The sequence below is a fragment of the Lygodium microphyllum genome, chromosome 7, assembly GCF_053477565.2.
Source record: "Lygodium microphyllum isolate KBCC chromosome 7, Lygodium_microphyllum_v1.1.10, whole genome shotgun sequence".
NCBI classification, from domain to species: domain Eukaryota; kingdom Viridiplantae; phylum Streptophyta; class Polypodiopsida; order Schizaeales; family Lygodiaceae; genus Lygodium; species Lygodium microphyllum.
In genome coordinates, this window is record NC_141141.1 from 121,944,779 (window position 1) to 122,088,957 (window position 144,179).

A 144,179-nucleotide genomic window follows, 5' to 3' on the forward strand; every position below is an offset into this window, starting at 1 on the left:
AAATAAGCATAATATTTGTCTAAGGTTGACTTTGAAAAAAACAACTTTACATGCAATACTAGCAAACAAGTTAATGAGCACCATCTTAGTGGTAAAGGTGGGTGTGTGAGTTTGTAGAGTTTCTCTCAACAGATTGGCATTGAGATGTTATTCCATGAGATGGTATGACCCTCATGGTGCTAGCCTATTTGCTTGGTACGTGCTTTAACCTAACCAAATGAATTATCAAAAGGCATCATGCTACAAAAGATACTACCAAAACAAATTATGACTTTGTGTTTTAACTTAAGAAAATAGAACACAATAGTATAGGAATTGTAGGCAAGTGTGATGAACAAAGAATATGGAAAACCAAAAACTTTGATTATTATAGCTGATTACAAAACCAAGCCACATACTACTACACTAAATAGATCATTGCATGCATGTTTTTTCGAGCATGCATCCAAAACTGATCATCAAATGCACATATGATAGGTCCATAAATTACACATGGTATTTGACCCCCACACAGAGGGGCTCATCCCCCTTCCTACCTCCCCCAAGAAGGTTGGTGGGAAAAGTTGCACCATGATAGGTCCTCCAAATAAGGACCTAATGTAGTAATGACTCTAAACATGCATGTAGCCATGCTAGCAATGTGCCAACCCCCACAATGGTTTGCCTTTAACTATTTGGCCACACTCAGCCACCATCTAGTATTGAAACCAAGACCTACTAGGTGAATGTGTTGCTCATGAATGCCTTCTCCTCATATGGGGGAGGACTCACAAAGATAGAGTCAGCAATTACCTACATAGTTATGTGAGGGTGGAGCCTTGATTTCCAACATTTAACATTTAGTAAAAATAAATAAACACATGTATTAGCTTTTGCCAAAGTACTATCGGTAGCAAAGGCAACCACCTTTAGCTCAATATTTTAGAAGTTTTATGGATTCAAATTGCACCTATTTGCCATACTAATTAGATATTTGGGATTGGCAAGCGTGACTACTAATGGCAATAGATTAGTTCACCTGAGCCTTAAGGCTTAATTAGGGTGAGAGAAGATTGTTGCAACAAGTGTTAGAGAAAAAGGAACTACTTGAGTCAATTTGGGAAACATCACCAAATATGGGCATGGGCAATTTTATGGAAGTGAAAGAGAAGGAAGCATTTCTTCCTGAAGATGTAAGAAAGTTTTGTAAATATAGCCAAAATTTGAAAGAAGTGGTACCTTGACCAAATTGAATACATGGACAAGGAGAATAAGAGTGGCATGGAGAGTGACCATATCACATAACCTCAACTTGATGTTGTGAAAAGCCATAATGAATAAGCTCAGGACACTAAAGAAACCTTTGAATCTCTCTACACTTCATTCCTTCTACAAGAGGGAGGAGGAGAATATTTTTAATTGTTTTTTGCAATGTGGAGAAGTCAAAAGAATATGGAGACTTGGTTGGGTATAAAAGGTAGGCCTTGAGGATAACATTAGCCAAAAGCTTGACCTCTTTGGGGACTAAGGAAGCCTTAAGGATAACATCAACCAAAAGTAGGCCTTAAGGATAACATCAACTAGAGCTTAACCTCTTTGGGGAGTAAGGGAGCCTAAATGAAGAGTCCTTAAAGCTTTGGAATTTGCTTAGAGTTGTCCTAATGGACTGGATATGGAAAATGATAAATGAAAAATTGTTTGGCAGAAGTGAGCAATTTTTGTGCTTAGAGAATTTTGGTCTCAAGTATAGAATCAAGTTGTATTAGCCTTTTCAACCTTTAGAAAAACATCAACCACCTCTCCAATAGTCCATAAAAAGCTTGACATGACTCAAATAGTTTTTCTCTAAGTTTGAGAGGCTCTTTTTGCTTGGAAAAGCCCTCAATGGTATATGCTATAAACAACTATTCATGTTAATATACCTTGCATTATAAAAAAACAACAATAGCCAAAAAGGAAAGAGGCTTTGAGAAAATAACCAACCAAATATGAAAAATTGAGAGGAAAATAAAGTATTCCTAGCAAAATTTAATCAAATTTGCACCAACTCAATTCTCAACCATTGTAATTCTTGGCATTATAAGCAATATTAACAAACAAAAGCATAATATTTTGTCTAAGGCTTAAAAGAAAACTCACTTTACATGCGATACATGTGGGTGTGCGTTCCTAAAGGTCCTTGGTTCAAATCCCCTAAAATGAGTTACTTTGATATGTCATTCCACATGATTATATGATCCTCATGGTGCCAGCCTATGAGCTTGGCGAGAGCTTCGACTTGATCAAATGAAATTGTTGAAAGGCGTCTTATTAAAAGAATGCAACTAGACAAACTAATAGCATCCTCTTTACCACATAGTAAAAGAAAAAGAAAAATGTGCATTAGTAGTTTTCACCAAATCACTTTTGGTAATAAATACAAGCACCTTTAACTTAACATTCTAGAAGGTTTTTGGATTCAAATTACATGTATTTTTCGCGTTCATAACATAGAATGAGAGAAGGTTAGGGTTTCTAGCCTTTGTTTTTAATTTTTGAAAATTATTTCGAGAAAATATACAATTTCTTTTACTAAATCATGGACTTTTAATAAATAATTGATATTACATATTGCAATGAACTGTAATTTATTTGGAGTAATTCAATATTGTTCTAACCAAATGTGCACCCCACCTATTCACATTTGTAGCCTAACTTTACGAAAGTGCACGGCAACCATTACAACATACCCTTACTACCAAGTATAATAACAAACGGAATGTTAAAAGGCTTATAAAGAGCGGCATTCAAAGGAGGGTCCTATAAAAATCCACCCTGCTTATTTGCATTGTCGATTGAACTATAGTAGGTACTACTGGACCAGTGCCACGCTCGTGCTTAGGCATCCGCCATCGATCGCCGTGCTGCCAGGAAAGCCTCACCATCGCCACCACCATGGACTTGAACGAGCCTCCCTCTGCCGAAGACGAGCGTGATGATCCTCGCTTCGAGTCTGCTGATGAATTCCCACGCGGCGAGTCGGCCGTCGAAATCATGCGCCGGGTATGCTCTACGCCTGTGTGTGCTCTATGTATGCGGTATATGAAGCGACACAGAAAAGGAGACATGATGATCTGCTTCTGAATTGCTTTCTGCAACAAGAAGTCCATGCCCGAAAAGATATATTTGCGTTTGAAAAACTTAGAATTTGTATTCTAGGCAGAAGAATTTCATTAGAAAATCCACAAGTGCTCGAGAGAGAGAGAGAGAGAGAGAGAGAGAGAGAGAGAGAGAGAGAGAGAGAGAGAGAGAGAATGCGCACACATGCGTGCTGCTTGATAATTGTTAAAGTGTCTTTCTACAATAAAAGTTTGCCTGAGTGCGTGTGCATGATGTTCCGGATGCCAAATTTACTCACCAAATTCTAACTAGGGTGTCCATAACGTTCAAGGATTTGTACGTGGTTGCGTACAGGCTTGAAAATTGAGTCTTGAATTGTGTGGCAGGAGCGAGAGGAGAGACGAAATAGGATGCAATTGAAGAGAAAAGCCTCTGAATTAACTGAAACCCCTGCAGCCCCTCCTCCACAATATGACAGGCCAGTGGACACATACAGGAACTTCAGAAGTGCCAATCTCCAATTGCCAGAAGGTACGTATCATTTTTGAGGGGTTCTGATCGTTTCTGAAGCAGAGTGCCAAAGATGTGCTCCAAAACCACTTACACCTTTTCAATTATGAAGAAAATCTAAAGATCTGCTCATTTGCTAACTTGTGAGAGACAATTAATGATGGTTTCTGTTGACAACCAACATTACAAAGAGTGCTAGTCGATGCACTTGAGCTGGAGATCATGAAGAGAAAATACATTCGGCATGATGAGCTGCTTTATTTGATTTTGTGGTTAAAGATAGAGAAGTATTTCACAGATCCAGGTTGCCATTTGGCTTTGAGAAGAGCAGCAGTGCTGATGGTGTACATACTGCAGTACAGGACTGTAGCTGGGTAGGCATGCCAGTGAGCGAAGCACAAGAGGAGCGTGGCATTGTGAGAGGTTGCAAGGCTATGATTTTTGAGCAGCTTGATCCTTCGCCTTACTGACTGCTCTTCCATCTTGATTAACTGCCCCTCCATTTTGGTTGACTGCTCCTCCATCTTGGCCTCCATCATGGCAGCTTACTCTCATTATTTTCCCCATCTTGTCCTCCATGCAGGCCTCAAATAGTGGCCACATATACATGCATTTTAATTGTGCCTGCTCTTTCTCTTCCTTAACGGCAGTGATTTGGTCCTTGTTCATGATTGATGAATCCAAAATGCTGCCAAAGTCTAAAACCAATTGTCTTCCCCTATACCAGGTCAAGACATTTGCTCACTGGATGACCCTTTAGATGAGGCTAAGATAGCTATCTGTCTCAAATTCCCCCACAATGAAGCACCACATCAGTAAGGTTGAGCAGATTTGGGATGGGTTAGCATCCTTTGGGAAGACCATCCGGTCAGAGGACAAAGTGATGACACCTTTGTTAAATCTCTCCACACTGAAGTATGGTACTTTCTACACCAGCCTTACGTGGAGTAGGTAGAATCAGCCATGCTTTTATGACCATTCCATTTGGGAAAGGACTAAAGAAGAAGAAGGGAAAAGAATCCGATTGGAGTCACCATCAGACTCAAAGTCTAGCAAAGAATACAAACATAATGGCTTTCCCAAGGGTCCTCATTGTGGAAAGACCTCATGTCTTGAGAAGTGATGAAAGAAATACCCTCGCCTTGGTCTAGGTGCAAGAAATGGAGTGAAAGAATGTACATTTTTATCCACATATGCTCCAACCATTACAATCAAGTTTGTCTTCCTTCACATTTATAAGGTGAAAGATTCTCTTGTGGTTTGGTCGTGGATAGCAATGTACCCAGTCATATGACTTCCAGCCGTGATTGGCTCTACAGTCTTTATCATCAGGAGGGCTTCATCACTGTAGGTGACATTTTATCTATGCCTATTTGTGGTATTAGCACCATGTCGTTACTTTTTGACTATCATCTCATTTCAGCTTCATAGGGGAAGTCCTACATGATCTTGATTTGTGCTTCCATTTCCTCTTAGTTTATGGCCTTACTCAACTTGGTGCTTGGGTTATTTTTACTGAGCAAGCTATCTTTTGGAGGATGCTACTTTAGGAGCCATCCTTTGGAGAGGTCTTCAAGAGGGCAGGCTTTATTGGCTTGTTAGTGATTCGATAGTGGATTTTCTTGCCCTTCTTTCAATTTCAATAATAAATACAATGCTCAATGTAGCAAACACACTATGCTAGGTGAATATCGAACTTTGAACTCGTGTCTCAGGGACCAGGGTAGAGAGTATGAGCTGGATTGCGTGTGGTCCTCTGTATAGATCTCAAGCCATAGCAAATAGCCTTTGAAAGTGTACGGCAACAGCAAACGCAAATCTAGATAGTTTGGATCAGTGTAAAACAAGATGGGGACAGCTTGAACAGTGATTGGAACAAGTAGGCGAGAGCTGGCAGTTGCAAGATGCAGCAGTATGCTGCCTCTATGGGAGATGACGTCAACATCAATGCAACAAACATAGGCAATAAACCACTTGGCAGTAGCAAAGGCAAAGTGCAGCAACTTCTCTAATAGATAACGATGGCTGGAGAGCCACCGGCAGGCTGTAGTTTGTCGACAGGCAGCAAATGTCAGGTTTGGAGGGTTGTGGGCTGATTGTCACAACTGATGGAGAAGGGCTGGATGTAGGTGTCAACTGATGGATCACAACCTCAAAATTGAGATATCCACCAGGAAGGGGTGTGGACAGCAAAGAACAAGAGCCGACAATCTACCAAAAAAAATAGGTTGAGTAGTAGGGAGCTTATCTATCTATAGGTGAGTGGATCCTCCAAAATTAGGGCTTTTCTTAGGGGACTCATACACTCTCTAGGAACACATTTCTTTTTAATGTAAGTTTGGTAATAATTGAGTTTTGGGGTTGTAATAAAGAGCTAATCAATCTATAATGCATTTTTAAAGCTCAACACCCCCTCTCAGGCCCAAAATTGGAACTAGGAAGGGATTGCCAAGATAGCTCAAGCCGAATTATCCGAAGGCATCTCACCCCAAAGCAGTTATGGCATCGGGCCAAGGGTGCATATTAGCTGCCCAAGGACCTACTAAGATTACAGAGGGGATAGCTATCTTACCAAGGGAGTCTAAAGGGTAATCCTAGAGCGGCCAAGGCATCAGAGTAAGGTTGCTTATCAGTTGCCGAGTGGCCTACTAGGACCTACAAAGGTGGATAGAAACACTTTAAACTTTTTTATTTGGGTTTGTTAAAAAAAAAAGATTCTTTTTGATCCTATTAAGTATTTGTCTCCTCGGGGGAATGAAAGGGATGGTAAAATCTAACAAATCATAAAACGAACAAGTTCCACCGACCATCGGTGGGTGTCAATGAAGAAGAAAACATGGAGAATATGTATATAGAGTTGCCATAGAGAGTACCTAGGGAGATGGCCATATGAGTTATGAATATGGTGGATCTAGAGTTGACTACACTTTGGCTAAGTAGGGATAAATGTGCAGAGATACATGTTTATAAGAACAGACTGCCAATGCATTGGGTAATGCAAGATTTCATACTCAAGTAGAATGTTATGCAATGGTGGCACTTGGAAAGTGCCCTTGGAGGGAAATTGTTCACTTGTTACAAGTGCCATTTGACAATCATCAATAATGAATCATGATACAAAGTACAATAATAATATCTAGGAACATAATCAAAATCTTGTAAATACCAAGAGAAGTAGACTGCTCTCTCTCACAACAGGATGGTGGAAGGAGAAGTAAGCATTCTCTCTCCCACGAAGATATTGATATTGATGGGGGAGATAAGCACCCAAAGGAGAGGAGTGAGCTGCATGTCTAGCTAAAAACTTGTGAAAGGAATGGTCTTTAAGGTTGCTTCAAGGAAGGTGAGAACTTGGCCTTGGGAGGGGAAGACTCTGTTAGAGATCAATCATCCCTTGGACTAGCATTTCTCAGGTTACCATTGCTGCTGTCAGTTCGATTGGAGGTACTCTCTGTCACAACTCTATAGAAACAGAATTTGTATATTTTTTCATTCATTTGTCTATATAATGATTTATTAAATTTGTTTCCTTTGCACTAATTAGATATAAAGAAAAGTGCATTGGAGCTGGCCACTGATGAGTTGTCACAGGTTATGGTGGACCCACGCGGTGGGTTAGAGAAAAGATGGTTCACACTTCCACCTATATGGTCCGATTGGGCGCTTGTGACCAGAACTCACGCATATCAGGGTTAGACTTGCACACAGAAAGGATTGATGCCTTGAAGTGTGGGCTAGATCCGCTAGAATAGACAGTTACAATCAACAAGATGGCATGATCATGAAATGCTTGTACAATGTGCATTTGTGGGCTGAAAGCTTGAAATGCACATTTCTTTGCATAGGAAAGTCACATGAAGATTCTGATACTGTTTTTGTGATGTACACAGAAAAAGCTTTCATATGACACCCATATTGGGGGGGGGTCCCTAAATTTTAGGAGCCTCGAATTAGCCTAAAAATGCTAGTCCTACAAAATAGGGATGTCATTCTAAAAATAGTAAATTCTGTACTCTGACTATGCTTACTAAATTTGGTTGTTTCTATTCTTGACAGTATTCAGCCCAAAAAGAAAGGCCATAGAGAAGTGACAAGTGTCAAGACACTTGTTACACAAGTTTCCAAGTGTCCCACCACTTGTCACATCTCATGACATGTGGCTGGACATTTGTCTTGTGCTACTCCACTTTCCCCTTTTGTACTAGCTCTTCCCTCTCCTATAAATAAGAGTTCGTTTTTCTTCATTCAGCATCATTTTTCTTTGCTGTAAACTCATGTACAGCACCCACAGATAGCCAGAAACTGGCCCATCCATCCCCATCATCATCGCCCACTTCTCCATTATCAAATTCCTCCATATTCCCTATTCTATCACTGCTGTTTTACAAGACAGCAAGCCTGTAAATTCATTATAGCACCTCCTTCTCGAGCTTTTTCTTCCATTTTAGCAACAAGAAGCAAGCCCTATCCATGTACTGCTGATCAACGATGGAGAAAGGCTGATTTTCCCTCTTTCTTCTCTCATACTGTAAAGAAATCAGTTCTTATCATTGCATAATAGATAATGCATGTGTGTTTGTACATCTCTGCATGATCTTGTGAGAGTGAGAATTACTTCTCCTCACTCTCAGGTTGATTGTAACTGAGCTCTTCCCTAAGGGACTTGGGTTGAGTAGAAATACATTCCTTCGGGGGGGGGGGGGGGGTTTTGCCCATCTTCAACCCTCAATCTTGTCTCCATTACTTTTACGTTTTCATGGCTGTAATTTTGTGAGTAATTTTCATTTTCAGCTCAAGTGTTCATTCTCTTTTATATTAAATCTCGAAAACAAGCGAAAATCATAATTGTTAAGCATACTACGTTGTTCGGGGCGTTTACAGTGGTATCAGAGCTTTGGCTCGGTCCTCACCCCAACACTGATAGTGCTTACAATTATAAGTTTGTTTGTTTTCAGCCCTTGCATTGAGTGCTTGAGCATATTTTTCTTAGAGTCTCAATGAATCAGTCGAGTGCTATCCTTTAAGCCATTCAAAGTCTTAGAGAGGAGAATCAGCAAATTCGTGAGCAACTTTTCAAACTAGAAAAAGTTGAGAATCCCAAAGAATTCAAGGAAAGAAGCCCATCTGCTTCAAGGAGACTAAGCCATACCAATGAAAGGAGCCGATCAAGAAGTCCAACTACTTCTAAGAGGCAGTCCCATTCTACTTCAAGACAAAGAAAGAGATCGCGTCGAAGCTCATCCTCTTCTTCAAAGTCATCTGGCGCCTACTTTGATGGACCCTCTTCTAGTGACGAAGAGTCACACCCTTCTCGTGGAAGACCTCATCATTGTCAAAGGCGTCAACATTCTTCACCCTCCTCTCCATCTTCATCCCCATCAAGCACTTCATCATCTTCAACCTCAAGATCCGAGCATGGATGAAGGCATAAGAAGAAGAAGAAGACTAAGTCACTATCTCAACTTGAAAAGAAGATCAAGTTCAGTATGTATGATGGTTTCCGAAATCCTGATCTTCTTCTGAAGTTTATTCGTCAATTTTAAATTTTGTATGGTCGTGACAAGTATAAAGAGAAAGAAAAGATTAAGTTTGCAGCTTTACATTTGACCGACTTAGCCCATACTTGGTGGATGGGGTTGGAATATGATCATGCTGCCCCAAAATCATGGCGGTCCTTTGTTCGCATGATACAAAGCCAATTCCTTCGTGTCCATTTAAAAAGAGATATAAAAATGGAATGGGATCAGCTTTGGCAAAGGAAAAATGAGTCACTTGGTAACTATACCAAGAGATTTTGGGAGCTACTTTTGAAGGTCCAACATTTCAAGAAGATCAGTAGTTCGGAAAAGCTTAGGAAGTTTCAAGGAGGTTTGCATTTTAAACTTCGTACTGCTCTTAAGCATTATCATTGTTCTAGTCTCAGGGAACTCATTGACCATGCTGAGACATGGGAAATGGAGCACAATGGCAACAAATCATTCCAAAAGAATGATAAGAAGAGAGTAGCTGATGATGAGGAGTATTCAGCCCCAAATGAAGGACAAAAACACGTGTGGCCAAGCAATGTCCAAACAAAGGACAAAGCAAGGTTTCTGACAACAAGCCTAAGTCGCCAGTGAAAATCAATGATATCAGTGATGTAGTTGCAAACACAACTCATACTCCAGAGATGCGCAAATTATTAAAAGCTTGGGGACAGTTGCAAGGTAAGCAAGCACTATTCTTGATAGATCTTGGGGCGAATGAAAATGTCATTTCCTTGCAATTAGCTAAAGAGCTTGGATTAAAAAATGAAGAGATGGACACTCCGGCAGAAGTTCGCCAAGCTTTAAATGCCGATGAAGGTGACACAGTGAAGACTGTGACACCCTACATTGGCAAGCTCAAGTTTCAAATTCAAGGCTACAGTGACGAAGATACCTTCTGTATCGGAGACCTTGATGGTTGCGATGTGATTCTTGGCATGCCCTGGAATCATAGAGTAGATTCAACCATCTTCTCTCAGAAAAAGAAGGTAGAACTCACCAACAAAGGCAAGAAGTACGAGATCCAAGCTGGAGTTTCTGGAGACACCATGCCTATAGTAAGCCATATGCAAGTCTCTAGAGCAATTAAGGATTGTGTTCAATGTTGTTTGCTTTATGTCACTGATGTAAAAGATAATATGAATGCTGAAAACCAAGAGCGACTTCAGCTCTTGGAAAAGTATAAAGATTGTTTTTCGGAAGATCTTCCTTATCAGTTCCCCTAGAAAGGCCAGAAGACCATCAGATTGTTTTTCGGAAGATCTTCCTTATCAGTTCCCCTAGAAAGGCCAGAAGACCATCATATTGATATTATTCCACGCAGTTCTCCTCCTAATATAGCACCATACCGTGTGAGCCATCCTCAACAAGAAGAAATCAGAAAGCAAGTCGAAGACCTACTCAACCGTGGGCTAATTAGACGAAGTAGCTCACCATTTTGTTCACCGGTTCTTCTTGTTCAAAAGAAAGATGACACATTCAGGATGTGCATTGATTATCGGGCCCTCAACAAAATTACTGTGAAGAATCGGTTTCCTATTCCCAAAATTGACGACATTTTGGATCGTCTAGGAGGCTCAAAGGTTTTCAGCCGCATTGATCTAAAGAGTGGTTATCATCAAATTAGGGTAATATCACAAGATGTACATAAAATTGCTTTTCGCACTTCATACGGTCTTTATGAATTCTTGGTGGTTCCTTTCGGATTAACCAATGCACCAGCCACCTTTAATCGAATGATGGAGCGCATCTTTAGAGAGCATCGACAATATGTCGGTACTTTCTTTGATGATATTCTTGTCTTTAGCAAGAATGAAGAGGAGCATCATCAGCACTTGGAGATTGTTCTACAATTACTTCAACAAAATCAACTCTTGGTAAATGGTAAAAAGAGTGAAATTTTCATGTATAAAATAAATTACCTTGGGCATGTCATCTCTTCTGAAGGGATTCAGATGGATCCTGAAAAGATTAAGATAATCTAAGAATGGCCTTATCTTCATGATGTATATGAGGTGCGATCGTTTCTTGGCTTATGCTCTTATTACCGCCACTTCATCAAGCATTTTGCACATATGGCTTCTCCATTTCATGACCTTACAAAGAAGAAGACATCTTTCCAATGGAAGGAAAAAGTGAAGGCAGCCTTCACAAGGCTGAAAACAGCTCTTACTTTGGACCTGTTCTTATCATTCCAGATTTGGTAAAACCATTTGTGGTGGAAGCAGATGCTTGCGGTGATTGTATTGGTGCAGTGCTAAATCAAGAAGGCCATGCTGTAGCCTTTGAAAGCCGCTGTCTAAATGATGTGGAGAAAATATATGACATTTATGAAAAGGAGCTCTTAGCAGTGGTTTATGCTTTGAAGATATGGAAACATTATCTTTTAGGCAATGAATTCCTTATTAAAACTGATCATCAGAGCTTGAAGTATTTCAAGACTCCAAAGCATTTATAGGAGAAACATGCAAGATGGGAAAATTTCTTGTCTATGTTTCATTTTTAAATTATGTACACTCCAGGAAAACAAAATGTAGTTGTTGATGCACTTTCTAGAGTGCCTCGCATTGCAACTATTACAGTGGCTCATCATGAAGATTTTCAAACGATGAAGAATACTTATGATGAAGATACTGCTTTTGCAGCAATTTGGTCAAATTTACAGCAAGAAGGTTCTCATCCAGATTATTCTATCAAGGATGGTTATCTTCTTATGAACAATTGCCTTTGTGTCACTCTTCCTATTTGACAAAAGGTGCTTAAAGAAAGTCATGAACCCCCTTATGCAAGGCATAGAGGGAGGGCAGCCACTCTAAGTGCAATTGAGCGCTACTTTTATTGGCCAACATTACGAAGAGATACACATAACTTCATTGAGGCTTGTCTAGTATGCCAAAAATCCAAGTATGATAGTCAGAAGACTCCAGGATTGTTGCAACCTCTTCCAATGTCCAAAGATCCATGGGAATCTATCACAATGGATTTCATCTCAGGTATTCCAAGAATACCTCAAGGTCATGATATGATTTGGGTTATAATTGATCGATTCAGCAAGCAATCACATTTTATTCCATGTCATAAAACATTGAAATCCGCACAAGCTGCAAGACTTTTCATTCAACATATCTTCAGATTACATGGTATGCCTTCTGAGATCATTTCAGATAGAGACTCCAAATTCACAAGTAACTTTTGGCGTGCTTTATTTGAGAATTTGGGAACCACTTTAAAGGTCTCCTCAGCTTTTCATCCTCAAATTGACGGCCAAACAGAGGTGACGAATCTCACTCTTTTGGATATGTTGAAAGCTTACGTTAGTGAACATAAGTCACAATGGGAGAAATATCTTCCATTATTGAAGTTTGCTTACAACAATACAGTGCACTCATCCACAGGGAAAGCTCCAAATGAAATAGTACAGGGTAAAGTGATTCCTTCTCCAATTATTCGCACTAAAGATAAGATTTTTGCTGGTGATGAGTTTGCTTCAGATTTAAAAACAACAATGGATCAAGCCTGAGCCACTATCAAAGTTGCCCAAGAGCGGCAAAAGAAGCAAGGAGATAAACGAAGAAGACCTTTGGCTTTTGAAAAAGGTCAATATGTCTTGCTAAAGTTTGATAAAAGCAGGCTCAAACAAGGTTCCGGTCAAAATTCATCTTTTCCAAAGCTCTCCAGTAGATACTTTGGACCCTTCAAAGTGATTGAGAAAACAAATGAAGTTTCTTATCGACTTGAGCTTCCTGCTCATTGGAAAATACACAATGCTTTTCATGTAAGTTTGCTAAAACCTTACATAGGACTAGAACCAAAGGAACCCATTATTGAAGATCCCCCAGAAGTTGAAGAAACAGAGCAACTCTTGAAACCTGAACAGATTTTGTTTCACAAGGATCGAACCACGAGAAGTGGCCTTATGACACGAAAATTCTTACTAAAATTCAAGAATCTACCCACAACAGATCCACAGTGGGTAGATGAAAAATTCATGAAGGATTACCCAGACATTCTTCAGCCATATCAAGAAGCTTTTCAGCTGAATAAAAGCCAGAGGGCTGTACAACTCTATAGAAACAGAATTTGTATACTTTTTGATTCATTTGTCTATATAATGATTTATTAAATTTATTTCCTTTGTACTAATTAGATATAAAGAAAAGTGCATTGGAGCTGGCCACTGATGAGTAGTCATAGGTTATGGTGGACCCACGTGGTGGGTTAGAGAAAAGATGGTTCACACTTCCACCTATATGGCCCGATTGGGCGCTTGTGACCAGAACTCATGCATATCAGGGTTAGACTCGCACACAGAAATGATTGATGCCTTGAAGTGTGGGCTAGATCCGCCAGAACAGACAGTTACAATCAACAAGATGGCATGATCATGAAATGCTTGTACAATGTGCATGTGTGGGTTGAAAGCTTGAAATGCACATTTCTTTGCATAGGAAAGTCACATGAAGATTCTAATACCGTTTTTGCGATGTACACGGAAAAAGCTTTCATATGACACCCATATTGGGGGGGGGGGGTCCCTAAATTTTAGGAGCCTCGAATTAGCCTAAAAATGCTAGTCCTACAAAATAGGGATGTCATTCTAAAAATAGTAAATTCTGTACTCTGACTGTGCTTACTAAATTTGGTTGTTTCTATTCTTGACAGTATTCAGCCCAAAAAGAAAGGCCATAGAGAAGTGACAAGTGTCAAGACACTTGTCACACAAGTTTCCAAGTGTCCCACCACTTGTCACATCTCATGACATGTGGCTGGACATTTGTCTTGTGCTACTCCACTTTCCCCTTTTGTACTAGCTCTTCTCTCTCCTATAAATAAGAGCTCGTTTTTCTTCATTCAGCATCATTTTTCTTTGCTGTAAACTCATGTACAGCACCCACAGATAGCCAGAAACTGGCCCATCCATCCCCATCATCATCCCCCACTTCTCCATTATCAAATTCCTCCATATTCCCTATTCTATCACTGCTGTTTTACAAGACAGCAAGCCTGTAAATTCATTATAGCACCTCCTTCTCGAGCTTTTTCTTCCATTTTAGCAACAAGAAGCAAGCCCTATCCATGTACTGTTGATCAACGATGGAGAAAGGCTGATTTTCCCTCTTTCTTCTCTCATACTGTAAAGAAATCAGTTCTTATCATTGCATAATAGATAATGCATGTGTGTTTGTACATCTCTGCATGATCTTGTGAGAATGAGAATTACTTCTCCTCACTCTCAGGTTGATTGTAACTGAGCTCTTCCCTAAGGGACTTGGGTTGAGCAGAAATACATTCCTTCGGGGGGGGGGGGGGTTTGCCCATCTTCAACCCTCAATCTTGTCTCCATTACTTTTACATTTTCATGGCTGTAATTTTGTGAGTAATTTTCATTTTCAGCTTAAGTGTTCATTCTCTTTTATATTAAATCTCGAAAACAAGTGAAAATCATAATTGTTAAGCATACTACGTTGTTCGGGGCGTTTACACTATGGGAGGGCATTATTCATTATTCTTGTTAATTAGTGGGCATTTTGAGTAGGATGGGGGCAGTTTGTCAGGCAGGGGATGATGCCATGTGGTAGTAGTTGGAGGATTGATCACTGATTATTTTTTTCATTTGTGCAGTAGTTGATAGGTTTTTAATCAGGTTGGCCAGTTTTTTGCTAGTTGATTGCATTATTTCCTCCTATTTAGGCCTAGTTGGCAGCGTGCCCTCCTCACTTGCTTTTCAAGTGTTGGTGGGAGAGAGATGGCTCAAGGTGATATGTCTCCAGCCTTGTATATCTGCCCTCTTCATTTCAATACTCATTGAAGGCAGATTTCTGTGTTCTTCTGTCTTTTTCTCTCTCTTTCTCTCGTGTTCACTTTTCTTTTAGTTTTGTCCATATGCTTCCCCATTAGCTGCACTTTGATACGGTATTAGAGTAGCATATAAGGGCTGATTGATCGTGGGCAGACTTGATCAGGAGGATTCTTCACGACAAAAGTTTTAGTTTTCAGCCTTAGAGGCTGCAGTGAACAGGTAGTGCGTGGAGGAGCGAAGTTGCTGTTTTTTTGCAGGTCCTTGTTGTTCATGGAGGAGGATAGGCTACATCTTCAACCTTTTGCTGTAGATTTTGAGTTTTCATCACCTTTGGCGGGTGAAACTTGTTGAGGATGAAGGGGGTATCAAAAGATGATGTACCAACGAGACAGAAGGGTTTGCGGAGAGAAACATGAAGTGAACTCAGTAAACACTGAGAAGAGAAGAGAAGAGAGAAAAAACTCTTGTGAATGGAATGATGAAGATCTGAATCATGGAGTGAATGTGATACAAGGGACCAAGGGTGCCGTAGCACAAGGAACATGATGAAGACACCCATGAACCACGAATTGCAATGTCCTCTAGAAGGGGTGTGAGGGTAGTGGAGAGACTGGAGAGAAGAGGTGACGAACTGAATGAATTAGCTATAATGAATGAATGTTTCGGAACCTAAAATGGGCCTGATACTGGCTATAGATACTAGCCAGGCCTCTCTAGCATTCACAAGACAATCCCATACGGCCTCGTAGCCAGGAGTGTCCAAGGGACACACTGCCCTAATTGCTAATATAGATATTGCGTTTGTAGTGGAACGTAGTCCAATGATTGCCCTTCCTACCCTTCTCAGAGGGAGATTCCACACATGTTGATGTAGTACACCAACATGATACAAACATAAAGGAGGCCCTCCTCCGGTATTTGCTGCTGCACAACAGACACATTTTGATGTCCAAAATGTATTTCTTCCCGGAATACAACCCTACGGACCTCCTCAGTCTTTTCGGGTTGTTTGTGCATGTGATCTTTCCGGAAGATAACGTCATTGCTACGTATTATTTTTCTTTTCTCGGGATCCCACAATTTATACCCCATTTCACCCTCGTCACCATATCCTAGGAAAATGCATTTACAGGACTTTGGCTCAAGTTTGCTGCGGTCCGTTGAGCTGCTAGTGACGTTGCGTGGCCTGGAGCCTTGCCGATTGCCCATTAGACTTATGTGACCTGGAATCCCCCGCCGTCTGATTCGTGTGACATAGAAACCCCCTGTTAACTTGTCGTGACAGCCGATTTTGCTGGCGCTTGGTTGTCATGTGTAGTGGCTGGTGCCCGCGTGCATTGCAAGTCGTGGTCGCTGGTCTGCAACGTTGTGTTGGATACGAAGTCCATTGCTGTTGCCCGTTGGTCCACTTTGGTAGCGTTGGAACTGCCTTTTGGTTCTGCTCGACTGCTACTTGTCTCCTGTCTGTCGACGGTCACGAGCCGCCTTTGGCCTCGAGAAGCGTGCACTCTGTGCTCTAATACCAGTTTGAAGGAGAGAGTGCACAATAGAGTGCGAGATCAAGGTGTGAGTTGTAGAGCAGAGCTGAGAGTTAGAGGGAGTTAACGCAGAAATAGATGGACCAATTCGTGATGATACACAAATAATAAAATAATGTATTTATATGTTAGGGTACAAGGTACAATAAGGGTGTGTTCACACTCGTAAGACTATTTACACAGAGACAAAGGGACTTTACACCCAATAGTAGGCTTAGCATAAGCAAGTTGGTTGAATGGAGCTCTCTATCATCCATGACTGCCGACAACTTGTAGGCCGGATATACCAATGTGGCAAAACCATGGATGGGCTTATGCATCTATGCCCATCTCCTCTTTGCTATCTCTAAAACATGTGCACGCTATGTCTTTGTGATCACTGTACAAGCACGTGCCTCTACCAATGCCGCTCTAAAGACGTGAATGAGAAGGCCCATGGTGGATCCCTTGCAATCACTCATATGTACCACCCTATAAAAGGAAGTCACGATAATGACAATGGCACGATAATGACAATGGTGGATCCCTCGCAATCACTCATGTGTACCACCCTATAAAAGGAAGTCACGATAATGACAATGGCACGGACTTTTTGCCAAAACTGCTCATTAAGGCACAAGCGTTGTATGGCTTTGGCCTTCTCTACCTCATGCTCATCCCACTCATTCCATAGAGTAGGCACCATTGTCTGATGCAAGGTGGAGGACCCGTACCTCATAAAGGCGCTCTAGTAATAACCACATGTAAGCAAATAGAGTTGAAGAAGGCTTGTTCAACTCTAGTGTGCTATGAACATCACAAGCACCTTTACCTTTATTGTAAAGAAGGTGACAACTGATGTAGCTTTGCAGACCATCCTCTTCACCCACTCGAGCTTCCCTATGTCCTCCATGAGCAAGTCCAAACAATGACTTGCACATGGAGTCCACGTAGTTGTGGGAAACTCAGCCTCAAGTAAACGGTCCATGCGGCGCTGACAATTCGATGCATTGTCGGTAACAACTTTCACCACATTTGAGGGGCCCACTTACAACCACAATTTACAAATTATAAGTATCAATACTTGGAGGTTAGAGAGAGAAAGAGAGAGTTGAGCCTTTTAAGTTTCAACTTTCAAGATTTAAGAATGAAGAGAGATGGGGGTTGGGACGTGGGGAAAAGAAAATCGAGATAGATATTAGAGAGAAATTAGAATAGGGAGATAGATAGTTATGCATAAATCAATTATCATAATGAAAGACAGTGAAACAAATTTAAAAGGCAATGTATACCTCAATGATAGCTTGCTGAATGTGGCGGTAGATGAATGCACCTATCATTTTCCTTCCTCTCTTGCTAGTGTCTATGGCCCACAAAAAGTAAGTGCCGAGTGGACATGAGATGAGTATGTTGATGATACCTCGTTTCTTACAATCACTCTATTTGTTGTTGAGAATGGAGTAACCATATTTTATCTATGTGACCCGAATAGGATCAAGGGCTCTATCAGTCCTCTCCTTTGTATCAATGTTTTTCGTCCTCATGTTGTTCTATGTAACATCGGTTCATCCTTCACATGGATCCACATTGGCGATGGCTTTTACCATCTTCTTTTATTGCTCTTGCTTTAGGACATTGAATGCAAGATTGCACTCAATCCTGTGCGTGCAATTTCAATGTCTGCAAGTCGTTGCCTTTTGATCCACGCACATGACTGAGAGCTTGAGAGAGAGAAGATTGTCTCTCCTGTGCCGCATGAGCATCCACTGTCTTTTATTGGAGCCGGATATGGATGTGAGGCCCCCACCACCAATGGTAGAGGCCTCTTCTGCATTGGTTGAAGATACTTGTATAGTGTTTCCCGCACCACTTGTATAGTGTTTCCGGCAATACTTGCATGTCGAATGGTGGGAGTTGGACTTCTTTGTGTCCCTCTCCACATGGTTTGTGTGCAAATTGAAGGCCTCATACTTCTCACGAGTCATGGTGCCGATGACTGATGGAGAGGCCCAGGGGAGAGTGAGAGAGAGAGAGGGAGAGTGAGATGTTGGAGTCTTGACTCTTGAAACTTGAAAGTTGAAAGAGAGGGAGAGTTGGGGTAAAGTTAAAAGAGCAAGAGTGAGAGAGAGGGGATGGGAGATGAGAATGGCAAATGCTTTGATAGGATGCGGAAAAGAGGGGATGGGAGATGAGAATAACAAATCACAAATCAATTCAAGATCCAAGAGAGGGAGATGAGAATGGCAAATGCTTGCTGAATTGGTGTGGAAGCATGGAGGAGAGGAGCACTTTTTGTAGATGAGAGAAGGGTCAAATAGTCAAAGAGGGCTGCTAATTGGAGGGAATCCAAGGATGGTTTTGGGGGCCTGGGGGGGGGGGGGGGGGGGGGGGGAAGGGAAGGGAGTGCATATTTGGAAAAGGGGGTGAGATCAGGTATCCAAGGCTTCCCATATCCCCAAAAGTGCCACGTAGGCGAAACATGCAAGTCAAAAGTGCAAGCGGAACGCAGGAGGATGCAACAGACTCGGTGGCTAGAAATGGCCCGTTTTCTCATATGAAACTGTACGGATATGTATGATACCATATGGTACGATTAGTACTGTACAACGTATGGAGGCAACTATGCGATCAATTGACAATCTACACACCCACGCACACTCCACTATTGTTGTGAAGATTGCCTTGTACTCTGCCTCACGAGACGAGGTAGCCACTATAGGTTGTTTCTTACTTAGCCATGAAATGCATGAATGACTAAGAAAGAAAGCGTCCAGTAGTAGATTACATAGTGTCTGAATCACTAGCCCAATTTGAGTCGTTGTAAGCTTGTAAGTGCAAGTCTTTCCCATTGGGAAATAATAAAGCATATGATTGAGTACCTTACAAATATTTGAAGATTTGCTTGACAACTTGCCAATGTATTGTTCATGGACTGTGCATAAACCTGCTCACTTGAGAATTGAGATACTGCATACTGTATGTTAGGATGTGTGTTGCAAAGGTAAATAAGACAACCAATACTGTAAATTGTAACATCAAATATCTCTTTACCATCATGCAGGGTTAGCTTGAGCCATGGCTTCATAAGAGTGTGCATAGGTTTGCAATCTTGCATATTAAACCTATGCAAAAGCTTACCCACACACAACGATTGTGACATGATGATACCATGTTAGTTTTGGGTGAATTGAATCCCTAGCTCTTTTGGTTGAGTGAGCACCATATCATCTACATATAGAATGATAACCAATAGGTCCCCCCCTTGATTCTTAATGTAGAGAGTGGGTGTAGTTGGACTAATTGTGAATCCAATACTGGACAAATAAGCATTAATCTCAGCATACCATGCGTGAGGAGCTTGTTTTTAACTATAAAGAGCTGTACGCAACTTGCAAACCATGTGCTTTGTCCCTTTCACTACAAATGTTGGAGGTTGTGACACATAAACATCCTTATATAGGTCACCCCATTCAAGAATGCCATCTTAATGTCCAAGTGATGCACATTCCAACCATAATTTACAGCCATTGCAATTACACATCTAATTGTACTCATAAGAGATGTAGGAGCAAATGTCTCCTGATAATCAATGCCCTTTTTTGGTGCATATTCCTTGGCTACCAAATGTGCTTTGTACTTGTCTATAGTATCATCAACCTTGCACTTTAGTTGGGGCAACTCAACAAAATCCCATGTATAATTGGTCATAAATGCATATTGGTTACAAGAATCATCTGTTCCCGAAAAATCAGCCAAATGAGGCCCCTTTGCATGATGTGTTGCATGTCTAGTAGCCCTTCTAGTGCGTTGAGGCAAGGGGCCATCCATTTTACTCTCCTGGAGAGTCTGTAATAGCCATTTTGGGACCGTTTATACTGCATTTACAGCAACCCTTTCTTACTCTATTGCATGTTCCATTGTTGGAGGCAAAGCATCATCGAATCCCTGTAGTCGGGGAGCATGTGGTACAACAATAGCTTTTTGTAAAAAATCTGTCCAGCCATTTTCAGCATGCTTGGAAAGTGGTAGGAGGCCTTCAAATACATCATCCAAGTCATAGATGGCTGACATTTTGGATAGATAATGTGAAAAGGCTACATTTTTTTATCGACAAACACTTTCTTTGTATGTGGATCATACAAGCGATAGCCTTTGCTTTTGGAACTGTAGCCAATAAAAATGCATTTTATGGCCTTGTTAGCGAGCTTACCACGAAGCTTCTCCGGTACATGTGTATAAGCTATGCATCCAAACACTCAAAAGGAATCAACCTTTGGTTTCTTGCCATGCCAAGCCTTAAAAGGTGTGATAGTCTTTAGTACCTTTGTAGGTGCATAATTTAAGACATGATTTGCATATTGAAGTCTCTCTAACTAAAACTTGTGTGGCAGCTCTTTGCTCTTAGGTATGCATTTGGTCATCTCCACGATTGTGCGATTCTTTCTTTCAGTCACTCCATTTTGTTGAGGTGTCATTCTCACAATGGCTTGATACGTAATGCTATGCTCAAGCAAAAATGTCTTAAATGCATGAGACATAGACTTCCTTCCTCTATCTGTGCGTAGAGTTTGCATCTTGAGGCTTGTTTTTGCTTTCAATTTTGCAACCAAGTGTTTGAAGTGCATAAATACATATGATTTTGCCTTCAAACCATATATCCAAGTATACCTAGAGTAGTCATTGATAAATGTAATGAAATACAAATGAACACCTAGTGCTTTAGTCCTCATAGGACCAACACATAAGAGTGTATGAGCATGGGGAGGTGGAGTATCCAAAGTAGACAAAGCATCTACTGTTTGACACCTTTAAAGAGTCATGAGATTGCCAAAGCTCATGTGATCATAACGATTGTGCCAAAGCTTCACATTCTACATAGTGGGCGTAAGAGTGCTAACTGCTAGAGCTTCATGTAAGCTCCTCTCATTTGTGTCCAACAAAAATAGGCCCTTAATTGAAGAGCATAGTACATCTCTTTGTCTTTGATAATACACTTGTCATTCTCAAAGATGACTTGAAATGTATGCTTATTAAAAGCTGAAATGGGCAGTAAATTCTTTGTGATACTAGCATGAAGAAAACATCTAGAAACATGAAATTTGTACCATATGTGGCAATGATCAGCATTGAACCAATGCCACAAACATCATAATTGATGTTATTAGCACAAGTAACATGCTTCCTTGCAGGGGCTGAATGCAAAGATGTGAACAGACACTTTTGTGAAGTGAGGTACTTGGATATCCCACTGTCAAAATACCAAGTACGTTGCGTTTAAGCAACGTCACATGTAGAGGTGTGGAAGCCAAGATAAGACTCTGGGAGCGAGTTCAGACTCACATTCACCATTCCTGCATTGAAATTGACCTCATTAATGTTTAGCGATTGCTCACTAATATTCTGCAAGTGTGTGAGGTGATTAGTCATGTTGTTACTCTCATCGATATGTGCATTAGCCAGTTCTCTCTGTAAGTAGGAGATTCAAGCTTCATTACAAGCTGCAAACATGCGTTTCAAAATATCCCAAGCTACTTTGGAGGTCTTGTATGACCGTATATGAGGTATGATGACTCTCTTAACTAACAAGGCAATTTGTGATGAAGCTTGTGTATCTTTTGAGTCCCATCTCCTTTGATCTACTATCAGAGGAGCAAGGGTAGCAGCAAGAGCAACAATAAGAGTAGCTCCTCTAGCACCATGTTGAGGTGTTTGAGATGCAGGCTAACCCAGTCTTGGTAAATCACCTATAACATAATTCTAGAGATCCTTTGCAACGAGTAGATTGCACACCATAAAACTCCATAGAGGATAGTTGGTGCCATCTAGCTTGTCCTCTTGAGTGAGGACTCTCAAAATGTTGCTCCTATTCCGGGTTTCGTGATTTGAGATGGCTGCAAATTATGCACAAACTGAGCAGCCAAACACATTTAAGCTGAAGTGTGAAGTGTACTCAACCAAGTACCAAAATTTCAACATGGGATACTAAAGCAAGTACAAAACTATCAAGACTATCTCTCTTTTTGAAAAATGTGTACAAATTGCATAAACAACACTCAATCTGCAATTTACAGTAATTCAGTGTTGTACAATTGCATATGCCTTGTTATGTGTGCCCAACATTAAATGCAGCAACCTGATGCTGAAAATCCCCAAATTTTCACAGCAATTTCCAGATTTACCATGTCACAATAAACAGCAATATAATGCTGTTGCAGTATTTGTCTAGTGCTTTGGGATGTGTGCAATGTAGAAGCCCCAAATATCGTTGAAGAATTATTGACAAATTTCAGAGATCTATACTTACAGCCTGAAAATTTGATGAAGTGTCACCTCAAGATGCGTGAAAACAGCAACCAGCAACTTTAGGGTACCTTGGGATGTGTGCCAGATGTTGGAATCACGAAAGCCCCAAATTTGTTGCTCGAATCTCAAGGAAATTGCACAATGTTGACACTTCAGGTGATGAAAAGTGCGTAGGACTTGATTTGGGCAAAAGCCCCAAATTTTTGATGAAAAATTTAAAGAAATTGAGAAATTTTCAAATTTCGGGTGGCATGAGCTGAATCTTGGGCAAATGTCGATGGTTGGAGGCACTAGCATTGACATCCGTGGAGCATTGGTGGTGGCACTGGAGACACAAGGTGTGTAGCAAGTGATGGCGGATTGAAGGTAGTTGCGATGGCAGAGCGAACAGGCAAATTGGTGGGCAGTGTTGATTAGGTGGTTCTGGCCATGGCGTTGGTGGCAAATGGCGGTGACTAGGATAGTTTTGTTGGTGGGAAAAGTGGCAATAGCTGAAGTTGCTTAGGTGGAGTACATGGTGGTGTTGGTGCTGGGCATAGTATGTAGAGGTTGAGCAGATAGCTGTAGCCAACAATGGCAGGTTTGGAGGTTGATGGTGCAAGGCAGAATGACAGCTCCTTTTCTCTTTCTCATAGGCTTACGAGCTAGTGGCTTCAGGACCTCGACCAGAGCGGCATGAGCTAATGGTGGTTGAGCAAAACTCGCATGCGTACAGTTTTGATACCAAATATTGGAAACTGGCCAGCTATGGAGGAGAGAGAAACGAGAGAGAGAGTAGACAGTGTGAGCTCAAATGATAGATCGTACGTGCTAACATCAAAGTACAATCTTATGCCTAAGGTAGACCAAAACCCCTAACTGAACTGAAGTTAGCTAACTCTTAATGTGGTGACACAACTTATTAGCTTAGTTGTGTTCACATTATAGACTAACTAAATGAAACATTGGGCATTGCCCATAGAATTGGCAAATTCTAATAGCATGCCATAACTTGGTCTATCTCTGAGAAGAAAGAAGAAGAGAGGTGAAGGTTCAAGAAGTATGTATCTTGTAGACTCCATTTCTCCTCGTGATCTGTACAAAGAACTTGTCTTGAATCTCCATCAAGAACTCAAGAGGAGTCCTTATTGAACTCAACCATAATGCGAGCATACCATGCCCATCCAGAATCAACTATATATCACCTTTGTCTTTAATAGGGATAGAAGAGTTATCACCAATGAGAATTTGCCTATGCATCGGATGCATACGAGCAAAAACGCCACTATCCACAATCTATTCATGAGGTTGTGGGGCCATCATCGTTACATTGGTAGCTGTTGGTGTTGAATCCTCAATCATCTTTGAATGGCGAAAGGTGGCTAATGATGGAGCAATGACTGCTCTTGAGTCCTTTGTAGATTTATCGTTCTTTGTGTCCTTGTCCTTGTTGAGGCAATCCTTCTTCCAATGGGCTATCTTGCCACATGTGTGACAAGTGGACTCCTTGCTTTTGTCTTGCTTGGTCTTTTCATCCTCCTTCTTCTTCTTCTTTTTCTTTCCCTTTTGTTTAGAAGACTATCTTGTCAATGCCTTTGTCTTGGGAGTGTTCTAACCTTTTAGTTGTTCCTTTTGATCCAAGACTATTGGAACCAACTCCTCCGAGTTAAGGATTTCGATCCCCCTCGAAGCATTTAAGGCGGAATAAAATGCATCGAGAGAAGAGTTATCACCATGTCCTCTGAGGTAATTGCCTTCTCTGTATTCTGGACGTACATCTACAATTGCTAAAGCTTATTGACACGCTTCTGCATGGAAGTAGACTTGGACATGTTTAATATCTGTATTTGTACCTTTAAAGATAGCCACTTCATCACGGTCATTCGATTGTATAATTGATCAAATTCTAGCCATGTCTCTTGAGCAACATTCAAATGATCAATGTGGGCTATCACGGGAGTAATAATTGTATAATCATAGCTTTGGGGAATCATTGAGTCTCTAATAGCCTTAGCCCAAGTAGGACCAATAGATTCTTGCAATCATCCATGTTAGTCCTTGACTAAAATACAAGACCCAAGATGTAATTAGCCAATTTAGCTATGGGTACTATTTGAAGTAGCCTAAAGATCTAGCTAGATTGGTCTAAAATATGAGCCTAACTTAAGCTAGAAGATTGTGGCCTAATTGGTCTAAGGATCCTAAGTGATACCTAGGACTCCGAAGAATCTAGCCTTATGGTGGATAATTATTGAATCAATTAGATAAGCCATAAAGCATTGATTGAGGAGGAGATCTAGAATCCTCGATATAAATGACAACCTATTGATGAACTTAGAGGCTAGGAGGTGGGAAAATTGTGGTCAATAGCTTTGGGGATAAAGCCTCTCGATTGCCATTAGGTGGCATCACCATGACCATCAGGAGGGTGTTAGAAACTTTTGATCAATTAGGAAGGGAGATGCAATGTGTGTGTGTAGTGTCTAGGTGAAGTTTGATCATTCTTGAGTGTCACTAGAATGAGAAATGAACTTAATGATTTAATTACACTTCATGAGGATTTCTAATTAAAATGAACTTTAATTCTTGTACCCCTAGCTTTTGGCATGGTGACCATTGTATTGGTATTGAAGGATTTGACACTAGGGTGTGCGGTGGACAATTGTACGGATTATGTGGTACACGGGTAGGGCTAAAGGAATAAGATGCAACATGAAACTTTCATCAAAATTGAAAGTTTGCATCTTAGAATTGAGTTACATTGAAAGTTTTGCTTAGTAAGCAGCTTACTTAGGGCACTCAAGTTATTAAGTAAGCCTTGAGCTAAAGTTTTGCACAGTGAGCAGCTCATTGATGATTAATGACTAAGTCACTTGGCTATTTTGGGCTTCTTCTTTCTCATTTGAAGTAGCCCAAGTTTGGAGACATTCACTTTTCTTTTTCTTGTTGTAGAAAATTGTAGATTTTAGCCATACAATGAGCTTACAACATAGATGGAGTGTGGACAACAGCCAATTCTTCTCTTTCTTGTGGCAGAAAATTGCAGGTTTCAGCCATGCAATGAGCTTTCAGCATAGATAGAGTGTGGAAAATAGCCAAATTTTCTCTTCTTAGCTTGAGGATTCCGGTGGGTAGCCTCGTAACTCCATGTACAACAAGGTATGCTGTTGTTTTTGAGCTAAAGATGAGAAAAACAAGTTTTGACAGCACTATGGATTGAGATTCTTTCTTCTTATTTGAGATCTCAAGCCTAGTGCACTTTGTGGGCAATTTTGTCTTTGCAAATCAAAGCGGTATTCTCATAGTTTTATCGCGAGAAACCCCCTTGTTTTTGAGAGGAACAGTATGGGACTGCATGGGAACTACATAGGAGAGTTACCTTAGTAAATGCTCCACAAAATTGGGTTCAAATGCTTGTTGTCATTTTTTAGGTTTGGCAAGCTAAGGTGTTCATTTGCAGTTTTGAACACTCTATAGCTAGTTGAAGGCCAATAGTGAAGGTGTCAAGGCCATTGTGCACCCATGGATTAGTTACATTATGAGAAATTGCTGAAATACAACCATTTGTAATAAAATTTGAGCATGTTTCAATAATCTAAAGGAATGACGAAAGTGGGACCAAGCTTTGGGGCCAACAAGTGTCGATGTGTGGTGCAGGAGCACTTTAGCTTTAGTTGTGTGTGGAAGTTTCTTGCTGAATTTACTATTAAGCTGAATGAAGTGTTTACTAAGGTGTGGTTTATTGCCCTTTGGGCTTCCAAAGGCCGGTTTCACTTGAGTCCCTTCAAATAGGTAGGCAGATCATCAAAACTAGGGTGACTCTTTCTTTTGATTAACAAGGGAGGGTGGTATAATGTGTTGGAGGGGGATGTCCCACATAGCTGGATTGGAGGACAATGTGTGACACTTTTAAGTGCGAGGTGCATAGTGTATGGGTAGCACTGTTGACACCAAAGCACTAGTGTGCAAGATGGTACTCAATTGGGAAGCCCTAAGGCCCATGGGTATATCATGAGCAATGTGTGGGCCCATGGGTATATCATGAGCAATGTGTGTTAACATTGGATACCCTATTGTGGGTCTAAAAGAAGGCTCTAAGTCTAATGTGGAAGAACCTAAATGTGAATGAACTATGAGGAAAGGGTAGGAATTGAGATTGCAAAGCACCAAACTCATACTCAAATGAAATAGAAGGTATGGGAGTACTTGATGGAGCACTTCTAATCATAGAGTTTTCTCTTTGCCTTTATTGATACTGATTTGGGTGTGCATCGTGACTTTCAATTGGTTCTTGCACAAATAGTAGGAGCAACATAGTCATTATCAAGCTCACTAAAGATGAGATTGTGTGAACTTGCCAGTGGATCTGGCTAGATGAAGGTTTTGAACTTCTGGTTGTCCCATGAGTGGATTGTCCTCCCTCAACTTGAGGTGCTCAGTCTCCTTAGTTCAGTGCCCCAACTCAGAAGAACCTTTTGAAAAAGGAATGCAAAAGGAAGAAGGGTTGGGCTTTGGTGAATGGGCCCTAGATGTAAAATAAGTGGAAGAAGTTGGAGTGTTGCCCTCCACATTGAGAACATAAGGTCTCATATGGGTCTCCAATGAAGGAGCGGTCTGAATGGATACCATAGGATCCCAAGCTGGAGTTTGTGCCATTTTGAATTAGATTCGTGTCACTCATGCCAGCAAAGCTTTTCACAATAGCTGCAGGATGCTCCTTAGAAGAGCACCGGCTCTAATATCATGTGAAGATGTGCTAGGGTTTACACAAAGAAAACACATAGAGTGTACAAACACGACTAAAACACAATCAGCTTAGACAAGAATGCAAACAAAAGGAGAAGAAAGTAGCGAATGAATGAATGAATGGAAGGCATATGATACAAATAGGGCTCAAGGAGCAGAGATTGTCCAACAGTCATTGCCTCTCTTGGGTGTGGATTGAGTGGAGAGTGTCATCCACCAAGAAGGGATCTTCAGTGCAGCAAAACCACCAAGAATTTGTTTGTCAGCAGCTTTGTTCTGCCAACAAAGGCATTTTTGACCTGCTCAGCCATTTTGGACAGTATTTTGTCTTTTTAGAGGCCTTTTGTGGTTGGCCATGTTTCCAGCCTTTGAATCTGTATTTCAGATGTGGTAACTATGAAACGTGTTTCACTAGGGATGAAACATGAAATGCATTTTGCTAATGAGATGTTTTGCTTATCCTTTTCAGTCTATGAAAAAGAAAAACAATCCCTATTAAAAGACAGCTATATGTGCATTTTAATGTGTTATTTTGCCGTTTCAGGTGATGTTTCACTTGGAGCCTGAAACATTTCATCCTTAAACACAATGTTTTGAGTATGAAATGTTTTAGGGGTGAAACATTTCATGGTTACCCTGCTTTCAGATTCCTTATGAAGGTGTCTTTTGTGGGCTTGATTTGTAAATGGAGGATCACTTCATGAGGCTCTTTTTTTTTTCTTTGTATGGAAAGCTGCTGAGCAACTTAATTTAGAGACTTGAGGAGAGCGAGAATTCTCTCTTTCCAGTGAAAACAATGGGCCGTTCCCACATTACTGCCGTGTTCCTATGTGTCTGTTGCCTAAATCTTTTCTCTTCAGTTGTGTGCGATTAGAAGTAGTTGTTATGCAAACCCTTCAAAGTTAGAATTGCCTCTGAATATTTTTTGACAAATGGGAAAGATGGGCCATAAATAAAGTGGCAGCACTGAGCTGGCTGAATGCATGCTGCAGTGTGTACAGCTGACTGACAGGTTCAACAGCTACTGTCACAGCTGCCCATGATGCTTGTTATCTGCCTGCCCCAGAGTTGGTCACCTTTTAGAGTATGCTTGTCAAGCTCGTGGTCCTATGTGGCAGCTTATGGCTGGCCTCATGAAGACTGACTGCTGTTCTTGCTGCCACTGCTGTCTCTTGCATCCAGTTCCTTTTCCACACTTCACAACACCTCTTGTGCACAAACACTGTGTGTATGTGGCTTGAATCACATCAAGCCATAGCAAAACTGAGTCACAACTGTTAACGGTTAAATGGACCAACTGCTGGTCCCAGATGCTTGCCAATGCAGCAGTATCTATTGGTGTCCTCCCTTCAATTTGTAAAATTTGTACATGCGTCTTTTTTCATGACCGTGGTGGCTGTCACACGTAAGAAAGCAATGATTGGTATCTTTTGGCGAGTGTATTATGCAGGTGAACCAATTGAAGGCCATATCTGGCTTCATATGTTGGGACCCTGAATGTAAGACTCAAGCCATTGAAGCCTTTCCTGTCAATAAGTCTTCATGGGCAGACAAAGTAAATCTTATTTCCAATCTGAGTGCGTGTTAATCAATAATCAATGCTTGTGCTCCATTGGATTATGTGATAATGTGAATTACCTTTTCCTTTTGTAAAATTCACTCTTCATAGTCCGGTGATACCTACTTGCATCATGAATGCATTTTTAAATTTGGTTCTGTCACCTGGTTAAAAATATAATATACATGCTAAGGCACCACTTATGTTTTTGAAAGGCTGGGTAGAGTGCCCTAATTTTGGGCAGCCTATTGCATACGTTATACCTTCCAAAGTGCCCCTTGGACATCAGTTCAATGAAAGTATACCAGTTGGGAAAAGATACTCAATGCAGCAAGTGGTACGACAACAGCGAGCTGCTGGTAGAGAGGTCTGTCTTCTTTCTAGTTAGCAGGAAAAAAAGAGAAGACAAAGTTCTCAGTAATTAGTCCATTCCTTGATTTGATTAAAATAAATTCAGCAATATTAGAGTTTGTGCAGGATTGTTGAGCTTCATGATTATGACAGGTTGGAATGGTGATTGACCTTACCAATACAACTCGATACTATAATGCAAAAGAGCTCAAGGATCAAGGATTAAGATATGTGAAGGTCTGGTACAGCCCTGTCATTCATTCATTTTAAAGCTTGCTGACTTGAATATGTATTTAGATGTGGGAATTTATTGTTTCTTCATGCAGATAGCTTGTAGGGGCCGCAATGAAGTCCCAGATAATGAATCTGTGAACACCTTTGTTCATGAAGTAAGTGATAAGAACTAGCAACTTATCATTGTTGGTTTTGGGAAGAGGGCTTTGTGATTCCAAACAATAGTCAGTATATCTTTTTATGGATTTTTAACCAACTTAAGAAGATGTGGCACTTTTTATTATGTCTCCAGGGATATGAATTGTGTGCTATGTTGTTCGTCAATTGTTTCACACAGACAAGTTTACATTTCTACTCAAATGAATTCATTAAAATTGAAGGAAGTGAAGGAGGTGTGGCGAACCTTGTACAATATCATGAGATGTGTATATACATATCTTTAAGCTGACCAGATTTGAAGCAATCAGCTGCTTCTAAATTGAGTTTGTCTTTGATTGCTGCTTGAGTATATGCATCACATCTAAGGTGAAACAAAAATAATCTCACTCTCAGAACATCCTGAGCCATGATTCAGATAAACTTATGTTAGGTTATGCATTTTGCTGATTACTATGATTAGTTAGTGCATTGGATGCTTATCTGGTGCCATCAGTTCTCTCTCTCTTTCTTGCCTTTTGGCCCAAACATCACATGGTGGGTCTGTTCCCCTTTCTCATTAGTGCCCTCACTGCAGCTACATCTCTGTCTTCTGTACATATGTTCCTTTCTTCTGTTGCCATTCTGACATGGTATCAGAGCCATTACATCAGTTTGCCCTAATTTTTGCTCTTCATCATCTCTGTCTTCTGTACATATGTTCCTTTCTTCCGTTGTCATTCTGACATGGTATCAGAGCCATGGTGTGAGCCCCAAACATGCATCATTGCCATACACCATGACGTATATGGAAAGCTGATGGCTATGCTTGCAGCATTTTCACCATCATTAGCATGGAGTAGTATTGCCTGCCCTATACACCTTTCACCAGCCTTGCAACATAGGTGCCACTATTCCTCAGCAGCAAAACCTGCCATCTACTTGCTGATTGCTGCCCTGAAACAGCTGCATTTTCCTCTGCTCCTCATCAACTTGGCAAGCTTTTGACAGTCTGCATTATTGCATTTTGCAGTCATAATGCTCTGGCTGCTCTGGATGTCATCATTTCCTGCTGTCTTGGCCTGTTTACAGCATTCTATTGCTGTGTTTTGGCCTTGTGGACATCCTCTGACAGTGTGGATCCGCGTCTTGTTTTTTCTTGTGATGCTGGTGCTGTGTTTTGCTTCTGGAGGCTTGGACTGCTGCATTTTCTGGTGGATACCTGCTGTAGCAACTGGAGACCTTGGTTTATGGGTGGACAGCCATACTTTCTACCTGGAGTGCCTGTTTTTGGTGGACAGCTGCCTTCTCTTGGGAGCCAGGTGTCTCTTTTGTGTGCTACTGGAGCTCTGAACAGCCAGTGATATCTAGGAGGACTTTATCACATCTTGAGGAGCTATGTTTGCAGGGTGGCATGCGGGCAAACCTGTGGTTTTGATCTGGTCTTGCAGGATAGACATGCATTTCTGCATTGGGAGCAGTGATGGACCCATGGAAGACCTTTCCACAGATGTTACTGGGCGCATTTTGATGCTGCTAGCAGTACATAACCTGCATTTTCTGCCAAGGAGTGCAGAAGTTGCGTTTTGAGTGCTAGCTGGGTACCTTGATAGGCTGTACATCTATTTCCTTAATGGTTGCATTTCATCCACAAACACAAGTGTTGTGTATGGTCTATACAGCACAACCATACTTGTACAATCTGTATGGTTTAGGTACATTCCTATAGTTCAAAAGTATTTGACTATTGCACTTCAAAATAAGAAAAATTTACCCTTTTTTATTTTTTAAATACAAATTTCTGCCCATTTTCAGCAGTTTTTCCCTCTTCGTTTTGAAGTTTGAACCCTCTTTGTAACTCAGCCTTTCTACATAAGAAAGGCTTATTTAGTACCATGGTTGTCAGGTATAAAAATATGGTACGGTACAATATGATAAAATACAGTACTAAATGGTAACTTTAGATTTTTTAAGGTACGGTACAATAAAAATATGTTACTCTTTCCTGAAGGCAACTTAAAACCTAGTTCTTTTTGACAAAATAAGGTAGAGAAATTGTTTGAATCTCAAATAACCTAATCTCGAGAGAATCATATTAGTGTAAGGAACATTTAGTTCGTCCCAAAGTATGGTTCAAACAGGAAAAGAAGTATCCAAATTTGGTACCTTGTGGTACTAATACATACGGTACGGTACTTAAAGCACAGTTTAGTGTGAACCCTTTCGTACATAGTACTAGTGCAACTATGTCTAGTACTTGTACTCACACTTTGAAGCATTTCTCTTCAATGTCATCTATGTCTAGTACTCTCTCTCTCTCCCCTTAAGTACTTCTAGGACTTCCCTTTCCCTCTCTCTCCCTCCATCTCCCTCTACCTCTACTTCTCTCTCTTCCCCTTCATCTACATCTACCACTTCTTCTTTCTCTTTATCTCCTCTACTTCTTTCTTCCTTTTTCTCTACCTCTATCTTCACCCCTACTTTACTACTTATTCTCTATCACAATGCCCAGTTGTCTTCGTGAAACCTTTGCTTTGTTTATCTCATACATTGAGAAGGCACCCAACAAGTCCAATGCCTACTGGTAGACCATTAACATGAAGCTACTGAATGAAAGTCAAAGATCTCAGCTTATCCTGGGTGCTAACAAAATTGTCAAATTTAATAACTTTGCCCCCTTCCTTGAAGTCTTTTGCTTTGTCCTTAGGTGTGAAATTATAACAAACAGGTGGCTTCAAGAATGGTGCATTTGCTGCCATACCACCCTGACCAGCATTGAACATAGTGTTTTGTGGATCATCCACAATCCTATGGGGACCAAACATGCCAAGAATTATCTTGGCATGCATTATCTTGCAGTTTGGTACCTCTACTTATGGGTCCTGCTTGGCTGCTCACATGTAGGATTCACACGAGTGATGATACACTCCACCCTACTGTTGGTGGTGTCATTCGAGTCTACCTTTGGCATTGCATGGCCTAGACTATCAAGTGTCTTTGATCCCTTTGTGGTGTATTTGTATGAGTGGAGATACAGTCCACCTTGTTGTTGTCTGTGGCATCTTTGGTTGTGTCTTCAACATTGCACAACCTAGCCTACCTGTTCAACTCTCCTTGACCCTTGTATGCCCAAGCACTGCCTTCTGCTTTGATGTTTCACATTTGCTCCAAGCTCTACAATAGTTGGCGCCTCGTTATTAGTTATCATATAGGTCATTAGCATGCACTTTTGTTGTACATCGTAGGTTAGCTAAAATCACTTTAAAGAGATTGGAGATCGAGATAGCAGCTTACTGTGTAGCTCCAATGAACAATCACTATGGAAGCTACCTGTGACCAGTGCAGGGTCCAAAACCCTAGGTTTTCTTAGCTTCTCCTTTTGTAGATTGACATGTTGATGAAGATCTCAGTCTAAAATGTGAGGAGTTCTCAACCTTTCTCGTGCTCCCAGGTTCTCCTTTGGATCATGGAAGCCAACACTAGCACTAGAAGGCCTTCACTCCATATAAACTAAAGAGGGGGTATTAACAGTTGTTGTAACCATAATGCTTGCCCAACTGTAAAGTTAATTAAGTACATACTCTATTGGCTCTTATATTGATAAAGTAGAGTGTTATTGGATTAGATTAGTAACTCCAAAGGCTTGTCTCCACCATTTTTGGCTTGAGAAATTGAAGGATTGTTTTGCAAAGGTAGCTCATTCCTTTCAGCTTAATCTGCAACCTTTACATTTGCAGTTTACTCTTTGCATGTCTGTTTGTTGGCCAAATAGATAGCTCATTCCTTTCAGCTTAATCTGCAATCTTTACATTTGTAGTTTACTCTTTGCATGTTTGTTTTGTGAAGATAGCTCATTCCTTTCAGCTTAATCTGCAATCTTTACATTTGTAGTTTACTCTTTGCATGTCTGTTTGTTGGCCAAATAGATTGATTGCTTGGTTGATTATTGTGTTGCTTAGCAGGTCTTGTTTGATCTTGATGATGATGGTGTTTAGCATTCTTTTGAGCATCCCATTTTCCTAACTGCTAGGATTCCAAATTGGAAGTTGTTCTAGGAAGAATTTTGCGGTCAATTTTCACACTTGCTATAGTCTTATCTGGCTCAAAAGTTTGCAATTGTTTCTGTTTTATACCATGATACCTTATGTAGAAAGTTGATATTGTACTTTAGTTCTGCAACTTCATATTCTCAAAATTCCAAAATCATGGATCTTCAAAGTTTAAATATTGGACTGACTTTAGGTTTCTGGCTTAGGATGTTAAGTTGCTTTTAATATGTTTATGATTCTAGTTAGACAATAATTGAATGTGGTGGATTAAATATTTGCAAAATTGTTATAGGTCACACAATATTTGGAGGTGAGAGGTCGACCAAAAAATAGCCATATCTTGGTTCATTGTACACATGGACATAACCGCACAGGGTTTATGATTGTACACTACATAAAGAGAATCAACCCTGATACAACAGTTGAGCAAGTAAGAAAGTTTGTCTTCTTGTCATGGTTCAAAATAAGAATGTCTGTGTTGCTTTTCATAATTTAGAACTCATGTGCACATACTTATTTTACAGACATACGCAGACTGCACACACTTCCTTTGGGCTTGCTAAAGGCTAGCCATTGCATTCATTCTTGGGGTTTTCCATTTTTCCTCGAGTGCAATCTGTTTTAAATTAAATATAGCTTAAAACATATTGTTGGATGAGTGTTTAAAGTGTTTATTATAGGGCAGTGATGACCTTCTCAACTTGCCATCTTTAAGAGTTTTTGGTCTTGCCAAAGCGGTAGGAGATTGGCATATCATTTCTCTAGATGAGCCAAATGATGTGGCATTGCATGATTCACTTAGACTTGAATTTTACAAATATTTAACTTATTGGGCCCTTCTCTTTGAATGTATTTTTGCATATTTTTTGTATAGTAAACAACAAGTTTTTTTGGCTCTTGGGACACATATTTTTAAAAGTCGTGGCTCTACATACTTTTTTCAAACCTTTTATGAATTCACATGTGCGTGCTTACACACACACACGCGCGCATGCGTGCGTGTCTTGAAATGAATGCAACAATTTGTGCTTGTGATAGATTCTATCTGGTAGAAGGTAACCTATTGGACTGTGAGTTTGCTCTCCTAGGTGGGCTAAGCTCACACACACACGTGTCTTGAAGTGAATGTAACAGTTTGTGCTTGTGATAGATTCTATCTGGTAGAAGGTAATGTTGGGAATAAAGGCCTCATGCCTTTAAAATGTGCTCAGGTGTGAACACACCCTTAGCACTTGTACTTACACATATATATCTATCTAAAAACCTAGTTACCAGGCCACACAGCAGTCGCCAGGCCACGTAGTAGTAGCTAGGCCACGCAGCAGTTGATAGGCCACATAGCAGACGTGACGGGCAGCAGTCGCGACTAGGCGGCAGAAGGCGCACGCGACTAGGAGACAACCACGCAATTGCAGGCGACCAGCGGGGCTCATGGCGCACGACTAGCGGGGCTCACGGCACATGTCCGACGGGTCAACGTACCCGTCATCCATATTTTTTTTTTCTTCTTTAAAATTTGTTGAAAATCCTATTCCTCTAACCAGGGTTTGCGCGCACAAGCACAAAATCTCAGATCTGTGCAAAATTGAGCCAGAAATTTGGGGCTTTTCTTGAATTTGGGGATCTCAACACAGAATTGGACAATCTGACTCGGAAATTGCAAAGTTGGTGCACATTTGCTTGGGAGTTTTGGGGCTTTTCACATTTTAGTGAAATTCTTTCAATTTCACTGAAATTAGTGCACGCAGGACTTGGAAAATTTGGGGATTTGTCAAGATTTGGTGCAAACAAGATGCAAGAGTGATATCTGTCTCAGAAAATGTAGGAATTTGTGACATTTTGTCCCCGACATTTGGGGCTTTTAATGTACATGCACAAATTGGGCTGAAATCTACCCAATTTCTCGACATTGATGCACATTGGACCCTGTGCAATTTGGGGCTTTTGCAGTTTGGGCAAAATTTGTGCAGCATTTGGTCATTTTATGTATATGCAGGTTGAATTCCACACAATTTGGACATCAACACTTGGTAAAATTTGGGGGTTTTGCTGAAATTGCTCTATTTTGGCAAAAACTAGACTGTTCGATGCATGACGGAGAAAATGCAGATGTCTGATTGATGCTTTGAGCACAAAATTTTGGGGCTTTTGACGGTTCATGTCAAATTTTATGCCCATGGGTACATGTACAACAGAAATTGCAGCTGAAATTTCGGGATTTCTCATGTAATGTGATGCATATGCCCTTGGAACAGCTGTAATCAGTTGGATAATGCTGTAGCACATGGTTTGGTGCTTCTGAAAATTTAATTACAGATCTGAAATTTGTGCTTCTGTGTGGTCATTTATTGCTGATTGGTACTTGTCTGTACCTCGGTCACTTGGGTGACAGTTTTTGCATTTGCTGGTTTTTTGGTCACATTTGGGCTGAAAATCATGGCTGGCAGCAATGACAGCTGTAATCTGATGCACATAAAGAAGCTTGAAGGTGCACATAATTTTACAGTTTGGCAAAAGCAGTGCTACAATATCCTGTTACAAAAGAAGCAGGCAAAGCCGATCAAAACCAAAGGGGCAAAGCCCGCGGACATGGATCAGGACGATTGGGATGAGTTAAATGAGCTTGCACCCTCAACCATAGAGCTATCAATTTCTGATGCCTTGCTCTTCAACATTGAAGGTTTGGATTCTGCATATGCTATATGGACTAGACTAGAAGAACTATATGCACAAAAGAGTGTTGCAAGCAAAGTGTATTGGCTAAAAAAGCTTATGGATTTGCATATGAAAGAGGGTATAGCAATGTCTACTCCCTTGAGTGAGTTTAACTCCATTTTCAGCCAGTTGGTTGCCTTGAAGTTCATGATTGATGAGGAATTTAAGGCTACTTTCTTGCTTTGCACTCTACCAGAGAGTTGGGATACATTCAGGACTGCTATGAGCAATTCTAATGTGATCCTTTTGTATAGTGATGTAGAGAGTGCTCTACTTATGGAAGAGATGAATCCGCAGAACAATGCATCTAGTAAGTCTTCCAGTGCTTTGTATATTAGGGGCAGATCACAGCAAAAGGGAAAATATGATGGCAAGGGACGCAGTAAATCACGTGGCAAAGATGTTGAATGCTATCATTGTGGCAAGAAGGGTCACTTTAAACGTGACTGCTACAAATGGAAGAAAGAGAAAGGAAAAGGCAAGAAGACAGATGAGAGCAAGGAAGAGAAGAAGGACAGTTAGCCTAAGAAGAGCAGTGTAAAAATTGAAGAGGTGAATGTAGTCACTCATGATAGTGACCGTGGGAGTGATGTACTCTTTTATCTCTTCACACTTTGGTGCACATGCTTTACTTGCAAATAGAGATGATGACATGCATACCTGGATTCTTGATTCAGGTGCTTCCTTTCATGTCATCCCTCATCATGAGTGGTTTTCCACCTATACAGGGGGTCGACATGGTGTTGTCCATCTTGGGGACAACTATGCATGTGAGATTGCATGTATTGGCAGTGTGCAGTTACAGTTTTAGCATGGCTCTGTCTTTACATTTCAGCATGTATGGCAGGTACCTCAGCTCAAGAAGAGATTAATTAGCACAAGGCAGCTAGATGATGATGGTTTTCATACCACCTTTGGTGATGGAAAATGGGAGATCTGTAAGGGATCAAGAGTGATTGCCAGAGGTTGCAAGAGTGATACTTTGTATCCACTTCATGTATCTAGTGTGTGTGACCATGTTGTTGCCGTGACCGAGCAGCCAAGCGTTTCTTTGTGGCATGGCCGGTTGGGACATATGAGTCAAACAGGAATGAAAGTGCTTTCTCGTTTGGGTTACTTGCCTTGGCTTCGCTATGCTGATTTTGAGCATTGTGATCATTGTATTCATAGCAAACATGCACAGGTGTCTCACAAAAAGTCTCTTTCTTTGAAATCTTCTCCTCGAGAGTTAGTACATTCGGATGTATGTCAAATGCCAGGATTATCTTTGGGGGGAAAGAAATATTTTGTCACCTTTGTTGATGATGCTACACAGAAAGTATGGGTTTATCCTATTCGTATCAAGGATGAAGTACTTGACAAGTTAAAAAAATTCTTGGCATTGGCTGAAAATCAGACAGATAAGACACTTAAGTGTCTTCGCTCTGACAATGGTGGGGAATATGCGTCAAAGGCCTTTCAGGCATTTTGTGACAGCAAAGGGATAAAGAGGGAGCTCACTGCCCTTCATAATCCACCCCAAAATGGAGTTGCAGAGCCTATGAATCAGACCATTTAGGATAAGGTCCATATGATGCTGTCTCAGGCTGCATTACCCCATGGTTTTTGGGCAGAGGCTGTTATGACAGCTGTTCACTTGATTAATCGGTCACCAAACATGCCTTTTGGGGGGGGGTTTCCCAAGAAGCGTGGTCGGGCAAGCCACCTTCATATGCTCATCTGAAAGTTTTTGGTTGCGAGGCTTTTGTGCACATTCGTAAAGAAAAACGCAGTAAACTTGAGCCAAAGTCTGGTAAATGCATTTTGCTAGGATATGGTGACGAGGGTGAAATGGGGTATAAATTGTGGGATCCCGAGAAAAGGAAAGTAGTACGCAGCAATGATGTTATCTTCTGGGAAGATCGCATGCACAAACAGCCCGAAAAGACCAAGGAGGTCCATAGGGTTGTATTCTGGGAAGAAATACCTTTTGGACAGCAAAATGTGCCCGCTGTAGAGCAGCAAATACCTGCTGTAAATGAACCTGTAAGTGCAGGAAATGATGCTGGAAATAATCAGCCAGCTATTGCCCATGAAAATGCGCCATTACATGTGCAGGAACAGCCAAGACAGCAAGTTGTTAATGCTGATTTGCAGGCTGAAATGCCAGGACAGCATACTGAAAATGGAAATTTGCAGGAACAGCCAGCAAACAATGAGCATTGGGTTAGGAGATTGTCTAGGGCTACTAGACAACCTGACAGATTTGTTCTTGGTGCAATTAATCTGGCTAATTATGTTATGTTGGCAGACTGTCGTGAACCGTCTTGCTTCAAGGAAGCAATGGGCAAACAGGATAGTTAGAAATGGTATAAAGCCATGCTATCAGAGATGGAATCTCTTGAAAAAAATGGCACTTGGGACTTGGGGCAGTTGCCTAAAGGGCAGAAAACCCTTCCATGCAAATGGGTTTACAGGATGAAGGTCACTTCTGGTTCCTCACCAAAGTACAAAGCAAGATTGGTTGCAAAGGGGTATAAGCAAAAGTATGGAATTGACTTTGATGAGATTTTCTCTCCTGTAGTCAAGATGACTACATTGAGAACCATTTTGGGCTTGGTTGTAATTGAGGATATGGAGCTCATATAGATGGATGTAAAGACTGCGTGCTTACATGGTGATCTGCATGAGGACATATATATGCAGTAGCCTGAACGGTTTGTTGAACAATGGAAGGAAAAAATGGTATGTAAACTCAAAAGGAGTTTGTATGGGCTGAACAAGGAGCAAGAGAATGGTATCATAAGTTTGATACATTCATGTAGTCCCAAGGCTTTCATAGAAGTCAAGTGGATCATTGCTTGTACACCAAGAAGGCAGTAGATGGCAGCTTGATTATCTTGGTTTTGTATGTTGATGACATGTTGATTGCTGGCAGGGATACTCATGCCTTGGATTCATTGAAGCAAAGTCTTCATGGCAGCTTTCACATGAAGGATCTTGGTGATGCAAATCACATTCTTGGCATGCGAATACTCAGAGATAGATCAAAAGGCTTACTCTTTCTCTCTCAGCAAGAGTATATCTCCAAAATTTTGCAGCGTTTCAATATGGAGGGGGGGAAAATAATTGGGGTTCCATTGCCTCCATATGTGAAACTTAGTGCAGAGGACAATCCTACATCTGATGATGAGAAGACTGAAATGGCCAAGATACCATATGCTTGAACTGTTGGCAGTTTGATATATGCTATGGTTGCTACACGTCCTGACATTGCCTTTGCAGTGGGAGTGGTTAGCAGATACATGGCAACCCCTGGCAAGAAGCATTGGGATGCAGTGAAAGGTATTATGAGATACCTCAAAGGCACAAAGGAGTTTTGTATTTGCTTTGGAAAGCAGAAGGCATCTGGTGTTGGCTTTACAGTGCAGAGTATGCTTGTCATGCGGACTGCAGAAAGTCCACTTCTGGGTACGTGTTTACTTTCACAGGAGGAGCAGTCTCTTGGATCTCCAGGCTACAAAAGTGTGTTGCATTGGCTACTACAGAGGCAGAGTATGTGGCTGCCACTGAGGCATGCAAGGAGGCTTTATGGCTTTCACGTCTGGTGGGAGAGCTTGGCATCACAGAGTTGCATGTTCTCCATTGTGATAGTCAGAGTGCTATCATGCTAGCACGGAATCCTATCTTTCATGCAAAGACAAAGCACATACATGTGAAGTACCACTTCATTAGAGATGTACTTGACAGCAAAAGCATTGAGTTTGTCAAAGTGCATATAGACGATAACCCTGTAGTCCTTCTCACGAAGGGTCTTCCAGCAGAGCGGTTTGCTCATTGCGGACAGATGATGGGAGTTGGATAGATATATGTATTTCAGCTTTGTACATACCTAGACTTAGCTGATTCTTTTCTCTTCTTAAGGCACATTGCCTTTAGGTGGGAGGTTGTTGGGAATAAAGGCCTCATGCCTTTTAAATGTGCTCGGGTGTGAGCACACCCTTAGTACTTGTACATAGTTGGGCCATGGTTGGGTAGCTCAATTTTCACTAGTGAGCATCTTAGTGCAGGTTGCAGGTAGAGTGAGAGGTGCTCCCCAAATACCTTCATTGTGCATGAGGGTGGCTGGTTAATAGTGGACAGAGGGTTGCAATGTTTAGTTTTCCTTGACATCCCCTGGAGGGGGATTGGAGTGAGTAGGACCCCAAAGGACCCATACATTGCTTGGCTGGATATCTTGGAGTGTGACTTTGGATTTGGAAGGGTAGGGCCTTGGATGAGGTGGATGGGATAAAGGAGAGTGGAGTTGACATGCCTTGTCGATTCATAGAAGGTTGTGAGTTTCTTCACCTCACCCACACAACATGGAGAGACAGACACATCTTGGTGTAGGATGACATGCCACATGGATTGGGCTCCATCACGCAATAGACACTAGACAAAGCATAGCAACATGAAACCTTTCAAATGGGCTTTTTGGGATGCCTTTGGGATAGTTGACGGTTGAGGAGGGTCTCTTCTTGTGAGTAGTGACACACGGGGGTCTTGCAGTTGGTAGTTGGTTGGTTTAGATGCAGCAAGATGGGGTCTACCAGTGTTACCCATAGGAGTGCCTTTAGACTTAGAAGCACTATCTTTATTCATATGAGGTTGCGTGTTGGTTTCGAGAGGAGCTTGTAAAATTAGTCAAGGACGGCTAGTTAGGCAAGGCTAGCTTGTGTGCACTTGCGGGTTTGGAGGCTGTGCTGGGGTTTAGGTATTTGATCCCATTGCATCGCGATTTGAGATATGGGAGGTTGTTGGTAGCCTCACAGGGTGGCATATTTGGAAGGCTTTATGCTATTACGGTGACACGATCTTGATGCATGCCACTTTGGTGGAGTTCTGTTCATCCATTATTCGCTCCCACTAAGGCCTTTGGAGCAGCTTTAAGGGGACACAGTGTCAACAGAAGCTTCAACAACAATTCCTTCACACTTGGGGTTGCCATAATGTGCTTTTCACTGCAACAATGTGAACCTAGATGGTGTTACACTCCACCATGGCTTCTTTCCACCAGCCCCTAGATGGCCTTGGATGTATGCGATTTGATTTGTTGACAGCGTCACAGCTTCAGCTACACTAATGACTGTTTGTACTTTACTGTTTTTTCTTCGAAGTAATATTTTTAGCCATAACATTTGTCACAAAGGAAAAATCAATCTAATCATATTTTCTTAGCAATCATACTTGCAGGCTGTGTTTTCTTGCTAGCTTGCATGCTTATTGTTAGGCTTTATTAACTTCAAGTGTGCAAGCTTTGTTTTCTTCTCCACATTTCCATGTTTAACTATCAAAGATGAGGTCAACGTCGTGTCTTCTTGTCTTCCAATTTCTCTTGGTTTCCTTTCCTAGTTATACCTCCTTACTCCAATCATTTTCACCATTGTTCTCTTCTCCTCCCCTTCCGTTAGCATACCCTCCTTCCTAACATTCATCTTTGGCCCAATGCCTCCCTTCAAGGCATCAAAAACATTGCTTTATACACACCTTGGCCTCCTCCACCTTGCTTCCTCAAGCTTGCTCAGTGCTGATCCTTGCCCTCATCTAATGACACATTACTTTGTGGTCTCTAACTGCAACAATGGATGAAGGATTCAGTTGAAGCTTACTCCCATCGCAAAGAATGCTTTCATGTGTCACACAGACCAGATCTTAGCCAATCCATTTCTCGGCACAATTGGTGAATGGGTATGAGTGTCTTGGGTGAAGCAACCCTACAAATGCTCAATAGTGGCATCAAGTTAAACGAGTGCAGATTCAAGTGAGTGCTTGAGGGTGTCTTCCTTCATGTGTGCTATAAAGGTGCACGTTTGTGAATTTTGAGATCTCATCATGCACTGTAATCAAAGGAAAGCATTTCCAGTCAAGAGATAACAATGGTGCTTTTAGGATAGCTTTCTACTTGTAACCCATATAAATCACAAGACTCTTTCTTGTGAGGAAGTGAAACTCCCAAATCGACAAAACTTGTGCGCCAAAAAAGTGAGATTCACATTTCCACATGAATGGAAAGGGGTCAGCTTGCCAATCCAATAGTCAAACCTACTTGTCTAATGCATAATGATGAGCTTGATAGAGAACATAATTTGATCACCACTATGCATTGGTTACACAAAATGGCACTTTAAGCTCTTAAAATCTACCCATTTATGCATACGGTTGTGAAACATGTGAGATACCAATTCCCTTTCCTTATTGTGTGATGTGTAGTTGAGTTTGTAGTAAATGTCAAATGATCTCTTGAAATAGAGATTAAAGTTTTGTGGGGAGTTTCTTTACTGTTGTAAGAAGGATGGAGTATATATGTGCTGTTAAAATAATTGTTTGGCTTTTGTTTCTTGGCCTGTACTAATATATTGCATTTTGAGGACAAGAGCAAGCCGATGAGTATTTGTGGCCCTGCAATTTGAAATCCATAATGACATTTGAGTATAAAAAATAAGCAATCATGGTATTGCTATGCAATTGTTCAAATTAGATGTGTGGAAAAAAACTTTTTTATGCATTTGCTCAATGATGTGTGATGGAAACTATATGCTAGGAGTTGTGTTGGGCTTTGCCCTGTGACGGCTTAGTAACTCCAGTAAGTAGTCCTTGGAGTGTTTTGTTAGAGTTTGAGGTGTCCATTTCACACTTAATTCCTCTATATTATTATTATTATTATTTGCAAGTAAAATGTGGCTGATTATATTACTAAAAAAAAGAACAGATTACAACGGAGTGCTCATGCTCAACAGACTAGCTGGAGCTGATGAAAAAAGTCACAAATACATCATGTACACAAGCCTCTCAGTATTGTTATTTATTGTAACTACCTCCCCGTGTCGGGATTGGGTAATTTGCACGCCTGCTGCCTTCCTTGGATGTGGTAGCCGTTTCTTAGGCTCCCTCTCGGGAATGGAACCCTAATTCTCCGTCACCCGTCACCACCATGGTAGGCCTCTATCCTACCATCTAAAGTTGATAGGGCAAAAATTTGAATGAAGCATCGCCGGCACTGAGGCCGTGCGATTCGGGAAGTTATCATGATTCACTGCATTACCGGGCAAGCCCGCATCGGCCTTTTATCTAATAAATGCGTCCCTTTCAGAAGTCGGGAGTTGGTGCACGTATTAGCTCTAGAATTACGACGGTTATCCGAGTAGCAAGGTACCATTAAAGAAACTATAACTGATTTAATGAGCCATTCGCAGTTTCACAGTACAAGAGAGTTTATACTTACACATGCATAGCTTAATCTTTGAGACAAGCATATGACTACTGGCAGTGTGACATTAATGGGACATTAAAAGTGATATTTACATTAAGGTTATAAATATGGAATGACATTAAAAGTGACATTTAATGTGACATTAAGGTAAATCTAGGGGAACATGCACGAGAATGACCGTCCGGGCTCTTGGGCGCCCGAACGGGGTTAAGGGGAGCCTAGAGAGTAAGAGAGTCCAGGAATAGTAGGACTCCAGGAAGTTGACGGCTGACAAAGGAATCCGAGTGGGAGGGCCAGCATTGATCTAGGCGTGGTTGGGAGGAGAAGAATGACTCGTGCTTTCATGGTTTTCGTTCTGTCTTTTCGAAATCATCTTTCATTGGTGTCAGAGCACATGGTTCAACGACCAGATCAGTTGTTCGTCAGATAGTCAGTCGCCCGCTAGGTCGTCAACGTCTCGCAAGATCGTGTGAGTACCAGGCGCCGTGAAAACGCGACGGCGCGACGGGCCGTGAAGAAAAAGAAAAAGTGAAACGTGCCAGGCGCCGTGAAAACGCGATGGGCCGTGAAGAGAAAGAAAAGAGACGTGCCACGTCACATTAATGTGACACGTTACGTTACGGGCAGAGAAAAGACTAAACGTGGGGTCGCGAGGACCAAACCAGGCGTGGGGTCGTGAAGATTAGACGTGGGGTCATGAGAAAACGTGACTTTGTCACGACTGCTGTTGACGGGTAACTACGACTGCTCCTGAGATGGACATGACTGCGACTGCTGTGAGAGGGACAGAAGAATGTCATATACGACTGAAGTCAGGAAATTGAATTTCCAGCATGATTACTTCACTGTTCTAATCCGGGAAGATACAATCTGTTTCTTACTCTTCGAGTTTCTTTCCAAATCAACAGCCACTGCCTGCCATTAAAAATCAGGGAAGTACTTTACTTTGTATGCAAATATCTTATTTTTGCTTTCCAATTCCAGTGTATTAATGGCAGAAAAAGGGAAAGAAAGGGTAATGGAAAGTTCTAGTTCCCGGGATCAACCTATGGTAGATCCCCATGAACCAGAAATACAAGAAGAACAATGGGAAGAATTTTTTGCTACGCGAGAGCAATTCGATGATCTTACTGCTCGTGTGCAAACTCAAGGGGTTCAAATGGAATTTTTAACTCAAACACTTACTGAAATAAAATCTCAATTAACTTTATTGTTGGAAAGAGATAAAAATAAGATAGAAATCTCAGATGTCCCATCTTCATCGAAAGATTTAGATGTGACTATGCGAGATCCTAAGGAACCCCAAACTTACCATAAATTGAGGGATAATCGAGTTTTAAAGGATATGAAACCACCTCAATTTTACGGGGAGGAAAAAGATAGGAATAAAGACACAATCTTTAATTTCCTCCAAAAATGGGAAGATTTACATAAATTAAAAAATATCCCACCACATCTCCAAGCAGTGGAGGCTAGTTTAACTTTGGGGCCCAAAGCATATAAGTGGTGGCGAACTTTAAAGGAGGCGAATAAAATACCTAAAACTTGGGGTCAATTTGAATTCGCCTTTTTGAAAGAATTTCTTTCTGAAAATGAAACGGAAAGAAATTGGGAAGATTGGAATTATGTCAGACAAAAGGGAAGACCTCTACTGACATATCTGGAGGAATATCGTGAGATAATCCTCAAACTGGAAGGAATAGATGAATTCCAAAAAACAAGAGGATTCATTAGGGGACTAGATAAAGCTTGTAAAAAGGAAGTAAAACGGAGTTTACCTAAGACGCTGGAAGAGGCAATTAAATTTGCATTAATTTATGAAGATAGTACGCGTCCAGGTACACTCACTAGTCTCACTGATACGGAGCCCAAGTCTAAGGAATTGGAAACCTCAAAATTTGTGGGCAAATTTAAAAGAAAAATGCTATTTTTCAAGGGTAAAAAACAACCTTTTAAAAAGAAACCATATATGAGGCCAAAGTTAAGTCCTGATGACTTTGATAAGGCCAAAAAAGAAAAGTTGTGTTTTAATTGCCTATCCCCTAACCATGCTGCTTGGAATTGCCCTCAAAAGAAAAAGGGGGAAGACAAAGGAAAGGATAAGGACAAGGGCAAAGAAAAAGAAAAACAAATCCATGTAGTGCAAACCTTAGAATTAAAGGGCCATGAAAAGTATAAATCTTTAGAGGTCTTGCACATGGATGTACAACATAAGTGTTGTATGTCAACTTCTATGTGGGAGCCTACTTTTGGGCCACATGATTCACTTAGAGTACATGGATTGATAGCTGGAAAATGGGTTAGAGTCATGATTGATGACTCTGCCACACATAATTTTATAAATTATGCACTTGTCAAAAAATTGAAACTTCCCCAACAAAATAGTGAGCATCAATATGTTGTTCGTATGATGCAAGGCCAAGACAATAAAATATGGGATACAATGGTATCCAATTTGGAAATTGAGATTCAAGGATACAAAGATAAGCTTGATTTCCAAATAATGAACATGGAAAGAGCTGATATTGCTCTAGGGAGGGAGTGGCTATGGGGATTGGAACCATCCTTAAAACGTAGCTATCACCATAATACACTGGAATTTGAAAGGGATGGTAAGACTTTTGTCATTCAAGGTGAACATGAAGTATCTGATAATCCTTTGCTGTGTTCTAGTGAAGTTCAGAAGCTGATAAAGAAGGAAATTTGTGAGGTATATATGCTATGGTCTCTTCCTGTACAGAATACTTTTACTTTCTGTAATATTAAGCAACAATTTTCTTATGTTTGTGAGTTGAATGTTAATAATGAATTGAATAGTTTGTTAGATGATTTTAAAGATGTGTTTCCTTCTGATTTACCAAGTGGCCTTCCACCAGATAGGGGTGAAATAAATCACCCAATTGATATAAATAAGGATACACACCCAATTTCAAAACCACCGTATAGGTTAAGTGAAACACAGCATTAAGAAGTTGAAAGACAAATTAAGGATTACCTGGATAAAGGGTTTATTCAACCTAGTAATTCACCTTGGGCTTCACCAATTTTATTGGTAAAGAAAAAAGATGGTTCTATGCGACTTTGTGTTGACTATAGAGCACTTAATAAAATAACGGTGAAGAATAAATTTCCTATGCCCAGAATGGAAGATCTTTTTGATCAATTGCAAGGGGCAAAATTCTTCACAAAGATAGATTTAAGATCAGGCTATCACCAAATAAGAATTAAGGCACAAGATGTTTCCAAGACGGCATTTCGTACTAGATACGGGCATTATGATTTTTTGGTGATGTCTTTTGGCCTCACTAATGCACGAGCTACCTTTATGAAGCTGATAAATAGTGTTTTACGGCCCTATCTAGGACATTTTGTAGTAGTCTTCTTGGATGATATCTTGATCTTTAGTAAATCAAGAGAAGAACATTTGGAATACTTACAATTAGTATTCCAACTGTTAAGAACACATTCCCTTTATGCGAAGAAAACTAAATGTGAATTCTTTGCACAGGAGGTCAAATATTTGGGGCATATTATCTCGAAAAAGAGAATCAACATGGATCCAGAAAAAGTAAGGGCAATTATTGAATGGCCACCTCCAAGGAACCTGGAAGAGCTGCAGATCTTTCTAGGTTTATCCGGATTTTATCGAAGATTCATTCGAGATTATGCCAAAATAGCTGTTCCAATGACAGACCAACTTAAAGGGAAAGGGAAAAGTTTTCATTGGGGAACAGACCAAAATGAAAGTTTTCAAAAACTTAAGGTAGCTATTGCTACAGCTCCAGTATTATTAATAGTGGATCCCAATAAACCATTTGTGGTTGAAGCTGATGCCAGTGACAAGGCAATAGGCGCGGTCTTATTACAAGAAGGTCGACCAGTTGCTTTTGAAAGCAAGAAATTAGATCGTGCAAAACAGAATTATTCTATTTATGAGAGGGAGCTGTATGCAATAGTACATGCAATGAAAAAATGGAGGCATTATTTGTATGGTGCCAAACTTTTGATTTTATCGGATCATGAAAGCATTAAGTGGCTTAATGATCAACCAGATTTACATGGGCGTAAAGCCAGATGGGCCGAACTCCTCCAAGAGTTCGACTATGAGATAAGATATAGAAAAGGAAAATATAATATTGTAGCTGATGCACTCAGCAGAATGCCCATCATTAATGAATTGAGTTTTACTTAGTTCACTTCCAACTTGCTTGAATCTTTAAAAGGGAAATGCCAGGTTGATCCGGCATTCTTCAACATATGGGAAGCAATAAAAAATGGGGATCCAAATGAAAGTGCTTCTACTGAGGAAGGAATATCTGAGGATGTTCAACAAGGAAATGGAGCATCAGGGGTTGCTCAAACTGGATTCAAGTGGAAGAATTTTACCATTGATAATGGTTATTTACTCTACAAGGGTAGGGTATGTGTCCCGAAAGATATAGAAATAAGGCACCAGATACTCTTTGAGTGTCATGATACCCCTAGTGCGGGACATCCAGGAGTTAATAAGACTTATAGTCTTATTAAAAGACAGTTCTATTGGCCTGGAATGAATAAGGACGTCCTTAACTATGTGGTCAAATGTAATAAATGCCAGGTTAATAAAGCTGAAAAATTAAAAATGGGAGGACTTCTCCATCCATTAGAAATTCATTCGGGAAAATGGGAGAGTATCTCCATGGACTTTATTGTTGCTCTACCTAGAACACAGAGGGGGCACGACTCTGTGTGGGTGATTGTGGATAGGTTAACCAAAATGGCTAGGTTCATTCCAACTTCAACTGATGTTAAAACACCAGAATTGGCTAGATTGTTTGTAGAGAACATATACCGATTGTATGGCCTTCCGGCAAATATAGTTTTTGATCGGGATAGAAAATTTGATAGCCATTTTTGGCGTGCGGTATTTAAGAAATTGGATACTAAACTTAGCGGGGTTTTCTGAGGAGGGAGGATGTGCCATGTCGCGAGGGGGTTGCGTGGTGCCATGTCGTGGGGGGATTTTTTTGAGGAGGTCCGCCAGGGGGTGGGTCCAAGTCTTGGTCGCCCCAAGTGCGCACGAAATGACCTCGGAGCTCTTGAGGAGCCCTAGAGTCGTCTTGCACCTGATCCCATTGGTCGTGGAGGGAGTGTATGATGGAGGTCCAGAGCTCTGCTAAGGTCGCATATATTGAAAGTCTCTCTTTGCCGAAAAACCTCCTGACACCGCCGCTTCTAGATATGCCAACCAATAAGGCTCCCTATGATCTCCCATATCTTAGAGCAGTTTGCTGTGGGCTCTAGCACCTGGCGAATGGGTAGAGCCTCTAAACTGACCACTGCACACGACCCTGCCTCGATAATGAATATCGTGTCTTGCATTTCGGCATCGTATAAAAGGTGACGGCCCTGGCTAACCGCTTGCTAGCAGAAAGCTCTCCATGAGATACATCCAAGGCTGGGTGTTGTACGTTGAAGGATGCGGCATGCTCATCTCCACATGAGCTGTGCCATCTCACACGACTAGAGACAGTGCTTTGGGGTTGGCAGAGGCTATTATGTGCAGCACTTACAACCTCCCTCCTACATTTGGGCAAGCCAACTTCCCACCGCCAAGCCTCCATGTGCCACCAGTCATAAAAAATATGATACCCTCGTTGGCCTTGAGCTATCCCATAGACGGCGCCAGAAGGTCCGTCGGAAAGGCTCCATGATGCTGTGCTCCGCCCAGTGCTTGCTACGTGACGGTGCCCAATCCATATCCTCCTGCATCAGTACGTGTTTGCCAATCTTGGCGGTGTACTCTAGGAACCTCGGTGGCTTCTTGGCGACCGCAGTGGCCAGCCATAGCCTCTCTCTCGGATCCCACTCCAGCTCATCAAGTGGCTTGCTCTCCCAGATCCAGAGGCGCTACTCCCTGATCTCTTGCCAAAAGACAAAAGGGCCCCAGCTGCCATGTCTTTCCCCGAAGGCCAATCACCCGGATCCTCTTCCATGAAAGGACAACTATCCCCTCATCCTGCTGTCATCTGTCAAGAGCCAGACACCCCCCCCTCCTATAGGGTGAAGAAGGTCCCAGGTGGAGTGCCGCCCACTCTACCTGCCACTTATAGGGGGATGCCTGCTAATGAAAACATGGCAGCCCATACCTCCCCGGGCTCTATCAGCTCTCATATCAGGGGAGCAAGCCACTCTTGAGGTATTGCTGCCTCTATCTCCCTTCTCCTCAACTCCACTTCTCTTTGGCAGCCTGATACTTGCTAAAGCACATCCTCGTCCACCATTCTGTACAACTCTCGCCATGTCCTGATGGTATGAGTCAGGCCGGCCTCCCAACCAGTCCATTGGATGTGGAGGCGCTCGTCAATTTGTGTCCCTTCTCGATCCTTGACCTAGGGGTTCTAGATCATCGGCTGATGGTCTATCTTCCCCTGGCAGCCTGGGGGGCTCTAGATTAGGGCCTTACGGAGGCCCTGCCACATGTAGAGCAAGTTGCATAGGAAAGGTGATCTTGGGGGGGGGGGGGGGGTGATCTGGGCTGATGTGAAGATCCATCTCAGGGACAATCTCCACTCCCCGCCAAGCCTCGGTCTACAATTCTGAAGACCCTCCTGTAATAGGACCTTCCAGGTTTGCCCTCCCGGTGTGAGGCCGCGGACAACTAACTTGCCCAGGAGGGCCATACTCTGATACTCTGGGTCTATGATTCCAAGCCCTCCCTCTGACCGATGCTGTATGATGGTCGCCCACGCCACCTTGACCTTGGAGTCCTTGGAGCCGACTGACCTGGACCAAAGGAAGTTCCGCACTAGGCGGCGAAGCTGCACTACAGAGGATGAGGAGAAGCACCAACACGAGGCGATGTACCAGGCCGTCACTAGGACATGGTTAACCACAAGGGCTTGGCTGGCTAGTGAGAGGCGAGCCGTGCTCCAGTAGGTCAGCTTCCTCCGAATAGAATCGAGGACTGGAAGAAACTGCTGGGCAGGAGTGATGTCGAGCCCCACTTGGAACCCTAGGTACCGGACGGTTTGCCCTCTACTCACCCATCTAAATCCCAGGTGGATGCCCCACTCCGTGTGCTGGAGTAGGGGTCTGTGAGGAAACCAACCGACCTTCGCCAATTGATTTTCGCTCTCACTGCAAAGTAGAACACCTCAAGAGTCAGCCGTACTCTCTCCAGCGTCAGCTCATTGTCCTCTATGTAGAGTGCTGTATCATCTGCATACTCGGAGTCTAACAACTCAGTCTCCTCTCTCATTGGAAGTCGGAGGCTGCGTAGTCCTCTTACATGTGACCTGAGGAAGTGGGACATCGCCTCTGCAAAGAGTAGGAATAGGTACGGGGTCAGGGGGCAACCTTGCCGAACCGATCTCTCCAACTGGAACTCCTCCCCATGCCTACCACTTATGAGAACCTTGCTGGTAGCCAATCCTCACGAATCCAAGCCTGGGGGAAACCCAACCTCACCATGATGCCCTCTAGGAAATCCCAGTCCACCCTGCCATAAGCTTTCTCAAAATCTAAGAGTAGTACGGCCAGTCTCTGCCCACTGTGCTGAGCCCACTGTGTCGTCTCAAAGAAGAAAAATACATTTTTTCCAGGATGCTCCTATCTTGGACAAAGCCTGTCTGTGTGTCATGGATGATGTTTGGAAGCACGGGGCGTAGTCGCCTACCAATCATCTTTGCAAGTGCCTTATATGCCACTGACAATAAGGTGATCAGTCTCCACTGGGAAAGCTCCAACCGGTCTCCCCCCTTGGGGAGAAGACTGATCAGGCCTGCCAAAAGACTCCCTGGCATCTGTCCTAAAGTGGAGATCTCCTAGAAGGCCATCAGTAGGGGGTCCTTTACCACTTCCCAGTAGGTAGTAAAAAAGGCCTTAGAAAGGCCACCCTCTCCTGGGCATTTGTGCTCGTTCTGTGTATGGAAAGTCTCCTCTAGTTCCTTCTCTGTGAAGGGGGTTAGAAGGGAGCGTCCCATCTCCTCTGTGACTAGGGACGGGATGTGATCCCAGACCTGCTGTCTACAACGCTGTCCTCTAGTTAAGGCTGTCTCTTGCTGGAAGAGGTGCCTGTAGTAGTCGGTGGCAATCTCCATCACCTTGTCTAGGCTAGAACGAGTCCTCCCATACTGATCTTGAAGGCTGCGTATCTGCTCTCCTACGGTGTGAGGCTGGTGCACTTGGAATAGCTCCTTGCACATCGTGTCCCCCTTCCGTGCCCAGAAGGCTGCTGAGGTACGGAAAGAGAACTTCGAGCGTCTGTCCTCAAGGCCAGCAATGGTTGCTCGTGCTTGCAGCTCCTGTGCGTGGAGGGTGGGGCTCTTGGCATATTCTGCTCGACTTGGCTAGGACCTCTACAACCTCCTCTCCCATCCGGTCCCTCCTACCCCACTCCCTAGTCCAAATCTGCTCTATTTGTTCCGTCACCTCCTCCCTCCTATAGATCGAGTTAGGGATCTGGTAGGATCGTGCGTCTAGGGCAGATGCTGGGGGATGAAGGGTTAGGATAACCGGGCAATGATCAGACAACGTGGTGCCTGCCAACTGCTCAATCTGGCCTCTACGAGAGCCTCCCCACTCTCCCACATAAAACCTGTCCAATTGCTTTAGCAGGAGTCCATCTAGCTGCCTGTATTCCCAAGAGAAGTCCAACGACCTTTCCCTTCTGTGGAAGGCAGGGTCTCTCTAGGCATCGCGTGCTCCTATTGCTAGTAGAAAGACCTCCCATGCCTCCTGCTCCTCCCCAGCCATGCCCTGGTAGTTTTTGCCTCTGCCCTGCTGGTTCTCCAAAGCCTCCAGCTTGTTGAAGTCTCCTCCAACGATCCAAGAGTCAACCTCTGGGAGTCCATCCGCGATCTCCACCACCCAGAACCTCCTGCGTGCTTTAACCTCTGTAGGGGCATAGACATTGAGGACTCTAAGGCACGAGTCCCCAATATCCAATGTGATCCATAGAACCCTCCCTACCACTATCGTCCCGTAGTCTCCTATACACAGGCGATGAGACTCAGACCAATAGAGGTGCATATGTCTCCACTCCTGCCATGGGCACTTATGGCGTGCTCCTAATAAGTGTGTGAGCTACCCGGGAGTACCTTCCCTACCCGCTGGGCCTGGGTGGGAGTGAGCTTGTGCTCTTGTAGAAGTAAGATGTCAATCCGTCTGGCAAGGGCAGGCTGCAGCTCTTGCCGCACAATCAACTTCTTGGAAGCACGTGCCCCATTGTAGTGAAGACTATTCACATTCCAAGATTCAAGGTGTAAGCTTATGGGGAAACCTGTGACTGATCGAACAGGCATCTGTTGGGTGTGGAGGCTGCTGATGAGGTGGAAAAACTATGGGGCATGGAAGTATGCTTTGCCGCCAGTATGGATGGCGAACTCTAGTCTCCCATCATGGTGGCCCTCAGCCGGGACCATAGGGGTGATAGATGCTCGAGGTGGTACTATCAATGCATCTATCAGCCATGCTGAGTGTTGTGACTCTGTACATTGATAGAAACGGGCCGCTTGTGCCAGGGGCCACTCGATCACATCCCGCGGAGCTCTCCACTGTGGAGGGGCTCGAAAGATAATGCTCAAGTGTGGGACCTTGGTACCAGCCCACCAGTTAATGTCCATCATGTAACCAAGCCACTGACTGCTGTGTAAACAGTGCTAGTCTTTCTCCCATCCATTGGGAGGTGTGGTCAACCACCTGACTCTTCAGCTTCTCTATCTACGTCGTCATCCAATCCTCTGAGCGAGAGAACTGAAGGAAAAAAGCGTAGTTTGGTCCATCTGGTGGTGCTAGTAGATGGACCTTGCTCCTCCTTGACTTGCGAACCACGAAGATCTGCACCTCAAGAGGGAGTGGGAACTCTCCGTGCTCCGCAACTCTTAGGTAAGACCATGGGCCACTGCGGAAGAACTTTTGTGGTCACAGTTGTGCTTGTCTCGGGAAAGTGTGACGAGGGGCAGGGGCGGATGAGCCGGTGGCTGTGTGAAAGGGGGAACACTGCTGGCGCAAGGAGGATGTAGGCGTGTGTGGCTCATCACTACCTGTGGGAGGAGGGAGGGATCATGTGAACTGGGTGCGGATCAGGAGGGGTGCTCGGCAGGGGAGGTGGTGGGAGGGAAGAGGGGGGTCGGGGGATGGAGGGATAGTTGGAGGTATGTGGTGGGTGTGGGGGGGGGGGGGGCTGATGGCCCTCAAAGGGGGGGATGTGGGCCGGGATCAGTGGGGGGGGGCATGGAAAACGAGGGGGGAGGGGTGTGGGGGTTGTGGGATCTCAGGTGAGGTAGTCTCTTGTGCAGATGATGGATGTGGGGGACTGCGGTCGTGTCGAGTAGGGCGGGCAGGGGGGGCTGTGGAGTGCTCTGCTAAGGGGTTGTCGCTCGCCCTCATGCTCCCTGTTGTCGAGGTTGGTTCTGAGGAGTTGGCTCCGACCCCCCCTACCGTCTCCCTCTCTGTCGTCACTGGACCCGTGTGAAGCCGTCAATGTCCACTTGTGGGCTTGTTGACGGAGCCGCCTTGGCCCCGAAATGCGTACGATCTGTTGCTTGATGCCCAAAGTCATGGCAGCGCAGGCACTGCCCTGGTTGCCCAATCACAATGATCTGCTGCCTAAAGGAGTGACCTCCAGCCTCAATCTCCAGGAACTTTGGTATGCTTTTTGTGTCTTTCATGGCCACTCGTACCTTTGGGACTCCTGCAGGTGTCACTGCATCCGCGAAGGAAGCAGGAAGAACTGTGCCAAAGAGCCGTCCAAAGTCCTCCACTAATTGGCGGTACTCTAGTGCCAGTCAAAGTAGGGTGACTGGGTGTCTAAGAAAATTGTTGTGGAGCGCAAATGTCTCCATTGTGAAGCCGCTATACTAGGGAACCATGTGGATGACCCCCTTCATGGAGGCATAGGGTAAGCTCTCCACTAACTCACGGGCTGTGTCCGCAGAGGTGAGTTGAACCATGAAGATCCCTTGGCCCATGAGGACTGCCTCCATGATCTGTGATGTACCAATGTGTAGCGTGGAGTGGAGCCAATCCTGCAGCTGGGCCCTCGATGGGGAGTGTCCAACGACCTGACCAAAAATCGCTATTTCTTTCAGCTCCAACTCTGTGGCCCAGACGGCCAAGAGCTGTTCCTTAGAGAGGATGATGCGCAAGGTGTTTGACTGGGGGGCACTCGCAGAATGCATCGGCATCTGACCAGATGTTTCCATTGCGCGTCCCTGTTGAGGACCTACCACTCATGCTATTGTGTTGTCGGAGGGGGGGGTGTTGCTGCAGAGGAAGGGAGCAATTGGAAGGGGGGGAGGGCCAATGGTGAAAGGGGGAAGGGGTGTTAAAAGCTTGTTTACACGGTGGGGGAGGTGTTGGACACCATTGTAGTCCAGCTCCCAGCGAGGTGAATGAGTGTGTTAGGCCTCTTGGACAGAGTCACGGGCCACAATACGGAAAAGGCGGCCGGGGGTATTCAAGATTTGGTTCATGATTGATGTTGGCTATTGGCCTTACAAAGCTTTACATTAAATTATATGTTTTTTGAACTATTGGCATTCCCAATAGATATTATGTCCAAAAGGTTCATGAACCATAACACAGCTTTCTGTTGACATTTCTTGCTTTTCCCACATACATGATGGCTGATTTTTTGAACTTGACTTATGCATATTGATGCATTGGTTTTGTATGTTTATTTGCAAAATTTCACATATATCTATTCAACCTTTTGTAACATCCTAACGTTGCATCTCTCTACATTGTGTATCTCCTAGAATCATTGTATGGGATTAGACATTGCCTCTTTGGGGTAAGACGTTGATCCTTCCCATTGTATGTTTTGTGTCATGGGTTTAGTCATCCGTGACCCAAAGGGGGAAGTTGGTCATTATTTATCCTTGTGTGTAAACACATATTATTGTGTGTAAAAGTGTGTGTTTAGGTGTGAACACCTTTTACACCACTTAGCATTAAATAAGGGGCAAAGGGTTAGCGACAGAGCTTTGCCTATATATTTAGACCCTATCACATGTACGTTCATTTCACACTATTTCTTTCAATTTGTGTATATGCAAGAGTACCCTTTCTCTCTCTCTCTAATACACACACACACACTCTCTCATCTCCTCTCCCCCCTTGGAGCTCCATTTGCCATAGCCCATTGGTCCATCCTTGCGAGCTCCATACCCAACAATTTGAGCAATGGGTTGTGACATTAAAAGTGATATTTAATGTCACATTAAGGTCATAAGCGTGGAATGTGACATTAAAAGGAATATTTAATGTTACATTAAGGTAAATTTAGGGGAACATGCACGAGAAGGACCGTCCGGGCTCTTGGGCGCCCGAACGGGGTCAAGGGGAGCCTAGAGAGTAAGGGAGTCCAGAAATAGTAGGACTCCAGCTAGTTGACGGCTGGCAAAGAGATAAGCTTGAAGGCCAGCACTTATCTAGGCGTGGCTGGGAGGTGAAGAACACTCGTGCTTCCAACAGTCTCAAAAAATCTGTTCCCGTAATCTAACATTGGTATCAGAGCAGGTAGCCGTAAGGATTCCTGAAGGTCTCAACAGAAGAGTAGTGACGAATGTGAATGGAAGTCAGTCGTGAAGAAGGACGGAAGCCAGAAGCGTCCCGTCCCGTCGCGTCTTCACGGCACTTAATTCCAGATGGTCACGCGATTTGACGTAGTACTTCCGCCCTGCCCCGTCACATAAGAAAACGGGCCGTCACTTCTGTCCGGTCCGTCGCGTGAGAAAACGGGCCGTGAAGAAAAAATTAAAAAGGAGAAGCCACGTCACGTCACATTAATGTGACCATTTCGTTGCGAGCAGAGAAGGATACGTCACATTAAGGGTGACCCGTTTCGTGACGGGCAAGGAAAAGAAAAGAAATAAAAAACGTGGTCGCGAGGACCAGGAGTGGAGTCGCCAGCATTCGCGTGGACCAGGAGTGGAGTCGCCAGCATTCGCGAGGACCAACCAGCTCAGATGTGAAGCTGCCAGCAGCCGCAAGAACTAGATCAGAAGTGGAGCCGTCAGTATCAGATTGCTGTTCACGAATAGGACTGCTCCTGAGGCGGATAAGACTGCGACTGCTGTGAAACAGGTAGAAAACTTCATATACAACTGAAGCTACAGCCTTCATACAACTGAAGTCACAGTCTGCCATTAAAATCAGGGAAGTATTTTATCTTGTATGCAAATTTCTTATTTTTGCTTTCCAATTCCAGTGTATTAATGGCAGAAAAAGGGAAAGAAAGGGTAATGGAAAGTTCTAGTTCCGGGGATCAACCTATGGCAGATCCCCATGAACCAGACATACAAGAAGAACAATGGGAAGAATTTTTTGCCACGAGAGAGCAATTTGATGATCTTTCTGCTCGTGTGCAAACTCAGGGGGTTCAAATGGAGTTTTTAACTCAAACACTTACTGAAATAAAATCTCAGCTAACTTTATTATTGGAAAAAGATAAAAATAAGATAGAAATCTCAGATGTCCCATCTTCATCGAAAGATTTAGATGCGACCATTCGAGATTCTAAAGAACCCCAAACCTATCATAAATTGAGGGATAATCTGGTTTTAAAAGATATGAAACCACCTCAATTTTACGGGGAGGAAAAAGGCAGGAATAAAGATAGAATCTTTAATTTCCTCCAAAAATGGGAAGATTTACATAAATTAAAAAATACACCACCACATCTCCAAGCACTGGAGGCCAGTTTAACTTTGGGGCCCAAAGCATATAAGTGGTTGAGAACCTTAAAGGAGGCGAATAAAATACCTGAAACTTGGGCTCAATTTGAATCCGTATTTTTAAAAGAATTTCTTCCTGAAAATGAAATGGAAAGAAATTGCGAAGATTGGGATTATGTCAGACAAAAGGGATGACCCCTACTGACATATCTGGAGGAATATCGTGAGATAATCCTCAAACTGGAAGGAATTGATGAATTCCAAAAAACAAGAGGATTCATTAGGGGACTGGATAAAGCCTGTAAAAAGGAAGTAAAACGGAGTTTATCTAAGACGCTTGAAGAGGCAATTAAATTTGCATTAATTTATGAAGATAGTACGCGTCCAGGTACACTCACCAGTCTCACTGATATGGAGCCCAAGTCTAAGGAATTGGAAACCTCAAAATTTGTGGGCAAATTTAAAAGAAAAATGCCATTTTTCAAGGGTAAAAAACAACCTTTTGAAAAGAAACCATATATGAGGCCAAAGCTAAGTCCTGATGACTTTGATAAGGCCAAAAAACAAAAATTGTGTTTTAATTGCCTATCCCCTAACCATGCTGCTTGGAATTGCCCTCAAAAGAAAAAGGGGGAAGACAAAGAAAAGGACAAGGGCAAGGGAAAAGAAAAACAAATCCATGTAGTGCAGACCTTAGAATTAAAGGGCCATGAAAAATATAAATCTTTAAAGGTCTTGCACATGGATGTACAACATAAGTGTTGTATGTCAACTTCTTTGTGGCAGCCTACTTTTGGGCCACATGATTTACTTAGAGTACATGGATTGATAGCTGGAAAACGGGTTAGAGTCATGATTGATGACTCTGCGACACATAATTTTATAAATTATGCACTTGTCAAAAAATTGAAACTTCCCCAACAAAACAATGAGCATCAATACGTTGTGCGTATGATGCAAGGCCAAGACAATAAAATATGGGATACAATGGTATCCAATTTGGAAATCGAGATTCAAGGATATAAAGATAAGCTTGATTTCCAAATAATGAACATGGAAAGAGCTGATATTGCTCTAGGGAGGGAGTGGCTATGGGGATTGGAACCATCCTTAAAACGTAGCTATCACCATAATACACTGGAATTTGAAAGGGATGGTAAGACTTTTGTTATTCAAGGTGAACATGAAGTATCTGATAATCCTTTGCTGTGTTCTACTGAAGTTCAGAAGCTGATAAAGAAGGAAGTTTGTGAGGTATATATGCTATGGTCTCTTCCTGTACAAAATACTTTTACTTCCTGTAATATAAAGCAACAATTTTCTTATGTTTGCGAATTGAATGTAAATAATGAATTGAACAGTTTGTTAGATGATTTTAAAGATGTGTTTCCTTCTGATTGACCTAGTGGCCTTCCACCAGATAGGGGTGAAATAAATCACCCAATTGATATAAATAAGGATACACACCCAATTTCAAAACCACCATATAGGTTAAGTGAAACACAGCATCAAGAAGTTGAGAGACAAATTAAGGATTACCTGGATAAAGGTTTATTCAACCCAATAATTCACCTTGGGCTTCACCAATTTTATTGGTAAAGAAAAAAGATGGTTCTATGCGACTTTGTGTTGACTATAGAGCACTTAATAAAATAACGGTGAAGAATAAATTTCCTATGCCCAGAATGAAAGATCTTTTTGATCAATTACAAGGGGCAAAATTCTTCACAAAGATAGACTTAAGATCAGGTTATCACCAAATAAGAATTAAGGCACAAGATATTTCCAAAACGGCATTTCGTACTAGATACGGGCATTATGATTTTTTAGTGATGCCTTTTGGTCTCACTAATGCACCAGCTACTTTTATGAAGCTGATGAATAGTGTTTTACGGCCCTATCTAGGAGATTTTGTAGTAGTCTTTTTGGATGATATCTTGATCTTTAGTAAATCAAGAGAAGAACATTTGGAACACTTATTATTAGTATTCCAACTGTTAAGAACACATTCCCTTTATGCGAAGAAAACTAAATGTGAATTCTTTGCACAAGAGGTCAAATATCTAGGGTATATAATCTCGAAAGAGGGAATCAACATGGATCCAGAAAAAGTAAGGGCAATTATTGAATGGCCACCTCCACGGAACCTGGAAGAGCTGCAGATCTTCCTAGGTTTATCTGGATTTTATCGTAGATTCATTCGAGCTTATGCCAAAATAGCTGTTTCAATGACAGACCAACTTAAAGGGAAAGGGAAAAGTTTTAATTGGGGAACAGACCAAAATGAAAGTTTTCAAAAACTTAAGGTAGCTATTGCTACAGCTCCAGTATTATTAATAGTGGATCCCAATAAACCATTTGTGGTTGAAGCTGATGCCAGTGACAAGGCAATAAGCGCGGTCTTATTACAAGAAGGTCGACCAGTTGCTTTTGAAAGCAAGAAATTAGATCGTGCAAAACAGAATTATTCTGTTTATGAGAGGGAGCTGTATGCAATAGTACATGCAATGAAAAAATGGAGGCATTATTTGTATGGTGCCAAACTTTTGATTTTATCGGATCATGAAAGCATTAAGTGGCTTAATGATCAACCAGATTTACATGGGCGTAAAGCCAGATGGGCCGAACTCCTCCAAGAGTTCGACTATGAAATAAGATATAGAAAAGGAAAGTATAATATAGTAGCTGATGCACTCAGCAGAATGCCCATCATTAATGAATTGAGTTTTACTCAGTTCGCTTCCAGCTTGCTTGAATCTTTAAAAGGGAAATGCCAGGTTGATCCGGCATATTCCAACATATGGGAAGCAATAAATAATGGGGATTCAAATGAAAGTGCTTCTACTGAGGAAGGAATATCTGAGGATGTTCAACTGGGAAATGGAGCATCAGGGGTTGCTCAAACTGGATTCAAGTGGAAGAATTTTACCATTGATAATGGTTATTTACTCTACAAGGGTAGGGTATGTGTCCCGAAAGATATAGAAATAAGGCGCCAGATACTCTTTGAGTGTCATGATACCCCTAGTGCGGGACATCCAAGAGTTAATAAGACTTATAGTCTTATTAAAAGGCAGTTCTATTGGCCTGGAATGAATAAGGACGTCCTTGACTATGTGGTCAAATGTAATAAATGCCAGGTTAATAAAGCTGAAAAATTAAAAATGGGAGGACTTCTTCATCCATTAGAAATTCCTTCGGGAAAATGGGAGAGTATCTCCATGGATTTTATTGTTGCTTTACCTAGAACACAGAGGGGGCACGACTCTGTGTGGGTAATTGTGGATAGGTTAACCAAAATGGCTAGGTTTATTCCAACTTCAACTGATGTTAAAACACCATAATTGGCTAGATTGTTCGTAGAGAACATATACCGATTGTATGGCCTTCCGGCAAATATAGTTTTTGATCGGGATAGAAAATTTGATAGCCATTTTTGGCGTGCGGTATTTAGGAAATTGGATACTAAACTTAGCATGAGTACGGCGGATCATCCGCAAATAGATAGGCAAACTGAAAGGGTTAACCAAATTCTTGAAGATATGCGTAGGGCATATGTAAGCAAAAGGCAAACTAATTGGGAAGAGTATTTACCGATAGCAGAGTTTGCATATAACAGTGCCAAACACTCTTCCACTGGATATAGTCCATTTATGTTGATGTATGGGTTTCAGCCCAGAGCTCCTTTTGCAGTAGGACTGCATAAGGAAAAGGTTCAGGCAGCTAAAGACTTTTTGGAGGATATGAATAGTATGTTAAAATTTGCTCAAGAAAATATTAAAAAGGCTCAAAGTCGAGCTAGAGCATATACAGATCCTCACCGAAGAGACATCTCCTTTGAAGAAGGAGAATTGGTCTATCTTAAGGTGCCTGAACAAACTAAAACTATGAAAAAGGGACATTGTCCAAAGCTTTCACCAAGGTATTGTGGTCCTTTCATAATAGTTAAAAGGGTGGGAGAATTGGCTTACAAGCTCCAACTACCTGCTGGTAGTAAAATACATCCAGTTTTTCATGTAAGCAAATTAAGGAAGAAGCTGGGTGATTTGGATAATCTAATCTTAAGTGATGATATTGAGGAGTTATTCTATGACCAATCTAATCCACATGAACCAGAAAAAATATTAAATGTTCGTAATAGACGAACGAGGAATACTATTTATCAAGAATGTTTGGTTAAGTGGAAAGATTGTTCAGAAGAAAGCTCAACATGGGAGCGAGTAAGTATTTTAAAGAAAAGGTTTCCCGATTTACAGTTAGACCTTCCAAGTATCGTTTTCGAGGATGAAACCGATTCTTAAGGGGAAGGAAATGTGACATTAATGTGACATTAAAAGTGATATTTAATGTCACATTAAGGTCATTGGTGTGGAATGTGACATTAAAAGGAATATTTAATGTTACATTAAGGTAAATTTAGGGGAACATGCACGAGAAGGACCGTCCGGGCTCTTGGGCGCCCGAACGGGGTCAAGGGGAGCCTAGAGAGTAAGGGAGTCCAGAAATAGTAGGACTCCAGCTAGTTGACGGCTGGCAAAGAGATAAGCTTGAAGGCCAGCACTTATCTAGGCGTGGCTGGGAGGTGAAGAACACTCGTGCTTCCATCAGTCTCAAAAAATCTGTTCCCGTAATCTAACATGGGTTGTCAAGGATTTGGAGCTCACAGCTAGAAGAGACTTCAGTGATGTGGAGGAGACTATCGGATATTGAGTGCCATCATATCTAGAATTAGTGCAAGGTTGGTATGTATCGTTGATTTCTTCTCTGTCTCTCTAATTGGGATGTAGGTACTTGATCTTAGTTACCTTAGAGACTTGAATGTATAATATTATACAAATGAGGAGGTTGTCAATCAAGCTCATATACTTCTCGTCATTTAGATAGTACCTTGAATGTGTTGATTTTTGGTATATTTCTACTCTCTCAACTCTCATCCATAATTCCACTTTCTACTCTTCTTTCAAACCCACTTGTTTCCTTCCTCGTCTAGTTTTTCTCCTCTTTGGTGCACTCACATGGAGTTGTGGCTAGATCCACTTGCAAAGAATATTGATGCTTGGTGGAACCTTTGGGGCTCTTTCGGTAGGGTGCTTTGTTGGTTACCCATCAATAAGCACTCGTAGGAATATGCTTTTAGTGATAAGACTTGGTTTAATGGCACTAACTTTACAAATTGTTCTAATTTTTTGCAACAAGTGCTTGAATCCTAAGGACTTTGAGAGAGAGCTGATGCAAGGCTTGCTTCGTGCTTGAGTTTCATTGAGTTAAACATTTCTCACTTGCTTCTAACTATTGACCTCATCTCACGAACCATTATTTGGCTTGCGATCGAATAAAACTTTCCCATGAGCTTCAACTGTTTTCCATTGTAGAAAGGAATGACCTAAAGTCAAGCTGGCTAAGTATTGGCAATCCTTCACCGAATTTGTTACTAATGGCCTTGCAAAGCCAGACGATCATCAAGTCACACTATTTCTAAACAAGTTGCGTTCCAAGTATTTCAAAGTTATTAAGCAAATTATCTGTCTTGCTTGCATGCCTACCCTTCATGACTGCCAGTGCTAGCTATTGCGATTCACAAGGCTGTAGGATCATGTACATGAAAAGCCTCTCCTTTGGAGGGGGACTCATGTAAACAATAATAGGTATGCTTTGATACCATGTTAAAATAAGCAATAGTGTAGAGAGACAGTAGTAGGGTTTGCAGAGAGTAACATAGACTGTGTACGGCAAACATTGAGAGAGAAGAGAGACTTAGAAACACAAGAAGAAGACGGGGATGATGCATTGAATCATGCTATGAGAAGAAAAGCCGATACAGTAGAGCCAAAGCTCGAAAGATAACTATACTGTCTTGTTTGAATCTGGCGGTAGTACCTGTGGGAATCTGCATTGAAGGGAGCGAAACGCAGTCCTTCGGGCAGTTGGCTATCGAAGTAAACACTAGATGGTGAAAGACAGCTGTGGAGGAAGCGGATCGCAATCCTTTAATGCCGTTGGAGATGTGGAAGATGATCGGTGTTGAGGGAGTGAACCGCAATCCTTTGATGCCGGGGAGTGACTTGGGTGGCAAAACGCAAATCCCAGAGTGTGGGAGCTGTCAAACATAGGAAGAGCAGCCTAGATGTTGACATTTGGTGAATAATGATGATGCCAGATGATGGAAAATGAGGTAGGCTGCAAAAACGCAGGTCTCAACAGCCTTTGTAACAGAGGAGTGATGCTGTGATGATGGAGGAGGATCCAAGTTGCAAAAATGTAGGTCGCAGCAGCCCTTGTGATAGATGAGTGATGAAATCACCGGCGCTTGCCAGTGATGTAGATTGTTGCTAGAGGCTAGAATGTTGATGCCAAGTTGTAGATGATGACACTAGGCAAGGAGAAGGCCTTCTCACTGAAAAATGGAGGTGAAGGTGGAGCCTGAAGGAGAAGGGTGCTGATGCCAAGCAAATGATGGTGACGCCAGGTGGAAGATACCCCAAACGCAAGGCTTGATGATGGAACAAGGCGCTTGAAGCAAAAGAGGAAGGGTGAAAGTAGCCATGAACCACGAACCGCAATGTCCTTTTGAAGGGTTGTGAGGGCAGTGGAAGGGGCTAGTGAGAGAAGGGAAGGGTGTTTGATGATGGAGGAAGAGGGGTGAAGAATGACTGAAGAGTGGTGGGGTGGTGAATCAATGAAGTGATTGCCTATTTATAGGCATAAGCTATCTAGGGTGGTGCACCACTATGTGGGTACCCATTGAAAAAGTGGCCAAAATGTGGACACTAGCCCTTTTTGGGGCTGTCAGTGTGAAACCCTAAAATGAAATGTGTGAACTGAAGAAGTGGTTTCTCAACAGCTCGTGTCCACTTCTTTGGAGAGGAAGGCAGCGGGTCGTCAAAAGTTGAAGGGACTAAGGGTAGTAATCAAAATAGTAATTCCTTTCAGATTAACACTAGATCAAATTGACAGACTGGAATTCGACAATGAGAAAGAGGAGAGAGAGAAACAGACTGGAATGATGAGAGAGAGACTGGAGATGATAATCACATTGAGGAAGATGTAATCGTGACCAAGACAATGGAAAGGGGCAGTCTATACACAGGCTGCAATCACAAAATTGACCGACCTGCTGTAATGCAGGTCCATGGCAATCATATAAATGGGCTGACTGGGACCAATAGGGCCTTAACATGCTCATGTCTGGAGGAAGAGTGCCTAGGGGCTGCTGGAAACGGGCATTGCTTGGGGTGAAAGAATTTCTGTATGATGGGTGCTAGAGCTCTAGATTGCTTCGTTTGACTCAGACAGAGGCTGAACTAGGAGAGATAGGAAACGACATGACCGCTAACAGATTATTATCTCATGCACCATGCAAAAGCTTCCAGATTCTTTCCACAGTTTCAAGACCACCACAATGTCCAAAACAAGCTGTACACCATACTTGGCAAGTTTTCCATCATGGTGTGGCAGCCAATTGCTTTCCATACCCATCCAAGAGTGAAGGGACCCTTGGTGTCATGAAGGGTTGGGGGTTTTTGCCGATTTTAGGTGTTTCAGCTTGCTGCCCACACCCTGTTCGCGGAGGACATCTCAGCCGAAGCTGTCCATTGTTGTCTATATCAGTTGGTAAATCAACTCTCTGCTCGTAGTTTGGAGTTGATCCCAGCCAGGCAACTACTGCTTCTGCACAAACCTGCTAATGTATTGCCTGCCACATCATCTCTAGCTTGCGTTTGGCAGTTTTCTCTCTCCTTCAGCTGTCGCCTAGCTTCTAGAGGCTGTTGCTAGGCTGTCCAGCTTGCGCTTGGCAAATTTCTCTCTCCTGCAGGATGTCCTGTCTGCGTTTTTAGTATTTCTCTCCTGTAGGCTGTCTTGCCTACGTTTTTAGTCTTTCTTTCTCCTGTAACTTGCGTTTTTAGTCTTTCTCTCTCTTGTAGCCTGCGTTTTTAGTCTTTCCCTCTGCTCATTGTTGTCTGCATCAGATTCAGCTTCTCATTGCTGCGTTTGTTGGTGTTTGATATCCGTAGGTTGCCTTGCTGCAATTCGGGATCCGTTCAGAGTATGACACACTCCCTAGCTCATTACCCTTGCCCGGATCCTTGAGATACAAGAGTTCGAGGTTGAATATTTATTCACTACATAGTGTGTTTAGTGCATGAACATGGTATATTCAACGGTTATATCACTTCAGCTATTCTCTGTGTTCATTGTCTCTGAGTTAACCTAACTGTAACTGTGTTCTTTTATCAGTCTGTACTTTGTCGTACGATTGTTATTTGTGTTTTTGTGTCAGAGTATTTCTTAACATGATATCAGAGCCTAGTACTCTTTGAGAAATGTAGGCCTTTGATCTGAAAGCTTTCCGCAAAAAGTAAGAAAAATAGTAGGTTTCAATGACTTCAAACACATCAATACCAATTCAGTCTCTAGAACAACCTATGTCGAGAACCGAGCGAGAGTGGACAAAAAAGCTTGCTCCACAAAGTTTCGAGATGGTGGAAGACAGTTCTGACAACACTGAAGAAAGGCTATACAAGCTTTCCACTGAAGAATATCATGTGATCATGGGATCATGGACTTTAGACGAAAGAAGATTAAGGAGCTCGATTGAAGGAGTGCCCTTCGGGAGAAGCTACTCAATGAAGGTATGCATGAATTTCTCTCTTCAAATGATATGCATAAATCTGATGATATTGTAGGACAATCGAGACCTCCCTCAGGGATGGGCCTCCTTGTTGAAGAAAGAGATCTGGAGTATGTTCTATTCGTTCATCCTCTTACATCCACTCCGGTGCAAGGTACTTTAGATTCATCTTTTGTTTCTTTGTCTTTTACCTCTTTTGCTTTGCTATATATTAGTAGAAATCATGAGGAAAATAGAGTACAATCCGTTGACTACGAAAAATATTCTCTTGAGGACCAATTCTTGTATGTTAATACACGTCGTGGGGATTATAAGAAAAAGCCAGGTACATCTTCTTCTACCCTTTCTTCTTTTCAGTTTACTTCTCAAAATCAGAATGAATTTGGTGTTCCTATTTCTACATTGCATGATGCTGCATCATCATCATCATCATTTCATTTTTAATCATTAAATGGTAAAAATGAAAAAAATGCATGTGCATCTTTCATACCACAAATTCAAAATCCATCCATCCCACCACATTCTTCCGTTGCTTTTCTACTTCCCTTCACACCATTTACATTCCCCTATAAAACTCTTCATGTTGCACATCACACCGCATCAAGGGGTTATGGAAACATAGACACTGCCTTTAGGACCTCATCCTTTCTTGAGTAGGGTGGTGTTCCACCTTCTTCTCACACACTTCTGGGATCATCGCAACTTGGATACCCCCCCAGTCTCTCTCGAATGTGGATTAGTTGTTACCACAGCTTGCCTCAGCTTGTCTCTATAGCATTACCTAGTGGACCTCCTCATCATTCTGCTGTGCCCTAGCTAAGCTTTGGACAGGGCTTTCGTGTCTCAGTGCCTCCATCTCCATCGGCACCTTATATAAACATTCATGTTCCAGTGCCTCCGCATCAATTGGCACTCATTGGACACTCCCAATCTATTTCTGCTTACCCAACTTTTCCCCCTTATTCTTCTTATGAGACACACCCACTACCACCATCTTACCCTATATGTAACCAGCCTTTCTTCCGTGGATGGATGGTAGATCCCTGATTGCAACTAAATTACAGCAGCAAATAATTAGTTCAAATCTAAAAATACGCGATCAGTCTCAAAATTGGTGCCCCTTTCGGTATTTCTTTAGCTTTATCAAAGAAGAAGTTGATTTACAATGGGATTCTTCCAATCCCTTTCGGTATTTCAACTCCCCTTGCTGTTTAAAATTACCAGCAAATCTTTAATCTGATTTTCCCCTTGATTTCGGGCAATCAATTGATCTTCACCCGCTTTGATGGAGATGGATTCAATTATTTGTTGGTCCTTTCACTTGAATAGGCTAAAAACGACTCCAGCCCTGATGAATCGAAGTCTTGGAGCTTCGAATTTTCGACACGCTTCTCAAGGTTGCTGGTAAACCCTAATTTCTATCAGCAAATTAGGGTTTATAGTAGAGAAATCTGAAATTTCTTAGCCTTCAAGGATCCAAATGTTGAGATCTTCGGAGCAAGGCTGTGAAGTGGTTGGGAGATTAGAGAGAAAGCTGTAGAGAGAGAAAATTCAGAGTTTCTTCGCAAAATACTGAAGAAAATCTGTCATTTACTGCTGCTACCTGTCTCAACAGCTTGTAGATGCAAAGAACTGAAGAAAATCAATCATTTACTGCTGCTGCTTGTCTCAACAGTTTGTAGATGCAAAGAACTGAAGAAAATCAATCATTTACTGCTGCTGCCATGTCTCAACAACCTGTAGATGTTGTCACCTGTTGTTGATTAGTCTTCTTCTGCCCTTGGTTGCCTCAGAAGATCCTTCAATGGCTGCAAATCAGACCAGTAGCCTCTCCTCTCTCTTGCAGAATAAATCATAAAAATGCCTCTCTCGAGCCTCTAAAGACGTTTTTCAGTCTTGCATGGGCATTTTTGACAAGTGGCAGTCTTCTCAAATGGTTTTTTCAGCATTTTTCATAATTAAATATTAATTTTCAGTCTTTAAAAATACTGAAAATTAATCTAATAATTATTTCGATGCCTTGAAAAATAATTTGACTAGCAAATAATTAAATTGGCTAGGCAACTTCCATTCCCAAGTATCTTTGTGTCATCTTTGACTATGAGATTGGCATTAGGTACCATTAAACGCCACTTCTCTGGTGTCACCAATCGACACCTATGGCCAAATGGATGACCTAGGCCAACAACTAACATCTACCATCATGTACCGGTACGACATAACTTATAGCAGCATTTGCCTTTGACGTCCCGTGATTTCTTCGAGTCTTGGGCTCGTAAATTTACTTTAATCCTAGTTACACGTCACATGTGTAACATTTACTTAATCATGTGATTAAAAATTAATCCACATGTTAAGTGAGGTTTCAATAATACATGATCTCATTATAGTCCTCCCTCTTGAAATCCTTGCAATCATCCTCGATTGCACTACCAAATGCATCAAAAGCAAAGGACTACACTGGAATATCTATAGGGCATCATAGTCAACACAACATTGCGCACTGTTGTTCAACCATTCCTGCACTCAACATATCTTGAAAATTACCAGCCAACATAACGATAGCATAAGACTCACAAAGAATCTCAAAAAACATTGCCAGATTATCATGTGACATGTCCATTTCTCATGAGCTCAACTTATCTGGCAAAACCAAACCATAGTATAGTGAAAACCAAGCATAAACCATGGCTAATACATCAATAGCATCATAACATATGCTGTTGTCCATGAAACTAGATGTAAACCATTGAAAACTGAGCATAATTTGATCATAAATTGATCACCTGCTGATCCAAGAACTAATCACAAACTGCTGCAAATGTGACTCCAAACCGATCACAAACTCATTGTAAAAACTGACCAGCAATTAGTGCAAAAATTGATGCAGAACTGATCGAAAAAGTGACCATAAACGGTTCTCAAGGTGTTCAAAAACTAAGGTGAAATTGATCAGAATTTTTGTCTCAAAATTGAGGCAAAATTCATGCTAAATTGATCATAAGTTGATGCAAAAGTATAGTTCTAGTGCTCGGGTGAAACTCATACTCATGTGCATACATCTCACAGTGACTAGTATACTAAGTAGTAACCTCATGGTAAACATACTGTCAGCCCATTACCTTGGATGCATACTCAATATATCCGAGATCCACTACATACGAGAGCTGTCCATAATTAGAGGAGGGGAAGTGCTACCTCCCCCTTGAGCATTAGGTGATACTCCGGACCCTTGCTCTGCTAAACCTGACGGAGCCCAAACTAAAGTCGGCTCCAACTTAAAGGCATCTAGGTAAAACTGCAACAACTGAGGATGGTCTGCCAAGTCATCCTCTTCCATCCATTTGGTATCCATTGGTGAATAATTCTGAAATTTCACCAAGTATCTCTTGGAAAATTTAACTTTGACATTTCTTTTCTTATGTGCCAACATCTGCTCAAGTACCAAAATCTCATCTAGCTCCTCAATCTTGGGCTGAATTTCAACAGACATATCCTCTGGCACATCACCATGAAAAGGCCTCAACAAACTCACATGAAAGGCATTGTGTATCTGCCAATGTGGAGGTAATTTCAGCCGATATGGCACATCGTTGATCTTCTTCAACACCTAGAAGGGCCCAAAGTATCTCATACTCAACTTCGGATACAATCTTTCTCTTCCTTTTATCTTTTTCAGCCTTGCCTTTTCAAAACGTAGCAATACATAATCACCCTCTGCAAACTACAAAGCATGTCTTTGGCAATCAGCTGCCCTCTTTTGCTTTTCTTGCGATCTTTGAAGTGCATATTTTAACTTTGCATAGGCTACATCCAAGTTTTCCACATAACGATTAGCCTCAAAGATCTTATCCTTTGTTTGTAGAATAGGTGGTACCTTCTTGCCACCCTAAACCACCTCAAATGGAGCTTTGCCCGTAGAACTATGCACTGTGTTGTTGTAAGCAAACTCAACCAAGAGCAAATACTACTTCCACTATGTCTTGTGGTCTGAAACATAACATCTCAAAAGATCTAACGCTGTGGAATTTGCTTCCTCAGACTGACCATTTGTCTACGGATGGAAGGATGATGAGAATTTTAGCATGGTACCCATATTCTCAAACAAGCCCTTCCAAAATAAACTGGTTATCCGGGGGTCTCAATCACTAACGATTGACTCTGGCATACCATGATACTTAAAGATGTGTTGTAAAAACAATTGTGCCATATGATCAGCCTTTATTTTCTTCCTCACCGGAATGAAATGGGCTTGTTTGCTAAACCTGCAAATGATAGTCCATATCCTATCATTCCTTGTAGGTGTCTTAGGAAGCTGAAAAATAAAGTCCATTGCAATGCTCTGCCAAGGCCTATTTGGAACAGGCAAGGGTTGTAATAAGCCCGACAGCTTTTGCTTATCATGCTTTACCTTTTGGCATACGATGCATGTCTTAACAAACTGTTCTACATCATGCCTCAAAGCTGGCCAATAAAAGAAATGCTCCACTGCAGTGACCGTGGCATTAATACCTCTGTGTCCTGCATACGGAGGAACATGACTTTCAGTGATAACCCTAGGCCTTAATTGCTTTGTGACACATAGTTGTCCATGCATCATTTGAAATCCATCTCTTAGCACAAAGTGTTCATGCCTTTGGCCATTGCAAAACTGATTATAAACATTAGCAAAGTCCGAATCAGCAACATATTGCTCTTTCATGGCATCCAACTCAGTGTAATAAATCATGCTGACAACCGACAACTGAGGTTTACGTGACAATGCATCACTTTTCCCACTCTTTCTATGTGATCTGTTCCTCTTTCCCGCCCTATTTTTTAGATTTGCCTTGATTTTAAGTTTTATTTTCAGATTTATCATTTTTCTCAGCCTTTGCCTCTTTGATATGTGACTTGGCATCATCATCGTGGAATCCTACATCCTTTCCATGGAGCAATGTGTCGGCTGTAGTAGTAGTTTCTATACGTTGAAACATGCTGGAATCAATGGCCTTAATGCAAAAATCCCGAATATCCTCTGGCAAACCACAAATATACTTCTCCACCTACTCATGGAGGGGTACTGTGCGATAATAAGTAATTGGTAACAATGTATCCCAAAACTTCTTATTGTATTGATCCAAGTTATTGCAATCTTTGGAATTCAACTAATTCCAAGCTATCATAATGTCTACTTCAAAGGTACTTGTCAACCAATTTGAAGTAAACATTTGCTTGAACTGGACCCAAGTGGTAGGTGACTTCCCTTGAATAAGAAGTGTAGTCCACCATTGCAATGTATTTCCCTTAAAAAAATGTGGCCGCCTTGCGTATCTTAGATGCCTCTGTGAAGTTGCCTCCATAATAGAATGCATCAAATTGCCGAATAAAAATAAGTGCTTTCAGCCTATCTTGTGCACCATTGAAAGGCTCAAACTTCACGCTTTTACCACCTTCATCAAAGTCCTTCGACGGACCTATGGGAGTCAAGTTATCATAAATGGGCTGCTGCAAAAAGGGTGCATTGGTTGTATTTGCGTAAAAACTAGTACTATTTGAAGAACCTACATGACCAACATCAAATCCTTGTGCTCCAACAGTCCCTGGGGGTGCCGATACATATCCATATGGCCTGCTTTGTGCCCCAAGCATCATGCCTATGCTGTCATACATGGGGTTAGACATTCCACTTGCATTACCTGGATACATTGGGTGTTGTGAGCCATGCTTTGACTGTTGCATACCATAGGGATTTGTGCCATACATTCCCGTATGGGGTACCTATCCAATCATAGCATGAAAAATGATACCACCACCAAAGTATCCTTGCTGTCCCATGCTTGCATGTGCATAATTGCCTTGCTGCCCATATTCCCATGGATTGGCACTACCATGTTGGCCATGCATTTGCACTTGCTGTCCACGGATACCAACTATTTGTGCTCATCAAGCATTTTGGGCTCTTGTGAAGAAGGCTTAGGCATTTCCTTTAGTTCTTGTGGCTGTCCCGAAGCTGTAGAAGGTGTCTTCTTCTCTTTGCCTTTGCTGTCCTTCTTTGGGGCATTCAAGAATCAAGTAGACTAGGGATCCTTTGCCAATTCAACAAGAAGATTTGCTCTTGTACGCATTCAATCCTTGAAGCTACCATCAAATCCTTTGAATTGGTGGGCCCGTGGTACTTGATTGCAAGTTGAGACTATTGCATCATTGCTGAAATTGTTCTCAGCAGTGAATTACAGCAAGCATGTCTTCACATGGTGATACGGGATCAAGTGGAGAGAATGCATCACTCCTTGGTCAATCACATGGTGAAGGGGAAAATGCAATGACTGATGTTGGGCATGGTTCTTAGCATGGACAGCATGCTGAAAATGTGAGAAATGACCCAAATATTGGCAGTTCAATGCATAAAGATGCTGAGATGGGTGGTAGATCTTTGACTAACAACTTAATTACAGCAGCAAACAGTTAGTGCAAATCTGAAAATACAAATTTACCTAATGATCTTGGACAATGCACACCCGATTGGCCCCAAAATTGGCATCCCTTTAGCTTTATTGAAGAATAAATTGATTTACAATGGGGTTCTCCCAATCCATTTCGGTATTCCAACTCCCCTTGCTGTTCAAAATCACCAATAAGTCTTTAATTTGATTTGCCCCTTGATTTCGAGCAATCAATTGGCCTTCATTCGCTTTGATGGAGATGAAAAATGCCCCAAATTCACTTATTTGCTGGTCCTTCCACTTGAATAGGCTAAAAACAGCTCCATCCCTAATGAATCCAAGTCCTGGAGCTTCCAATTTTTGGCATGTTTCTGGAGGCTATTGCTAAACCTTAGTTTTTGCTCTGCAGATTAGGGTTTATAGCAGAGAAATCCGAAATTTCTCACCCTCCAAGGGTCCAAATGCTGAGATCTTCGGAGCAAGGCTCTAAAATGGCTGGGAGATTAGAGAGAAAGCTCTAGAGAGAAAAAATTCAAAGTTTTTTCTCGAAGAACTGAAGAAAATTTGTCATTTACTGTTGCTGCCCTGTCTCAATAGCTTACAGATGCAAAGAATTGAAGAAAACCAGTCATTTATTGCTGCAGCCCTATCTCAACAGCTTGTAGATGCTGTCAGCTGCCATGGTTGCAAATGAGACCAACAGCCTCTCCTCTTTCTCTCTTGCAGGCTGAATCATAAAAATGACTCTCTCGGGTCTCTAAAGACGTTTTTCAGTCTTGCATGGGCATTTTTGACTAGTGACAGCCTTTCCAAATGGTTTTTCCAACATTTTTCATAAATAAATATTAATTTTCAGTCTTTAAATATTGAAAATTAATCTAATAATTATTTCAATGTCTTGAAAAATAATCTGATTGGCCAAGGGAACTTCCATTCCCGAGCGTCTTTGTGCCATCTTTGACTATTAGATTGGTGCTAGATACCATTAAACACAACTTCTCTAGTGTCATTAACTAATACTTATGGTCAAATGGATGACTTAGGCCAACAACTGGCACCGGATATCATCAAGTACCTGTGCGACTTAACTTATAACAACTTTTGTCTTTGATATCCCGTGATTTCTTCGAGTCTCGGGCTCGTAAATTTACTTTAACCCTAGTTGCACTTGACATGTGCAACATTTACTTAATCATGTGATTAAAAATTAATGCACATGTTAAGTGAGGTTTCAAAAATACATGTCCTCATGACACTACATCCCCATCTTATTGCACGACACCTCATGGTTCCACCTCATCTTCTGCCACGCATGCTTTCAATTATAAGATTCGTTTTAACTGATCAAACTTTACTTCTTGGTTGAACTTACTAAGACATGTCTTTGACTTCCAAAATCTATGGGATCTTGTGTAGGGGTTGGAACTCTAACTCGATCCCGCACTTGTTGCATACGAGGTTGTTTGCTCATGGAAGGCTAGGAATGCCTTCGCTATTGTCGAGCTGATGCAGGGCTCATTGCCTGAGTTTCATTTTCAACTTCAGTATTTTGACTTAGTGTCAGAACGATGGGCACACTTTACTGACTGCTATGCAGCTCGGGATAGGACTCGTCGTATAAATCTTGACCATGAGCTCCAACTCTTCAAAATTACTGATCGGGATGACTTGAAAGTCAAGTTGGTTGAGTACCTGCGACTTGCCGAATTCTCTACTAGGGGGACTCCTAAGTCCTGTGACGATCAAGTCATATTGTTTCCGAACAAACTTCCTAGGAGATACTTCAATTTTGTGGAAGGTATAGTTTCAATGCATACCATGCCTACTTTCTATGAATTTGAGTGTCAACTGTTGCGTTATGCATGGTTGTTCGATCAATTTCATATGAATTCTTCCTTAGAGGGGGACTCTTGTTACTCATTCTCAGTTGGGGCAACAATGGAAGGGCAAACAAAATCAAACCTCCACTCAAAATCCAAAAGAAACTCAATCCGAGAAATCATAAGGAATCTCCCAGTCACAACTCAAATAAGGGTGGCAGAATGTACCTAAAAAGACTAGGTATTGTCAACATTGTCAAAAGGCTAGTCATTTTGACGACGAGTATCGTTCAAAGGTCATAGGCACAACACCCAAATCTAAGTCTCAGACTCCCGCCCCTCAGTCGGGTAACCTCTAGCAGGGGAGGTAGGGTGATGGCAAGGGGCAGTTTCCCCTTATGACCCGAACTTATATGTTCGATCTACTGTAGAGGGGGTCAACTATATCTTGCTATACGTTGACGACTTTTTCATCACATGCTCAGATTCAACTGTCATAGCAGACATTAAGGCAAAGCTTTGTGCTACTTTTGAGATGACAGACCTTGGCTTGTTGTCTTATTTTTTGGGGATGGAGGTAGTTCGTTTTGAGGGATACGTTTTTGCGTCACAACAGAAGTACACACTTCAGCTAGTGGAACCACATATAAAATGAAGGCACGGCCAGTGGCCACGCCTCTTGATTCTACAATCCACTTGTTGAAGGATACCCTAGAACAAACCTTGGATGCACATACTTATCACTCTGTTGTAGGAAAACTTCTTTGGTTAATTCATACTAGGCCAGATTTAGCTTACTTAGTTAGCATACTCAATTAGTATTTTATAGTGCTTAGGATGTCACATTGGATTGCATATCTTCGTGTGTTGTGTTATTTACAATGTACTTTTTCTTATGGCCTAATATATGGTTTTAGTTTATGTTTATAGGGGTATACTGATTTTGATTGGGCAGGAGATCCTGACACCTGGCGTTCTCATAGCGGCTACCTCTTTACCTTGGGCACGATTCCCATTTCTTGGTCAAGCCGTAAGCAGGAGATGGTGACGGCTTCCACAGTCGAGGTTGAGTACCAAGCTCTCTTTGATGGCACCACCGATGCCATTTTACTGAGGAGTTTACTGGCGGTACTTCATTTCCCATGTAACTCTTCCGCCGTTGTCTACAATGACTATCAGAGTGCCATTGCCCTTGCGAACAATCTGATTATTACACCACGGACGTGACATGTGGGAGTCCACTTCCATTTTTCCAGAGGAGCAGGTTGAGCTAGACACTATCTATCTAGAGTTTGTGTCTACATCCAACAATTTTGCAGATATTTTGACTAAAGCGGTTAATTGGCCGGTTCTTTAGTACCTATTACCTAGGATCGGTTTGGGTACACCCTCCCCTACTTCAACTTGACGGGGAGAGGTTACTTCCCTCTTGTTTTTTCTTCCAGTTTGAGAGGGGCCGGCTTCTAGTCTTGCTAGTGACAGTGATGATGCTTACAAATTTTTAGACATTCATTTATTTATTCTTTTGTATTGTATTATGGACCTTTGTAACTTCATCCGCACTGTTAAGATGATATGATTGTAAAAGGACGCTTGGGCAAGTGAACAATTCCCCTGCGAGGGCACTGTCCAAGTGGCACCGTTGCATTGCATCTTGCGGGAGCATGACATCTTGCATCACCCTTTGTATTACCCCATGCATTGGCATTTTGTTCATGTAAACATGCATCTGTGCACATTTATCCCTTTTCGGTTTGTTGGAGTGGTTGACTTTGGATCCACCATATTCGTGGCATTTCCCATGGCAGTCTCCAAGGTAGTTTTTTTTCTTAGTTTACTTGTCTGCTTTGGTTGTCTTGCTTGCTTGACATGTTTGCTATATCCACACCTTCACCTTATTCTTATTCACCGACACCTAGTAATAGTAGGGATAGTATGCTTGTTTTGTGAAGGTCTTGGGTCTGTGAATATCCTTTATCATTCTCTCGTTTGGTATACGGATACTCAATAGGACGGAAATTGATTTGAATCCCACACTAAATGCTAAGTCTATCACATTCAAATAATTTAAAAAAAAGAGAGCTGTTCATAGCTGATTCCATTCGCCTTTGTAGGACTTGGTAGACCATTGGGCAGCCGACATGCACTCTTTGTTCGATGCCCTGTTCTCTCTGGGGTGATCACTTGGGCTTCCTTGGTAAGATACCCGTCACCTCTGTAGTCTTAGTAGGCTATTGGGCAGCCGATGTGTATCCTTTGTTTGATGCTCTAGCTGCTTTGGGGTGGGATGCCTTCAAATAAAAGATCTTTCTCGTGGCACCATTGTTGGGCTTGAGAGGGGGTGGAGCAAAAAATGCATTAGCACTTAAACAACCCTAAAACTTGCTTAATTAATGAAGAAACCTTGTTTATTTAAAAGAAACGCGATCCTAGAGTGTTTCTGTGTTCCATAAGCACAAGCCCACTTGGGCGGAGCCCAAACTTTTTATAAATACGTATGTTGCCCTCCACTTAGCTCTTAATCTCGTTTTTGCAGATTTTAGGTGTTTCAACTTGCTACTGCCCACCCCCCGTTCGTAGCTTAGCTGAAGCTGTCCATTGTTGTCTACATCAGTTGATGTCCGATTTTTAGCCCTCTTCTCGTAGTTTGGAGTTGATTCCAGCCAGGGGACTGCCGTTCTTGCACAAACCTGTTGCCGTACTGCTTGCCATGTCATCTGTAGCTTGTGTTTCATAGTTTCCTCTCTCCAGGTTGCTCAGCTTTTGCAGGCTATCGCTAGATTGTTCAGCTTGTGTTTAGCAGTTTTTTCTCTTTTTTTTAGTCTCTCTCTTTTCACTGCTATCTGCATCAGATCCAACTTCTCACTGCTGCGTTTGCTGGTGTTTGACATCCGGAAGTTTTCTTGCCGTGATTTGGGATCCATTCGGAGTACGGCACACTCTTCAGCTCATCACCCCTATCCTGATCCTTGAGATACAGGAGTTCGAGGTTCAGTATTCATTCACTGCATAGTGTGTTTGTTGCATGAGCATTGTATATTCAGCAGCTATATCACTTCAATTATTTTCTGTGTTCATTGCCTTTGAGTTACCCTAACCCTAATTGTGTTCTTTTATCAGTCTATGCTTTGTTGTACGATTGTTATTTGTGTTTTCATGTCAGAGTATTTCTTTATATAATATAGGGACCATGTTAGTCATATCAAGGTTTCCCACGAGATGGCCTAACCAGAGAGCCTCCTTGCAAGCCTTAGTGACTGCAATATACTCGGACTTTGTAGTAGAGAGAGTCATGTATTTCTGCATCGTGGATATCTAAGATACAACATCCCTAGCAAAGGTAAAACCATATCTAAAGGTCGATTTTCTACCGTTTGCATGTCGTGCATAATTAGAGTGAATGTACGCCACAACTCGTGTATTCTGGGCACCATAACATATGCACATATCTATTGTGACCTTGAGGTACCTCATGATACCCTTGATGGCATCCCAATGTCTTTTGCCAAGTGTAGCCATATAGCGTACTACAACTCCCATTGCAAAAGCTATGTTAGGACGAGTGGCTATCATCACATGCATCAAACTACCCACTGTGGATGGATAAGGGATCTTGGCAATCTCGGCCGTAGTGCTCATCAGATTGTGGACAATTAGCATGGCTTACCTTCATATGAGAAGACAAAGGATAGGCGATATGCTTAATATCTTGTATACAAAACCGCTCAAGAACCTTCTAGATGTACTCCTTTTGTGACAAGTTAAGGAGCCCTTGAGAGCAGTCTCGTGTAATGCGTATCCCAAGAATATGTGAGGCTTGTCCCATGTCTTTCATCTCAAAGGTCTTCTTGAGGACTTTTTAGAGCATGCAGCTCATCAAGAGCTCTCCCAACAATCAACATGTCATTCATATAGAGTGCCAGAATCAAAAGGCTATCATCACGAGTCTTCTTCTGTATAAACAGGGATCCATATCACTATGTATATAGCCCTGTGAATGCATAAAAGTATCAAACTTGTGGTACTATTCTCTAGGTGCTTGCTTAAGGCTATAAAGGCTCTTTCTCAATCTGCACACTAGGTGTTCCTTGCCTTTTTCCTCAAAGCCCTTAGGTTGCTATATAAATCTCCTCATGTAAGTCCCTATGTAAGAAAGTGGCCTTAACATCCACCAGATAAAAATCTAGATCTAATTGAGTAACTAATGCTAGTACTAGGCGTAGGGTAGTCATCTTGACTACAGGAGAAAAGACTTCCTTGAAGTCAATACCATGCTTTTGTTTAAAACCCTTAGTAACCAATCTAGCCTTATAGGAGGCTTGGGGTGTCCAAGGATGCTCTTCAACTTGTACATCCACTTGCATGGCAATGCACACTTTCCACCAGGCAAAGGAATCAACTCCCACGTATGATTTTTCTGTAAAGAGCCTAACTTTGATTGCATGGTTCTCTCCCAAGAGTGGGTATCACCACGGCGTATGGCCTTATCATAAGTGAGAGGCTCATTTGCATTTGTCACCATCACATAATCAACGGAGGGCTCACACTCCTTAGGATGACGTTTGACTCTAGCAGAGTGTCTCAAAGCAGGCTGAGGAGCTTGCACATTTTGTCTGACATCATGGTCATGGGCCATTGGAGCATTAGCTGTTGCTGCAGGTTGTCCAGTTGGTTGTACGGGAAAAGGAGGCTCCTCTTGAAATATAACCCTACGTATCTCGACTATCCAGTCAGGTTGCTTATACATCTTTTCGTCATGGAAAACTACATCATGGCTATGGATGAATTTTCGAGCATGTGGATTCCATAGGTGATAGGCCATCTCGCCTGCATGCCCGTAACCAAAAAGGATGCATTTCACGAACTTAGGATTCAACTTTGTGCGCTTGTCCTTGGATACATGGCAAAAAGCCTCACAACCAAAGACACAAAAATGAGCATACGAGGGAGGTTTTCTAGACCACACCTCCTTTGCAACATGAAAGTTAATAGTACTGCAAGGAGATCGATTGATCAAGTATACGGCAGTAGTTAGTGCTTAGCCCAAAATTGCTGTGGTAAGCTTGCTTAGCTAAGCATACTATGGACCCTTTCCTATATTGTCATGTTCACTCAAAGATACCATTTTGGGGTGGGGTGTACTGGGCGGTCAACTGATGCTTAATACCCCTCTCATTACAAAACGGTTCAAAGGCTTTAGAGACATATTGTCTCCCATTATCTAACGGTAGGCATTTCAGCCTATACCCAGACTGGTTCTCAACCAAGGCATGCCAACGTTGAAAGGTAGCCAAAAAATCGGATTTCAGTTTTATGGGATATGCCGAGACCTTATGTGAGTAATCATCAATGAATGTGACAAAGTACTTTGCGCCTCCTAACGATTGGCAAGATATAGGTCTACAGATATCAGAATGAACAAGAGTCAAAGGCTCACCTATGGTAGAATGCTAGACTTCTTATGCGTACTACATGCCTGCGTGACATACGAACAATGATGGCATGACTCAAAACACTTATAGTTAAGGGGCGGAAGATATTGCAAACGAGTAAGCATTTTCATTCCCTTTAAGGACATGTGCCAAAGGTGACGATACCAAAGAGGTACATGTGGAATTGTAGCCATAGACAAAACATGATCTACGGATCCAAATACAACTAGGGGATATAAAGTGCTAGACTTGGCACCATGTGCCAGAACAAGGTTCCAACGGGTGATCTTTTAAAAAGAATCCCCAAAGGAAACAAAGTAATCCTCATCATCCAATGCTGGGGAGTGGTTGAGTAAGCATAAGTGCTTGAAAATGGCCATAGCTGAAAAAACGTTTTTATATTTTCAGCCTTGAATATTGAGCTGAATACTCCTCGAAATAAGCTCAATGTAGGAGAATGCCTTGAGATAGCCCCAATAGGTCCTGAGAAGTCCTATGGTAATGGGAGCTCAATATTAACCTCAAGAGATGGAGCTATGGATGCCAATGGTGAAACCGTGTTGTAGGTAACTCGAATGAGAGCTAAAGCAATGCTGGATTGAGCTCGAGCTCATGTAGAAGAAGGCTCTAATACCAGTTGAAGGGAGAAGCCCAAGTGGAAGCACGAGCAAGCGAAAGCAAGAGAGGTGTAAGCTATGGCGGGTGGAGCAAGAGAGCAAGAGAGAGAGACTCAAGATGTAGAAACTCCAACAGTCACAATGTGTGACCAGCCTTTCCTTTATTCAAATGTCAATGAAAGAATAAAGAATGAAGTGACACTGATGGGTGCCTTCCGTTTGCAGTGTGCAAGCTCGGGTACTCTCAGTGTAGTAATACACGGGCAACTAGGCATAAGTGCCTTTACCCCCAACACATCACACAAAAAAACGCAATCCAAAGATGGCTAAAATCTCTTTGGTTGCCTTCTGACCCGTGTAGACCTTCTTATCCAATGATTTATACTGTCAGGCAATAGGCCTACTTCCTCAGGTATGTGCACACCATCACAAGGTGGCTGATTTTCAGCATTTCCTTGTTGCTGTAACCTGTTGCTATTGTAACCTGTTTTCAGCATGTTCTTCTTGCTGTCCTATTCCAATCTGTGCATCTATTTGTTGTCCATCATCTTCTGAGTGTAGCACAATGGGTTGTTGCTCATTTTCAGCATGAAAAGCAATAGAATTTTCATCTAATGGCTGCTGAATGACTAGCTGTTCATGGTGAATTTGACATTCTTTTTGTCAAGGTCATCTTGTGTAGTATGTTTTAGCAACTTTACCTCATTAAATACTATGTCTCAGCTTCGTACTATCTTCTTGCTGTGAGGGAGTCAAACTCTATAATCCATCCCTTTCTCATCTCCATATTCCATGAAGATACCCTTGATGGATCTCGTATCTAGTTTAGTCCTCTGATCTACAGGAATTCGCACAAAGGTATCACAACCAAAGACATGCAAATGGTCATATTAAGCAGGTTTGCCAGACTAAAACTCTTTAGGAATGCCATTTTCCAATGCACGATCGGAGAGCAATTGCATACATGAACTATAGTTTTAAGAGTCTCTCTCTAGAGTTGGTATGGGAGATTAGTTGTGGTCAGTATACATCAGACCCTCTCACAAAGTGTGCGATTATATCTTTTAGCCACACCATTTGATGCAAGATTATAAGGAGCTGTTAACTACCTCTTAATGCCATGCAGCTCACAAAACTTTTAAAACTCATTTGAAACATGCTTGCCTCCATTATCTGTTCTTATAGCTTTTAACTTAAGCCCTTTTTGTGTGGTAACAAAAAGTATGAAACCTTTTGAAAGCATGTAACACTTCCTTTTTGCTCTTTAATACATACACCCATGATTTTCTACTGAAATCACCAATAAAAGTAACAAAGTATTGTGCACTGTCATATGAATTAACAAGCATAGTGCACATATCAGAGTGTACTAAATCAAGAGCATTGGACTTCTTAACAACAACAGAGTAATAAGGAGACTTTATATGTTTTCCATATTTGCAATCATTACAGAATTCGAGACCATAGCCTTTTACATCCAATCTCCCTAAAGAGGAGAACTTGAAGGCCTTGTGGCTTATATGGCCAAGTCTTTTGTGCCAAAGTTTCATCTGTGAATGAACTTCAACCACCACAGCCAAGAAATTGACAGGTAATGCTTTACAATGCAAATAATGCAAAGTCCTCCTTTTGTTGCCTTGAACAATTAGCATAGAGCCCTTGTGGACTTTCCAAGGTCCACCACCAAAGATAGTAAAATACCGTATTGCATCAAGCTGGCGAACTGATAGCAGACTTTTTTAATGCTGGGACATCTTGTAAAATCAGCTCTTGGCTGCTTTCAAGGGCTAAGTGAATGGTACCTACACCCTCTATCTTACATGCGTAGTTGTTGCCCAAGCAAACCTTGCTTAGGCAACTTGTAGTGTATTTAGAAAATGACTCCAAAGAGGGAGTAACATGAAAAGAGGCACCGCTATCCGTTATCCATGATTAGGACAGCCCATCATGAGCTGAAAGTAAGGCATCAATCACCTCCTTTTTGGTGATGTGCATATCACATGCTACTGCCATAATATCTATATCATTACATGAGGTTGCAACAAGTATCTGTTCAGTGTCAAGAGCTCTTCAATGACCACACTAGATGCAATAGTTGCCTTTGCAACTTCTTTTCAGGAAGAGTTGTCATCATCTTTCTTGTTATCCTTTGTTTTCTTTCCTTGCTGTTTCTCTCTTTCTTGCTCTTTCTTGTAGTATGGGAAATCAGGCTTTTTATGCCCTTTACACCCACATTGATAGCAAGTAACACCTTGCTATTTGTCCTTGCTTTTACTTCTAATTTTGCCTTTATTTGCTGCATGACCCCTCTTCTCTGACCTGCCTCTAAGATGGTAGGTTGAACCATTGCTTTCTCCACTGGACTTTCTTCTGATCTCCTCATGGGTCGTTCTAAGTAAACTAGCAAAGACTCCTAGCTATCAGGCAAAGTCACCAACAAGAAAATAGGCTTCAGTTTATCATTGAAGGCCGGCAAGCTAGAGTCATGCAACTGATTCAAAATCCTTGTGAAAGCACTCAAATGCTCAGATGCTGGCTTAGACTCATCCAACTCCATGTTCACAAGCTTGCGCATGAGATGCACTTGATTCACTGGAGTTGTATTTTCATAAGTATTCATTAAAATTTTCCATATAGCATAAGTCATATCAAGATGCTTAATGTCTGTAAGTGCATCATTAGATGCAAGCATTTTAATGTATGTAACGACCTTGCTGAGTCTAACCCAATCCTTATCTACCATAGCTACAGGCTTAGTTTCCAAGAGAGCATCATCACAGTCCTTGAGAAACAAAATGCCTTGCATCCTGTCCTTCCATAGATCAAAGCTAGTACCATCAAACCTCTTGATTTCAAAGAGAGATTTAGTATCACTGCAATTAGAAGCATTAGTTGCCATTTTTCAGCAATACACCAAAAAGCAATGCTATAATTTATGACAGCAATCAACAAACTGAATATTCAGCTAATTTCAGCACAAAATTCACGAAATAAGAGTAAAATTTAGTTTCACTGTATTACTGAGAGTGCCAAATACAAGTACTGCAGTAGGAAGGATGAATTTCAGCAATATAACTAAAATTTCAGCATATATTACATGCATACATTAGTGCCAGCAGGTGGCTCCCACTTTAGCAATATCACTAAAAATCACATTTGCAATAATCCTAGATCTGCAACTGATCTCTAAGACTGCTGCACCATGAATATTCAGCAATAGTCAACTCAATAATAGCTGGCTAACATGTATACAACATACACATGCGCTCGAATCAACTTTTGATACACCAAAACACCAAAAAATTCTTTGCAATTTCTCCAAAATCTCTTAAGTTGGAGATAAAAAACTCAAATTGCACTACTTACAACACCAAAATTGCTTGAGTAATGTCCCTAAGTGCATTTCACACATCAATTTTTCCAAAATCCACAAATTCCAGCAAAAGCCCCAAAATGTTACGGACCAATCTGCGCAATTGCATTAATACATGTTCCCAAAAGCATAAAACCAGCCAATTTAGCAAAATTTCACAAAAAGTTTCAATAGCCTCAAATTTGTCAAGTCCAAATGTGCACCAATGTCAGTAAATTCGGCTCAGCTGAGCAAAATTTCACTGATATATGAAAAGCCCCAAATTTTGCAAAGCCAATGTGCACAATGTTTTGAATTTCCGGGGTGAAATGTCATTGTTATGCATGAATAGCATCAAATCTGGGAAAAACCCCAAATTTTGGGCACAAATCTCTGAATTGTGCTTATTTCCGCGAACCCCTCTCAGTGACTAGGGGGAGCTGTTTGCAAAAGTATTAAAAAAAAAACGATGAATTTGCCCTGAAAAATGTGACGTGCACAGCCATTGACCTGTTGCCTGATCTCCCTGGGCCGAATTGGCCTGTGCATGACCTGTGCTGCCTGCAACTGACCTGCATGACATGTGCTGAACTTTGTGACCTGTTGTTACCTGCCCCTGGCCTGTCGCTGCTCTGCCCCTGACCTGCTGACTGCCAGGGAAGTTGTCGCCTGCACTCATGCTGACCTTACCTGACCTGGCCTGATGTTTCTTCGCGCAGATGAGCTGGAGCTGACATTCATGGACTTCAGGAAGTGTGCATACCTTAGCTGTAGCTCTGATATGAGTTTGAAGGGAAGAGTGCACAATGGGAGTGTGAGACAGAAGTGCGAACAGTAGTGTTGAGAGTGAGAGAGAGTGAACGCAGAGATAGGTGTACCAAATTGTGATGATACACAAAGAATAAAGAATGTGTTTATATGTTAGGGTACAAATAAGGGTGTGTTCACACCCGTATACCTTTACAAAGTGACGAAGGGACTTTACACCCAACAATGATTGGCAACCATTAATGAGTAGAGAATGGGTCCCTCTACCACCTAACATTTTATGCTTTGGGATCATAGACATGACGATTTTTCTTTTCCACGATGGAGCCTCCTTAATTGTTACTTGGTTGTTTTAGGTCTACCTCTGTTGAAGGATTCCAAGGGCATTTGCAAGACTTGCTTTGAGCACAATGAACATTGGTAGGTATTCCCAAGGCTATCTTCCATGTCTCCTCTAGCATTTAGACTTTGTTCCGTTTTTTTTTTGGACCATATATACTTTCTCATTGCATGGCTCTCTTCTTGTTGAATTATGAGATTATCATAAGAGTTGAGGCTATTTCTTGGCCTAGAAGCCAAATTTTTTTGAGAGGTTTCTATGGTGGGTTATCCTCTCTGGGGTTCTACTATTGTGGAGGAGAAAAGGGCACCCTTGGGGGGGGGAGTGTTCCGGGGGCACTAGATGTACATGTGGAAACAACAAGGATAGGAAAAGGGATTCATTGGTGTTGAGTTTGGGATTTGATTCAGAATGAAAGAGAAAGAAAGTAGATGAATCATGCAAGAAAAGTTGCAAGAGTTTCATGAGGAGGGAGAACACTTGTTGGAGAGGTGATTTGTCCACCACAACCATAGGAGACAAGAGGATGTGGGACAATGAAGAGGGATGTCTACCATGCTTGAATGTGCCGTGGAGGTTGTCTCCTTTGGATTACATCAGTAGATATAGTCAAGATGGCCGTTGGACATCTTGCATGAAGTGTCATCAAGGGTGAAGCTGGGGACCAACTCCTAAGAGATCCTTGGAAAGGAGGTATATGACATCTTTCTAGTTCTTCAAACCGTCCATCTTGGCATCTAAAGAATTGTTTGTTGTGGAAGTGGTCAGATTTGTGTTGTAGAGTGTTGATGTTGGCTATGCCCCCTCAAGATTTTTTAAAGTTAAGTTCCGTTCCCTTTTTTTTTGGGTTTTTTTCTTGGGCACCATGCCTGCCGGGGGTTGGGGTGTGTGGCAAAGCTAAAAGCTTTAGCCTTGTGGTGTTTGGAAGGATTCCTTTTGATTTGATGCACAATGAAGTCTGGATGGGGTTGTGGCTAATTCATGCAGTGTGCAACCATTAGTTCAAGATATCAAAATCCATTTGATCCTAGGAAATCTGATCAGGCCCATTGGTGTCTTCGTTCTTCTTCCTAGCACCCTGAACTTGTTCTTGAATCTGAATCTTTGGCTTCCAATGTCTTTGGCTTTATTACTACCTGTAACATTCTAGTACTAGCTAATATAATGTGTACAGTTAGGCATATCTTTTTGGCAAAAAAAGAGGTAGCATAGTGCAGCAGGAAACTCTCTCTGAACCAGTACTTGTTACCTTGAGAATAATCCTTCATGTGAAGTACTGAAAAAGGAAGCTTATACCTGCATCCACTTATCCTCATGACCTTGGCACAAATAAAGAAGGGAATACTGAATTTGATTGGACAATGTGCATAATAGATGTTTCTGAGAGCTCGTGTGTGATGCACAACGGCAGGATATGGCTGTATATGGGAAACAGCAAGGTATCGTATCTTGGATGAGTGCTAGAGTGACTCTAATCATATGTGTACAATGAATGTGGTGTGAAGTGCCTAAGTACAGGCTGTAAACCTGGCTCATGAGGGGCACTAAATGACTGGCGTTACTGAAATAATAAATTATATCCTGCAGTCTGATAATAATAGCCATGACAATGGTGCAACTGGAGTAGCCCATCTGTTCTCCATAGATCTGGTATAAGCAAGAACTGGTAGAGGTCCAACTGACCATTCTGCCCAAACATGGTGTGTGTCATGTCGTCATCCTGGCAAAAATAACTAGTCCAGATTTTACTTAACTTTTTGGAAGTGATGATGAGTTCCTTTGTTTTGATGGATGAATTTATATTTTGCATACTTGACTCTTGGCCTTAATGCTAACCATTTCAAATTATTTTTGACAGGCTTTGAAGCAGTTTTCTTTGGCAAGGCCTCCTGGTATATACAAACAAGAGTACATTGACAAACTTTTTGCATTTTACAACGAGAGAAGGTCTGATGATGTGGTGTGCCCTTCAACACCTGAATGGAAAAGATTAGCAGGGGTTGATTTGAATGGCGAAGCTGCTGGTGAAGAAGATGATGATGGGGAGAGTGATGGAGGCATTATGGCTGCACTTGAGGTGAAATACTTTAATCAGACGCTGTTAGTAAGTTTAGGACACTAGTATTTCCGGTTAACTGTTAGATTATTTAGAAATTACTGAGTTGGCCTACATGCATGTATCAAACCAAATCATGAATATCATGATTTTTCAGTGGAATAACTTGGAAACTTTCTTTACACACAAACATAAGGATGTTATGGGGGTTGTTATGGGTAACTACTGTAACTACTGTTGTATGTTACAGGGGTTGTTATGGGTAACTATTGTAACTACTGTTGTACATGCCAGAAAGTAGGTTGCTAAGGCCCGAGTCTTCATCCTAATGTCTGGAGTATTCAATCCTAATGTACCATAAGGGTTGATCTATATCTGTTGTACATGCCAGAAAGTAGGTTGCTACGGCCCGAGTCTTCATCCTAATGTCTGGATTATTCAATCCTAATGTACCATAAGGGTTGATCTATTTCTTTCTTTTGCAATTTATTGGACTGATAGCCAAGGTTTGGAATAGATGAAGGTATAATGATTACAGTAAGACTCTCCCCTCCAATTCTCTCATTACACATTTTGATACAAGCCCAAGTACATGCCATGTATCTCTGAGTAATGCTTAGGAGCCTGGAAAATGCAATCAAAGTATGGATTTATGATCAGTTTTGCTATTTTCTTGCAACTTCTTGCTTTCTTTGTTTAACGCAAGTTTGTAAATGGACTTCAGTTTTACGTTTCTATCCTCTATCCCTGGACTCATGGGTATAGAATATGCCCACCTTGAAAGGTACAGAACAACTTGCACAAACTGCCATGTATGACCAAGGTCTGGCTGGGTTGGGGAAGATTATGGTGCCTCTCTTGTAGTATGATCTTTGCAATGTGGGATGCTTATGTAAAGAGAAGCAGTCATACAGTGGGTGTACAATTTCTTACTGAATACTGCAGTTAGGATTCCTGTTGCATAGCTCTCATGGAGCAGAGCTACTCATCATTGAGGATTCTGTGCAAAGCTTGGGGACAGCAGCTAGCTGTTCTGTTGCTGTTGTGTGCATGCCGTACAAATCACAGTTGCAAAATTGATACTTTGACAAAACTCTAGAGGGCCACTTCAGGAGAAATGAGCAACAACAAATGTGACAGTGCATGCCTGGCAGCTGAGGATGATGGCTGCAAGCACATGAGGTGGTTGCCTGGTTATCCAATGGGATGGAAGGGAGGGTGACTAGCCTGTGTCAATCTACAGGTTGTGGGCAAGGCAGGAGAGGAGGAAGGTTGTGGTAGTGAACTTGTGCTCTATGTGGGGAGTGATGGCGAGGGGATAAGAGGATGCAGAGATAGAGGACAGTGAAGCACCAGCTACAGTCGCAGTTGGTGAGGCATGCATGACTTGGATGTGCACTGAAGGGATTGACAGTTGGCCATAGACAAGCTGTACATATGTATGGAGAGAGGTTATCTTTTTTCAACTAGCAAACGTAACACATGGTGTGAAACAGCGAGGCATGTGAAACAAATTGAATCATTGTTAGAGAGTCTGTCTCTAGGAGTTGAATCTAAGACTCATCTATTGTGATAAAAAAGCCTTGTTTCTTGTAGGAGTATGTAGGCTGGTGATTTTGTTGATTTGGCTGTTCACTTTCCGTCATCTCTGGATCTGCAGGGTGTGGCTGAGGAAACTATGACTAATGATGATGTCTTGGGGGATGCAATTCCAGAGATGCAACAGTATGAGCTGCAGAAAGCATGCTATAAAGGTCTTCATGTGGGCTTAGTAAGGCAACTCAAGTGCATCAGCTTGGTTCAATTTTTGTTGTTGTCTTGTTACTTAAGTGCTTATTGTGAATAGGTTTTCTTACATGATGTAGTAAGTAGAAATTCCACTTGCTATATGTCCTATTGCCTTTTCTGTTTGTGGTGCACCTTGATTGTGGCATTGGCCATTTTTTCTGTGAGTGCATTGTAGGGATAAAACTCATTGTGTTACTTGGTTTTGCATTATCACGTGGACAGCCTCAAAGTCGTGGACCATACCAATTTCCTGGATCTCAACCTGTCTCCCTAAACAGGCATCTGCATCTTTCCTTCTGAAGTATAAAGTATATGAACTTGATCACCTGCTTTGTAATCGAATTTTCCTTCCTGTGATAAGAACAAAATTTTGTATCTTGATTAAAATTTGCATGTCCTCTGCACAGTTCTAATTTGCAGCTGCTGAGGCAACGCTATTATTATGTGACTTGGAAAGCAGATGGAACCCGCTACATGATGTTCATTAGACGTGATGGTTGTTATTTAGTAGATAGGAGGTTCAGTTTTCGAAGGGTTCAGCTGCGCTTTCCCAGGAGGGTAGGAACAAATCTTCTGTTTCATGTGTTGGATTTCCTCTCATCTATGTAAGTGTTATAACAATATAATGCTCTATTATGCAGAGTTCACTTACAGAAACACAGCACGGTACACTATTGGATGGTGAAATGGTGATTGACAGAATACCTGAAACCGGTCAGCTGAAGAGACGATATTTGATATATGACATTATGATGTTAAACAATGAGTCACTAGTGCAGGTTTGTGCTCATCTTGATTTGAAATGCAGTCAATCTTGATCTAAAAACTGGCTTTGACCTCACTGATTGAAACCCATAGTATCATACAGAACATTCCTGTGATGTAGCTAATGCACAGTGATCTCACTTATCTCTTTAAATCCTCACATGTTGTAGCCACCTACAGATTGGTTTCTCTGTCTGGGAAACAATCCCTTTTTCTGGACAATCCTTTTTTCTGGGTGTAGCTTGTATGGTTGCATAGTCTATTGCTTTTGTGAACTATTGCAAAACTCTGGCATTTTAGCCTGTATCCCTTTCTATAGACATGTCATAATTGCCTTGGAAGATGGTGCCAGGTGGACATCTAATATCAGGCTGAAACAGAGCTGTATCTTGAAAACAAGATCAGGCTTCATTACAGATATTGCTCTTTGCACTCCTGTTAAGCTCAATATTGGCAAGTGTGTACAAAGCAAGAGCATGAGATGAGAAGGCTGCTTTGGTGAGTAACAAGATAGTCGTGGTAGAGAAACAAGAATCCATAAGAGTGATTGGCTATATGCCTAGTTACACTGAATCAAGAGCAGTATACTTTGCATTTTAGTATGCTCATTGTGCTCTTGCAAACACACTGTATGCAGATGCATTGTATGGAACATTTTATTGGTGCATTAACATGTTATATACAATGAAAAGTGTTGATTTTGACATCCATTCTCAAACACCTTGCATGGCCTTTGCATCATCATGCATTGCTGTGTCATGTGTAATGGTAGTCCCTGTTGCATCATGAGTAGTAGTAGTACCATCAAGGCAACACTGATGGCAGGCTTTCTGATGATGTGTGCAAGCAAAACATTCACGTGCAAACACTCCCCATTTCAATTTAATGTATTTGGCTCTCATACCATTGACACTTTCCACTTCTGTCAACATGGCTGGCAATTTTTCTTTCTCATATCCTAGAAGAACACATAGAGAGGGAAAATAGCCCCCACATCCTTTTCCTCCATTTCCCCATGGAGGTTTTGAGAGGCTTCTTAAGCTCTTCCATAATTCGATTGTTTAGTGGGTCAAAGAAAAATCTAAAAGATGATTTGTTTGTTGAAGTCTTGAATGAATTACTATTGATAGAAGATCATCATAAACCCCTCCCCGAGCAAAAAGAAGAGAGAAAAGGGAAAACTGAAAACATGTAAAAAGGACCCTCTCCCCCCTTGTTTCATTTCTTTTTTCACTTGTATTTTGAATAGTGAGACAAATTACTACCCTTTGTTTTCTAGTAACAAATGTAAGTGACGATGAATGCATTTTTGGTTAGTTTTGTCTTCTTTGCTATGTAATAAGTGCCATGTTTTTGTTTATTTTGTTTTCTGTAATAATCAACCAGCTTTGTTTAACCTATGGTGTAACCCAATTGTGTTTCTATACCGAGTCACTTGAGTTCCTTCCCTTGTAAGCAGCTGCCCTTCAGTGAGAGGTGGAAACGAATAAAGTCAGAGATTGTTGATCCACGCACCCAGGATGCTCAAAGTAATAGATTGTATAATTACGATATGGAAGCTTTTAGGGTGAGTTCTTGTGTATTGCGGACGAATGATTAGTTTGAATTGACATGCAATGGTCTGGTTCACATCATGTGTTCTTTGCAGGTGCGGCGGAAGGAGTTTTGGCTGTTGTCAACAACAGAGAAATTATTGCGTGATTTTATTCCTAAGCTTCCTCATGAAGCAGATGGGCTGATTTTCCAGGTTCTCATGATCCTCCCTTCTCTCTGATTTTATAGGATTATTGTGGGAGCTTTACTGCAACATTTTACACTGCTGACCGCAACGTCTGTGTTCAATGCAGGGCTGGGATGATCCATATAGTGCACGTGCAAATGAAGGGCTTCTGAAATGGAAGTATGCTCACATGAATTCTGTTGACTTCAAATTTGAGGTATGATATTTATTTCTCAAAATAAAATCACATATGATTTTCCACTTTTGGAACGTGGGCAAAATCATTACCTACACCTGAGCAATGTGGCTTCTTGTTATGCCATTCAGAAACTAGTGCTGTGCTGTACGGAAGGGATTGCCCCATGCTTGTTCTGTAAATTATATTATGAACTGCAGAGCTGATCTATTTTGACATTGGGGTTGCGATATGTAGATACTGAGGGAAACTATTCCCAAAAGGCTCAATTTAAAAGTGTTTTTGCAATCATAAACAAGGACTGCAGTATATCTAGATGAGCCAAATTCTTTGTATTACAGAGTAGAGTGTAGTAACAGGGAATACGATATCGTTGCAGATTCCCTTAGTATGATACTATGATAAAGAAATCGGATTTTGCTCCATTCACTTCTGATCTGTTTTAATCCATTAGAGGGAAATGTGAAGTTGATTCGGCATATTCAGAGGTACGGGATACTATTTAAAATGGGGATGCAAATGAAAGGGCCGCCAGCTAGGAAGGAACATCAAGGGATGTTCAAGTGGAAAATTTTTGCTCCAGAGGTAGATTATGTGTCTCAAAAGATCAAGATCTTCGATGTCAGAAACTTCATGAGTATTGTGAATCTCACGGTAAATAGGAAACATGTTTCAGCAAGAGTGAAATGTGAAACACGTTTCAATAATGAAACATTTCACTATGCAACTTTTTGCCTCCCTGTTCCAATCTAAGGGAAATGAACAATTCTTTAAAAAAATGTCAAATATGTGCATTCTAAATGTGTTACTTTGTCATTTCATTTGGCATTTCACTAGGGATCAATCCAGGGGTTAAATGTTTCATGCTGAAATGCAACATTTTGGGGGTGAAATATTTGAAGTGTGAAATGTGAAATGTTTTGCTGTTACCTTGGGACTCATGATAGTCAGATATTTCGTGTGAGTTGTGAGAGTTCTAGTGTGGGACTTCTAGCAGTTAACAAGACGAAGTCTTTTAAGAGGCAATTTTATTGGGCTGGAATGTAGAACAATGTCCTAGATTATGTAATTGTTTGTGATAAGTGTTAGGTCAATAAAGCTGAAATACTGAGGCCAGGTTTTCTCCAACCTTTAGAAGTTCCTTCAGGAAAATGAGAGAGTCTCCATGGATTTTATTGTTGGATCACCTCCAACATAGAAGGGGCATGACTTTGTGCCAGTAATTGTGGATAGGTTGACCGAAATGGCTAGGTTTATTCTGACCTTGTTTGATATTAAAACTCCAAAACTAGCTAGATTGTTTGTAGAGATCTTGTACAGATAGTATGGCCCACTGGAAAATGTTGTTATTTATTGGGATAGAAGGTTTAGTTGTCACTTTTGGACAGGTGCATTTAGGAAACCGGACACTAAAGTTAACATGAGTCTGGTAGATCATTCACAAACTGAAAGGCAAAGTGAAAGGGCTAACCAAATCCTAGAAGATATGCTTCATGTGTATATAAGTAAAAGCCAAACTGTTTGGGAAGAGTACTTACTTTGTCTTATCTATAGAAAAGTTTACATATAATGGTGGCAAGCTCTCTTCCATTAGATATAGTCCCTTTATGCTGATGTATGGGTCTCAGCCTAGGGCTCCTTAACATAGTGGGATTGCATAAGGAGAAGGTCCAGGAACCTAAAGATCCTTGAGACTTAAGAAGAAAGGAAAATGATAGAGACAGAGCCTATGTTGGCCCACATAGAAGATCTCTGGCGTTGAGGAAGGAGAGCAAATATATCTGAGGGTGTTTCAGCAATTTGAAACCTTTAAAAGGAGACAATGTCCAAAATCTTCTCCTAGTTAAAACGGCTGAGATGATGCACTGCATAGTTTTATTCATAAGTGTATGTTTGAGCAAACAAACATTTGCAAATGTTTGGAAAAACTGAAGTATGTGATTTGTAACATACTTGTCCCATGACTTCAAAAGAAAAGTCCTAGGTGCTCAGAATCTGACCCCAGCAGCCCCTCCCCCCGAAGATGTCCAATTTCAATGTTTTAGCTGTAATTTTATCAAGTTTTCAGATTTGTATGTGTGTTTTAGCATGTGTGCATCATGGAAAAATGTGGTTAATTAAATGTATACTAGTAGCAAAGCATGTGAAATTTTCAGGTCACGCATGGTTCTAACAATACTGGTGAAACATGCATTTTTCATACTTTCATACTCGTGTGTAGGCATATGAAAAATGTTAACTGTGGTGCAGTGGAAGGATGAGGTGGTATGCTGGCTTGCTAGTAGGGGGGTGGGCAGCACCAAAAGCAGGCTGGACAGGGAGGGTGGCAGGGTGGCTATCCTAGTGGGGGGTTCAGTCATGTTCTTTAAGGATGGATGCAGTTGTCTTGAGGACAGCTGCAGTCTTTGCCAAAGAAAGGAGCCATCAGCTTGCAAATCTTACATATATGAAGTGCACTCTTGGAATTGATCCTTCCAGCTTTTGTTAAGTTCTTAAATTAGATGGCAGGCCTTAGTGATTTATCATTTTACCCTAGTGGTGTTTAATATTTATGGCTGGATTGGTTGTATTAGACACTTCTTATCTTGGTGGAAAAAATTGGTTAGTCAAGTTTATTGAAATTTGATTTACCATGGAATTTTGGCGATGCTGCAAACTTAAAGAATTCATTGACCTCTTATGCTTGCAGGTTTTGCCTGATGGGATCACTCAACAACTTCTCTTGATTGATAGAGGGAAGCTGTGGCCTCTGGACAGAGCTTCAGTTATATTCCCTGGTGAGTTTGAGTGGAAAAAATCTGTTTTGAATTCCCTTGTTTATCTCTGCTATCAGGGTTCTGCCACTGTAATACTGTGTGGGCTGTATGCATGCTAGTTAGATCGGGGCAGTCAAGACTCGCTTAAAACACTTAACGGATTTACAGGGGAGATAAGACAAAACTGCTTAAAGTTATCAGTAATAGGAGCAGGGGTTGGTGTGGACTGGTGGTGAGTGGGCACTTCTTAGACACCAGGTCCTCAATGTCGATTATGTAATTGTGCAGGTCGATCCTCTTGTCTTGAGTTTGACCCTCCTCGATAATGGCTCTTAGTGTGAAGATATGGTCTAGTGTGATATATCCACATCTGAAACCTGCCTGTCCTTGTGCTCTCTTTCCTTTCATCTCAGCCCGCTCAACTGAGTTCATGCTCCAGTATAGATCCATATATCTTGCCCGAAGTATGGCTGACCATAATAGTCTTGTAGTTGCTAGGGATCAAAGGATCTTCACTCTTTAAAGAGCGGAATTATAATATTGTTTGACCAGCTTATAGGGAAGTCCTCACATACAATTTGGCTCATTGCATCAAACCATAGATATACATGATGTCATGAGGATGTGAAATTTTATTGCTTTGCTTAGCATTTGATTAAAAATTAATCAAATGTGCAAATGTAAGCTTCATCAATCATGAATCCTTAGACCATTCATCAGAAGCTTCATTATTTAGTTATGAGTCCTTAGACCATTTGTCACCAGCTTCATTTGTCAAAGCTTACCAACATCATTCGTGACCAGCTTCGTTTGTCACCATTTGTCCGAGAGAGAGAGAGAGAGAGAGAGAGAGAGAGAGAGAGAGAGAGAGAGAGAGATTGTTGGCAGCCTCGCGATTACTTTCATGGGAAGGCAAACATGAGCTCAGACCAAAATTTAACCGCATGGCCCGTTTGGGATTGACTTCAGTTGTAGATGCCACCCTTGCCCGTCGTAATGTTGTCATATCGTTTCGTACTGCCAGGAGGCTTTTCCGAATCCCTCGTGGATACCATGATTTATGGGAACAGCTTTTGTCAGTGCTCTAGAGCACGCAACCCTTCCCTGCCCTTGCTGTGGATTGCCCTTGGCAGGACTGGGTCCTGGCAGGTCGGTTGAATTTGGAAACGGCCTCGGCTAACCAGGTGTACCATCTTCTGATTAAAGATCATCAATGGCTGGTTACTAAAGCTAATACTGTATGGGGGTTGCGGAAATCTCAATCATGGTGGAAGGCAACTGTGATGGAGGGCTGGGTGAACAAGACACCTCTCAAATGCAAGGTCTTTCTTTGTAGGGTAATGATTGGTGGTTTTCCTCTTGTCTCGGCCCTTTCCAAGCGTCGAATCTCTAACATCAATTGTTTCTTCTGCACCACTACGGTGGAATTGGCCCGTCATCGATTTATCTCTTGCCCTCTCGCTAAGAATATCTGGTCGCTCTTATCAGCGGTTTGGCGAGCGGTGGTTGGTTTCTCGCTGAGCCCTTTCGATTGGGTTTTTGTATGCCCAAAATACCCCACACCGCCACAATTGCATATGAAGATCTTGTTCCATTTTCTTAGATATTGGGGATGCTGGCACCATTGGACCACTCGGAATGCCTTTCTTTTTGATTCAGCATCTACTGTTCCGGGACACATTGCCAGGCTTAAAGGCCTCCTACTTTGGTAGATAGATCTCATTCGGCACTCTGACTTGCTCCCTCGGGAATACTTACTTCCTTGGCATATGGCAATTTCCACAGTGTCCTTGCCATGACCTGTGTATCTCTGTTCGGGTTTTGTACTGACAGTTTACATACGGTGGCTTACAGCCATCGTGTATCTTGTAATCATGTAAACTTGTACCTTTTTTCAGAATTAATACAATTACCTTTTACACAAAGAGAGAGAGAGAGAGAGAGAGAGAGAGAGAGAGAGAGAGAGAGAGAGAGAGAGAGAGAGAGAGAGAGAGAGAGAGAGAAGAAAGAAAGAATAAAGTTATATTAACGTCTACAACAAGCCAAGTTGGCCTATGAGACCAAAATGTTGCATACAAAATGTTTGGGAGGTTTCAAAAGTCCCAGTGAAGCTAACGTTTATGCTATGTTGAACTAAATTGAGTAGGTACAAAATGATATCTAGACTAGATACAATCTAGAGGTACTCCAAGTGCGGTGTGGAACTGCTCCTGGGGTGTTCATCCTAGGATGTCCCGCATGGGGCGGTCTAGTATGGAGAGACTAAAGCGGCGGGGTAGGGCCCTCTGATGGCGGTGTAGTATCCCTTGTATCTTCGACGTGTGTCTTCTATGGGGACAGGGGCCGGTGAGGCGTGGGCGCCGGGCTTTGCCTCTCGCTGTGGCTATTTCTAAGGTGGTCCCCCAGGGTCGGGAGGCCGGTTGGGCTGGTGGGGGCTCGGTGGTGGGGAGGGTAGCTGGTATTTGGTAGAATTCGTTGAGTGTGCGTTGGTTGGTGGCTCCTTGTCTTTGCTTCGTGGTTCGTAGGAGGTGGTCTCTGTGGCATCGTATTTCCAGTAGAAAGAGCCCTAGACATCTCTGGTCTTTGAATTCCATCACCTTGGAGAGTGGTCCGAATCCTTCGTTGAATAGGCAATGGAAGCGTCCTCGGATTTCGTAGTACCCTGGGCATCTACAGATATAGTGTTCCTCTGTCTCTGGCTGGAGATGGCAGAGCTGACAGATTCGGTCTTTTGGGGGGAGGGGGTTGGCCTCGTATCTGCCCGTTTTGACCCGTAGTTCGTGTGAGGACGTGCGGATTTGTCCGATGGTACTTCTGACCCCGTGAGACGGGTGTGTGTCCATGTAGCTTGGGTGGGTGATGAAGCCATCCGGGGAGACGTGCAGGAAGTGCTCTCGGTAGAAAGTCTTCTTGGTTCCTAGTTCCGACGTGGGGGTCACCCATGTCCTGGCTGTGTCTGTCTGGATGATGTCCATTCTGATGATGCTATTTACCTCCTCTCGGTTGAGCTCCAGGTGTGGGCAGTCTAGGCTGTATTGTAGTGGGGGGAGGTGGTCCATGTGCAGGCCATGGAGCCGTAGCTAGGTCTCTGTTCGGGCATACAAGCACTCAGTGTCCCCTTGTGTTGCTAGCTGTTTGGATGACTTCAGGGCGAGTCTAGGGTACCGGTGCCAGGGCAGGTCCCATATTCCGCGCAAGAAGGTCACGGCCTGGAAGAGGGCATCAGCCACGAGGGGCGGTGCCCCCAGCTCTACGCGGATGATCTCATGTGGTACGGAGGGCTTGCTTCGGATCATCCGTGAGATCATAAGTATTAAGGGTCTCTCCATCTGCTCCCATCCCTCATAGGTGGCCTCCTTAGGCAGTGGCTGATCCTGTGGGGCCCTCCGCGTGTGGTAGAGATTGGACCCCCATATGGGAGCCCCGTACAGGAGGGCTGGTGTGACCAAGGTGTCAAAAAGCTAGAGCTTTGTCCGGGGTTCTTGGAACTGTATGCGGGCACATTGGTTCTCCATTGACCCGAGGGCTGCATAGCCTCGGGTTAGTCTATCTTCTGCAGCTTTTCTCAGGGTAAATCTCGGTCCAGAGAATGTAATCCCCAGATAGACGTTTCTTGGGACCACGTCCACGGTCTCTTCGCCGTATGTGAAGGGGGGTACCGACTGTTGGAGCCATTGGGTTGACGTGTTGAACACCATGACCTTGGTTTTCCCCAGGTTCACAGTTAGGTCTTTGTCTTGGCAGAAGGCCTGGAGTGCGTCCAGTTGGCGCTGTAGCCCTTCGGGTGTGCTGGAGATGAGGACTATGTCGTCCGTGTATAGTAAGATGGGTATCAGTGTCCCTCCCAAGCTGGATCCCTCCTCGTCCAATCGATCTATGTACTTTGAGATCTCATCAATGTAGAGGCCAAATAGGGTGGGTGAGAGTGGGCATCCCTGCTTGACTCCGATGGTGCTGGTTATCTCCTTTGACAGCCCTCCTGGTGCCCGAACTCGGCCCGTTACCGATTCGTATAGTGCCAGTATCCCCCATCGCATTTCGGTTGGTACCTCTAGTTCCTGTAGTCTCTGCATGAGCCTCGCTCGTGGGACTATATCGAAGGCCTTGCGGAAGTCCTCCAAGCAGCAGTACACCCGTCTTCCATGTGCTTTGCCCTCCTCTATGATGGCTCTCAGTGTGAGGATATGGTCAAGGGTGCAGAACCCCCTCCTAAACCCTGCTTGACCTGCCGCCCGATGTTGGTGTTGCTCTGCCCACTTGCTCAGCTCGTGGTCCAGTATGGATCCATAGAGCTTGGCTAGTACATGGCCAACCATGACTGTTCGGTAGTTCGTGGGGACCATGGGGTCTCCGGCCTTCAAGATAGGTATTATGGTGTTGGCTGACCAGCTGGCAGGGAAGCCTTCGCATAGGGCTCTGTTGAACATTTGTGCCAGGAGAGGTGCCAGTATGTCTCTAGCATGGGTCAAATGCTCTGCTACCAAGCCTTCGTGGTCTTGGGCATGGCCATTTTGGAGTCTATCAATGGCGTCTCGAACCCGCCCCGTGCTGAAGAATGTGGATGATCTGGGTCTGCTCCCTGGGGGCCGGGGTAGCTGGGGCTGCTTGGGTACTTGGTATAGTGAGGTTGCATATGCGTGTCAAGTGTCCGGGGAGGTGATGGGCGTCTGGGCTCAGGGTTCCTGAAACGCCTTCCATGCCTCTTTGCTGTCCTGTTCTAAGAATAGCTGGTAGAATTCGTGTTCCACTTTGGAGAGGTAGACTCGTTTCTTCCGTCGCACTAGACGACGGAAGATCAAGCGTGCCTGTTTATGCATGTGTACCCCCCGTGCTTCGTCCTGTTGAAGACGGAGCCGGGTTTCCTTGCACTTTGCGTCGTACCAGCTATTCTGTGGGACATTCTTGTTCGGAGGGGTGGAGTTGGGGGGGTGTCTGGGGGAAGTATTCGGCAGCCGAGATGTGTAGTGTGTCCGCCAACTGTGTTGTGACCTCCTCCAGGGGTGCGTGGGGGTCCATTTCCTGCAGGCTCCAATAGAGATGGTCGGAGTATGCGCTCGCAGTTAGCCTGGTAAAGTGGTACCTGGGGAATCTTGGGGGATTGCTTGTTGCTAGGGGGGTTAGGTCATACCTGCAGGTTATGTCAAATTGCAGGTAGGCATGGTCGGCAGCCACTGCGAGTGGGCGAGGTGATATTTTAAAGGATTGGATGTCGGGGATAAGTGATAGAGGGCCGAGGATATAGTCCACTGTGCTTGCTCCTAGTTTCTGTGTGGGTGCTCCATGTGCCCCCCGTCTGATGCAATTGGCCGCGTGTTTGTGTGGGAAGCATGTGAGGGCATCCGACCCGGGCCATTTGTCGAGACCGTTGAGGATGGCTAGTCCGTGTGCCCCCCCTAACGCTAGTAGGTGTTCACCATATTCGGTGCATTCAGCTGTGTCCTGTGATGCCCGGTTGAGTCCTATCTCCTCCGGTGCGATCTCTTTGTACATGTGGTCTTCGCTCTCGAAGAAGGGGGTTTGCCTCTGTGCTGTGCGTGCATTGAAGTCTCCAGCCAACATGACATCCCCCAAGCTGGAGTAGTGCATGATATCTTCGTACAGTGGTAGGTATGGTGACTCGCCCTTCGGTGGTGCGTATGGGGAGTGTGCTGGTGGGAAATAGCACACTGCCATGTATATGTCTCGAGGGCGATTAGTGTGTATCCGGATCCACATGAACCGGGCTTCCTCATCTTTTCGCATGACTTGCACCATGGGCTGTAACTCCTCCCTGTACAACACAGCCACCCCTCCGGTCCCTCCTTTTGTTCGGGCTCTAGGGCAGAATGCCGTCTCCCATCTATATCCCCTCAGTTCTGGTAAGTAGATGCTTGGGCTTTTGTGGGTTTCTGTGTAGAGGACGATGTCCTTGCCGCTGAAGGTCTCCTGGAATAATCCTGCATTTGTTTTCATAGCTCCGTTGCAGTTCCACACTGCAAACCTCAGGTGGGTCTCATAGGCTGCGCCCCGTCATTGGTGTTTATTTGTGATGATGACACGACCATCTCTGTATATTGCCGCGAGCCTCCAGGATCTGTGGCATGCATTCTTTACGGTGTGCCACCTGTGCGGGTGTGAGGTCATCCTCCAGGTAGACTTTTTCCCCTTTTAGAGCTGTCCTTTTAGAGAGGAAGGCTCCTCTGGATTCTAAGTTGGCAAATTTGAGGATAAGAGGCCTTCCCTTGGTGAGGTCTTTCCCTACGCACCATGCATTCTCCACTATTTGAGGGTCCTCTACTCCTAGCTTTTCACATATCCGCTTGGCGTTTGCCAGGGGGCTATCCCCTTCCTTCCATCTGACCACCCGAATGTGGAGCGCTCTAAGCTTTCTCCTTTTCTCCTCCTCCAGTGCTGCATTCACAAACTCCTCCTTCTTTGTTGGTGACTTCTTGTCTACCTCAATCCATTTGGAGTTCTCGGCCACTTCGGCTTGTGCTTGTTTCACTATATTCGCCCATGTGTTGAGCTCCTTTGTTACTTGTGTCTTCAGCTCGTTGATCTCGGTTTGCACCTTGGTGGGCGTTGTTTCGATGATTTCTCCTTCCTCCTTCTTGAGTAGGTCCAATTGGTTTCTATATTCATCGAGCTCGTGCCTCGGTTCTTCGATCACCCTGTTTCTCTCTTGGAGGGACGTTTCAATGTCCACCTTCTAGGAGGTGAAGTGTGATGTGATCTCGGCATAGATTTCGTTCTTCCATTCTTGTACTTCCGTGCTTATTTCCTCCTTGATTTGGTGTGCCGTTTCCGCACACATTGCTGCCATGATTTCCTTGATGTTGCTGATATCTTGGTCATGCGCCTTGCATACATCTCGGAGGGCCTCCATGCCTTTCCTTGTGTGGTAGTCTATCACCTTGTCAATGCTGCTCCAAATCGCTGAGTATTTCTCATTTTTCTTCCCTCTTGTGCGGTTGCCTGGTGACAGGGATGTCTTGTTTGAGCCCATCCCTTCCTCAGGGGATGTATGCATCTGGCCTCATTGTGGTGGTGGATGGGTGATGGGCGGTGGTGGGAGGTGGCGAAGAGAGGAGGGAGGTGCTACGAAGAGAGGAGGGATGGCGATTGCTCGGACGAGGAGCGTGGACACGTGGAAAGGGGGCATCCGATTGTGCGGGGACTCGGACGAGGGGTGTTCGGGGCAGTGTCCGAGTCGGATGAGGGCGGGGACTCGAACGAGGGACGTCCGGTTGTGGGGACTCGGACAAGGGGTTTACCACGTGGCAGAGTCGGACGAGAGGGCGTCCGATTGTGAGTGGACTTGGACGAGGAGTGTCGGGGATTTGGACGAGAGGTTTGGGGGCTCGGACGAGCGGTTGGTCTGAGTGGGCGTCGATGACGTGATGGCGGTAACAGGTGAGTAGGGTGATGGTAGGAGCGAGATGAGCCGTGATGGAAGCAGGTCGCCACTCCCTGGCTGTGATCTCAGCCTGACTTCTTGCGCCTGTCTTGGCCTGACCTGCATATGCGCTGCCCTGCAGTAGTCTCGCAGTGTGCCACAGAACCAGGGAGAGAGGGGGCGCCTATGTGGAACTTCTCAGGAGACACCCTCATCCCAAGATCTCTCTTATGGGTCTATCTAACATAGAGAAGCTGAAGCGGTGGGGTATGGCTCCTCGATGATGGTGTAGTATCCTCTATATCTGTAGATGTTGTCTCCTGTGGGGTCATGGATCAACTGGGCGTGGACGATGAGCTTTGCATCTCTCTGTGGCTATGTCTAGGGTGGTCCCTTGTGGAGGGGCCACTAGTTGGTCTAATGAGGGCTTTGTAGTGGAGGGAGTAGTCGATGCTTTGTAGAATTGTGTGAGTGTATGTTGGTGTGCAGCTCCATGTCTTGGCTCCACTAGTTGGTTCGATGAGGGCTTTGTAGTCGAGGGAGTAGTTGATGCTCTATAGAACTCTGTGAGTGTGTGGTGGTGTGTGGTTCCCTATCTGCTCTTGGTTTCGTAAGAGATGCTCTCTACGATGGCATAGCTCTAGAAAGAAGAGGCCGAGATATCTTTGATCTAGGAAACCCTTCACTCTAGATAGTGGTTCAAATCCCTCTCTAAACAAGCAATGGAAGCAGCCTTTGATCTCATAATATTTGGACATTTGCGTAAGTAGTGCTTCTTTGTCTTTTGCTCGATCTGACAGAGCTAGCAAATCTTGTTCTCTGGGGAAAGGGAGTTTGTGCAGTATCTGTAAAGAAAAATACCCTAACATAGAAACATAAACAGAAATCGTACGACAAAGCACAGACTGATAAAAAGAACACAGTTAGGGTTAGGGTTAGAGTAACTTAGAGACAATGAACACAGTGAATAAATGAAATGATATGACTACTAATAATACAATGCTCATGCAGCAAACACACTATGTAGTGAATGAATACTGAACCTCGAACTCTTGTATCTCTAGGATCAGGGCAGGGATAATGAGCTGGAGAGTGTGTCGTACTTCGAATGGATCCCGAATCGCAGCAAGGCAACCTTCGGATGTCGAACACTAGCAAACACAGCAGTGAGAAGCTGGATCTGATGCAGACAACAGTGAGGAGAGAGAAAGACTAAAAACAGAGCTTGCAGGAGAGACAAAGACTAAAAACGCAGGCAAGACAGTCTGCAAGAGAGAGAAAGACTAAAAACGGAGCCTGTAGGAGAGAGAAAGACTAAAAACGTAGACATGATAGCCTACAGGAGAGAGAAAGACTACAGCGACTACAGACACGAGAGAGAAAACTGTCAGGGTGGCAGAGCTGGAGCGTACAAACACAGCAGTTTGCTGGCGTGGTAGGCTGCACGACAGCAATGCAGATGAACAGTAGTCAGTCGCCAGGCAGAAACAATAGCAATCAGCATGCGGGGGGCTAGAAACAGGTGCTAGATTGTAGGGAACAATGATGGATAGCAAGGGTTGAGATGTCCTTCGTGACCGGGGTGTGGGCAGCAAGCTGGTAACACCTGAAACCTGCAAAAACGAGATTGTGAAAGAGTGGAGGGCTGGCTGCCAATTTATAGAAAATTAGGGTTCTAGATCCTCTTCCACTTAACTTTCTCGATCCACTCCCCGTTTTAGGGTTTTGGCTAAAATAAGCCTAAAATAAGCATATTTTGGGGCTGTTTAAGTGGCTAACTGCATTTTTTAGCACAACACCTCCTCTTAGGCCTAAAATAGGGCGAGAAAAGTAGGCTAGCCTAACTTTTGATTTACCCCAAGGCGTCCCATTCCAAAGCAGCCAGGGCATCGGACAAAAGGTGCACGTTGGCTGCCTAGTGGCCTACCAAGACTACAGAGGCGATGGATATCTTACCAAGGGAGCCCAAGTGATCACCCCAGAGAGGTCAGGGCATCGGACCAAGGGTGCTCGTCGGCTGCCCAAGGGCCTACCAAGGCCTACAAAGGCGGATGGAATCAACAATGGACTTGTTTGTTTTGTTTTTTTGTTTTGTTTTTAAAAAAAAAGTGTTTTGAAAATATATAAGTAATATAGGGACAGTGGCCGATTTAAGTGACAGATAGGAAAAGATAAAGAGAGTTTTAAGCCTAAGTTATTCACAAAACTAGCAAGCCAATTCCTCGCACTGACGAGGATAAGTGCCTAAGGATGATAAAAGTGAGTGTATGTGCCAATTATGTGTTGAATATGTGAGAGGTAAAAAAAAAAAACGGTGGGCTTAGCAAGACAAGCAAAGCAAGCAAGCAAGGGTAGGGAAATTTTCTTTAGGAGAACTGCCATGTGTTATGTTACGAATATGGTGGATCCTAGAGTCAACCACTCCAAAAGACCGAAAATGGATAAATGCACACAGATGCATGTTGACATGAACAGAATGCTAGTGCATAGGGTAATGCAAAGGGAGATGCAAGATGTCATGCTCATGCAATATGCTATGCAACAGTGTTACTGGGACAGTGCCCTCGCAGGGGCAGTGTTCACTTATCCAAGTGCCCTTTTACAATTAGGTCATCCTGATAGTGCGGATGAAGTTACAAATGCCCATAATACAATACAAAAGAATAAGTGAATGTAATATCTAAAAGACTGTAAGCATCGTCACTGTCACGATCAAGAGTAGGAGCTGCTCCGCCCCCTCTCAAACTGGAAGGGAAAGCAAGAGGGAAGCACTCTCTCCCCGTCAAGCTGAAGAAGTAGGGGAGGGTATACCCAAGCAGATCTTGGGTAGTAGGTACTGAAGAACCGGCCGGTTGATCGCTTTGGTTAAGATATCTACAAAATTATTTGATGAAGGCACAAACTCTAGGTGAATAGTACCTAGTTCAACCTGCTCTTTGGAAAAGTGGAAGTGGACTCCCTTATGCCGTGTCCGTGGTGTGATGATCGGATTGCCCACAAGGGCAATGGTACTCTAGTTGTCACAGTAGACAATTGTGGGAGAGTCACATGGAAAATGAAGCGCCGCCAGTAAACTCCTTAGATAGATGGCCTCGGTGGTGCCATCGAAGAGAGCCCGGTACTCAGCCTCGGCCATGGAAGCCGCCACCGTCTCTCGCTTACGGTTGGACCAAGAAATGGGAGCCGTGCCCAAGATAAAAAGGTAGCTGCCATGGGAACGCCGGGTGTCAGGATCTCCTATCCAATCAGAATCAGTGTATCCCTGCAAACATGAACCATATGTCAAGCCATAAGAAAAAGTACACCACAAATAACGCAACACACGAAGACATGCAATCCAATGTGACATCCTAGGTGCTGTGAAATACTGACTAAGTAAGCTAAATCTAGCCTAGTGTGAATTAACCAAAGAAGGTTTCCTACAACAGAATGATAGGTGTGTGCATCGAAGGGCTATCCTAGGGTATCCTTCGACAAATGGAGAGTAGGATCAAGAGGCTTGGCCACTGGCCGTGTCTAATCCGAAGTGGTAAGCTTACCTATCTTGTCATCAGGCGTGTGTGTGTACGCACGACACCCAAAGACTTTGAAATTGAAAATAATAGGCCGAGAGCCAAAAAATGCCTTATACGGGGTCTTCTGAGGAAGAGGCGCAGTCGGGCACTGATTGAGGATATACACTGAAGTGTTAACAGCCTCGTCCCAAAGATGCTCAGGAAGCTCTGCTGCGAATAGCATAGAGCGTGCCATTTCCATGACTGTGCAGTTTCTACACTCTACGACTCTATTCTGAGAGGGGGAGTTGGGAGAGGTGAGCTGGCGAGAAATGCCATGCTTCTGTAGAAACTCGGAAAACTCGTGGGAGATAAACTCACCACTGCTATCACTTCTCATGCACCCAACATGACGACTAGCCTGGTTATGAACCAGCAACACCCAAGCAGAAAAATATGTGAAAGCATTTGACGTATGCTTGAGGAAGTACACCCACATGTATGGAGAATGATCATCCACTATAAAAAATAAGTATAGCACGCCGTTCAAAGCAACAGTGGATGTCGGCCCACAAAGATCAACGAGAATCAATCTAAGAGGCTCCTCAGCTCTATGTGTATATTGCTGAGGAAATGGGGTACGGTGTTGCTTCCTGAGCTAACAGGCTTTACAGACATCTCGAGCTAGCTTCAGGCGTGGAAGGCCCTCAACCAGCTCACGGCGTAACAACTCATAAAGTGAGTCATAACCAAGATGTCCTAAGCGAAAATACCAAAGACGCTCATTGTGCGTAGGCTCTCGAGATGTGGCTAAGGCCTAGAAGCTATGGAACATGGAGTCTTTGGCGGTCGGTTCAGTCAGAAAATGTGTCATGTGATATAGGCCATTAGGCTGTGCCTCACCACAAGCAATCACTAAACCAGTCAGAGAGTCAAGCACCTCGACTGTGGTCGCTGTAAAGAAAACTGCTCGCCCCAACCGACAAAGCTGCTGAACAGATAACAAGTTGACCCCAAGCTGAGGGACATGATATACATTGTCCAGCGAAGCCAGATCCGGACCCTTGTCAGTGGCAAAACTGATGCAACCTTGAGCGTGAAACTTGACCGAGGAGTTGTTTCCTATACGGACCCGCCTGGCTGCAGGGGCTTGGGTACAGAAAATGTCCTCTATCGGAGTCATGTGATGTGTAGCTCCACTGTCCACAATCCAAATTGGAGCTGAAGTACTCGGCTGTGACGAGTGGGCCTTTGCAGTAACCTCGTCGGGAGGCAACTCACAGATGTGGACGAGACTCGCATCTGATGTCTCTATGGAGATGATATGGGCCTTTGTAGACCAGTCAGATAAGCCCTCTGGAGTTGAGAACATTGTCATCTGAGATGACTGTGCGGTGGCAGTGTGAGTTTGACCGTTAAACTGCCCCTTGCCATCACCCTGCCTCCCCTGCTGGGGGTTGCTCAACTGAGGGGCGAGGGTTTGAGACTTAGGTTTTGGTGTTGTGTCTTATGCCTTTGATGGATACTTGTCGTCAAAATGGCCAGCCTTTTGACAATGTTGACAATACCTATTCTTTTTAGGTATATTCTGCCACCCAGGTTTGAGTTGTGACAGGGAGTTTCCTTGAGAATCCCCAGATTGATTTATCTTTTGAGTTTGATTTTGATTTTGAGTGGAGGTTTGGTTTGCTTTGCCCTTCCCTTGTTACCCTTTCTGAGAATGAGCAAGAAGAGCCCCCTCTGAAGAGGAATTCATATGAAACTGATCGAACCACCGTGTGTAATGCAATAGCTGAGACTCAAATTCATAGAATGTAGGCATGGTAGGCTTTGAAACTATTTCTTCCACAAAATTGAAGTATTTCTTGGGGAGTTTATTTAGGAACAATGCGACCTGATCGTCAAAGGACTTGGGAGTCCCCGTAGTGGAGAATTCAGCGAGGAGACGTCGATACTCAGCCAACTTGACTTTCAAGTCATCTCGGTCAGTGATTTTGAAAAGCTGAAGCTCATGGTCAAGATTAATACGACGGGTCCTATCTCGAGCTGCATAGCGGTCAGTCAAGTGTGTCCATCGCTCTGACGCTAAGTCAAAATGCTAAAGCTGAGAATGAAACTCTAGCAATAAGCCCTACATCAGCTCAACAATAGCGGAGGCATTTCTAGCCTTCCATGAGCGGACGACCTCGTATGGAACACATGCGGGATCGGGTTGGGGTTCCAACCCCTGCACTAGACCCCATAGGTAATTGATCCACACTCGGGAGACTGAGTGGGATACCCAGGCTGCAATGATCTCGAAAGTGTGTATGAGGTAGGTGGAACACTACCCGGTTGAGGGAAGGATGAGGTCCTAAAGGATGTGCCTATGTTTCCATAGCCCCCCAGAGTGATGTGCGGTGCGACATGAGGTGTTTGAAATGGAAATATAAATGGTGTAAATGGAAGTAGTGAAGCAACGGAAGAATGTGGTGGGATGGGTGGGTTTTGAAAGTGAGGTGTATGAGGTGCAGATTCTTTTTGTTCATTTTTATCATTTAAAGACTGAAAATGAAACTGTGAAGATGATGCACCACCATGTAATGAAGTGAAAGGAACACCAAATTCATTCTGATTATGTGAAGTAGACGGAAAAGAAGGAAGGACAGAAGAAGAGTTACCTAGCTTTTTCTTATAATCCCCGCGACGTGTGTTAACATATAAGAATTGGCCCTCCAGAGGACTTTTCCATAGTCAATAGACTGGACTCTTTCTTCCACATGATCTCTACGAGTATATTGCAAAATAGAAGAGGTAAAAGAAGAAGGCACAAAAGAGGAATCAAAAGTACCTTGCACTGGAGAGGACGGAAGAGTCTGAAAAATGGAACATACTCCGGATCTTGCTCTGCAAGAGGGGGGGCCCATCCCTGATGGAGGTGTCGACGGCCGTGCAACATCATCAGACTTACGCGCAACATCTGAAGAGTGAAATCTATGCATACCTTCATTTAGAAGCTTTTCTTGAAGGGCAATCCTTCGGTCGAGCTCCTCAATCTTCTTTTGTCGATAGGCTATGATCAGTTTATATTTCTCAGAGGTAAGCTTGCCTATCTTTTCTTCCATGTACTCAGATGTTTCTCCCACCATGTCGGAACTTTGTGGAGCAAGCTGATCGGCCCATTCTCGCTCGGTTCTCGGCATAGGCTGATCTGGAGACTGAATCGGTGTTGATGTGTTCAAAGTCATTTGAACCTACTGTTGTTCTTGCTTCTTGCTTCTTGCGAAGAGCTTTCAGATCAAAGGCCTAGGTTTCTCAGGGAGTACCAGGCTTTGATATCATGTAAAGAAAAATACCCTAACACAAAAACATAAATAGAAACCGTACGACAAAGCACAGACTGATAAAAAGAATACAGTTAGGGTTAGGGTTAGAGTAACTCAAAGGCAATGAGCATAGTGAATAAATGAAATGATATGACTACTAATAATACGATGCTCATGCAGCAAACACACTATGTAGTGAATGAATACTGAACCTCGAACTCCTGTATCTCTAGGATTAAGGCAGGGATAATGAGCTGGAGAGTGTGTCGTACTCCGAACGGATCCCGAATCGCAGCAAGGCAACCTCCGGATGTCGAACACTAGCAAACGCAGCAGTGAGAAATTGGATCTGATGCAGACAGCAGTGAGGAGAGAGAAAGACTAAAAACGGAGCCTGAGATTGTGAAAGAGTGGAGGGCTGGCTACCAATTTATAGAAAATTAGGATTCTAGATCCTCTCCCACTTAACTTTCTCGATCTGCTCCCCGTTTTAGGGTTTTGGCTAAAATAAGCCTAAAATAAGCATGTTTTGGGGCTTTTTAAGTGGCTAAGTACATTTCTTAGCACAGCAGTATCTACATGTCTCAATTTGTTGCTGGTATGAGACTACGTGTCTCAATCTGTTGCTGGTGTGAGAATGTATGGAGCTATCCAATGTCACATCGTACCGCATGAGATAGGTGTATATCCATGTATCTCGGGTAGACAACAAAGCCATCAAGAGATATGTGCAGAAGATGCTTTCGACAGGAAGCCATCTTTATCCCTAGGTCCTCAATAGGTGTCATCCATGTCCTGGTTGTGTGTATTTGAATGATGTCCGTCCTGATAATGTGGTTTAGTTTCTCTCAGTTGAGCTTTAAGTGAGGGCAATCCAAGCTATATTGTAGTTGTGGGAGATGATCCATGTGTAATCCATGCAATCGTAGCCATGTCTCTGTCTGAGCATACCAACACTTAGTATTCCCCCTCTAATGCTAGCTGTCTAGATGACTCTAGTGAGAGCATGGAGTAACTTTTTTTGAACAATGTCGAGAGCATATACAAGAAAGTCATTGCTTCTAAGAGGGCCTTTGCCACTATGGGCGGTTCTTCCATCTTTACTCTGATTATCTCACTCGGTACAGAGGGCTTACTCTGAATCATTCGTGAAATCATCTGTACTAGGGGTCTCTCCATCTGCTCCCTCCCTCATAAATATTCTCCCCCCTAGATAGTGGCTGATCATGTGTAGCTCTCCTTACGTGGTAGAGGTTCAATCTCCACATGGGGGCCCCACACAAAAGTGTTGGTGTGACCAAAGTGTCGTAGAGCTAGAGCTTCGTCCGAGGCTCTTGAAATTTTATGTGTGCCTACTGGCTGTCCATCGATCCTAGAGCCGCATAACCTCGTGTTAGTCTATCCTTTGTTACCCTCCTCAAAGTGGATCTCGACCTTGAAAATATAATCCCCAAGTTAACATATCTTTGTATCACCTCCACTGTCTTCTCTCCATATGTGAAATGGGGTACTAGTTGTTGAATCCATTGAGAGGAAGTATTAAGCACCATAACCTTGGTTTTCCTAAGGTTCATTGTGAGATCTATGTCCTAATAGAAGGCTTGTACTGCACCTAAGTGGCGCTACAATCCCTTTTGTGTACTGGAGGTGAGGACTATGTCATTTGTATACAATAATATGGGTATGAATGGGCCCCCTCTCAGAAGGTCATCTCCCTTCCCTCCAAGTCTATCAATGTAATTTGAGTAGACAATCATGTTATGAAAGAAGGTGCCCATAAATTTGCTATGTGGAGTAAAGATACGATCTATCATTCGATTAAAAGTGCCAAGATCATTCATAAGTCCAAAAGGCATGACAAGAAACTCATATAATCCAAAAGATGTCCTTAAACTGTTTTAGGTATATCCTTCGGTCTAAAGCATGGCCCTTATATGTTATAACTTCTTCTCCCATGGGTCCCATCTCATCCTCTTTGATGCCTAGATGGGCTACCATGTCTATAGGGATAAAATCGGCTTGTTCTCCATTATCAAAGAAAATCAAAGCATATTGATCTCTAATTTTTCCCCATGCCGTGCAAGACTTAGTAGCATCATCATAATTAACAACATCTAGCATTAATCCAATTGATGTTTTTGGCTTTTATCCTTGGAATCTCCTTGATTTTCTGATTTTCTAGCTTGCTGCTTATTTGGGACTGTTCTTAGCCATGCAATTGTCGTGTTCACAAACAAAGCATCTATTTGCAGCCCTTAATTTTTTACGTTTGCAATTGATTTCCAGCCCTTTCTTTGCTGTTTTGACCTCTTTTCAAGCTGATTTTCAGATCTGCCCCTTTCCTCAACCTTTGACAACTTATTTAGCTTCTTCCCACTTTCTTTGAAGCCCGAATCTTTCCCATGCAACAATGCATCAGTTGTAGCGGCAGCCTCTATGAGTTGAGACATGCTAGAGATAGTGGATTTAATGCAAAAGCCCGTGATTCCCTTGGGCAGCTCACATACATACCTTTCCACTTGGTCATGAAGAGGATGTTTAGCTAAAAATTCATTACTCAACGATTAGCTTGTTAAAACAGCTGCAAAACAGTAAATTGCCAATTCACACCTTTGCATTTAATGGGCTTAACATGTGAGAGTGTGCAATGGAAGAGAAACATGAATATAGAGAGAAAAGGAGAAGACAGACAACAGTAGGAATAAAAGAGAATTTTGCACTGAATCTGGAAAGAATGTTGAGTACAATGACAGACTGATCAGTCCTTGTATGCAGCCCTAAGTGTTAGTGAGAGCACCAAATCAGGTTGGAAAATTACGATAGCAGTGGAGATGGCAGTAGAGACAAAGATGGAGGGTGTAGCTAGCAGTCCTTGCTAGAGATAGAGAAGTGTCGTCGATGAAGAGTTTAAAGTTTGAGATGGTTGAAATTCTTGGGTAGCTATTGCTCTTCATGATGCTGGAATGGTAGAGAGCTTGAGGTAGCAGGTGAGATTTGTTTGATGAAATTTGCTCTTTAGTGTCAGCTTTCTTATTACATTCCCTTGGAGTTTATTGAAAATCTTACATGTTTGAGTCTTTAGTATTATTTAAGTCCTCCATAGCTTGTTGTCTTCTTGCTTCTTTGTTGCTGCTTTGAGCATATCATTCACCACCTACTTGTGTATATTCTCTTGATAAAAATTAAGAGCATATGTAGTTGAGTTCAACAAGGACTTAAAAGAATTTTTAAAATTGTTGTTTAGCATTGCTTATATCTAGTTTGTATTGTTAACAGTTGGTTGCTTCCACCTGGTTTTGCTGAAAGTGCGCACTAGTTATAAATAGCTGAAATGCCCCTAAATTGGCTGATGAGCCAGTTTAGCCACTAAATGTGTCAGTTGGCCAGCTAAAGCTGGCTGACTAGCACCAGAAAATGCCGAGAAATGCCAATGTGGCAGGGAGAAAATGCAGACAGGAGCTGGTAGGGTAGATCACATCTTGTAGGGGCTGTGTAGGTTGATAGATGCATGGCAAAATCAAGAAATGCACGCTAAGCTGACTAAGAAAGGAAATGCATTTCTGAATAGAGCTGCCTCCTCCATCAAACCATATGTGCTTGGAAACAACTACACTTTCACCTTTATGACCCTAGTAGGCATCCATGGGTGTAACTCAAAAAACATTCTAGGTTCATGGTTGCACACAAAAGGGTTGATGCCGTTATTGTGGAACAGATTTGCACAGACCATTACAATCTATAAGTGGCATCAGCAATACAATGCAACATTTTGATATTGTATTGTAGATGTGCTTGGAACGCAGTCTCGTGTGAGAGTTCTTGAAAGGAAATGCATTTCTGACTAGAGCTGCCTCCTCCATCAAACCATATGTGCTCAGAAACAACTACACTTTCATCTTTATGACCTTAGTAGGCATCCATGTGTGTAACTCCAAAAACATTCTAGGTTCATGGTTGCACACAAAAGGGTTGATGCTGTTATTGTGGAACAGATTTGCACAGACCATTACAATCTATAAGTGGCATCAGCAATACAATGCAACATTTTGATATTGTATTGTAGATGTGCTTGGAATGCCGTCTTGTGTGAGAGTTCTTTTACAAGATCTCTAAAATGTAAGGTTGACATTCTTATCCTTGAAAATAGGCATTTTAACAAAACTTTATCTTAGAGCATACTAACACCACCATTTCTACCACTACCACACCACCCTACCCACAACGATGAAAAACGGGCACACACACTCGTACACATGAAAACCATTGATGTTTCTTTGAAGAACATGTGACGTTTGTGGATTATTTGGGTCTGAGGTTCTCATCTTGTTTCCTCAAAAATCTGTCAAGAAAGGCACAGAGATGCCCTGCCTATGTCAATGTTGACTGACTTCTGGCTCTGCTCTGAACCTGCTCAATTTGAATCCTTCTACCTATTTTGGCTGTATATTCAACATAGGAACTTTTATACTATTTTAACTATTGTCCAAATAGAAGTAAAGACTCCTCTAGGATTGGGCAGGTCTTCATCTGCTTATCACCCAAATTATTATGCTCGTTGTTTTAGTATTACTTCCAAATTGTGCTCTCTCAATGCTCATCTGTTTGGGAAGCCGAGTAATCAATCTGTTACAATTTATGGAAAAAGCCATGATAAAACCTGTAAGCAGTGATGTCTTAGTTATACTAATTTATTCTTTTGTGATACACATACCAGGGATTTTGATCATTGATATACTAGAGTTTTTGTTAGAGTTAAATGTGTACTGTGTTGGAGGAGCCAGCATCTTAACTGTGTGTAACTTTTTTGCACTTTTGTGAAAAACTGATAACCAGATGGAACAGATCCCATTAGCTATTCTGGAAAAATAATTGAATGCTGCTGGCTAGCTGATCAACAAAAGTGGGAATTTATGCGGATCAGAACTGATAAGAATCACCCCAATGGAGTGAGGACTTATCAAAAGGTAGATTAGCCACTCTTTGTGTTTAAAAGGTTCTGAACTAAGAGCTGTTTGCAATGCCTAATGTTTTCTGGATGTTCAGGTGATGGAAAGCATTGAGGACAACATAACAGAAGAAGTTCTTCTTGGTGAAATCAAAGGGATACTTCATCTGCCAATGTATCAGGATAGGATTCAACATGATCAGCGCAGGCTACAACGGCGTGAATGATGTGTACTCTTTTATTGCCTGTTTGTGTAGGATGATGTGTCCCTACCGGGCACCCCTTCAAATGCTTTGCAATACGTAGGGTGAGTCTGTGAACCATCTTCAGAGCAGAAGAGATTACATGTTTAATCAAAAGAAGCCACCCTATAGAGGTCATCAAAATTTGTGTCATTGACATACAGCGCACACCTGTGGATTCAATGGGGTCAGAGGTATAAGCTGCTGAATGCTGTTTTGTAGAATACATAACAAGCCTCTGCTCCTGAAGGCAGCATTTTTGATCTGTGCAAATAGCCAATGATTGAGCTCTTCTTAAGTAGCAAAGCTATTGGAGGCAAGGAGAAGCAAGTTTAAATCTGATGTATGTCAAAAGGTGGTGGAAGAAATTTCAATAGCCGGTGGTGACAAACAGGGAAGCAGAGTGACACAAATTGTGTACGGTTATAGCACCAAGACTTCAAATGAGCACAGGATCTTTGACTTTGTAGGCCTTCAGCCATACAGCTTTTCGCATAGACCTGTAAATTTGTTCTACAAACAGTTCCTTTTGGGTATACAGTGCTGCATCAAAATGAGCTACAATTTCTTCATATTCAGTTGTGGCTAGGGGTGTATGGGATTCTGCTGCTGGATTAAGATTGTTTATATGAGGTTTCTTTTGTTGCCCAATCTGAGGTGGTGATTGCCACAGGGTTCGGATACTGCAGCCTGATTAAGAAAGGTTGTATGAGGTTTTCTTTGTTGCCCAATCTGAGCTGGTGATTGCCAGAGGGTTGGGATACTGTAGGCTGATTAAGATTTGGTTCAATGGGAAGTCATCACCCAGACATCTCATTGATGCCCTCTGTAATATCATAAGAAATTGGAAGAACATCAATTTTAGCAAAAATTCAAAGAAATACACAGCTTATGTGATATTTTTGAAGACAGATGGCAAATTTGCCAAAGAAGTATTGATGCCCTCATGGCAGATTCTCAAAGCCTTGTTAATACCTATGGTTCTACAATTTTGCAATCCTGGTGGAATGTCCATTTGATTGAAGGAGAGTCTATCATCCTGCCTATTGTGGCATACAGTTGTGAAGTGTGATTCAGTTGTTTCTAACTGTTATAGAGGGAGGCCGTGATCGTAAATGTATTCTTGTAATTTATATTAGTTTCCATTATTAGGTTGTGTGGTTTTTGACAGTTGTATAGTTTTGGGGTTTCCTGTTCATGCTATGTAGACAGATTGGTGGTCTGTCACCTGATGCAGAGCCTGGTATGCACGAGATCTTCACACATGTATATGTTGTGTCGTCCCTCTACACTCGGCCTACCTTGGACATTTTTTGTACAAGAATTTATGATTTATCTAGCAGTAGAAGGGTGAAGTCTGCCACGGGGTGCAGGCAAAAAACAACTGCGTGTCTTGAAGTGAATTTTAACGTTATGCCCCCGCCCCGTGGCTTGAAGTGAATTTCAACGTTAAGTTTTACACAGACTATCCTCAAGTACAAGAAGCTGTTTTACAAGTATAGATGGAATTTTGACAGGTCACCTTCTAATGCTCGTAGCTTCACTGACGTTATTGAAGGATCTTGCCATCATTAGTGCATTATTTGGATCTATTCTGGATGCTTTTGCCGTACCTATTGTATGCCCTGTGTTAAGGATGCTTTCTTTAGGGTGATTGTTTTTACAAGCATTATCAATCAAGGGATGTAATTTGTTGCCTTGAACCTGTCATTATGCTGACAATGGTGTGGGTTACTTTTTTTGGCACTTATTTCTATGGCTCAGTAAAAAAAAAAGGGGGCTGCAATAATATTGGACTGTAGAGGAGATGCCTTTATGCAGAGACGGGGCTTCAACACTCAGACATTTAGTCTAGCAGTACAGCCTGCCAAACTAGCTGTTTATCTAGCCATTATATTTATGTACTTAGGAGTAATTTGCGTGGCTTATTTTGTATTTTACCCGCAGGATTCTTTCAAAGGTTTTACTAGTAGAGGTTCTTTGAAAACAATGATAGTGGAATTTCAGTGATCAAATTTTGTGGATGCTATGTTATTGGCACTGTCAATGAGTGGATATGCTTAGGTGCTGTTTATGTCGGGGACATTCACTTATTTGATTAGAAAGGTAAAAATCCAAGGCACTTGCTTATGGAATTCTTGCTTTAATGAATTCATGCTTTTATGCTTTCATGTGTTGTGTGTGCTTTCTTATCAATTTTGTGTATTGAAGTGCCAAGCTATGGTGAGATTTAACATTGATATCAGAACTGCAGTCTGATTGGTATTAAAGCTAGGTACAGATTATGACGAAGCAAGGGACTAGTTAATTAATGCTACATACATACTTATAGAACACACATATATACATGCATTAATATTTTGGTCGTACCTTTGGTGTCCCCATTTTTGAATTCTATTGTGCTTTTTCATTTTATGAATAAGGTGGAAAAAACTCCAGAATCTTTGGAGTCTTGGTTCTGTGTTTCTTCATACTGTAGGTGTCTGTTGTTCGATTGTAGGTGGTACTTTCTAAATTTTTCTCGAGTTGTACTGTGTGTGTGTGGATTATGCTTGTGCAGGTAAATGCAATGAGGGTAATGCAGGCCATGGAGGTAATATTGTTCTCTCTCTCTCTCTCTCTCTCTCTCTCTGTGTTTGAGGGTCATCAAATGGATCAAATGTATTCGGTTATTTTATGAAGATTTTCTCCTTGATTTCAAGTCTAAGAAGAGAAACAAACTTGTCCTCTTTCAAAATGTGATTAGTCTGTTCCATTCCCCATATAAACACTCAATTTCTCTTCAAATCCGGCAATAAATTTAGATGTTTCCCCATATTCTTCTCGATACTTTCTTTCTAGGTTTCTAAATGTCCTCAAGGGCGTTTGCCTCATTGCAAACCTAGTAATAAAACTAGTTTTAACTTCATTCCAATTTGCCGCCTTGAGTTAATGAATCCCACCATAGTCATCTAGATTCCTTAAGTACCATATCAATCATTGTATGCTTATCGACATCAATCTCTCTCCCACTATTGAAAGCTATACATTCCAACTTCTTAAGAAACTTACTAGTACCCTCATTTTTTGGATCAGAAAAAGGCTCATATCCAATCATAGCCATGCCCGAGTATCTATGTAGGAAAATAGATATGTGATCCTTAGAACAGTAGCATCTTCTTGTTTTCGTAGATACAAAAACCAAGAGCCCAAAAACACTACCATATAGAGTTTGTAATTCAAAAGTACAAATGTTTTCCCATTGTTTGATCCTTTAAAACAATACATCCAATAACATCCATGATCTACATAATCTTTTGATTGATGAGAAGGAGAGTGAAGAGAAGCATCTCCTTTTGTCCAAATTTAGAGAATCAATAGACTATGACAACACGCAGAGAATCCATAAAAACAATTTATCAATTAACATCCATAATTGTCTTCCTTTGATTGGAGATACAAAACCCAGGTAACATATTCTTTTGATTCCATGACAACAAAACTTGCAAGCTCTATGAGTTTTCATCCTTGTAAATCCTTAATCCTTTTCTAAAAATTTTATGAGATCTAGCAGTAAGTGTAGTTTCTCTCCATGCTTGTACTTTGGCTTGATCATCTCAAACAAACCAAATTAGTAGCAATAAAAAGAAAATCAGAGCTCCTAGTGGTAGTCTCTTCCTTTTATTTCTTTTCTACTATTCCAAGTAGTTTGTTGGTGCTCTCTTATCTATATGTTCACGTCTTTCTCCACATCATGTGTGTGTGTGTGTTGCTTCTTTCTTCCATTGTTGTCAAGAAACCAAATGGCAAACCATGCGGCAATCATGCAAGCTATCACTTGAAAAACTATCAATGACAAAACCACCTTTGCTATGGACAACCATTGAAGAGTTAAACAAATAACATTTGCATTTCTTATTCAATTTGTTGACACAGTGATATGTTTGGGATTAAACGTTTTTATCCACCAATATGAGAAGAGAGGGAGATCATAATTCCAAGTCCTTTCTTAGAATGATAATGATGTAATCACACACACACAATCACCCTTTGGCAATGGACTACCATTGAAGAGTTAAACAAATAACATTTACATTTCTTATTCAATTTATTCACATAGTGATATGTTTGGGATCAAAGGTTTTTATCCACCAATGTAGGAAGAGGGAGATGATAACTCCAAGTCCTTTCTTAGAATGATAATGATGTGATCTCTCTCTCTCTCTCTCCCCCCCCCCCCCCCTTTTAGAAACACCATGAACTCCTTATGTTTCATCTTAGGAAAACATTTTCCCATGTGATATTCTTTCCAAGTTGTAACCATGAGATATATAAAAGCATTTGTAATATTTGTAAGTTTAGATATAACCAATATAGTACTGAAGTATCGAATGTCTTTCAAAGTTGGTGATTGTTCACTAAATGATAGCTTGCTTGTTGCTCATGAGTGGATGTGGGGTGCCTATCTTAACGATGATGGAGGATAAAGGTGGAGGCATTAGAAATAAACCTAAATAAGACCATTGAATAAACATGTGGACAAAGAAAACATTTTATTTTACCTCTCAAACATCATTCTCTCACATTTTTATATCTCATGCATTATTATGATGGAGCTTAAGTTTTCTTTTTCTTCATAGGAGGACATGTAGAGATGTAATGGAAAAAGATCCTTAGGTTTTTATGTCCCATGTATGGACATGTTAGAAAATCCTTAGTTTTCTCAAAGAATTAAAAATTGGGTAACTTTACTCTTGCTCGATCGAAGATTTGGGTTGTATTTTTAAAGCCACTTTATCTTCAAGATTCGTAAGATTACTCTATTAAAACTTAGTATTCCCTTTAAAGTTTCTTATAATGATGGTAACAATTTGTATATTTTGTTATAGTTCGAAAATGGACTCTAACAAGCTAAACGTTTTGAAAATAAAATATGTGGCAAGGCGATGTTTTTTAATTGTTGAATGTTCCAAAATTCCAAGAATTCATATAGAGGTTGTTTTAAGTTCCTCACAATTTGTAAAACTTGAGAATAATATGAAAGAGAAAGCATATTTGCAAATAGGTTTGTATACACATGTCATTGATGCATTTGAGATCCTTCTCAACAACAAAGTTCCATGAATAGGTTAAAGGTCTATATGATGTTCTTTGTGAGACAACACACTCAAAAGTATCCTTCAAGAAGTCTCTAGAGATTTGGGTGGTGAGTAAAGGCACTTTCAATAGTTTTTTATAAAATAAGCAAGTTCACCAATTTGTTAGTGTGTGATATCTGGATAATCCTTCGGGAGTATGGAGATAACAAAGAGCATGTGATATGCCAAAAGGATTGTTCTATGTTATTTCAACATGATCTTATGATCTTGATGCATTGGAAGATATGTTGAACACGTTTATGCCAAGGGAGAAAAAATGCAACCTTTAAGGGGATTCATAAACATTTCCTATAACCATGAATAAAGGCACTAAGGGCATCCAAGGTATCTATTGGTATATATGCCTCACAAATATCTCGGATGAGAAAGGACACAAGGTACCCAACGTAGTCTAGTAGAAAAATAGCACCAAGCATTGTAGTACCATAATTGCATATCATAAGTATAAGCCAAATGACAAAATATATCTTATATTTTTGACCAAGGGAGTATAGGCACATTGGGCTATCCACAAAAAGGTACGAGATCTCACAAACTATAAGCATTGATACTAAAAGATATGGAGCATTTCTTATAACAATATAGCAAAGTGACTTCACTCTTAGCTTCTCAAGGACTGCCACGTCGACTGTCAAACACTCCAAAGGCTTCCCCTTCAAGCGCGATGGCTGCAGCACGGGAGAACAAGGCCGGCCTCAGGATACCATCGTGCCCCTTATGATGATCAGTATCAGCAATCTTGTCACGATCAGGACTGTTGGCCCTCCTCCCGACTTTATGCTTCCAACCTTCTTGCCCTTTTCTTCATGCGAGGTCTGCTGCAGTCCCTTTGTCTGCAGGCCAGGCCTCTCTATGATGATTGCAGTATATCCTCAGTCAGGCTGCTTGCTGAGCTACATGAGCACACTGGTCGTGTGCATGGAAGGCATAGACAACCCGTCATCGTTGGAAAACTGCAGCTATTGCATGGGAGGAGGAGCCCAGATTGGCCCATGCATGGTTCCTCCACTTGTAGCACGCATGGTGACTGTTGCTCCCTCTGCAGATGATGAGAGCCCCGCCTCCTAGTCCACTTGTAGCACACATGGTGACTGTTGCTCCCTCTGCAAATGATGAGAGCCCCCTCTCTCCTGCACCGTAGCATCCGCTGATGCGCCGCCTGGTCACCGAATCCCCCGGACTACTGACAATTTTTCTGATGTAGCTCGTCATCCATTCAGTTGGGGTCCCTTCCTGTCCTCCTCTCACACGACATCCAAAGTCCCCTCTCTCCCTGGTAGTAGCCCCTCCATATCATGAAATTACCTCTTGTATGTCTCTTACCGCCTCTCTTCTATAATCTTTCCTCTTTCCATGCAACTTTTTTAAATCTATTCCAAATGAGGCTGCCTTAGATAGGCATCGATTTGCCTCTGTTCATATGCAAGGCCGCACAAGAGCACAATCGAGCAAATGCTAACATTCAAGAATATATAAAGAATTAATCTTATACACATTAATGTAATGGGATCCACCACACACTTTTGCATAAATACAATCATACCACAAACCACACATAGTATGTTATTTACATCAAACCTTTAGAAAGCATGATCCTTGCAGTAGTTCCACCAAAAACCAAAGAATGGAAGAAGATGAATAGCAAGGCGCTAGGCATCATTGCTTGGGGACTAAGTGATGATGTGCTACATCATATCTCTGGCATTAGAGATGCTAGAACTGCTTGGAAGGAACTTGACAGGATGTTTAGTATCCAAGCAAAGAATTCAAATGTAAAATTACTCATGCATTTTTATAAATTGGATATAAAAGACAGTGCTTCCATGACCATACATATTAACAAGTTCAAGAGAAATTGAAAATATATTGATGGCCACTAGCTTGCAACTCTTAAGAAGAATATTGATGAAGATGAAGAAATTGCCGTATTGCTTGCAAGTGTAAATAAGGATCCATATGAGAATCTTGTGTCCACCCTAAGTAATGTTCCAAGTCTCTCACTTAAAGATATTGAGCACTCTGTTCTTGATGAAGATAACAAATAGAAGAACAAGAATGCAAAAGATGATGTCCCATCATCTAGGGAAAATCTCTTATATACCAAAGGAGCTGCTAGACCCAAAGGAAGAGGTCGAGGATTCAACACCGATAACAAAGATTGGATGATAAATCATTATTGTGTAAGACTGTCCATATAGCCAATGAATGTTTCCACTGTAAAAGAGTACAACATATGCATAATGGTAACCACCAGAATTAGTTCATGAATGAAAGAAAAGAAGAAGATGCTTCTGCTACCATCAGCAACTCTGACAAATTGTTCTAAAAGAATTTTAATTGTACCTTTCATATGTTTTTCCCATACTGGATCTCTATGTTTCTCTTGGTGGATTTGCTTTGTAAAAACCCCTGCCAAAGATGTAAAGTTTCAAGCATTAACTTGACTAGGCTGCCTATGAGCTAGTCTCCCGGGCCATGTCACCATGTAGGGGAGGCAAAAGCTAGCAAGTGTAGGAACTCATCATTTGAGGGGGGTGTTGAGAAATGACGAATGATGTAAACTCTAGGAAGAGATTTCCTGAATCCCATAAGCATAATGGTGCAGAATGATACTTACCCAGCTACTATAAAGCATTGTACTTGACTATCACTTTCATATGGAATGAATACAATATCATGATGCTTTGTACTTTCACTTAGTGTATTTGTCATTGCCAGTCCATTACACAAGATTGTCTTTATGAGTCCAAGCTTCCATCTTGGAACCTAATTCACTTATGAAACAGTCAGTCTCTCTTTGTCTATGTCAACATGAGTCTTTCACCATCTTCCATCCTCCATAGCTCCTACCATATGCTCTAGATCCACACTTTTCACAAATAGGAATTTGGAGCTACATATGTCGGGTCATACTTCATGGTTTTGATCATGTGTCTCTATTTAGCGTTTGTCATGACTTGGCATCCTTCTAGTTCCCATTGAAGTCGAAGAGCATACCATTTGTGTAAGAAAGAGAAGTTATTGGCAGTGAACTACTTCAACTTTTTGATTTCTTGTTCTATGGCAAGGACTTTGCTCTTGATATAAGATGTGATCAAGCATTATTTGCGTGCTTGTTCAATGGAAAGTTTGGTGGAAATGAGTTCCTTGAATGCCTGGGAAGTTTTGACAAATATGAATTCAGATTGCTCCCATGAGCAAGGTAGCCTCTGCACTTCTATTGCTAAAGGCTCATCCAAAAGACCTAAGTCTAGCCGATCGTAACTTTTAGCAAGCATGATAAACGTGACATCCAAGTGTCTGAGGCAAGCAACCAAGCCATCACTTGTGTTCCCAGCTAAGTCTGTGACTAAGGTTAGAATGGATCTCCCTTGGTAAGAGGATCTAAGGCCAGTAGGTGGCTTAGGGGCATGACAAATTCATAAATGTTGGGTGCAACTCTTGTTGCATTTCTAGCTACGTTTGTGGCCTTGGTGCACTAGGCGTGGCCAGTGCTATGGGTAGCGCACTACTAGATGCTTGGGTAGTGGTTGGGGTAGTAGGAGGGTAAGGTTGAGGTGGTTTAGAAGTGGTGAGTTGCGGTTTAGGTTGATAGACTTGTTGAGTCTCAATGGGTTTAGGTATTGGAAGGATAATTATGGGCCCTGCAACTAGAGGCTTTAGTGACATTGATGGTTGATTCGTCTTGATGCTTCGTGTGGTCAAGTTTGAGGGTGGCGTTTGAGTAGTGTCATTGGTCGTCTTGGCTTTAGGTACCCAAATCCAAGTACTACCCTCGTAATAGCCTTGTTCTTGCAACAAGGTATTGGGGACCCATCGTCGCTTGAACATTTGTTGAGGCTTATAGTTTCTTTTGGGCTTCGTAGGTTTCCAAGGATGGTTCCTAGCCTTGCGAGTTTGTGGTTGGGTGCTCCCAGGCGGCGGTCGTGGATGTTTCGATACCCATTTGAGCTGGTGTTCAAGGGTTTTAGCTTTGTAGTTAGCTTTTTGGTGGTGTTGAGGTTTGGTGGGGTGTGACAAATGATGAACCCCTCCTTAGGCTTGATGGTGGGTTTCTCTACTAGTGGCTTGGCGGACTATGATGGAGTCGTGTAGCCCATGCTGAAGGTTGTGATGATTCGTACATTGTTGATGGCCAAGTGAATATGCTATGACTGGTAGTCGACATTACAGTGAGCCTACTTCTTAAAGGTTCGTCCTATGACAGGGGCTTCTAGCATTGGGGGTTCGTGAAGTGGATGCGTGGGGGGATAGTACTTCTTTATGCGGCTGCCATTAAAGAAGCCTATGCCTTCACTTTCCAAGGTTTCGAGTTCCACATTATTGGTTCAAATTATGGTGCGAATTTTTAAAGGTCCTAACTTCCTAAACTTGATTTTCTGCTTATGTCTTGAGAGCTAGATTTTAAGACCCGATTTGGACCCATTCTTGAAGCGTTGGAGCCCGTTTTGGAGCCGAAAAGTGCCCGAGAGGTGTCAAAGAGCCAATTTTCATGAAAAATCAAATAGTGGCAAATGGCCAAACTAGAGTTTTCCTAGATGCATTTTGACATCAGGAATCCAACACAAGTCTCAGTTCGTCAATTGGAGGTCGTTTGACCTCCCCATTTAATCCCCGCAAGGTTCGGTGGTATAAACCAGCTATTGGATTGGGAAGCCGTAAAGTGCGCGGGAGAAGCTAGATTGATGGAGTCCCACGTATCGAAGTTGCTAGTCTAGTCGAATTGCGAATTGGAGTTTGTGCCTTCAAAATTGAAAAATCCATTTGTGGGACAATGTGAACACAAAAAGATGAACCTGTTATTTTAATATTTTAAACCTTAGGCTTACTAAAAGCCTTGAAATTAATGCAAAATAATGTAGAACAGAGGGAAGTGTCAATGCGCATTCTCATTTTTACTCGAAGCATCTCCGATTCAAACCCGTTTGAGAGAGAGGAGGAGATTCTCGATCAAGGCGTAGGGAGAGGAACAAGATGGTTGCAAACTTGCCCATTTTAATGGAGGACTTAAAAATCTCATTTTTAGTCTTTCTCTCTTCTCCCTCTCTCTCCCTTTAAGGGGCAGTTCATGCACGAGAAGAAGAATGAAGACCGGTTGAAGAATGCTTGCCTCGGATTGCTCCAAGATCAAGAGGAGGCTGAAAGGAGATGTTCAGCATTGAAGATTTGCTACTTATCGATCCCTTGGCAACCGGAAAAAATTAATTACAAAACCTACAACACTCAAATAAGCAATATGCCTCATTTTTACAAATGAAATTTGCTTCTTTTTTATGTTTGATGGTTGAAATGAAATTCATATGAAATAAAAATTTGTTTGAATCTTGTTTTGATTATGATTGAGAGCTATGCATTAAAAAAAGTGTAGACTCGTAACGATAAATAGTCGTAATAATTAAATTATGGACAAAAAAGCATATTTTTAGTGTAAAAATAAAGGTTTTATTGGTTTTAGGTGGGGAAAAGAGATGCACATGGGATAAATTTCTGAGACAAAACATATTTCAACTCTCATAATTAGCCAGTGATCATAAATTAGAGAATAATCTATTTTTATGCACAAATAAATAGAGAAAAATAGTAAAAATAAAAAAAAGATTTTTATGATATAAAAATCTAAAAAATTATGATTCGTAGTTGTGGTTGTAAAAAAAAGATGAGGCATGGAGTTTGGTTTCATTTTGGCTTTGTTTATGTGTCATAGTTCATGTTTTTTCCATTTTATGCAAAAAATACATACAAAATAATACCCTACACCTATGCAGCGCAACATAACCTAAACGTTAGAGGGAAAGTGTGAGGTTAAGAGATTAAGAGGGCCAAGAGGGTGTGAATCTTTGAAATATTTGATTGTGCATTGCATTTAGAATTGTGATAATTCAATTTAAGGGACTAGTAGCACGAGAAATCGGTGCTAGTCTTCATACATCGAAGCATGCATTTAGTGAAAATCATGAAAGGGCTATTTTTTCCACATCACAAAATGTTGATTTGATAAATATTGTTTGTGCACTAGGATCATATGCACTATGCATGACACATGACATGGTATCAGTCCTGGATTGCATAGCAATTGCCTTCCTATTATACGTGGAGTGGAAATGAGCCTTTGCTGTAGGTAAGTTGTACGCTTTCCTTGGGACTGTTTGGTGAGGACTTATATATTCCTAGATTGTACAAAACAAGGAAAGAGTGGAGTTTGTGCGTTATGTCTTATATGTTGGAGCAACGCATCTTGGGGCCAATCCCCGAGGTGTAGGAGAGTCGTAGTGGAGCCGCAACAATCAGTCGAGGGGAGCTTCCTTATGTTTGTGTTACGAGGCACTATGCCTACATGTTATGGGATCTCCCTCTGAGGAGAAGGAAAGGTAAATGTTGGACTACATATCAGTCTACAAACGCATAATTAAGTCTATCCAGTGTACATCGGTGTATTACAGACACTCCTGGCCCACGAGGCTCTGTGGTGGGGTTGTCCGTTGTGTACATGAGGTGCGGCTAGTGCCATAGCCAGTGCTGGCCCATTTTAGGTCCCATCAGTGGTGCGTTTGCTGGGAGCTGTCTATAACCGGTGGTTTTCAAATCTAGGTTGTAAAGGGACCTAAGTTTATAATTTCCATTAGTAGTGTGCTAAGCTGTCCATGAAGTGGTGATGAGAAGAGTAACTAGTTAGTGGTTACCCCATCCTCTAATACAATGGCATGGGCCGAGATTCACCTTGGTGTGGTCTCTACCCAAGAGAAATCATGTATAACCATCCATCAACCTAGAGGGCATGGAAGAAGTATGTTGGAAGGTATGGCGGTTATGGTACCCACAAGTGATTATGCTAAAGCCATAATGCCATCATGGAAAAAACTCGACATACAGTGGAGTGCTGTTATGGCTGAAACATCCCATGTGGTGGGGCATTATGCCAAAATTTTAGGTATCACAAGGATGCTAGAAGCCCTAGTTGTAAAGGGAAAATCATTGCCTAAAAGGCATAGTCCCCAGGTCCTAAGTGCTAAGGATAAGTTTACTTTTGATGAGGGGCAAAAGCTCCTAGATAAAACCATCATGGAACTGTCTAAGAAGGGGCAAGATATGGAAGATCCTCTAAGAAAGAATCGGAATGACATGCTAAGAGCTATAGGACTCCCTAGACCACTCATTGAGTTGGTAGAAAGGGATGGCAAGGATAATATTAACCTCTCTACACCAGTAAAGGTGGAAATGGAAGAGGTTGGAGACCCTAAGACACTAGAGTTAGGTCATGAATATAAAGATTTTAATGGCCCAATGCTAATCCCAAAGGAGAGGACTAAATGCCCTCCTCCTTATAGGGATCTCCCAATATTTCATGGGTTGGTAAATGAGGACCCAATGTTGCACTTAAAAGAATATGGCCTAACTTGCCTTGCAAGTGGGTTCAATGATATTCATTGGATGCTAGTATTTTCTAGCACCTTGAAGGTAGAAGCTAGAAAATGGTACTGGAGCCTCCCAAGAGGGTCAATTAAATCATTTGAGGAGTTGTACGATAAATTTTTAGGTGAATATGAAAAGAAGGTGCCTATGACCCAAGTCTTAGGGCAGCTTATGCAGATAAGACAAGAGTCTTATCCTTCTGCTAAAGAATATACTAGAGCCTTTGACGATTGAAAGGGAAGTGGAACCCAGGAAGAAGAAGCTTGGCGGTGAGAGCTATGGCAGATGGAGAGCAAGAGCAAGAGAGAGAGTGAAATTCAAAGTGGGAACTCCAACAACCACAATGTGTGGCCGGGCCTTCCTTTATTCAAACTGTCACTAAAAGAATAAAGAATACGTAACTGTGACGGGTGCCCGCCACCTGCAGTGTGTAGTGGCGGGTAATGTCAGTGTAGTAATACATGGGCAGCTAGGCGAAGGCGCCTTTACCCCCAACAATGATATTCTTCCTGAGAGACTTGCTAGAACTGCTCTACGAAGCTATATGGATCATCATTTGGCTGGTACTTGTCTAACTACTTAGCCACTACAAGAATTCTTAATTGGCTCTTAGAGTCTTGGTTGACTCCTAAACCTCAAGCAATGAGGTTGCCATTGCAACAACGCTCTACTCTACTAACGAGTTGTCTAGTAGTCGGTTCGTAAGAAGCTCGCTCAATGTGAGATCACCTTCTAGTGCTCTTTCCCTTTTCGCATCCTATTTGTGCTTGCTAGGGCTAGCACTTACTGAATCTCGTGTATTTCTATGCTTTGTTGCAAGCTTCTAGCTTGCTGTTCCTAATTGTAGGTGACTATGTGACTATGTCCTGCAAAGCTTCCCATGCTAGTCTCCTCTCCTCTTCAAGGTCTACTATGATATCCTCAGACGTCCTACCGTGGTGGTCTGTCCGAGTTTTTAGGTTGTAATTGGTGACTAGCCATTAGATTTCTGTTGAGAAACCACCTAGAACAAGCTCTTCGCCATGTATGTGGGGTTAGTGCTTGACTCTACCATATTTGGGGTCTCGTGCTCCACCAAGTTGTCGATGAGATTGATCAAGTTAGGTAGACCTACTCCTCCAATGGTGTCGATCCTTGTAGCATCTCACTCCTGGGTCACGTCCACGCTTGGTCCTACACTTGGGGTTCTCGATCACTTAACTACATTTTAGGGTCTTCTCCTACCGTTGGATTGTTAGGTGTGAGTGAGTTCCTTATTATTTACAAAAAAACCTCAATTAACTTCACTCGGTGTGTGTGTGCATGCTCTCTTTTGTGCACCTTGCGAAATCGGCTTTCAGCTTTTCTTAAGTGCACTTCAAGTGTTGGAAAACAATGTGGGTGTGAATACAAAGTGATGATTATAGCTTTCGCACTCTCACCTATGTAGTTAACCTAATGGGGCTCTAAAATCAATTCCTGGCCCTTTCCTCTAGTCTCTAGGGTCTATGCTACGTTGTTCATCTTGCTCTGGGTCAAATGCGGCTTGTTGGATAGCCTATGACTCCAAGTATATTGAATATGTTGATATGAGTGTTAGCACTGTGCTTGGCCATTTGGCTACCATTTCTAGGGTTAACTTTACATGTAATGCTTTTGGTAATTTCTCCTATTGTGGGTTGTACTCTCTATTGTCTTGGACACACTAATTTTGTCAATTTGGATGTGTTAGAATTTGGTCTGATTTTGCAGTGTCCAATTTTAGGGATCAGTTGTCTGATTTGATAGGTGTTCGATTCTATAGGGTCCGATTATGGGATGTTCGGTTCTAGGAATTGGATAGGGTGTGTTCGATCAGTCTGGTTAGGCTAGTCCAATTTGAGTGTGACCGATTTCAAAAATTGGACAAGGTGGTCCAAGTGTTCGATTTTCAAAATCGAATAAGGTCATGTTTGAGTATTGGGGTGTCTGATTTTGGTTGATTCGATTGATTGATCGGATGGTTTGAGTCTGAGTGGTTTGATTTTGGTTGGGGTTCGATTGTAGGCCATTTGAATCTCGGAATTGGATGTGTCTAGAGTGCCCAAGCATCCGAGTGTCTAAGCATCCGAGTGTTTGATTTTGGGAATTGGATGCATGCGGATCACGTTCGATTCTGCTGGCACATAAGCAATGGGAACAAAAATTGCTTCACGCCAATGATTTTTAGTCACATCTACTAGCAAGATTCACTAGGATCAAAGGTTAGATGCACAACAAGGTTCTCTACACACTTGATCCAAGCAATAAACTCCTGTGGCCTTGGATCGATTTGCTCGAAGTACCAAGTCCTACATATGCTCTCATTCCTCTCTCTCTCTCTCTCTCTCTCTCTCTCTCTCTCTCTCTCTCTCTCTATTATAGAACCTAAAAATGAGGTATCTCTTTGCCCCCTGGTTCTTAAACCCTTGCTTGACTCAACTTGAATCTATGCGATTACTCCCTGTGCGATTCTAATACCTCCAAGCGCAGCTTTTTCCATTTTTCTCCCTGTTTGTGCCCTGTTTGGGCCTATTCAATAGTAGAAACCCTAAAGCTTTTTCCTTCAATTTCTTGATTCTATCCTACTCTAAATGCAACAAAAATAAAAAATAGAAAGTTGAAATTCTTTCTCCTACTTGCCTAATCATAAAAAAACCAAAATACTTACTTGTTGCAAAGAATACAAACCCAAAACCTCCTACCTATCTCAAGCTCTGATTGTTCGGGGATAAAACCCTTACTTCGTTGCTCGATTTGAGGTGTGCAAGTACTCAAGATTGAATCCGTTGATCCCGACAATGGAACCAAAATGTAGAGGCGTGCTCACACTCAATTACCAAGACCCACTGACTACTTATTGTTCAAGCATTTCAAGCGAACACCTATGGCTATCTCTCACCTAGCCGACACACCTTTGATCCTATCGGGGTGTAATGAGCTTACCTTGATGCCCAAATGAGTTGCCTCCTCCCTTAAGAACACCGGTAGCTCCACGATTTGTGATGCAAGCTCAAGCAACCTCAAGTCTCCACCTTCAAGCTCCATCCTCCATAGCCATGTACAAGAGAAGAGAATAGAAAAAGAAAGGAGATGATGGAGAGATTCTTCTCATTGATCCCTCACCCTCACACACTCACTCCCTCACACTCCAAAAGTCTCTCTCTCAAGCACACATAAAGCAAGCAAGAAGGAGAGAAGAAGATGAGTCCACTTTGCCACACACCAAAGAATGAACTCATCATTCACTTTTCAACTTTACATACAAAACCCTAAATCCCTTTTGGGCGGTCATCCCCTTATCCCCTTTTCTGCATAGGCCTTTTTTCCCTAGACTTTCAAATATCTTGATATATTTTAAATTTAAAAATGTGCATTGTTGTCTTATTAGAAAACTCCCAATTTAGAGATGAAAGACTTGGCACTGGCAAATCCTTGATATGTCTATATGTACCTTCTCTAGAGGAAACCACATATTGTGCATAATATGTAAAAACCCTTCTCTTACTAAAAGAGTCCACCGTATCATCAACATAGATAATGTCTACAAATGCCTTATGAATCACATAGAAGGTTTCCCTTAAGCTCTCCACCACAGGTTTCATTTAGTACTTGTTGACAGATATATATCTACAACCAAGATTTCTATATTAGTACTTGATTAAATGAAAAAAATATCACAAATGTTATGAACTCAAGACTTACAATGTGTCTACTAGTAACCACATTTGTTTGGGGGCAAATGCATATCCTTGTCCATGTAAATATGTTGCACTTTGACAAACCACCCTTCATGCATAATTTTGAAAGCAATGATATGTCTCTTTCAATGATGTTTTATATCCTCTCATTTTCTTCTTTTTACCTTGTGAGAGCCCTCATAAGACAGCATCATGGTAACCCAATCATTTATGCAAAAAGTTTTGGGCTCCCAATTTCCATCAACTCCTTGGCTATTTAAATACGAATGAACTAAAAAGGAGTATTAAGAAGACTAGTGAAAATATATCAGGCACTAAAAAGCTCTCAATTTTCACAAAACATCTTTATCATGTCCTTTGTCAGATTTTATAAGTAAATGAGGACTTTAGGACTACCAAAACATGTCAGAATTTGGAGATTTTGGCTAAAACATAGGAGAGACCCACGAAGTGGACTCTACTATCTCCAAAAAGGAGGAGAAAAGAATACCATATTCTTGCACATATGGCAAACTCTCTTTGGCCCTTTTCTTAATCTCGTGATTAACAAAGTATCTTTTTTGAAACATCTTTGACCCTAATGTAGGTTAGCCAATAGTCTCTTCCTACGAGGATTATCATCACATATGGGAGAATGCCCAAAGGTTTAATTTTACTTGGGTCTGTCAATCTGATAAGCCATTGCATAGGCTACATAGCTTGTAAGCCCAAGTTCTTCATTGTTACATCCGTTACTATGTTCATTGATGAGCCTCCATCAATCAATGCATCTATTATAAAACATCCTTCAATCCATATGCCAATCTCTGGGGTACCAAGATCCAAGAAGGCGTTCGCCATATCCACTTCTTTTGGAGGTTTTGGGGCTTTATTGGACTTAGGGACAATGGTAGGAGCAATCCTTAGGCCTTGTCTTCTTGTTAGTATGCTTTTGAATTTCTTTTGATAGATAGGAGACAACATTAGCAATAACTTTCAGAATGTTAGGTTTAGTTTGAAGGTATCTAGGCATTTGGCCAAGTCATATTCTTTAATAGGATCCACAGGCTTCTCCAATCGGCTAGGAAATGGGGCAACCCCACTTTTATCTTCCCTCCTTCTTCTAGGTGTGGTGGCAACATTTGTACTTATTCGATCACTGGGGATACTTTTGCATCCTCTATCTCTTGAACCTCTGATTGTGTCTTTGTAACTGTCTCTGTATCCTTTTATAGTACTGGATGGCTCTGTAGTAATGTACCATTCTATTCTGCATTGTTCTATTTCTCCTTGAGAAGATAGAACTTCATTTTTTTGGAAGAGAGAATGTTCTCTTTTGGGAGTTTGGATTCTCTTTTCTTGGCACGTGTTACTACGAAAACTTCCAATTCCATCAAGTTGGAGGCATGTTTTTGGGTCTTCTCTTGGGTATTAGAGGTAGCTTTCATAGGAGCCGAACTGGGACATTCTTTTGCAATGTGGCCTTCTCCTTTGCATCTGATTGTATAAGGGTTTGTAGTCCATAGACCTTCTAGGGTTTAGATAGTTTGGTGGGATGACATGTCCCTTTTCTTTGCATCTATAACACTCCACCTCTGATCTTTGGCTATCGCCAAACTATAATCCTTTGTAACTTTGAGAGGGAAACATCCTTGGACGGAAATTAGGATTGAACTCTCTAGGATTTGGTCCAATATCCTAGGTAGTCAACTTGGATTCCAACAAGTGGAATCTTACTTCTTCATCTTTCTTTCTTGTTTTATGCATCTCATTCAAAGAGAAAATATTTTCTATATGATTCTTTCTTAAATAGTATAAAGAGAAGGCTCCATGGATAGTTGGCCTTCATATACATTCAAATGCTAAATGTTCCACTTGGTAGCACTTTTCACACCATGTATTAGATACAATCACATCTCTTCCACCTCCTGTAAGACTGGATATATTAGCGGTATTCACCTTCAACGTATACAACTGTTCTATAATCACATCCATCAACTCCTTGCTGATACTTGCAACTGAATTGGACAAATAATTCTTCAAATTTGAATCACCTCTCTTGGAGTACTTGCAGTAGGGTTTTGAGAAGCCTCTATAAACATTGCATAGGCTAGTTGGGTTGATCTAGAGGGTCCTTTGTTCTGATTTTGATTCAGAAATATTTTAGAGGTTGGTGGTTGTTGGTTCCAGTTGGTAGGGTTCCACTATTGTTGTTGAGTTTCCATTAGGAGAAATCTTTGAGGCCACTATTGGTGTGGTTGAACCATCATTTGAGGTACTACTATCCATGACCAGTATGTATTTGATGCACTCTATTAAGAATAGCAAATGATGCTTGCCCATAAAGGCTAGATGTATGCCCTAAAGAGGCTAGAAGATAGACAAATGATGTATGCTCTAGAAAGAGATGTCTTGAATTCCATATGCATAGTGAGGAGAGTGGTACTATAAAAAAAGCCATAAAGGCATGTACTTGGTTGACACTCATTACAAGGAAATGAAACCATCAGTTTGAGTCATTGTCAGTGTCATTGTCTATCTTACACAAGAATGTGTTTATGAGTCTAAGCTAATCTATCTTGGAACCTAATTTACTTGTGTAACAATCAGTCTATCTAAGTTTATGTCATCATGAGTTGTATATTCATCTTCCATCCTCCATAGCTCCTGCCATGCTCTAGATCCACACTTTTGACATGGTATCAGAGCTCAGTCGGGGCATGGCACTACTACTCTAGCTCCATTTCACTCTCATCTAGCTCAGCTTGAGCTCATCTCCTACTCTTTCTTCTCACTACCCTGCTTGGCAGCCATAGCCACCCTACTTTAAGCTCTTAGATCTCTTCAAACAAACAAGATCTTGATAAGCTTTCTTTTGGACATCTCTACTCCTCTTGGAGCTCCTCTCTATCACCTCAGAGCTCAACATTAGGTTATCTGTAGCCAAGCATTGTCAACTATGTCAACTTCTGCTCTATGTATCCTCCATAGCCAAATAGGACTTGCAGCCAATTGAGCTACTAGATTTCATAGTAGAGGCCATATCTCGTTATGATTTCTTCTTAGGAGTTTTTCAGCAACTTGGGGCACAACTTCCTACCACAACAACTCATGACATTGAGCACTCTATGCTCCAACATTTCCAAAATTTGTTGTTGCTACATGATTTGTGCCTATACCTATTCGTATGGCCTACTCTCCTACACACAGCACGATTCTCACTAAGTTCATAGGGTAAGTAAAGCTCCATACCTAAGCTCTCTCCTACTCAAAGGGTTTTCAAAATGGTCATGTCTGTGAGTTGCAATAAGTGAAAAATCAGGCCTCTATCCTGAAACCCTAAACAGGAAGCCATCACTTGAACCAAATTCTTGCCACTTTGATCACTTGATTTATTAATCTTCTAGCAAGATTTGCATATCAAACTAGCAAAGGAGCGGAAGATCTATGAAGATTTGAAGGATTCAAGCTCATCATCAAGCCTGACATCAAACTACTATCTCTTGATACTAATTTAGTGCTTCTTGGCACTTGTGCTTTTTTAGCACAGTCAAGATCATTTGGGTTGCTGATCATTTGAAGTTGATTTCCTATCATAGAATGCCAAGCATGAAGAATTTTAAATAGATGTTTCTCATGAAGAGTAAGATGACTCATACTACTCATCTATACTACATGGAAGAAGTAGTTGTTTTACTTGCAAGGATGGTTGGATTTATTTGTTTTGAAGAGTAATCAATGATCTTATTTGAAGATCTTGAATACATTTCAGATACCTAAAAAATAATGATACCTTTGCTTGAGGAGGACAAGAAGAGCAAAGTGAAAGTCAAAGAATTTGCAAGCAAAGTAAAGAGTAACAAAGCAAGCAAAATGAAGGATAAGATGTTATATGATCTCAGAAGAAAATCCAATGAGTCAAAGCCATATGAAATCCCAAAAGCTATGTATATCAAGATTTATGAAATAGTTCAACAAGTCATATCAAGTCACAGCAATGTACCCATCTCAAACTCACTGAGAAAGAAGACCATAAAGACCTCCCAAAGAAGACTAGAGCATAAGATAATGAAGAACAAGTCAAATATGAAAAGCATGAAGATCAAAGGATGCCAAAGAACCATGAAGAAGATAAATAATTTTTTGCTACGCTAACAACAAATTTTTTTTCCCATAGTGGATCTTCCCGTAGTGGATCTTGTTTTCCCATAGTGGATCTTTATTTCATGTAGTGGATCTTGTTTTCCATAATGGATGTAAAATCCCTTACCAAAGATGCAAAGTTTCAAGCCTTAACTTGACTAGGCTGCCAAAGAGCTAGTCTTCCAGGCCATGTTATCATGTGGGCGGGGGGGGGGGGGGGGGGGGGGGTTTGGCAAAAGCTAGCAAGGGTAGAGACTCATCATTTGAGGGGGGGTGTTGAGAATAGCAAATGATGCTTGCCCATAGAGGCTAGATGTATGCCCTGAAGGGGCTAGAAGATAGACAAATGATGTATGCTCTAGAAAGAGATGTCATAAATCCCATATGCTCAGTGAGGAGAGTGGTATTATAAAAAAAGCTATAAAGACATGTACTTGGTTGACACTCGTTACAAGGAAATGAAACTATCAGTTTGAGTCATTGTCAGTGTCATTGTTCATCTTACACAAGAATGTGTTTATGAGTCCAAGCTTATCTATCTTGGAACCTAATTCACTTGTGTAACAGTTAGTCTATCTAAGTCTATGTCATCATGAGTTGTATATTCATCTTCCATCCTCCATACTTCCTGCCATGCTTTAGATCCACACTTTTGACACACTCTACTAAAACACTATTTGCACCAAAGGATAGGGGCAGGGAATTTTCCTTGGGACTCCATTTCACGGATATGCCATTCCTCACATGGAAGGAGGTAAAACTGCTCTTTCCCTGAGGTCATTGACAGTCTTGCCTCAACTTCATCATATAGTCTTGTACCTTTCACTCTAGCTTGCAGGTTGACTAATCTTCTTAATTTCACAAACTTGTAAACTTTTGGTTATAGGCCTCTAAGAAAAACTCCCTTCTCGATGCCTTCATTCAAGTGATGATTGGTCCATCTCTTTAGTATAGATTCCATTCTAGAGATATATGCTTCCACCCATTCACCATAGGATTGACTTAGGTTCATGAACTCCTCTCACATCCATTCTTCAAAACCTTCACACTTGAATTTAGTGAGAAAGGCCAACTTTAGGTTGTGTAGTGTGCCAAAAGTTTCTGGTGCTTATCTCTCATACCACTTAAATGCTGTGCCGTTGAATTTAGTGAGGAAGGCCAACTTTAGGTTGTCCAGTGCTTGGCTCGCATCCAGTCTTAGAAACCTTCACACCTAAATTTAGTGAGGAAGGCCAACTTTAGGTTATCCAGAGTGTGCCAAAAGTTCTTGGTGCTTGTCTCTCAAACCATTGAAATGATGTGACTTTGAAAGTGGTGCGGAATATTGCCAACAATTGCTCATGGATTCTGGCATTGTTGGATACACACACTACCATAAACTCAGTTACATGAAGATCAAGGTCTTCATTGTACTCTCCCTTAAACATGGGCAACCGAACTACATTCATTGGCTCGTTATCAATATTTCTAGGATGGATTCGACTAGTAAGGGGATCTTGAGTCACCATGGGGACTTCACTAAAGAGTGTTGTAAGGCCATCAAAGGAGGCTTCTACTACTAGCTTATTCTCGACTTTGATTTTTTCATTCTCTCTTCTCGCGTACCTTTGGACTCATTCTAGTGCTTGCCTCTTGATCACATAATTCATCAGGGAGTTGACTCCACCTAGTTTGTCTATATCCAACATAACAGAATTAGAAGGACTTCAATCTTTGGAGGAATTTCTTGCCAACATTTCTTCTAATTTCATCTTTTCAACATCTCTAAATTTAGCTTTCATTCTGCTACAAAGGGGAAGATATTCAGTTCTAAAGGTATTGAAACTCATTTTTCTAAGGATCACCATGGTGTTCCTTTTGGGGCTCCATGTTTTTGGTGCACAGCCAGGGAAACTTGTCATCAACAAGCATCAGAAGAGGCTGAAAATGAAGGAAATGGCATTGCCAGGAAGAGGAGAATTCAATGGATGTTTGCAAAGTTCCTTCTTTCACTGAAGAGTTCAAGATTCTCATTATCAAATCCACTTTTCACAAGAAGTTCATCCCACAATGGTGAATGACACACTCAAGAGGCAAGCGTTAGAATGAGTCTAGAGGTACGTGAGAAGGGAGAAGGAAAAAATCAAAGTTGAGAATGAGCTCGCAACATAAGCTTACTTTGACGCCCTAAAAGCACTCTTTATAGAAGTTTCCATGGCGACTCAAGGTCCCCTTCCTAGTCAGATTCGTCCTGGAAATATTGATGACAGGCCAGCAAATGTAGTCCCATTGCCAATTTTTAAGGGAGAGTACAATGAAGACCTTGATCTTCATGTAGCAGAATTTATGGTAGTATGTGTGGCTAACAATGCCAGATGCCCTGAGCATTGGTTAGCAATATTCCCCGCCACTTTCAAAGGCGCGGCGTTTCAGTGGTATGAGAGACAAGCAACATGAACTTTTGGCATATGGGACGACCTGAAGTTGGCCTTCCTCACTAAATTCAGGCATGAAGATTTTGAAGAGCGGATGCGAGAGGAGTTCATGAACCTAAGTTAGTCCTTTGGAGAATGAGTAGAAGATTATGTCTCGCGAATGGAATCTATCCTGAAGAGATGGACTAACCATCATTTGGATGAAGGAATCCAGAAAGGAGTGTTTCTCAGAGGCCTACAACTTGAAGTTTGCAAGTTCGTGGAATTGAGAAGACCAATCAATCTGCAAGATGCAGTGGAAGGTGCATGATTGTATGACGAAGTTGAAGCAAGGCTGTCAATGACTCCAGGTAGAGGAGTCTTACCTCCTCCTATGCCAGGAATGGTATACCCACCAAATGTAGTCCCAGGGACAGTTCCCTACCCCTATCCCCAGATGCAAACAATGCCGCAATATAATGCACCTAATCCACAGTGGTCACCACAGACGACAGTGCCTCAAATGATGGTTCAACCACAACAATAGTTAGTGCGCAGATCGGACGCTGTATGCTCGCGTAGTGAATCCTGTAAGGTCCCCAAGAACAATGAACTCTACTTTTTGCACAAGTTACAAGGTAAAAAGCATGAACGACAAGAGCAAGAGACCAATTGGGTGCAATCTCCCCCCATGCCTTGTGTGAGAGCTTCACAAAGCATGTATTTTATGTATATTTCTTCTTCATGCTCAATAATAGCCCAATTTACAAAAATATATCAAGCTTTTAGCTTTTGAGTTTGCTTTTACAAAAATAGGAATAAAGCTAATGGACGGTGCCCATAGAGTCTGGCACGCCCAATACAATGTCCAAATAGAAATAACATAAACGTGCGCATGGGCGCATACAAAATAATAATAAATAATCGATGCCTCAATAAATAGGCATGACAAAATATAGGCGTGGCACCTATCAAAATATAATCTATAGATCGAATACTCACTATCCTCCAATGCTTTCCTCCGCCACTGCTGCTATCTCTACACATCAACTGAAGCATTCACAATCGTTAGTAAAATAATACAATTAAACCGACAAAAGTGAATACCTAGCAGTCTTCAGCTACATAAATAAATCAACTGGTTAGAAATAAATCCTAACCTTAATTTATTACAAGTGCGCACTCAAAACTCATAAACGTTTATTAATTTAATATGCTTTTTGCGGAATCACTCGCTATGGAATCACCCATGTACACACTAAATTAATGAAATGCCTGAAAAGGATAGGCGTCCCCATCAACTTCTCGCACAAAGAATCCACCTTTTGTATGAGCCCCGGTCATCAAAGTTTACGGAATCTACCGTAAAACCTCACGGAATCCACAGTGGCACGGAATCCACTGTAAAATATGCCTCCTGGCATCATACCCTCGGGGTGGGATAGCAATTGACCTCAATTGCTATTAGCTCAATGTGGAGCTAACAGAGTGGGGAAAGCATTTAAGTCTCTAGCATGCATCCATTGTGCTTCCTCTATAGTATGGTTCTTAAATTTAACTAAATATCTAGAATATCTTCGGCCAGTTCTAGTGGTCATAAAGTCAGTGTCTATAATAGCTTCTGGTTCAAGTATTTCTGTCTCTTCCTCTAATAAAGGTGGGTTTTTATAAACAGGGTGTACATGTAATTAGCCTCTAAATGGTCTCAATAAACTAATGTGAAATGTGTTGTGAATTTTCCAATGAGGTGGTAATTCTAACTTGAATGCATTGTCATTAATTTTATGAATGATCCTAAATGGTCCATAGAATCTAGGGGCTAATTTGACAACTGGATGTCTGTCTACACTTTGCAGTCTATGTTTTTCTATTCTCAACCAAACATAATCATCAACTTTGAAATTCATTGCTTGTCTTTTCTTGTTGGCTTGTTTGGTATATGATTGCTGGGCATTAGCAATCATATCTTTAACCTCATAAAAAATAGTATTATGCATACTAGCAATATCATTAGCACTTTGAATTCTATTAGACAAAGATGCAACATGTGTAGATAATCTATATCCATAAATCACTTCAAACGGTGCTTTCTTTGTAGATGTGTGTGGTGTATTGTTATATGCAAACTGTAATAAATGCAAATGTGTGTCTCATGTTTGTGGTATAGAAATAGTATATGCACGTAAAAGATCTAGAATTGTGCTGTTAGTGGCTTCTGTTTGTCCATTAGTTTCTGGATGAAATGCAGATGAGAAATCAATCTTTGTGCCTAGGTTAGCAAACAGAGTAATCCAAAAATTGTTACAAAATCTAGAATCACGATCTGAAATAATAACTTTTGGCAATCCATGGTTAGTAAAAACAATTTTCAAAAATAACTATGCTGCTTGTGATGCTGTTAAAGTTTTCTTACATGGAATGAAATATGCTTGTTTACTAAATCTATCTACAACTTCCAAATCATATCATGGTTAGATTTAGTATTAGGTAAACCAGTAATGAAATCCATAGAAATTTGTTCCCAAGGTTTAGATGGAATAGATAAAGGCATAAGTAATCCATACTATTTACCATGATGTCTCTTAACTCGTTGACAAATCAAACATTCAGAAACAAAGTTAGATACATCAGCATCCATATGCGGCCAATAAAAATCTTCAGTTAATATACGTAAGGTAGATATGATACCTCTATGACCTTGGTATGGGGGACAATGAATTTCATTCAAAACAAAAGATCGGAATGGAATTGTAACACACAATCTCTTTTCATAAAACATAAATCCATCATTATATGACAATGAATCAATAGGAATGAAATTATTTTGAACCAATTTATTCCAATCAACATGAAAAGTAATATCCTGATGATATGTATCTTTCATAGCAATCATAGAATCAAAAGATATGACAGAAATATTATGAATGGCAAGTCTTCTACTCAATGCATCAGCCACTACATTTTCTTTTCCGGGTTGGTATTGAATGATAGGATGAAAACTTTGAATAAAGGAGGCCCATTTGATATGTCGGTCAGAGATTTGGGGTTGGCTAAGTAAATGTCTAATACTTTGCTGATCGGTTTTAATCATAAATTCTGAACCAATTAAGTAGTGTTTCCACTGTCTTAATGCTTGTACAACTGCTAATAGTTCTTTGTCATATGTGGAATATTTCAGTTCAGAAGGTTTCAGCTTACAACTAGAATAGGCTATAAGATGATTGTCTTGCATAAGTACAGGTCCTATTCCTAATCCACTAGCATCGGTCACTACTAGAAAGAATGGTCTATTAAAGCCAGGCAATTGTAGAACAGAGGTATGGGTTAATGCATGTTTCAGTAAGTCAAAGGATTTTTGTTGATTTTCCGTCCAATGATAAACAATTCATTTCTTCAGAAGTTTGGTTAATGGTAAAGCAAGTAATGAAAAATTATGTACAAACTTCCTATAGAAACTAGTAAGACCAAGGAATGAGCGTAACTCATACACGTTTTTAGGTACATGCCAATTCAATATTGCATCAATTTTCTTAGGATCAACTTTAATTCCATCAAATGATACAATATGATCTAAATACTCAATTTCTGTTTTAAAGAATTCACTCTTTTCAGGATTTGCATACAGTTGATTTTCTTTCAAGAAACTGAAAAACCAATGACAAATGCTCATAATGTTCTTTCTCATTTTGACTAAACACCAAAATATCATCAAAGAAAACAATTACACAATACTGATATTTTAGAAATATACGGTTCATCATTCTACTAAACATAGCAGGTGCATTAGTCAATCCAAATGGCATCACTAAAAATTCGTAATGACCAAACTGTGTTCTAAATGCAATCTTAAATATGTCAGACTTAGACCAAACTGTGTTCTGAATGCAATCTTGAATATGTCAGACTTATCTAGTCTCACCTGATGATAAACAGACTTAAGGTCAATTTTACTAAATATAGCATATCCTTTCACTTTGTCCATAAGATCATCAACTCTAGGAATAGGATACCTATTCTTTACAGTGATTTTATTTAAAGCTCGATAGTCAATGCACATACGATAGGTATTATTCTTTTTCTTGACTAAGAGAACAGGTGCACCGAATGGAGAACTGCTAGGTCTAATCAATCCTCTATTTAGTAATTCCTCAACTTGACTCTGGATTTCTTTTTGCTCTATCTGGTTATGCCTATATGGTGCTTTGCAAGGTGGTTGTGTGCCAGGAATCAGATCTATCTGATGGTCTTCTGGACGTGAAGGAGGTAAACCAGGTGGTAGGTCTTCTGCAAAACAGTCCTTAAAATATGCAAGAAATTCTTTATGCCTAGGGTGCATATGATTTTCTTTTACTTGCAGTTCATTCACCCACATGAGATAGGATTTACTACTCTTGCGTAATGCATGTTTAGCTTGAGTATGCGAAAGCAGTAGAAAAAATTAGATGCATGCATACCATATAATGTAATAAATTTTCCTTGAAAATTAATATTCATTGAGTGTATGGAATAATCTATATCTGGGTTATGCTGGTGACGCCAAGGCATACCTAAAATAATGTCACTCGACTGTAATGGAACAACTAAGAAATTTCTTCTTTCAATGTATTGACCAATTTGAATCTCTAAGTCTTGCACTTCCTGTGTACCATTATACCTAGTGCCTAAAAATGCAGCTTTTATGCGATAATGCGTAGGTACAGTCTGTAATTTCAATTCTTTTACTAATTTTGCTAAAATAAAATCATGAGTACTACCGTCATCATGCAAAATAGTCTTTTCCTTTCCATGCACCAAACATTTCATAGTCAATAATGAATGTGGATTAGGCATACCTGGTAAAGTATCGGAAGTAGTAGTAGTGTCGTCCTCATCTTCAGTGAAGTCAGGCATATCTTCATGTTCGTCTTCGTCCATTGCTCCAAGATAGTTGAAATGAGCTCGTGGCTTCTTTGAGTGAAAATTTGCTGCTAGATGTCCAGGCTGGTGGCATTTATAGCATACTATTGGCTTGGCTTTGGTTACATTATTTGCAATGGCGGGAAGTCGAGGTACATTTGGATTTGGCTGTGGAATAGGCTTAGGGTTTTGATTGACATTGGATGGTAATGCAGATGGTTTTGCCCAATTCTTATAGAAAGATGATGAAGAGAAACGACCTGGATTAAATCTTCTAAAATTGGAATTGAATTGTTTAGATCCATAATTACCATTGGCTTGGAATTGCTGTGGTTGTCTGTCTCTACCTCGTAGCTTATCTTTAGTGTCGTGAGCTAGTGAAATGGCATCTTCAAGGGTAGCAGGCTTGAACATGTTAACTTCAGCGTAGTAATGCCCAAGGAGTCTAGACATATACTTGCGCTTATGTGTCACCTCTGGTACGTCTTCAAGCATGCGTAGTTGGAGTAATGCATTCCAAAAACGCTCTGTATACTGAAGTATAGGCTCACAATCCCGTTGCTGGAGAAAGTCCCATTGCTTAATAGTTTTCTCATGAAATTGCGGTGGAAGGAAATTCTGCATGAACTTCTTCTTGAAATCTTCCCAAGTAGCAGGACAATCTATGCTCTTGCGTGCTACAGTCCACCAAAGAGATGCTCTGTCTACTAAATGATTAGTGACACACTTGATTTTATCTTTTTCTGCATAGGTTTCCTCATGGAAATAGTCATCAAATTGACTAATGAATGCTAGAACAGTTTTTCCTTCTCGTATTCCATTGAAAGTACGAAGTTTGAAACTTCTTTTACTTATCTTTGATTCCTTGTGAATGGTTTGAGCTTCAAGAGTGGCGTTGATGGTACGTCGAATAAGATCTTCAGCTTGAGGTTCTTCTTTGTCAGTAGACGCTCTTTGTAAATTTGCCAGTTGCGCTTGCAATGCTTGCCTAGCCCTTCGTTCTTCTTCCAATTGCATCATGATTAAGTCCAGCTTTTGCTCCATCGTAGGTTCAGGTAAGTCGCCTTCAGCCATAAGATCATCCATATGTGGTTCCGTCATCCTGCAAAACTCAAAAGACCTTTCTCACTCAAAATCAGGTTAGAGGGATGAGCGTAGCTCAAGTTCGGGAATACAAGGCTTATGTGTTTTTGGGTATAGCTTTCTCAATCTTCTGAAAATCTGCGATTTATCCTTCTTCATATACTAAAAATACTTCAGCAAACCTGCATATGGGTAGAATACCTTCCAACGAACAACTTTGCAGTTCGGAGTTTCTGCGCAGGAACAGTCCTTCTAGGAGTTTTGAGCACAAGTCAGTTCTGACTCTAGTTGACTAGTCTGACTTGCAGAGTTGCAGACTTATGTGACTTGCAAAGTTGCAGACTTGCAGAACTTATTTGATTTATGGAACTTGCAGAACTTGATCAGAAAATACTTGGAGAACTTGACTTTGTTGGGTGTGACCTGAAGTTTATGACTTGCAGAGATGACTTGTCTTACTTGTCTTAGCTTGATTGATTAAGCTTAGGACTTAATGATCAGTGAACGACGAATTTCATGGGGGGGGGGGGGGGGACGTTTTTGAGGCGTTGCGAAAATCACGGAGGTCCTCTAAGGCATCATGAATCAACTTTGAAGCTTAAAGCTTCACTTAAGGTCTCTAAGCTTTAAAGCTTAAAGCTTGAAAGATGGGAAATTGATGACTTATCTCTCTGGTTGTCCACGACTTGATGAAGAGAAGTTGGAAGTGGTCCTCCGCCTGTATAGCCCGGTCCTTCGCGATCTAATGACAGAAACAGAGGTTCTTGATCGCCAGAAGTCTGCCTGTATCGACGGTTCGTGACGAGATTGACCGTAGAGCCCGATCGTTCTAGGAGCTCCGCCTTCACATGAGATGGGTAGCGATTGGAAGCTCTTGATCTCAACTTTGCTCTGATACCACTAGTGCGCAGATCGGATGCTATATGCTCGCGTAGTGAATCGCGGAAGGTCCCCAAGAACAATGAACTCTACTTTTTGCACAAGTTACAAGGTAAAAAGCATGAACGACAAGAGCAAGAGACCAATTGGGTGCAATCTCCCCCCATGCCTTGTGTGAGTGCTTCACAAAGCATGTATTTTATGTATATTTCTTCTTCATGCTTAATAATAGCCCAATTTACAAAAATATATCAAGCTTTTAGCTTTTGAGTTTGCATTTACAAAAATAGGAATAAAGCTAATGGACGGTGCCCATAGAGTTTGGCACGCCCAATACAATGTCCAAATAGAAATAATATAACCCTGCGCATGGGCGCATACAAAATAATAATAAATAATCGATGCCTCAATACATAGGCATGACAAAATCTAGGCGTGGCGCCTATCAAAATATAATCTATATATCGAATACTCGCTATCCTCCAATGCTTTCCTCCGCCACTGTTGCTATCTCTACACATCAACTGAAGCATTCACAATCGTTAGTAAAATAATACAATTAAACCGACAAAAGTGAATACCTAGCAGTCTTCAGCTACATAAATAAATCAACTGGGTAGAAATAAAACTTAACCTTAATTTATTACGAGTGCGCACTCAAAACTCATAAACGTTTATTAATTTAATATGCATTTTGCGGAATCACTCGCTATGGAATCACCCATGTACACACTAAATTAATGAAACACCTGAAAAGGATAGGCGTCCCCATCAACTTCTCGCACAAAGAATCCACTTTGTGTATGAGCCCCGGCTATCAAAGTTTACGGAATCCACCGTAAAACCTCACGGAATCCACCGTGAAATATGCCTCCTGGCATCAGTGGCCTCAAACAGTTCCTCCAATGGTGACTCAACAACAGTGGAATCCTACCAGCTGGAATCAACAACCCCAAGTCTCAACAGGAGCTCTAAATCAGAATCAGAACAGAGGCCTCTGGATCGACCCAACCAGTGTATGCAGTAATTATAGAACCTTCCCAAAACTCTACTACAAGTACTTCAGGAGGTGAAAATCTGAAGGACTACTTATCCAACTCAGTTGTAAGTATCAAGAAAGAGCTTATAGATGTGATTACAGAG

The 144,179-nt window shown here is 41.8% G+C and overlaps 1 protein-coding gene across 1 annotated transcript; it reads left to right on the plus strand.

Annotated features, from left to right (window-relative positions):
* Positions 1-2,775: 2,775 nt before the first annotated feature.
* LOC148033893 (uncharacterized) lies at positions 2,776-114,921 on the plus strand. The gene is made up of 17 exons (XM_087681884.1): positions 2,776-3,021; positions 3,465-3,609; positions 29,232-29,383; positions 29,521-29,604; positions 29,694-29,756; positions 34,078-34,215; positions 86,634-86,852; positions 88,492-88,602; positions 88,842-88,897; positions 89,027-89,177; positions 89,261-89,398; positions 90,844-90,951; positions 91,033-91,131; positions 91,232-91,321; positions 93,990-94,077; positions 113,064-113,194; positions 113,274-114,921. The coding sequence occupies exons 1-17, from the start codon at positions 2,914-2,916 to the stop codon at positions 113,400-113,402; spliced, it is 2,010 nt and encodes a 669-aa protein (XP_087538010.1). The 5' UTR covers positions 2,776-2,913; the 3' UTR covers positions 113,403-114,921.
* Positions 114,922-144,179: the final 29,258 nt, after the last annotated feature.

Excerpts from the sequence above, each read along its gene's own strand:
- LOC148033893 (XM_087681884.1), top strand. The coding sequence starts at position 2,914 with ATGGACTTGAACGAGCCTCCCTCTGCCGAAGACGAGCGTGATGATCCT. Across the intron at positions 34,216-86,633 it reads CTGATACAACAGTTGAGCAA|GCTTTGAAGCAGTTTTCTTT; the intron begins GTAAGAAAGTTT and ends TATTTTTGACAG. Across the intron at positions 94,078-113,063 it reads AGCTTCAGTTATATTCCCTG|ATGGAACAGATCCCATTAGC; the intron begins GTGAGTTTGAGT and ends ACTGATAACCAG.